This window comes from Camelus dromedarius, chromosome 19 (genome assembly GCF_036321535.1).
Source record: "Camelus dromedarius isolate mCamDro1 chromosome 19, mCamDro1.pat, whole genome shotgun sequence".
NCBI lineage: Eukaryota > Metazoa > Chordata > Mammalia > Artiodactyla > Camelidae > Camelus > Camelus dromedarius.
The window spans coordinates 24,283,902-24,426,759 of NC_087454.1; the positions used below are offsets into that span (position 1 = coordinate 24,283,902).

At 46.3% G+C, this 142,858-nt stretch overlaps 2 protein-coding genes across 8 annotated transcripts; one reads left to right on the forward strand and one right to left on the reverse strand.

The window, feature by feature from the left end:
- Positions 1-6,178: 6,178 nt before the first annotated feature.
- On the forward strand, positions 6,179-58,871 carry CMTR1 (cap methyltransferase 1). Of its 4 annotated transcripts, none has more exons than XM_031434794.2 (24): positions 6,180-6,337; positions 8,320-8,457; positions 16,767-16,918; positions 18,435-18,593; positions 21,151-21,243; positions 22,719-22,790; positions 23,869-23,963; positions 24,080-24,152; positions 29,017-29,215; positions 30,014-30,132; positions 32,092-32,188; positions 32,505-32,637; positions 33,481-33,660; positions 48,866-48,922; positions 49,689-49,746; positions 50,251-50,319; positions 51,288-51,419; positions 52,305-52,427; positions 53,111-53,202; positions 54,035-54,103; positions 55,410-55,457; positions 56,296-56,408; positions 57,019-57,127; positions 57,789-58,871. In XM_031434794.2, exons 2-24 carry the CDS (start codon positions 8,325-8,327, stop codon positions 57,919-57,921), a joined length of 2,508 nt encoding a protein of 835 aa, XP_031290654.1. In that variant the 5' UTR covers positions 6,180-6,337; positions 8,320-8,324; the 3' UTR covers positions 57,922-58,871. The 4 variants fall into 4 exon arrangements, with proteins under 4 accessions (XP_064332523.1, XP_031290656.1, XP_031290654.1 ...); XM_031434795.2 differs by lacking the exon at positions 6,180-6,337 and adding an exon at positions 6,361-6,680; XM_064476453.1 differs by lacking the exon at positions 50,251-50,319 and having other exon boundaries at positions 6,179-6,337.
- CCDC167 (coiled-coil domain containing 167) lies at positions 50,314-79,845 on the reverse strand. Of its 4 annotated transcripts, XR_010376895.1 has the most exons (7): positions 79,760-79,845; positions 62,612-62,706; positions 62,347-62,399; positions 60,657-60,848; positions 60,030-60,224; positions 59,225-59,329; positions 50,314-50,617 (listed from the first exon to the last, which is right to left on the reverse strand). XR_010376895.1 is itself a non-coding variant. In XM_010977645.3 (4 exons), the coding sequence occupies exons 1-4, from the start codon at positions 79,799-79,801 to the stop codon at positions 60,745-60,747; spliced, it is 294 nt and encodes a 97-aa protein (XP_010975947.3). In that variant the 5' UTR covers positions 79,802-79,845; the 3' UTR covers positions 60,493-60,744. The 4 variants fall into 4 exon arrangements, 1 of the variants encoding a protein (XP_010975947.3); XR_010376894.1 differs by having other exon boundaries at positions 59,225-60,224; XR_010376893.1 differs by lacking the exon at positions 50,314-50,617 and having other exon boundaries at positions 58,771-60,224.
- Between the last annotated feature and the right edge of the window lie 63,013 nt (positions 79,846-142,858).

Consider the following 142,858-nt stretch of genomic DNA (forward strand, 5'->3'; position numbering starts at 1 on the left):
TACTGTTGGTTTCTATTCATTGTATGAAGTTGGAAAGGATCTTGTTTCATGGTATTTTTTTATTTTTAGGTTTTTTTATTGAAGTATAGTCAGTTTATAATGTGTTAATTTCTGGTGTATAGCATAGTGATTCATTTATATATACATATATATATTTCTTTTCATATTTTTCATTATAGGCTATTACAAGGTATTGAATAAAGTTCTCTGTGCTACACAGTAGGACCTTGCTGTTTATCTATTTTGTATATAGTAATTAGTATCTGCAAATCTTGAATTGCCAATTTATCCCTCTATCCCCTTCTTCCCCACTCTGGGTAACGACAAGTTTGTTTTCTATGTCTCTGAGTCTGTTTCTGTTTTGTAGATAAGTTCATTTGTCTCATTTTTAAAGATTCCACATATAACTGATATCATATGGTATTTTTCTTTCTCTTTCTGGTTTACTTCACTTAGTATGATAATGTCCAGGTCCATCCATATTGCTGCAAATGGCATTATTTTTATTTTTTATGGCTGAGTAGTATTCCATTTGTGTGTGTGTGTGTGTGTGTGTGTGTGTGTGTATGTTTGTGTATGTGTATATATATATTTACCACATCTGGAAAAGATCTTCTGATCAGAGTGAAGGAAGGGAGGAGTGTTGGGATCAGAGGTTGGAAGAAGGTGGACAAAGTGTGAAATAACTACTGCAGAGAACAGGAGAGAGCTCAGGAGGGAAACCAAGAAGGATTGCTGGCCACGTGTGGGCGTCTTTCTCTGTTTGGCTTTTTTCACTCAGCATAGTGCCCTCCAGTTGTATCCATGTTGTTGCAAATGGCAGGATTTCCTTATTCTATCTCATATTTTCTTTATCCATTTATTCAAAAAATATTTACTACAAAGGACATTATGGGACAATTGGTAAAATATAAATAAGGTCTGTAGATTAAAGTATCATATCAATTATTAACTTCCTGATTTTGATAATTATACTGTGGTTAAATAAAAGACTATCTTGTTCTTATGAAACAAACACTTTAGTTTACGGATAAAGAGGTATCATGCCTTCAATTTACTTTCAAGTGGTTCATAAAAGCAATTTGTGTTTATATAGAGAGGTGAATATATGTGTGTGTGTGTATAATGATAATAGAGAAAATTGCATATATGTAAAGACATGTATATGTGCATAAGTAGAGAGAAAATGATCAAGTAAATGTAAAATTTTAACAATTGGGGAATCCAGTCCAGAGTATCTGAGAATTCTTTGTGTTATTCTTGAAACTTTTATATAATTCTGAAATTATTTCCAAAAATATTAAGAAAGTAAATTGATTCAAAAGTTTCATTTTAGCTTTATTTTGTGTATCTTTTTTCACAAGTCCAACATAAAATGAAGTGTCAAAGAAAAGGAAATGATGATGACAGCCATGTATTATATTGTTTCACTTGCATTATCGGATGTGTTGGAACACGAAAGCCAGAGTGGAGTGTGCGTATGTAAAAATTAATGTGAATTGACATATAATGTCAGCAAAATTGAAAGAGCATCTTACATTTGCCTAGCCTAAAAAGACATCTAAATAAGATACGTCTCTCCACAGATATCTGTCAATGTAGCCAGCTCCCTCTTTTTGTTTCCTGTACTCATGCTGATACTATCAAGGAAGAATTCTTACTTTGTGAGTTATTTTGGAAACTACAAAGCTGTGAATATTTTGAAAACGGTAAAAATATTATTTGCTAAATAAAACTTTGAAAAGAAACCTTCATATTCTGCACAGAAGGAGCACCTGAGACGCTTGGTAATGCATCTAATTTTGCTACTTTCATAAGAAAGGAAACTCTGCATCACTCATTGTCTTTTTACACAGACATGCACTGACAAAAAGATTCTTCTCACAGCTTTGAAAAAGAAAGTTTTGTCAACAGACATTAACCTCATCAGAGGCAGATCTTTGAGTTAAACGCATTTAAAATTTTTTTTAAAATTTTTTTTAAAATTTTTTTGCAAAGATATGAGAGCAAAATATAAATTCCTTATCTACCACACAGAAGTTTGCTGGCCTTCACAAAGATATGCCTTCAAGTGCTTTTACAAACTAAGGGCAGAAGTTTTACTTGAACTGAAATTTTAAAACGAAAGAACGAAAAGAAAATCCACTCTTGGGACGTTACTAGAAAAAGAATTTTTTTCATGTATTGGCTTACCTGGCATATACTTGCAGTCATGTGACTGAGTTAAATCTTTCAGTTCATTGTTATGGGGTCACTTTAATAGATGCTTCCTAAAAAAATTTAAAAACATTCTCGGTTAAGTGATTGATATGCAAGAAACTGGAGGATATGCTTTTCCAAGATGGGATTGTAATACAAAATTCTGTCAGTTTCTTTGAAAAGAGAAATCTGCAAATTTCTGAAACACTTCAGAAGTCTTTAAAAGAAGTCCATTTCTTTCTTATATAAACTGAATCAGAGATGTTAAGATGTTGACCTAACTGAAGATGAATTCATTGATCTTAGAACGAAAAAAAATAGAGTTTAATTTAAGCATACTTGAAGAATTCTAGTATTCCTTGAGAAAGCATTATTCTTACTTTGATTCAAAAAGAAAAAAACTAAAAGCTATAATTCCATTTGCAAAAATGAATCATTATGAATCTCAAATGGGGATTTTCAACACTTCTGACCATCAAAACAAAAATTAAAAATTGAATTTTCAACAAAACATGCGTGTCGAAGACCATCTCACAATTTAGTTTTCTTATTTAGGCCAAGCTACCGCTTTCATGTATACACACACACACACACACACACATATGTAAATTTTTAATTGAGGTAAATTTTACATCCAGTGAAATCATAGATGTTAAGTGTGAACAGTTCCATGAATTTTGACAATGTATGTACGTGTGTAACCATCAGTTCAATCAAGATATAAAACATTTCCAGCACCCCAGAAAGTTTCCTCATACTCCTTTTCAGTCAGTTCCTCTGTTCCAGAGCCAATCACTGTTCTTCTATCATCGTAGGTTAGTTTTGACTGTTCTTCAACTTCACATAAATGGAATCATAGCGCGTATACTCTCCCATGCTCGACTTTCTTCATGTAGTATCCTATTTTTGAGATGATCACGAGTAAAGCTGCTGTGAACATTCATATATAAGTCTTTTTCATTTCTCTTTAAAAACCTGGAAGTGACATTGCTGGGTCCTAGAATAAGTGGATGTTTAACTTCATGAGAAACTGCCACACTGATTTCCAAGTGATGTATGAGAGTTGTAGTTGCTCCACACCCTTGTCAACATTTGTTTTTTCCTGTGTATTTAATTTTAGCCATTTTAGTGGGTATGAAGTATTTCATTGTGGCTTTAATCTGCATGTTCTTGATAACTAACAAACATAGTTAAGTTGGATTTTTGATGTACAGTTCTATAAGTTTTAACACATGTATAGATTTGTGTAACTACCACCACAATCAGTTACAAAACAGTTCCATCACCCTAAACAATCCCTTAATGGATCCCACTTTGTTTTATGATCAAACCTTTCCCCTATTCCTAAATCCTTATAATCGCTGACTTGCTATTTGTCCCTATAGTTTCGTCTTTTCCAGACTGTTATATAGATGGAATCATACAGTATGTAACCATTGGAGCCTGGCTTCTTTCACTCAGCATTTGAAATTCTTCCATGTTGTTGCATTTGTCAGTAGTTTCTTCCTTTTTATTGCATGTGTAGTATTCCACTACATAGCTGTACCATCGTTTGTTTATCCATTTTCCTACTGAAGAGCATTTGAGTTCTTTCTAGGTAATTGTAAATAGAACTGCCCTGTATATAAATATTTGTATTTGGTTTTTATGTGAACATTAAGATTCACATATATAGGGCAAATAGCTAAGTTTAACTCCTGGGTAATGTGGTATGTACATGTTCAAGTTTATAAGATACTGCCAAACTATTATCCAGAGTGATTGTATCACTTTGCTTACCCATCAGCAATGGAGAAGACTTTCAGCTGCTTCACATCTTCACCAGCACTTGGTATTGTCAGATTTTTAAAAAAAAATCATAGGCATTCTAATGGTGTGTATCTTTCTGTGGTTTTAATTTGCATTTTCCTAATGGCTAATGATGTTGACTATCTTTTCAGGTGCTTATTTGCCATCCATATATTTTGTTTGGTGAGCTATCTGCTTAAATCTTTTGCCCATTTAAAAAATTGTATTGTTCATTTTCATACTGTTGAATATTGAGAGTTCTTTATATATTCTGGATACAAGTCTGTAGTGCGATATATAATTTACAAACATTTTCTCCCAGGCTGTATCTTCTCTTTTCATTTTCTTGTATCTTTTACAGAGCAAGTTTTCAACTTTGATGCAGTCCAATTTATCAATGTTTTTTAAAATCAGTGTTTTCCTATATTTTAAATGCATTCTATCATTATTTAATGCTTTACATTAAAAAATCATAATTTAAAAAACTGTATTTCAGTATAATTGAATTCCTTTGTAATCCTATACATTATATATTATGCCGTTCAAATTATTATTTTGAGAATGGATCCATAAGCTTTATAAAATTACCAAAGGTATCCAATACATGTTAAGAATAATGTCTTAACACATGTTAAGAACGCCTGGTGAGGTGGGAAGATACTCAGCTTCAGAACCAAAGAGACCTGGGTTTAAATGCTCATTTGTTGCTTTCTGCCTCTGTGACCTGGGGCACATCACTTATCCTTCATTCATCTGCCATCCTTCCAGCAGATTCAATAAATGTCCATTGAGCACCTACTACCAGTCACTGTATTAAATCTTATGGATTTAACACAGACAGACATTACCTTTCTTGTATAGTTTACAACCAAGTGGGGAGGCAGATGAATCAATGGGTCATTATACAACACTGGTAAATGCTTTGATAGCAACGAGAGAGGGCTGCAGGAGCTCAGGAGAACTCCCCACTCAGACTTGTGGGGTCAGGAATGATTTCCAGAGATAAGGATACTAAACAGACTTCAGGGAAAAGTGGATGTTATCCAGAGAGGAAGAAGCAATCTAGGAAGGGGAATGAACCCTTTCAAGAGACATGGCATATCTGAGAAACCAAGAGAACACTAGGAGGGAGAAGGAGGGAGTGGTAGCACCAGGCATGACTGCAGAAGGGGTCAGAGTCCAGGGGCTTGTAGGCCTCTTAAGAACATTAGCCTCATCTGAAGAGAAATGGGAAGCTGTTGATGGGCTTTCATCATTAATAGGCTGTGACAGAATCAAATTAGTATTTTTCGTTTTGTTTTAGTTTTTTCTTTAATCACTTTGGTTTTGTGGAGAATGTACTAGAGGGATCCCAACCTGAGACGGGCACAACGATCTGGAGATTACTGGAGAAATTCTGATGAGAGAGGGTGAGTGCATGGGTTGTGGCAATGGTGATGAAGAAGACTGGATAGATTTTAAAGACAATAAGGAGGTAAACAATAAGTGTTTATTGGAGGCTCTGGGGAATGAGGGAGGTGGGGCCTCCTCAGATTTCTTGTTGGACCTACAGGATTAATGGTGGTGCCATTCACCGGAAAACGAGCAGGTTTACGGGAGAACATAAGGTCATACTTGGATTTATTGAGTGTGAAGTGACTGAGTGAAGATGTTCGGCGGACTTTTGGCCGTATTGCTGTGAAGATTGGAAGAGGAGTTGGGAATGGGAAGCCATCTGTGTCCGTATGGTAAAATGCCATAGGCGGATAGGCGGCATTCCTTATTTCCTCCTCATCTTCTTTCAGTATCTGTAGAGGATGTGAGGCGAGCTGGATGTTGGGGTTACAATAGTGAACGAGAAGACTGGGTTTCTGCCCTCAACCGATTTACCGTTTACCTCTCTAAACTTGTTCTTAATCTGTAAAGTGAAGACAATAATGAGATTAAGAGAGATGAGGTGACGTGATGGAACCTGGCCCTTCTGATTTTTATTTTTGTTTCTCGTCCCCAGAGCCGGAAGAGAAGATCCACAGTTAGTTTTGTTTTTGTATCCTTTTCCCGTTGAGACTTCTGCGCAGGCGCCCTAGACTGCCCGGGGCAGGGGGTGGGGCGGGCCAGAGCCCGAGCGGTCTTCCCCGGGGCCAGGGGCCGGGAGCGTAGAGAAAGCGGGCTCCCTGACGTCATCAAACTGCGCGGCCCGCAGGGCGGGGCTCGAGCGCGACGGCGCGGCCGGCGGACCCGGGCTGGCTTGGGGAAACGAAACTGAGGGAGGAAGAAGCTGTGGCAGCGGCAGGGCCAGGGCCTGGTGGTGGCGGCATCGGCGGCCCGATCCCCCTTTCCGCTCCCTGGCAGCTCGCCCTCTCCCCTCAGCGTGAGTGCCGACGTGCGGCCGGGGGGGTAGCGAGCGGGAGGGCGCGCGGGCTCAGCATCCTCCCCTCCGCCGCCGCGTTGGCCTCCCCACGGGCGGTCGTGACCCTCGTAGCCGCTTCTCTCCCGCCCCACAACGCCAGACCTCCAGCTCCGCGCAGCCGGAGTTGCCGCTGACCAACGTCTCTGCGCACACGTCCTCACACGTTATCGTCAAATGAAAAGACTGGCCCGGGGAGATGGGAGCTTTCTCTTCCCTCTGTGAATAGGGGTGGCAGTGCGAAACCGAGGCCCAGGAAGAGAAGATTGGAGAGGGCATAGGAACCCCTCCCCTGGGGGAGCAGCAGGTAGAACCCAGCTTTCTGCCTTCCACTTAGAAGTTCCTTTCCAGGGAACATTCTTCTGGCCTGTGTAGGTCACTTGAGCTGGGTGCTGTTGAGCTGTGAGGTCTTCCCCACACGGGCCTCAGTTTTCTGCAGTGAAAAAGGAGAGGGTTGGATGAGGCGAGTTGGAAGGCGTAAATCTAAGGTGGTTTGGGGAGGAGCATTAGTATCTCCTGCCTTTCACACGCTATTTCCTCCCCTTTTCACCCCAGCGCAGTTCATGTTGAGTTTACGGTGCTTCCAGGCTCCCCTAGAGTCGCTAAGAATCAGAGGGCCGCTTTTTGCTTATTTTATGGGCCTTTCTAGGGGTCAGGTTGGGATTTAAGACCGTGGTTTACAGTGAAATGTCTCTCAGCCTAGTTTTGCTTTCTGTTGGTTCAGCGTCTCCTTTTCTTCTTGCTTCCCCAGGGTAGCCCCTACCTGTGCCTCTTAAAAGGCTGCCTCCTTAGGAAGGATGAGTTTAGGCGTTGGGTTGACTGGCTTATCCTTGAGCTGGAAAGAAGTGAAACATGTGATTCATGTTTGAATCATGAGGGGATCAGTGGTATCTTTGGATTTCATCGCTCTCTTGCTGTTGTGACCTGTGCTGTAAGCCTGTTATTTGTACTCCTGCATCTTCCTTTCCCAAGGGATTGCAGCCTAGCTGATCTCCCCACCTGTTTGCACCCATTTTTGAGACCTTTCTCTATTCTGAGTCCTCTTACAGCCAGTCAGTGGTGTTTAAACCACACTGTATTCACCTCTGCTCTTGCTTGTTCTTTAATTTGATCATTCCTCAAAATTTCAGGAATCTTATAATCACTTCATTCCATCTCATTTTTTTTTCCTCTTCGTGCTTGCCTCTCATGCTTACCGGTGGGCTTGGATGATGGTGACATGGTGCCTTGCTTGTTTCCATTCTTTTTTGTGGAGGTGGGTTCTTGTTCTTAAAATTATTGTTCTTGTACCTGAGTTCTATAATATGGCTATCTCTGGTTCCGTTAACTTTCTCACTCTTTGTTTTCTCAGTCCTAAGTCAACCACTGCTTTCATTCCTTACTCCGTTTAAAAACTTCCCAATTCTTTCACGTTTTCAAACATCCTGGTGTGAACTGAAAATCAGTATTTGTATCATATTATGTAATCTCTTAATTGTCCTGGTAAAATAATAATGGTGATGAAACAGTCATTCTGGGATTTTTTTTCACTTTGGAAATATTTGTTGATATTCATTAGGTTTCATAATTAGTTTCCAGTATACATTGTTGTTACACATAGCCAATGTTGCATCAAAAGTGTAGAATAACAAGTACTCAAGATCTTTTTATCTCTATGGCTTGTGGAGTTGATCCATGACATTTTGGTATCTGACACCAGTGGCCTAGAGGTCTCTGGATCTGGAGCACTACATTTCCCAGTAAAACTTACAGCTCTTATTGAAAACCAGAGCTTGGCTAGCATCCTTCTTGGACCTTGTTCTGAGGAAGAAGCTATTCAAGTGCTGGCACTGGGAGCTGTTTGGAGTTGCCAACTTTCATCCCATTGATGGCATATACTTTGGAATCCCTGCTGTGATCCTGTGGCACTGACAAGGGCAGCTGACTATCTGGATTTGTGGTTGCAGTAACAATGAAGAGGAGAAATGATTCAGAATGCACTGCCCCTATCAAGAAACAGAAAAAAAGAGTTGCAGAGCTTGCCCTGAACCTCAGCTCTGCATCTGATGATGAACCTCCATCTTCTGTCAATCATGCAGCAAAAGGTAAGCTTGCCTGTGTGGTCAGAGGCCACTGATCATCTGGTTATTTGAATTCCTGATGCCTGAATTGGGCAGAATACAGTCCCCTGCCCTTTGAAGAAAATTAATCAAATTTTACAGAGATATTGGCTATAGACGCTCTTCCCTTCTGCTGTTCTCCTACTAGGAATGGGGAACTTATTTTAAATAAAAAATTGTAATTTTTATAAGTATGTCTTAGTTCTGTTGCTGGTCCTTCAGTAGGTGGCACTCTTGCTGCCTTAAACCAGGTGGAGGTAGTGATGTGCATTGAGCGCCCTGTGCTCTTAATAGCTGTTAATGATCCTGGGCTCCTTTCACGGGGCTGGGCTCTTTGCTGCAATGATCTGGCCTAATTCCCCTTAGGTTTTAGCGTTTTTGTTTTCTCAATTCCCTTAGCAGTTTTGATCAGAAACACCCAAATGAATTAGAGCATTCCGGTGTTCACTGTTTACGTTAAGCTCTAAGGATTTCACTGATCCTGGTTTAAACTAGGATTTTGCTTTGCCTGTTTTTTAGGCTTATAGACGTTCACAGTTTCCACAGGTGCTTTCTGTGAGAAATGGTAAAGTATCTCGGAGCTTGCCTGAAATACCAAACAATTAGAAGTAGTTCAGTTTGCATTTACCTTGGGTTGACAGCTGTATTAATTTCCTGGGGCTGCTGTAACAAAGTACCACAAACTGGGAAGCTTAAAACAATGGTTTATTCTCCACACTTCTGGAGGCCAGAAGTCTGAAATCAAGGTGCCAGCAGGGCCTTGCTCCCTCCCAAGGCTCTTGGGAAGAATTCTTCCATGGCTCTTCTAGCTCCCGGTGGTTGCTGGCATTCCTTGGTGTTGCTTGGCCTGTAGCAACATAACTCGAGTCTCTGCCTGTCTTCCCTCTGTGTGTGTCAGTGTTCAGATTTCCCTTTTCTTAAAGGAACATCAGTCATTGGGTGAGGGCCCACCCTATGACTTCATTTTAATTTGATTACATCTACAAGACCCTGTTTCCAAAAGCCATGTTCCCAGGTGTTTGGTGGACATGACCTTTTGGACACTATTTAACCCACCCAGTTCACTAGTAGTCTTGCATTTTGGATCCTCTGCTGGATCATTGGTAAATTGGAGTGAAATTTGGTAACAGATTGGTGACTGAGAGTGTGAATCATCCTTTGAGAGTGGTAGAAAATACAGTTTATTCTCAAGTGATAGGCTAATTGAAGGGCAGTTACTCAGCTGTACTGAGAAGCAGGTCCAGAGAAAAGCTTAACAGGCCTTACAGCTAATGATGTATTTGGTGCGGCTGTGGTCCCGGCGAAATGAGAGACTCTTTATAACCTGTGTGGAGATGCACGTACCTTTAAAGTTGTCACGGTAGATTCTAGGGTAGGTGAGAAAGACAGTGCATGTAGTTGAGCTTATTAAGTGGGAAGCCAAAAATATATTGGGCAAATTGGTTCTAGGGACTGTTGAAGAAAGGGAGTTTTGCTTCTCACCAGGGATTTGAGCAACTTGATGAAGGAGTGTCTCCTTGGGCTGTGCGCTAGGGTAATGGGAGAAATGGCCTGCAGGGGAGAAAAGGAGAGCATGCCTGAGGGGATAAATGATACTTAAGTGGTGGAGGTATCTGATTCTAAGCAGATATAGGGAGATATTTCCTCTCAAGAGGGAGACTCCCAGATAGAGGAAGGTGTATAGTTAAGGATCTTTCAAGGGAATCAGTCTAATTTAAATTTCTAGCTTTTAAAAATGTGACTGTGAATGGAGATTATCCCCCTCCCTCCCACAAACTTCCCTTAATTGTACCAAATAGCTTTAACCTTTTCTAGAAGTAGCACCATATGACTCAGTCAGGATTGACTATTGCTGTTGTGTGTACAGAATGGAAATTTAGAGGTGGCAGGACCTTGTATGTGTCTGGCAATGGTCCATTTGGTCCGTTTCATCTGCAGAAAATGAGGCAGGAGGCAGAGGCAAACAAGCATTGCTAGATTTCCCTGGGTCAGCTAATTCTAGGAAGGGGCAGCTCCACATTAACACAAAAACTCTGGGGGCCAGAGTCTGGTGTCTTTATCAACTGCCCTTCGTGTCCCCCTTCCCTATCCCCTACCACCCCATGTCTGGCATGGAGTAAATGCTCAGTAAATATTTACTGACTGGAATTGATAGAAGGCAACAGTAGTATCTTTTCCAAGAAGCTTAAAATGCTTCACCTCTTTGCCCAGCCCTCCTCCAGTCTACAGAGGATCATTTCATGAAGTACTTACCATTTATACCACCTCCGTTCTGTATTGGCCCCTTTTAGGCATCTCCTGGACAGTGTGCCCTGGTAGTTTACTTGTCTTCCCAGAAACTACGTATCCCCTGAGATCTGTATATAGTTTTCCTATTCAGGTCGTTGCATTAAAGCAGATGTGTTTCCTTTTGCTTCAGCCACTTCCGCCTAAACATACTGTCAACAGATGATTGAAAAATGCCCTGTAGGGAGTACAAATAGAAAACCCAAAAAACAGTAGCTGCTATTTCTGTGTGTCTGGGTCTTGTTTGTGTTTCCTCTGCTGGATCAATGTGATGACTAATTAGTAGATCTATTTATTTTAATCAGTTTGTTTATTTTACATTATCGACAAGGTAGCTGCATTGCCCGTCAGAGACTGACATCTGATCAGACTAAAGAAGGAAAGGGATGTTGTCATGGCCACTGGGGCATCATATGTTCTTTTGAGTATTTTAAGAGGAGTTTGAAAGCATTTTCAAGCCTAAATAAACTCTTGGAAATTTGCTATTAAATAACAACCTTTTGAAGCATGGAGAGGCAGATGGAGGTCATTTTGTTCTTTTTGGTTTGTTTTTCACAGGGAAACTGTGGCCTAGACCCCAAGACAGTTTACTTTTCTCCTTAGTTGTGCCTCTGGTGTGGGCTCCTGGCCTCCCACAGCATGTTGCTTTGGAAGTTGCCAGGCTCCTTCACCGGCAGCACACTAAAAGTGCCTTCCCCTCTACCAGGTTTAATTCTTCCCTAAATAGGCTATATTCCCTGAAACACCATCGTTTTCCTGCCAGCCCAGATTCATGACCTTAATCAAAAACTTCCTTTATCGGTATCTGTTTAAATTGCTCTAACGAGTTACCATTTGTCCAGCATGAAGGAGAAATTGAGTGTTTAAACAGGAATGAGTGTATTCCACAGCAATTGTTAGGCAGGATGTGATGTTTATTAAAATCCATAAGTTATTCTTCTGTGTCTGTGTGCCGCTCACCTTGGCCATTAGTGGTTGCAGCTGCCCCTCCTTGTGTGTTGTCACTGTCATTTTTAATCTTGGCATGTTTGACCTACTGTTCTGTTGTGAAAAATTTTGCCAGTAGCTAGGAAACCTCTCATTCTCTGCAAAATGAGCCCTTTTTCTTTAAAATGACTAAAGAGTAATGATTTCTATCAGGTAGAGAAGAAATCTTAAATGAAAACTCTAAATAATGTTTTTGGGCGCTCTCGTAGGTTTTAGAAGGGGAGCTCCTGGGGAGGTAAATGGGAATGCCACCCAGCTTTGGCAAGTTCTTAATGAAACTAATGATTTTAATAGAGTGACCTTATTACTCCTGTTAATTTATATCCTCATTACAAGATTGTCTGCTCAATGTTTGCTAAATTCTTATCAGTCTTGGGAGGCTAAACCTTCTCTCTAGTTCCTGCTGCAGCCAAGACAGTTGTCTCCTTTTTATCTGAAAAGAGTGGCCCCAAAGGCCCAGGGGTGAAAATGAGTAGTGGCTATGGCAGTCTGTGGACATTAGGACTAATCTAGGGAACTTTGTCTTAAATCATGTCAGGCTAAAACTTGACTTCAAATACCATATGAAATAAAAGAAAAATAAGGCTTATCTGCTTATCCAGCACACTTCTTGATCTTACAAAGTAGGATGATATTTTAGCTCCCATCAACCTCATGCTCAGAACCTGGACAGGACAGCTGTATACTAGGTAACACCTAGGGAAGAGGAATGGAGTGGAAAGATCTTTGTGCCATAGTTTGGTCTGGGAATTTTGCACCAGAGCCACCAATGATTTGTATAATGAGCCTTGCACCCAGATTTGGTTCTCCCTGTCGTCTTGGTCCAAAAATGTTATGAAGACAAAGAAAACAAAAGACTTCTCTCTGAGATCTGAGGGTGGCAGGAACTGTGCATGCCCAGGAAAATTTATACCATTGATGGGCATCTGCTGATGGATACTCAAGCAAATCTAGCAGCCTGGCAACTCCTTAGAGCTGGACCAAGAGCACACTGTCCTTTGAGAAGGAAAACAGGCTTTCCTAATCTTCATGTAGATAGACCAGTGAATCTCCAGTTAGCTAGTGAAAGAGAGAACAACTGATTTAACATTGTTGCTTCTAGGACCTTGGATCCCTGGGTTCCCTGGGGAAACTTTAGGGCAGTGCTCAGGGAACTGCCCCTATTCCTGTACTAAGCAGTACAGGTTGGAGCCATGGAAGCAACTGAGTGAAGAGACTCTGCATCTTTGGAAGCACAGTTCTCTAGCATGTGGACGCTCTGTTGCAGAGCACATCTCTCCTCCCCATGGGCAATGAGAGATGAGAGGCCCAGGCTTAGTTAGACTTGAGCTACTCAAGTAGTCTTTCCCCTCAAATCTGCTGTCCTCTGAAAATTTTTCTGGAAAGGAACCAAATTCTTCACAAGGCTTAGTACAATACTTTATTTCTTTATAGCTTTTTTTTTAAACTAATATATTCTTATTTCTCACCCAGAAAGTGCAGAAATGGCAAAACAGAAAGTAAATATCACCATACCTCTCCGTTTCCATGGTTACTCATTGTCAATGTTCTGGGTCTTTCCTTCTGAGTGACACTCTCTGGCACTGTGATGTGTGCTGGTTAGCAAGTCAGCTCTTTATTGATGGAATTGGACAGCCACCTTAAGAGGATGAAGGCAGATTTGATGCCTCTCATTCAGGGATATTCTCAACCATAATTCCTCCTTGTTAACTGCTTAGGAGCCAGAATTTTGGTTTTAAGTTTATTCTGATTTTTTCACACATGTTCATCTGCCTTTCTTTTGCAAAATGTTATATCCTTAAAAATGCATATTTACCTTAGATAATGTATTTTTAAGCTCTCTGAGGGTAGGGTTGTTACTTTTGGGTAGTACTCTGTTGTATATAGCATGGACCTTTTATGAAACAGGTCCTGAACCAAAGTTGTTGTCTGATATATTAAACAATATCCGTGGTTCTTTGACAGACCTGACTGATGTCCTCTTTCGGCCTACTGGTGTGCAGAGTGCTAAATAATGGTCCGGGGGGCTCAGTTGTCTTTTAGGGTGTAGGTGTTCCATCCTCATGCTTAAACTTTTTGTTGTTTTTGTCATTGAGCCTTTTTTTTAAAAAATAAAGACCTCATTTTTTTAGAGCTGCTTAAGGTTCACAGCAAAATTGAGAGGAAAGTGCAAAGGTAACTCTTACACCCCCTGCTCCCACCAGAGTGGTACATTTGTTACAACTGATGAACCTACGTTGACACATCATTATCACCCAGAGTTCATCATTACCAAGAGTTCTTAGTTCACATTATGCTTCACTCTTGGTGTTGTACTCTGTATGGATTTGGACACATGCATAATGACATGTATCCTTCCTTATATTTCTGAGGGCTGAACATCTTGCACTACATGTATGAGGTGTTGTAAGAGGAAATGTCCTAAGGAACTGTATACTCAGTAGGTGCTTAGCAAAGATGACAACTGGGTGACAGTTCTTTAAATTCACTATAGTGGGCATTTAATTTCTGTTAAATGCAAAGCCACAGTCCAGGTGTTGGAGATAGAAAGTTGATTGTGACACAGTCCTTTCTCTTCAGGAGTGACCCTGTCCTGTGGGGTGGCATGTGACGATAACTGGTTTTCAGTGCTGTGCTGATGGTGTGAATTCTGGGGCTGCTGGAGCACAGTGGAAGGGAGAATCAGGCCTGGGGTGCTGGGGAAGGCTTTACTCTTCTCTGAAAGTCACTCTGTAGCGAGTCTGTGTTCTCATAGGGAAATGGTTGGACCAGGGCAGACAGGCTTTAGAATTATGATGTAATCCTCAAGTTACGAGTACCTGTATAGTGGCCACGTAGGGTATATAAAGACTTATTTTACACGGCTGCCCTCTGCCTTTCCTCAGTCCCTCAGCCAAGCTTTGACTCAGTTATCTCTTCTCAGGGACTTCCTTTCTTCCGTAAAGAAATTGTGCTGCATTGCTAAGTTAGTTTTTTTTTTCTAACATTTATTTTAAATTTTAATAGATAATATATTCACATGGTTCATAAATTTAAAAATATAAAAAGATGCCAGTATAAATGCTAATGATATAAAAATGTATCAACTGAATATCAAGTTTCACTTCTTTCATTTTCACTTGTTCCAAGCAATCATTTTTGTATTCTGTTTCGATGCCTCCACCCTCACATGTGTGGATAATCACTTTTATTGGTCTTGTATATCTTTTCTTACAAAAGCTCTTTTTGCAGTTACAAGAAATAAAAATGTATATTCTAACTGTCCCTTTTTAGTACACAAGAGTTAGGATGCCATGCTCATGAATATAATCAAGGTCTTCTCTTACTCAGCTGATGATGTGCTTTGGTGATCTTACCATTTCAATGCACAGAGTAGAGGTTCCCAAGTTTTCTTGGTTCTTGGCACTCTTAGTGCTGCCCTAACTTTTTTCACCATGCCCCTAAAATACCAAAAGAAATGCCTAACAGTTTAGTTTATTAAGTATTTAGGTCTAAGTAACAAGCATTTATAAACTGAAGACATTTTTAAAAATTATATTCTTAAATAAGTACAGTTACTTATTAATGAGATTTGTATACTGTTGAGCACTGTACAACTTCTCAAGCCTTGGGATCAGAGTGGGTACTACCACCCTTATTTCCTGGTCTGCATTCCTCCTGGCTTACAATTTGTACCATTTTCAATGGGAATATTTACCAAATTGTTTACCAATATTTATTTATTTATTTATTTATTTATTTATTTACAATTGAAGTACAGTCACAGTGTGTCAGTTTCTGGTGTACAGCACAATGCCCCACTCATGCATATACATACATATATTCATTTTTTATATTCTTTTTCATTAAAGGTTATTACAAGATACTGAATATAGTTCCCTGTGCTATACAGAAGAAACTTTTTTAAAATTTATTTTTATATATAGTGGCTAACATTGTAAATCTCAAAGTCTCAAATTACTTCTTCCCACCCCCTTTCCCTATGTTTACCAAATTTTTGAGATACAGTCTACTTCCAAATTTGGGTGGGTTTGCCTGAGAAACTACCTGAATAAAATTAGGTTGGGTTGAAATATCTTTCAAGTTAAGAGATTCATGTATCTATTAAAGAGAGGGAAAGACCCGTCACACTATCTAGACCATGGATCATCCCACTTTTGGCCAGGAGGCAGGTAGCCCACCACTTTTGGCAGCTGCTAAGGTGGGTTTTATTGGGAGTCTTTGGCAACAAGGTTGTTGCCAATGCAGATAAAGGTTTGGCTCACTGAGGCCAGGAGCTCCCTCCTGGATGGTTCAGGCTCAGCTCCTCTATTCTCCGCCTCAGCTGGTGCTGTTGCCTAAAGCACCCTTCCTCCCTGTCCTCTCTTTCTTCCTTTTCTTGTTTCCTTCCTGCCCTGTCTTCCTCTTCCCCTTCTCTTTTTCCTTGCTCTTCCATTTTCCCTGGGCGAGCTTGCTCTTTTCTGGGGCTGTACTATAGACCCACCCTCTTATCTATGAGTTTGAAGGACTGTGAAAACTTGAAACTAGGAAATTAAACAATCAGAAGCTATTAGTCCCATGATAGAATTGTTGAAAATGAAACCAGGTATCAGTATTTCGAATTTGATGTTCAAATAATAAACAGCAGCAGCAGCAGAAATAATGATCCTATCTTCAGTAAATACACCTTATGTTTGACGGTGTACTTTCAAATACATTATTTCATTTAATCTTCTTCAAACAACCCTGTGAGGAAGGTATTATCATCCCAGTTTTTTAAGGGAAGAAATTGAAAGGATGGGAAAGGAAAACTGATATTTTTGAACTCCCATTTTGTGTTAGGTACCATTAGGAACCTTCAGTGACTTGCCCAAGATTACACTGTTAGTAAGAGATAGAGAATACATTTGACGTGGGTCATTTAATGAACTTTATGTGTGCAATGCATGTACTGAACATTAGTCAAATAAATGAATCTTAGATTTCTAGAGGTTATTTTGTGCCATAAACTTATGAAAACGTTTTCCTTTTTTCTTTTTCAGCATCTACTATAAGCCTGAGTGGATCTGACAGCGAGACTGAGGGAAAGCAACGCAGCTCTGATTCTTTTGACGATGCGTTCAAAGCAGACTCTCTTGTGGAGGGAACTTCTTCTCGATATTCCATGTATAATAGCGTGTCCCAGAAGCTTATGGTATGTCAGCACTTGGGTTGGGTTTCTAAAACTCCATCAGCAGAGTGAGAGAAGAGAAATTGTATTGGTATGAAAAGAAGCAAAGCTAGGGTATGAGTTTTCCCTCTGCTTTCCAGCTACTACAATTTAGTGGAGAGAGTGTGACCCCTGCTTGATAGAAGTATCACATTTGAATCATCCATAGGAAGTGGCTGCTCAGGGCTGCTTCTCCCATTCTGTCCAGAGCTGGATCACCCTTTGGTCTCCTTAAGTAATGAATTCTTAGGAGCACATGTGAACATACTTCCCTACATGTGTGTCAGTGGATAAAGAGGCTTCATGCTGTGATTTTTGCTCTAGTGAGTGACTTCAAAAGAAGTAACTAAAATCCTGCTCACTCCCTGGTCCCTAAAATAAATGGGAAGGCCCAGTTCGCCTTCCCCACTTCCATACCCAACTGATGTATCACAAGAAGGGAGGTGAAAAGGAAGACCTGCTTATTTGCCTCATCAGACTTTAGTGTATGTGCAAAGGTTAGAGAAATCCAAGTTTGCCTTCTTTCTAGCTTCAAGAATATTATAATTAACTCCTCCATTTTCAGTTGGATTCATTTATGTATGAGAACTGTCACTTTTGAAGTTATAATCAGGATTCTGGTTTGGGGGCCAGAAACTTTGGGGCCGTAGAAGATGTGGAGGTTTGTGATTCAGTCAGACTCTTGGACCTAGGGAAGGATTTGTGGCTACTGTAGGAATTTCATCCAGCTCTTGAACTGGTAATACCCCTTCCATGGGGAATATAGACCTTCCAGGGGAAATCAGGTCTTAGTATTGGAGCCCTTTTATTAGACAAAGGTCTGTGGGTTTTGGGATTCTGGTCTCTGGTTTTTGGGGTACGTACCTGGGCCCAGTGACTTTAGAGTTTAGTGTAAGCTTTTTAGTTAGTTGTGACATTTTAAAAAATGTTTCTTTCCAGAGTCTTATAGTACCTTCCATACTTCAGTTTTATATGCAGTGGTTTTTCAGTTAATCTCTTGATTAAGTGGGCTCCTACAAGCCCTCACTGTCCTTGCCTAGTAAGGCCATTTGACTGGCTAAGGGTTAAGGTAGACGTTATTGCTCGAAGCGGTTCCATTTTAAACTATGTTCTATTTATCAACTCTGCTATAGATCCACTTCTCACTTCATCAGACAAACTAGCTGGAAGGGTGGTTGTGCAAATGTCCAGTGAGATTCATTATGTGCTCTTGGTGTCTTTAATTACAGCTCTGAGGTCTTCCTTCATTTATCCAACTTCGGGTTGCCCTAGACTTTCACCTCCAGAAGAGACAGCCACTGGGCCCACAGTTAAACTGCAGTTATTTATTTCTGCTGCTTTTCATTAGGCTAGAAGGAAACTTCAGGCCTTACTCAGCTATATTTCTCAGGGTTTAGCATAATGTGTGACACATGATAAAGGCTAAATAAATGTCTGTTTATGTAAGTGCTCTGTTATTATCTGTTTATTTATATAAATGCTCATTACTTCTCTTTTTCAGGCTAAGATGGGCTTCAAGGAAGGTGAAGGATTGGGTAAATACAGCCAGGGTCGGAAGGACATCGTTGAGGCCTCTAATCAGAAAGGTCGACGAGGCTTGGGTCTGACGCTGCAGGGCTTTGACCAAGAACTGAATGTGGACTGGCGAGACGAGCCAGAGGTAACGGTGTGGAGAGGAGGAGACAGGAAAGCTACCTGTGTGTTTTTGATTTGTGGCTTTATGTAGCTATATTAACAAACTGGAAGTCTTCAGAGGCAGTATGATCAGGGTAGTGGGGATTGGAACTAGTTTCTTACATGGAAGGTACTAGGGGTGTCCTGAATGGAAAACAGGAGCCTGGGGGAGGTATGATGGGATGTAGATTTGTTTCCTGTTGCTTCATGTAGGACTGTCTAAGGCGAGTGGGTAGAAGATGTTGGAGGGCAGAGTATGTCTCCACAAAGTACTTTAATAAATGGGTACAGCTTTCCACCAGTGACTAAGGAACCTAACGAGGTAGTGAGCTCCCTCACTGAAAAGATTCAGGTGGGCCAAATGGGACCCACTCTTCCATTGTGTGAGTAACTGGATCAGGTCCTTGCACCTCCATAGGTTTATGACATCCCAGTATTAAATAGTTGTTTGTTTACGCCATATAGCTTTTATATTGTGGGTTTAGGCTGTTTATCTACTTGGGTATCAGTTTGTTTTAGCCCCAAATCCCTTTGAAAAGAGACTTTTGTCCCTTTTCATGGCACAGATAATGTTGAAAGTTTATTTTTATTCATTTATTTGTACCCTACCTTGTTCTACAAAGGATTTGAAGTAGGTATAATAAAAGCGCCTAAAAATAATGGTGAAATATTACCATTATAGAGTTGAAACTAGAGAAAATAGAGTACGAATGTCTCGTCTTTGCCATAGTTGCTGTAGTTGAGCTTCACATGTTGCTCTGAACTCTAGAAAGTTGATATTTTATTTGTCTCCCTGATGTTCCAGTTCAGGAAAGAATTCCTGTGAATCCATGCATGATAAAAGCCTAAAAAGGTGTCAGAATAAGATGCTGACAAGCCAGGATCTCATGGGTCCTGGGGGTGATCTTGCTATGTTACCTTGTAGTTGTGAGGAGATGAGAACCAGCGAATTGCAGATAGTTAAGTGTGGAATAGGGTAAACATTTGTAATTGGATGCTAGATGTAGGTTATTACCTCAGAAATACTTGGTGTTTTCCACGTCCTTATTTGTGTGAAAACAAGTAGAGTCCTGATCCTCTCAGTGGGGCAGAATTAGAACCAACTTTGCTAAACTTGAAATCTGAAATTTGCTCATAAAATCTGTTTTAATGGAGGCGAGCTGTTGAAACTCCTTTTTGAGAAAGGCTGTCCTAATTACCATTTACCATAATTCACTTTTTCTCTTACAAAAGATGCCCTATCTTTTGGTTAAGAGTTTGGCTCAACTGTTAGTTGGTGGCCACTTCTTTAAGGTAGATGAGTCTGGATGACCTGAGGTGAATGTCTTATTTCTTGGGGTCACCACAGGGAGGGTGCTCAGTGACCACTGCAGCCTGGGAATGTGGAGTGCCATGTGTGAAGCTTTGGACAAAGTTCACTGTGTAGGTAGCCTTAATGTTCAGACTTCCATGAGGAGTCTTGAGTTGGCTTTTTCTCTCCAAAGGAGCACTCAAAGTGTGCATGAGCTTTTTTGTTTCTTTAGAGTTTATAATTCACAACCATTTATACTTAAAGGTGATGGATTTGATTAGGGGAGAAGCCATGATTCACTGCCAGATTCATTGACAAAGTCTTCAGTAATTTTTCTTTTTAACTTTTTCTCTGTTGATGGTGGTTGGCTTGCCCTCAAGACCTTGCATTGTGATACCATTTTATGCCTTTCAGAGCATGTAATATTACCTTTAATCTCATTGCTTCAATTCGCAATAGTGAATCTCTTCTCCACACTTGCTTGGGAGGGAATATGTGGAGCTGCCGTGCAGGTTAGCCACCTGTTTAGTTTTTATAAGCCATGTCTCTCTAGCCCAGTGAACTTAGCCCTGGCTGCACATTAGAATTATCTGAAGGCTTCAAAAATGTGCTTATACCCAGTCTCCACCTCAGACCAACAGAATCATACACTCTGAGGGTGGGGCCCAGGCATCAATACTTTAAAAAAGATCTGTAGATGATCCTAATGTATAGCTAGGACAAAACCCACTGTTTTAGCTTGAAAAGGAAAGTAATGGAAAAATTAAGAGGAAGCAGCATTAGAGATGCCAGTATCTGCTCTGTCTTGGAATGAAAGGCATCAGAGGGTGAGACTGATTGCATTGAGTCTTCCTGATGTAATTACCTTCTCACAGACTTATATCCTATGTGTACTTCTCTGTGTCCCCACTGCTCTGATTATAGGCTTCTTGAGTTAAGGACCGTGTCTTTGTAACTCTGCATTCTGAGCCCTTAGCCTATAGTAGGTATTCATCAAATAATATTGGAACAAATGAAAGGAACTTGGAAGTTGGGGAAGTTTCTAAGGATTCAAACCAGAATTGGAGCTGGCCTTCAGAAATTAAACTTTAGAATTCTGCCTCTCAATTCTCATGTCTGACACTGCATGTGGCTTCAGCTTCCTGGACCTTTCTCACTCTGTGTCCCTCTTGATGGGGGAAGCCCTGGTGAGTTGGGGCATAGCCCTGAGGGTCTGTCATTCCTGACTTACTTGCCTCTCTTTTGTTTGCAGCCCAGTGCCTGTGAGCAGGTGTCATGGTTCCCAGAATGTACCACTGAAATTCCTGACACTTGGGAAGTGATTGATTGGATGGTTGTGGGAAAGGTAGGATTTCGGGAAAATATACTGTGAGTTCTTGGCACTTATCTCCTGACTTTTCTCCTCCTCAAGTCTGCTATGTACATCTGTATACTCACAGTTTAAGAAAAATGTGAATCTGACCATTCTGACAGGAATAAAGTTGTGTCAAGAGGGTGTGTCAAGGGCTTTATGGATGTGCGCTTGGGAGATGTGGCAGACAGGTTTTTTTTCTCTTAGTTTTTTAACTTGCAAAGCAGCACGCAATGTATAATTTCTATGTTCCTCATGGAACCTTTTTAGAATAGCTTATTATACATCTGTGTATATTCTGGTCACTGCTGGGCACTGTTCCAGGTAGATAAAGAGACACTATTCCTGTCCTCAGAAAGTAAAGAGGGAGTTGTTATAGAGGGAATTTGTTAAATCTCCTTCTGGAAAATTGTAAGAATAAAGTAGATAGCTATACCAAGTCAGCATGGTCTAAAGAGCAGTTCTTTCTAGTGTAGGGGCCCCCAGGGATCCCCAGGACACTTTCAGGGAATCTGCAAGGTTGAAGTTATTTTCATAATGATACTGAAAAGTTATTTGCCTTTTTGCTTTTAATTCTCTCACAAGTGTCCAGTAGTTTTCCAGAGGCTGTGACATGTTATATCACAACCAATTGAATGCAGATGTGGACAGGAGAGTCTAGCCATCTCATATTAAGCCAGATATTAAGAGATTTGCAGAAATGGAAAATAGTGCCACTCTGCTCAGTAAATTTGTGGGGGGGGCATATAGTTATTTTTCATAAACATATGCTATTTATGTTAATACAACATTGTTCTTTTAAACTGAAATAATAAATATTTAGTTTTATTCAGTTTTAATTTCTCATAATAAACCTCTATATGTGTGTGTGTGTGTGTATACATCTCCCACATAGTCAAAAGCACTTGGGGGTCCTCAGTGATTTTGAAGAGTGTAAAACCTTAGAACATTTAAGTTTGAGCATCAGTGGTTTAGAGGTAGCCTCGCTCAGACATGAGGTTGGACTTGACATCTCATGATGCTCCCTCACCCTTGTTTTCTGACACTACCAGTGTCATAGTCAGTGCCTGGTGTCCTGCATTCGTACTGATCACAGAGGAATAGGCTTCCTGGTTGAAGGACAGGCTTCTGTCACTTGGGGCATTTCCCTATCCTTCTGCCTCCATGCTATAGGGACAGACAGCTTGGATGTCTCCTTCCTGTTTGCTTTTCTCAGCCGCAGTATTCGGAAGTCTTGTCTCCATATGGTGCTCTAGTCAGAGTACCCAGGGGGCTGTTTCATCTCGCAGCCATCTGGAGTAGAGCCAGAGGGATTTAGGATTTTCTCTTTCCCGCCCCTCAGGAATTGATGTTCTTTGGCAGGGACTCAAGCCCCTTTTTGCTTTACTCACTCAGAACCCTGGTTTCTCCACTCATCCCCCAAATGCACCCTCACGTGGTCATTATTGATTGTTTTCTTCTCCCTCTAGAGAAAGATGATTATTGAAGATGAAACAGAGTTTTGTGGGGAAGAGCTGCTTCACAGTCTGCTGCAGTGTAAGGTAAGGAAGGCTCTGTGGCTAGAGCTGGAGTTGAAGATTTTGTGTGATGGGCTGTGGTGAGCTTTTCCCATTCTTTTGAGTCAGTTGTGGGGTGGCTGAAATTTAGCTAAGCTCTTTCCTGAGAGCAGGTGTAGCTCATGGTGACTGTCCTGCCCTGTGGTATTGTACTGTCCTATGGCCAGTAGCCATGAAAGGACCCACTTAATTTCAGTGGGTTGGTTCATTATAATCCTGGCACAGTGAAAGGTTTGGAATCATTGTTTAGCATCAGATAGACCTCAATTCAGATCCTAGTTTTGCAGCTTTATTCCCCCCTCCCTGTGACCTTGGACCAGATTCTTTAGCTGCTCTGAGCTTGGGTTTCCTCATCTGTAAACTGGGGAGAAAATACTCACCTCCGAGGGTTGTTATGAAAATTAAGTGAAATAGTTGGCGTGAAGCTCCTGACACACTGCCCTGAATGTTAGCCTCCTCTTGCCTGGGGCAGAATGAGCCAGGGAACCTCTGAGGAGAAAATGGATTGGAGAAAAAACAAGGTCTCAGACCACCCTCACAGAGCTTATTTTTCTAGAAGGTATAGTGTTGGGAATATCCTTAAGGTGACTAGAACGCAGGCAAAGTGAGGCTTCTTTTTTCAGAGAAAAGATTAGGGAAGAAGGGTTTCCTACTGAGAGGCAGATGCCTTCAGAAAACCCTGGTCTTGGTTTGTCTTCCCTCTCTCTGGTGGCCTTTACGTCAGAACTCTGGTCCCTTGGGAAGTTGCTGCTGGAGTGGAAAAGCAGATTTGCTGTGAGGGTTAGCAGTGTCAGGAGGTGGCTCTGCCACTTATTAACTACTTACCATGTGCCAGGCATGTGCTTACTTCCCGTTTATTTTTAACCACTTTATAGGTGAGGTAGTTGTGGGTCAGAGTGATTGAGCAGTTTGTCTAGGATCGCACATTTGGTCATTTCGGAGCTGGGACACAGCTGGAGCCTAGTTCTTAGAGAGCTGTGACTTGGGCTTCTCATGCTCTTAAGGCTCCTGTCCTATCCTGGAGGGTGATACTCACCTTGAGGCTGTGATTGTCTCTGGGCAGAGTGTGTTTGATATCCTGGATGGGGAGGAGATGCGGCGAGCTCGGACCCGGGCCAATCCCTACGAGATGATCCGAGGAGTCTTCTTCTTAAACAGGTTTGCTGACGTTTCCCTCCCCTCCCCTGATGTACACTGTTCCACCTTTTCATTAGAGCCTCAGCTATCCATATGTCTGGTATTCAGGTGTGCTTTTCTGTCTTGCTTTGTTGCAGGGCTGCAATGAAGATGGCTAACATAGATTTTGTGTTTGATCGCATGTTTACAAATCCGCGAGACTCTTATGGGGTGAGAACAAGATTTTACTTCTGAATTCATAGTGCTGAATGGGCTTAAGCTCCACTGGCTCAGAAACTGCCATTTGTGCAATGCTAGGAGAGTATCCTGCTATGTGATAGAGATGTATTTTGTGATAGAGATATATTTTGCTCTACAAGGTAGGCTTCCATGGTGCTTCCTGTGGTCCCAGGAGTATCCCAGTAAGCAGCTGTCTATACAGGCCCCAAGTCCCAGCCCCCAACTCCGTAGATCCTACTGCTCACTCCAAGTGGAGGCAGTGGGGGCATGCAGCAGTGGAGAAGGGATATTCCTGACAAAATCAGCAGCTGTGACATTTAGGCCTAGGGAGCAGGGACGTGAGGCAGTGAGTTTACAGCATAGGCCTCCCTTCAGCATTCATTAAACATGTATTTATCCAGGGCTTTACTTGGTGCCAGGCACAGTGCTAAGCACAAGGAGTATAATTTTGAAGGAGATAGATGTGATCTCTTTCCCTGTGTGCTTAGGTTCTGGACATTCTGGTGGATTTGAGAGCTGTAAGGGGTTAGATATTTGTATGGCTTTTCTGTGCTCACTGGTGTGTGGAGGCCAGTTGCCATCGCGGAGCTTTGTCCCGCCTTCTTCCTACCATGAATGAAGAAGAGTATGAATACAGTTCAGCCCTCCGTGTCTGTAGGTTCTGCGTCCATAGGTACAGAGGGCCAACCATATAATGCCATATTATATAAAGGAGTTGAGCATCTGCAGAGTTTGGTGTCTGCAGGGGCTCCTGAAACCAACCCTCTACAGATACTGATGGATGCCTGTATACAGTACTTACTGTGAGTTTATGTTCCAGATCAAAACTTGAGACATCATCTGATTTGGTTGCTGTTTCTGGTATTAGAGGGCAGTACTCGGGGTGATGTTTGAATGTTGAATGGAATGTGGCATCTTGATTCTTTCAGTGCTCTGTTTAAAATCAGTATCATGTCTAAAGATCTGGGCTGTGTTCAGTGAGGGGTCGGGGCTCAGGAGGTGCAGCAATTAGATCACAGGCGGGTGCCACTTAGGCTCACACCTTCTTTGGGTCTCAGCTGCCTCATCTCTGAAGTTAGCCCTTACTAACCTGCCAGAGGGCTAGGGTAAGACCAAAAGGTTTTTAGGATTTGTTCTAGCTCTAAGATCTGTGATTTCAGATGTGGCCAACTTTCCCTTTCTGCCTCTCTGAATAAGCTTTGTGTAGGATCATAATTACCAGGTTTTGGCCCTTCTCAAGAAGTGGTGGAGCAAAATGATTTTCTGCTTTGCTACATCTCATTTTTTCTGACCCTCCATAATGACAGAGAAAGAAAAAAGGAAATTTCATTCTAGCATTCCCTTCAGGGTTTCAAAGTATTTTTACCCAGTCCTAGAAAGTTAGTTCTCTTTGACAGTGAAGGGGCCTGGAAGCAGCTGTTCCTAAACCTGTTTCTGCTTCACTCACCCTCCTTCCACTAGGCCCCTGATTATCCACCACTTAAAGAAACTTATTTTCCAAGTTCTTTAATGTTTCAGCTTCATCTCCCTAATTGCTTCCTCCATGATGGCAAAACTGGCAGTTAGACCCCTCCAGCCTTCAGTTGTTTCTCTCTCCCAGGTCTCCGTCCCCATTTTCCAGTACCAGTAGGCTGCACAAAAGGGCTTTTGGAATTAACATCTTGGGAAAATTAGGTTGATACAATGTTGATTTAATTTTCTGAACTCCAAATGATTTCCTTTAAACCCTGCCTGGCAGAGGAGCTCTGTCAAGCTGATGGGAAGTCACACCGTCATTTTGGGCTTTCTAATGTAAACGCCTGCAGCAGCTGGTATCTGGTTATTGTCTTTTGCTGTCATGAAAATGAAGTAGGCACCAGGGTTGTACCATTCAGATCAAGGGTGGAGATGTTTGTTACATAGGAAAAGGCAGCTGTGTTTGTAATGCTTCAGGCAGCTTCTTGACTTCAATTGATTGATAGTGGCCGTGGAGAATTGCCCTTTCAGAGATGTTCTTCTACACTCCACTATAAAAAGTGATTTCTCTTCAGCCCTTAGTATTTTTTTCTCTTTTCACCTTTGTTTTCCCCTGAGAACTAGAGTGACAGCCAAGCCCAGTGGGCTTGGTACATTTCCAGGGCGAGCAGAGATACTAGAGCAGTTCCTAGTAGAGATGGGAGTGGCTGAAGCCCCAGGCACACGTCCAGGTTTGCTAGGGTCTCAGTGGCTCTTGGATCATGCAAATTATAGAATAAGAATGTAGAGAACTTGAAGCTTGAGGAAGTGTGGAGAGGGTAGAGGTGGGAAGCCAGAGGGAGGGTCTCTCAATGTGTTTCTGCTTCTGCAGATTGTGGTAAAAGGAGAAAAGAGGCTCGGGTAGGGAAGTACATTGTAAACAAGAATTGGAAGGGGCAAGGGAAAGAAGGGCATTTAGATTCTTTGGGTCTATGGAAGCATATTATAAACCAGAATGTTACTTGAGGGATTTGTGTGCATGGGGTTATTGTTGAGGTAAGAAAACATTGGTTGTGAAGTATAACAGGAGAAAAAAACTGAATGTAGATCTTTAAGTTTCAGTGCTATCTTTTATTTTTATTTATTTTTTTAGTGCTATCTTAGAAGAAATTAGACCACACTTACAAAGTGCCCACTGCATATAGAACACAGCTAGGCATTGCAAAAAGGATGGAAAAGGACAGGAGTTTTGACTAAGGAAGTTGATCTAGTTGAATATAAGGTCATCTTACGTTTGTTTAGTATTGTACAGTTTATAAAGTTCTTTGACATATGATATTTTATTTAATCCTACAACAGCCTTGAGAAATAACCTACATTAGTCCCAATTTACAGTTGAGGAAGCTCAAGCTTAAAGACATAAATTGTGCGCTAGCCTTTGACTGCACAGCCAGTAAGTACAGAGGTGAGAGAACCCCAGCTGTCCTTTCTATGAGAAGACCTTTTGGCTGTGCACACATCCTAAAATCGCAGGACAAGATCACATTTATGCTCTGTTTTTGGAGGTGAGATACTTTCATTGATTCATTCCCATTCCTTTCCCCAGCCTTCCTTTGGGCCAGCGGCTCACCCCGAGAGGCTGGAGCCTCAGGCCAGGGCGTGGCCAGTGGTGAAAAAATCATTTTCCCTCTTTGCAGTGTGTGCAGGCCTTAAACTTGTGACCCCTGCCTCATGACCGCTTTGCAGCCTGGGAAGTGCTACATAGTGTTCTCACAATGGCCATTAGGTCTTTTTTTGTGTGCAAATGAATGTAATCCAAAAATATGAATAATTAATGGCTCAGGAATGAAGAATTCTGGGGTGAAGTGGCGGGGAAAGGAGAAAGAACTGATGTATCCCAGAAGCCGCATGGGCTTGTCATAGGATGATGAAGTTTATTTTTAGCTAAAGTCACTTTCTCTAGAGACTTTTTTTTTTTTTTTTTTTACTGTTTTGATAAAGTTAGATAACTATCATCAGAGACAAGGCCCTTGTCACCTAGAAAGTACCTGGACTGTGAACATTAGTATTTCTTTCTTATAACTGTTTCCCCTGGAGTTTTCTGATCTTTATCCAGCAGTTGCAGAGCTCTGGACAAGCACTCAGCCATGCCAAACCTGTTGCAGGGAAGTCTGAGCTGTCTCAGCCACTTCCTGCCAGATGTTCATCGGGGTCCCTTGCAGTCATCCCCTCTAGAGCCCTGCCTCTTGTCACCAGTACAAATGATACATCCTATCTGCTGTGGAGGGTTGGGACAAGTAGAATTCACCATCTAGGGCCCAGGTGTGTAGAAGTGTAAACACACAGTATGGGCCAGTGCTACATTCAGTATAAATTTTAGATTAAGAGTTAAAGCCACTCAAGTGGCCAAAACTGTAATCCAATAAAAATTCAAATGATTATTGTAATTTAGTTATTCCTTAGGTGGGCAGGTGCTCTGGTGGCTGCCTGGAAGCTGCACACCAGTGTTCCTGTTCTATCTTGTCAGCTCCCAGCTGTGCACCACCCCAGGCCCCAGCTAGCAGAGGCGCAGAGGCCGGAGAGGAAGGAAGTATGAGAAAGTAGGCTGCTCAATGCACTGTTGTTTCTTGGATGGGGTCACGGAACAGAATAAGGGCTCTAGTGAAATCTGAATCAAATCTGGGGTTTTAGTTAATAGTAGTATGCCAGTGTTAGTTTCCTAGTTTTGACAAATGACAGTATAAGATGTTAACAAAACTGGGTGAAGGGTATATGTGAACTTTGTCCTTGCAACTTGTCTGTAAATCTGAAATTCTTCCACAATAAAAAGTTACTTGGGGGAGAAAAAAAGGGAGAGCCTAGGAGAAAGGGGAGAAGGGAAGCAGAGGCTTTGGTCTGGAAAGATAGGCCCTGTGGCTGGGAGGGGGTGATGTTAGAGCCCCTCAGACTTTGGACAGAAAGACCTGAGTCTGACGGTCAGGCTGATAGGATTCTGATTTAGCTTTGTTACAGACTGGCTGTGAACAGATTACTTTAGGTCTCGGTGTCTCTTTCTCTCTGTCTGTAATGTGGAGGGTAGAACATGTATTCTGCTCAGTAGGACTCTTGTCAGGCAGGATATGGTAAGGAAAAGATGCTGAGAAATTAAAAAATGCACACTTAGATGCCGACCAAGATATTTTTATTAGGCATCTGAGCTAGGCCTGGTGGTGTGAAAGGCATTGGGTATTTTGAGGTCGAGATGGGCAACTCTAGAGAGCAATGATCACAGAGGATACATTTCCTGATTATTGTGGCCCTGGCAGGAACTCTGCATTGTGCTTGCTGAAAGACTTAGTTTACTTCCTGTATGTTCTCTTTCATGCTCCCCATTGAGCCATCTTTTTTCCCTTCCTTCCCTGTCTTCCACTTGTCTTTGCAGAAACCACTGGTGAAGGACCGGGAAGCTGAGCTTCTGTACTTTGCTGACGTCTGTGCAGGCCCAGGTGGCTTTTCGGAGTATGTGCTGTGGAGGAAGAAGTGGCACGCAAAGGGCTTTGGAATGACTCTGAAGGGCCCTAATGACTTTAAGTTGGAGGACTTCTACTCTGCCTCCAGTGAACTCTTCGAACCCTACTATGGTAGGGACATGGAGAAGGGTACCCAGGGGCTATGAGGGACAGGTCTCTGTGGGGACTTTAGGTCAGGAGTACTTATTATTCAATTGCCATGTTTTCTTTCCTAGGTCTCTCAGCCTGGGATTCCCAGTCCATGTCATGAAGGTCTTGGTTCTCTCTAGACTGTCCCTTTTTACCCCAGGCCTAGGGGATACAAGTTAAACACTTCACTAGGCAGACTCTCATCAAAGCCATATTAATTGCTCCTTTCTTCTCTTGTGGTGATAGGAGATAATGAAACTGCCTGATCTCCGACTGAGAACTGACAGGGTTATTAACAAATACAAACCCCATGCCCATCTCCAGCCCTGTGTCCTGAGTGTGGCGTGCCCTGCGTAGCAGACAGCTCAGCAACCCCCAAATGGTTCCCTCCACTGTGTCTTGCTTTTTATGACTTGGCAGCAAACCCTAAGTCCTTTGTTAACAGTTCTTTCTAAGAAATTGATATTGGTTCCTAAATGCAGGTGTTTAAACACAGCTTTAATCTTGAACATGAAGACCTATTTTAGTTGATGACTCTTGGCTGGTCAACTCCTTTTAAACTTTGCTTTATTACAGCAGGGCCCTGTTTTTGCCTCCTGGTCCATCACTGCACGGCAGTCTTATGGGACAGGTCCTTCAGAGGGTTGCTTCTCACAGGGGCTTTTCTCCTGGGCCTCGAGGCCTGCCTGATACCTGTGTTCACAGCCCCAGAGAGCTTGTGTCTCAGCTCCTGGGATGCACAGGGCAGGTGAGCTAAATGTGAATCTTGTGTTCACTCAGGCGAGGGTGGGATCGATGGAGATGGAGACATCACCCGCCCGGAGAACATCTCTGCTTTTCAGAATTTTGTCCTGGATAACACAGATCGCAAGGGTGTCCACTTTCTGATGGCCGATGGGGTAGGTGACCTGCTTTTCATCGGGTGATGCTTTTGCGATTTATCATGTTAGAGGCTTGAGGATTGATTTTGTTTTGTTGGGTCCCTCAGCTGCCCCGGGAGGTGGTAGCTCACTGTTCAGATTGTAGGAGTGTATGATGTATGTTTTAATTCTTTTTGTACATATTTTTAGTGGTAGTTTTGTCAAGGCTGTAATGTAGACATCTTAGAGCAAGTGGGCCTTCTCAGCTCACTTCTTCAGAGGGCCTTGAGACCTGTTGAAGGGAGGACCATGACTAAGATGAGCTAGGCAAAACTGACCAGGAAGAACATTTCTATCATTTGTCCCCTTGGTGCTGCTTCTGGTGGAAGCTGTTCTATACACGGCCGCTCCTAAGCCTCTAGATAGGCTGATAGGTGACCACATAGCCAGAGGCAGCAGCTCAGGGAATCCACTGGAAACTCTGTTAGTGGCTGGGCTAAGGTGAATATTCAAGTTGCCCATTCCTTAGGCAGCTGCTTGTTGCATAGAGGTAAGCCCCCTGCCGCTTTCTTCCCCAGTAGTCTGATGCTGCAGGTCGTCTTTCTGGAGCGAGCCACCACTTAACATAGAGGGTCAGAGAACATGGCAGTTGCTCTAGGGCCACATGGCCAAGTTGAGAAGAGCCTCTGGAGCTCCTCGGGTGGTCTCTCAAGCTGTAGCTGTGTGGAAAGGTGGAGAAATGTTTAGGATGTCAGCATGGGATCTGAACATGCCCTGGCTCAACAGAGCTTTGTGCACAGCGGGGAGTAATTGACAGACTTGGGCAGAGGGGAGGGAGGGGCTGCTCTAGCTGAGCATGTGGGGGTCTAATAGTGCTTGGGAGGCGGCCTTGCAGTGTCAGCTCGAGTCAGCAAACTTGAGGATTGTCCTTCTGCTTAGGCAGTGTAGACTGGTGACCCGTGCCCCCTCATCTGTTTTTTTGATTGACCCTATTAAACAGGCATGCATTTTAAGAAGCATCTATAAATGAAAGACATTGCTTAACATTTTTGATTCTGGAGACCTGTCCAGGCTGGGACCAGCTTAATGGAGACCAGCCTCTTTTTTTAATTACTGTGGTAAAAAACACATAACATAAAATTTACCACTGGAACCATTTTTAAGTGTACAGTTCAGTATTGTTGAATCTATTCACATCTCCAGAAGTTTTTCATTTTGCAGAATTGAAACTATACCCATTAAACAACTGCCTTCTCTTCCTAACATAGCCCCTGGCCTCCTTTACTTGTATGAACTTGGCTGTCTGCTCCCTCTTGGGATCTTACAGGGAGGGAGACCATCCCAGGAATAGCAGCACAGATTCTTTGAACAGACACCCTGGCCAGAGACCCTGCCAACTGGAGAGAGAGGGTCCATGGTCTTGGGACAGGAAAGGGGGTTTGTGAATAAATCCTTGGTCAGCAGAGAGAGAGTGATTACTGTGACTGTCAGAGTTGTGCTCACTTTTCTCCTGTTACCAGACTGGAGCCCCCTGGTCAGTGGTCAGCCCAGGGGCTAAGTGAGCTCATGCAGAGTATTCAGGCCACTTGTGCACCCTGGGTCTCATTGGACTCACCAGGGCATTCAGTTTCCTATCTTGTAGTTGGCCTGTGACTAGCCTCATTTTGCCTCTGTACTGCTGTACTTGTCCCTTGGATTCCCACATGAGTTTTAAAATTTGCTGGACCATCTCCTTGGAGGAGCAGACTTGGTTCCATCCCCGGGAATGATAGAGCAGGAAAACAGCACAGGCCTGGTGGTCAGGCCCAGAGCCTGGTGCTAACCTCACCATAATGAGCCCTGTGACTGTGCCATATAATTTAAACACCAAGCTGTATCTTTGTCAGATGGTGGAGATCAATGACATTTCAAGAAATCTCAAGGAAGATGAGGTGGGGTTCCTTTTTTTAGTCCTCACCACTTCTCTTTTCTACCCTGATTCATGTGCTCTCATTTCAGGGTTTCTCCGTGGAGGGACAGGAGAACCTGCAGGAGATCCTTAGCAAGCAGTTGCTGCTCTGTCAGTTCCTCATGGCGCTGTCTGTTGTCCGGACAGGTGACACTTCTTATGCTGTCTCCCCACCCAGGACCCACCAGAGGCCGTGTTGGACAAGATCATGTATAGGGATTGGCTTGGAAGTTAAAAAAAATCTGCTTATATAGGTGACAGGTGGCTGAATGAGGAATTTAGGGCCAAAAGTGCTATAGAATTCCCAAAATCCCCTCTGAAACTGTCTCTCTCTCGTATTGCCTCTGACTTTCATTCGACCCAGGTGCTGGGTCCCTGACGTTGTCATGTTCCCTGAGACTACCTTACCCACTTCCTGGGATAGAAGCTGCTGATTGCTGTTGGTGTTTTCTCTCTAATCTAGGAGGCCACTTCATCTGTAAAACCTTTGACCTCTTCACACCGTTCAGCGTGGGGCTCATCTACCTGCTGTACTGCTGCTTTGAACGAGTATGTCTCTTTAAGCCGATTACCAGCCGTCCTGCCAACTCAGAGAGGTGAGACTTTCCTCTCCATTTTAATCATACTAGCTGGCTAAATGTCAGAACAGCAAATCCTGGTGCATCTCTGGCATGACCATTCAAGCTACGTTAAAAACCTTCATTTTAAAAAAGTGATGGGGGGGGGAGGGTATAGCTCAGAGGTAGAGTACGTGCTTAGCGTGCACAAAGTCCTGTGTTTAATCCCCAGTACCTCTGTTAAAAAATAAATAAATAAATACATAAATAAACCTAATTACCTTCCCCCAAAAAACAAACAAACAAAAAATAAAATTAAAAAAGTGATTGAAACCAAGAGGAGTCACGATTTGGATTTTATTTGTCCTTTGATTTAGCCTCTGCCTACTTCTCCACAAACCTTATTCACCACACTTATGTGGATGATCCTTGGATTCGCCCAGGAGGGAGAAGGAGACCAAGAGAAGGGTCGGTCACCTGAAGGAACATGGGCTGAGAAAGGGCAAGGGGGCCATCAACTGAGGCATTGTTGGCATCTCAAGTGGCACACAGTGCCCATGCACGATCTGAGAGAAGATGGGGCCATCTGAATTGCTAGGTGGCCTGTTACAAACACGGATTTCTGGGCTTCATCCCTGGAGAGTCTGTCTTTAACTTCACAGACTCCCCAGGTGATGGTGACACAGCCAACCTGGCACAGGACATAGTTGAAATACAGCCCAACGTAAAAAGGAAGGATTTGAGGTGAACTTTGCAGCACACAGTCTGTGCTGTTTGTGCATAGACAAGGCTGTTGAGCTTCATGACTCAGCAAGAGGTTTGGGGAGGAGAAATGTGGGGAGAAGCCTTTACTCAGTGGAGTGACAGGGTATCTCCTGCCAGGTACGTGGTGTGCAAGGGCCTGAAGGTGGGCATAGATGACGTACGACGGTACCTCTTTTCAGTCAATATTAAACTCAACCAGCTGCGGAACACCGATTCTGATGTCAACCTTGTGGTCCCCTTGGAGGTGATCAAGGGAGACCATGAATTTACTGACTACATGATACGGTCCAATGAAAGGTAAGCAAACCGGTGTTTTATTTATTTATTCATTTTCCTGGCACCACTAGGGTATCAAGGAAGACCAGAGAATGAAGGACTGAATGACTGCCTCTTGATAATCACTTTTTCAGTTTTGAAAAATTGGTTACTGGGGTTGGTCTGCTTGTTCTGGGGCTCCTAGGGACTTTGGGTACCTTGGGGACCCTCATCCTGCTCCCATGCTCATCTGTCACAAGGGTGGCTGGTAGGAGTCTGGCTGGCATTGCCCTACCCATGGGAGCCTGAGTACGATAGTGAAATCTGACAGAGAGCAGACATCCTGTGTCCTCGGAGGCAGGAGTAATTTCCCTTTAATTGCTTCTGTTTGTAAAAGGCCATCATAGTTTGTTGCCTTATGAAGTCCCCTGTTTGGAGGCAAGAGATGGCTGAAAAGCAAGTGTATAACATGCTTTGGAAGTTTCTAGTACCAAAGCTTTCGCCAATCCGTGAGTTCTCTAAATTGGCCATCTGAACGCTGGTTTTCTGTTTTTGGGGGGTTTTTTTTGTTTTGTTTTGTTTTTTAAGCCTTCTTTATTTGTTTCCCCAACTCCCTGTTAGTGATGATAATTTAAAGTTGTGACAGTTGGCTCAGTTTTCTAAGTGGGCAAGCCTTACTGAGAAGTTTTTTGAGATAGGTTGGAGAATTGCATAGTATCAATGAATCAGTAGCAATGCTTTCTTAGGGAGTCAAGCAGATGTTAGAAAGGTCATTTCTAAGGGTGCAACCCTAAGTCTCTCAGAGAAGCTTGAATGTATAGGTGGCCCTTAGAATCAGAAGGAGAGGAAGTCTTTATCCATCTTATCTACCATCTCCCAGTATTTTAACTTTCCATAGTACTACCACATGAACTCTCTTATGTTGATGTAAGGCTGGGCACCAAGGTGGAGCAGATAGTAAGTTTCAGCATGTTGTACATGAGGGAACAAACAGGCCCCCGGACCAGCCTTGAATCAGCAAAGCCAAGGCTTTGTTACATTTTTGGACTTCTTTTTGCTGAGCCATGTTGCCATCTGCTACAAGTATGTGTGGGATGCATGGCAAAAAATGCATGGATTTCTTAGTGCTCCCAAATGCAAAGTGTTTAAGCAATCCTATAACCAGTTTTCTTTCTTTCTGTTAAAAAAAAATTGAGGTATAATTGCATAAGTGAAATGCAGATCTTCTGTGTACACTTCAGTCAGTTTTGACAAATGCATCTTTTCCTGTAGCCTACATCCCTATTAAGATTAAAAAAAAATTACCGTCATTTTGGGAAGTTTCTTTGTGCCCTTACCCAGTCAACCTTGAAGTAACCACTATTCTGATTTTTATTATAAGTTAATTTTGTCTGTTCTAGAACTTTGAATAAATGGAATCATACATATACACTTTTGTGTCTTTTTTTTTCTCCTCACTGTAATGTTTTTTGAGATTCATTCATGTTGTATGGGTTTGTTCCTTTTTATTGCTGAGTAGTAGGGTCCATTGTATGGATATACCATATTTATTCTTCTGTTGATGGACCGTTGTACTGTTTCCAGTTTGGGACTGTTATGAATAAAGCTACTAAAACATTCTTGTACAGGTGGACCGATGTTTTCCTTTCTTAGGTAAATACCCAAGACTGGAAACCTAGGTCATAGGGTAGATGTATATTTAACTCTTTGATAATAGTTTTCTAAAGTGTTTGTACTGGTTTACACCCTTCAGCAAAGTATGGAGTTCTAATTATTCTATATCCTTATCAACATTTGGTATTGTTAGTCTTTTCATTTTAACATTCTGGTGGGGTGTAATGTTTGTATCATTGTTTTAATTTTCATTTCTCTGCTGATTAATGATGTTGAGCCCTTTTTTATGTTTATTGGCTATTTGCATCTTTTTTAATGTTATCTTTTCAAGTCTTTTGACCATTTAAAAATTGATTTGTGTTTTTATTAAGTTGTAGGAATTATTTATATATTCTGAATACATGTCTAATGTGTTGTGAATATTTTTCCACAATTTATGATTTGCCTATTTTCTTAATGATGTCTTTTGATAAGCAGATGTTTAAAATTTGTTGAGTCCTTTTTTTAAATTGCAAAATATAACATAAAATTTACCATTTTAACCCTTTTCAAAATATGATTCAGTGGCATTAAGTATATTCACTTTGTTGTGCAATCATCACCACTATGCATTTCCAACTGTTTAATCATACAGAGCAGAAACTGCTTATTAAACAAGAACTCCCCATTCCCCTAATCCCCAGCCATTGGTACCCTCTATTATATTTTCTATCTCTGTGAATTTTCTTATTGCAGGTGCTACATACAAGTGCATTCATACAATATTTGTCCTTTTGTGTCTGGCTTATTTCACTTAGCATAATGTTTTCAAGATTCATGTTGTAGCATATGTCAGAATTTCATTCCTTTTTAAGGTTCAGTAATAATCCATTATATATATGTACCACATTTCGTTTATCCATTCATCTGTGAGGGACATTTGAGTTTCCCCCACATTTTAGCTATTGAGAATAATAGTGTTACGAATATTGGTGTGCAAAGTAACTGTGTCTCTGCTTTCAGTTCTTGGTATACATTCAGAAGTGGGATTGTTGGATCATTTGGTAGTTCTGTTTAACTTTTTAAGGAGCTGCCATATTCTGCAACAGCTGCACCATTTTACATTCTGACCAACAACGCATCAGGGTTCCAATTTCTCTATATCTTCACCAATATTTGTTATTTTCTGATTTTTTTTTTCATAATAGCCATCCTACTTGGGTATGAATTGGTATCTCACAGTAGTTTTGGTTTGCATTTCCCTCATGACTAATGATTTTGAGTATGTTTTCATGTGCAAATTGGCCATTTGTGTATCTTTTTTGGAGAAATACCTACTCAAGTTCTTTGCTCATTTTTATTTTATTTTTAAAAATTTATTTATTTTCTATTTAAGTAAGTTGACTTACAATATTATATTAGTATCAGTTGTACAACATACTGATTCGGTATTTTTATACATTACAAAATGTTCACCAGGATAAGTCTGGTTGCCATCTGTCACCATAAGAGTTATTCTGATATTATTGACTATGTTCCCTAATGCTGTACATTACATCCATGTACTTGTTTATTTTATAACTGGAAGTTTGTACCTCTTAATCTCCCTCTTTGATAGCACTCATCCCTCCTCCTCCCCTCTGGCAGCGACCAGTTTGTTCTCTATCGATGAGTCTGTTTCTGTTTTGTTATGTTTGTTCATTTGTTTTGTTTTTTAGATTCTACATATAAGTGAAATCATATGGTATTTATCTTTCTCTGACTTATTTTACTTAGCATAATCCTTTCTAGGTTCTTCCATGTTGTTGCAAATAGCAAGATTTCACTCCCTTTTTTATGGCTGAGTAATATTTCTTTATATAGGTATATATAATGTTCATTCACATAGGTATGTGATATATATACACACACATACACACATATACCCCACATCTTTATTCATTCATCTGTAGATGGACACTTAGGTTGCTTCCATATATTGGGTATTGTAAATAATGCTGCAGTGAACATAAGGGTGCATATATCTTTTTGAATTAGCATTTTTGTTTTCTTCAGAAAAATAAACAAGTGGAATTGCTAAATTGTATGGTAGTTCTATTTTCGTTTTTTTGAGGAACCTATATACTATATATTCCATAGTGGCTGTACCAATTTACATTCCCACCAACAGTGCACAGATGTTTCTTTTTCTCCACATCCTTGCCAACACTTCTTAATTTGTTGTCTTTTTGATAATAGTGATTATGATAGATGGGAGGGATATCTCAAGTGGTTCTGATTTGTGTTTCTCTGATAATTGGTGATGTTGAACATTTTTTCATGTGTCTGTTGGCCATCTGTATGTCTTCTTCAGAAAAGTGGCTATTCAGATCCTCTGCCCATTTTTCAATGAGGTGTTTGGGTTTTTTTGATATTGAGTTGTATGAGTTCTTTGTATATTTTGGATTATCAACCCCTTATCAGATATATTGTTTGTAAATATCTTCTCTCATTCAGTAGGCCGTCTTTTTGTTTTGTTGATAGTTTCCTTTGCTGTGCACAAACTTTTTAGCTTTTGATGTAGTGCCATTTGCTTTTGTTTTCTTTACCAAAGGAGACGTATCCAAGAAAATACTGCTAAGATGGATGTGAAAGAGCATACTGCCTATGTTTTCTTCTGGGAGTTTCATGGTTTTAGGTCTTACTTTCATTTAAGTCTTTAATCCATTTTGAGTTTATTTTTATATATGGTGTGAGAAAGTAGGCCAGTTTGATTCTTTTGCATGTAGCTATCCAGTGTTCCCAACACTGTTTATTGAAGAGACTGTCTTTTCCCCATTGTATATTCTTGCCTCCTTTATCATAGATTGCCATATGTATGTGGATTTATTTCTGGGCTCTCTGTTCTGTTCCATTGATCTACGTGTCTGTTTTTGTGTCAGTACCACACTGTTTTAATTACTGTAGCTTTGTAATATAGTTTGAAACTAGGGAGTGTGACATCTCCAGCTTTGTTCTTCTCAAGATTGTTTTGGCTATTTGGGATCTTTTATGGTTCCACACACATTTTAGAATTATTCTAGTTCTGTGGAAAATGCTATTGGTATTTTGACAAAGATGGCATTGACTCTGTAGATTGTCTTGGGCAGTATGGTCATTTTAACAATATTCTTTCAATCCATAAGCACAGTATATCTTTCCATTTGTGTTATCTTCAATTTCTTGAATGAATTAATGTCTTACAGTTTTCTGAGTACAGGTCTTTTGCTTCCTTGGTTAGATTTATTTGTAGGTATTTTATCTTTTTGATGCAATTGTAAACAGGACTGTTTTCTTAATTTCTCTTTCTGATAGTTTGTTGTTAGTGTGCAGAAACACAACAGACTTCAGTATATTTCATATCCTACAACTTTACTGAATTCACTTACTAGTTCTGCTAGTTTTTTGGTGGCATCTTTAGGATTTTGTATATGTAGTATCATGTCATATGCAAACAGTGACAGTTTTACTTCTTCATTTTCAATTTGGATACCTTTTATTTGTTTTCCTTGTCTGATTGCTGTGGCTAACACTTCCAATATGATGTTGAATGAAAGTGGCAAGAGTGGCCATTCTTGTCTTGTTCCTGATCTTAGAGGAAATAACTTTCAGCTTTTCACTCTTGGGTATAATTTTGGCTCTAGGTTTGTCATATATGGCCTTTATTATGTTGAGGTATGTTCCCTCGCTAGCAATGAATTTTTATTATAAATGGATGTTGAATTTTGTTGAAAGCTTTTTCTGTATCTATTGAGATGATCATAAGATTTTTATTCAGTTTGTTGATGTGGTATATTAATATTGATTGATTTGCAGGTATTATGTCCTTGCATCCCTGGAATAAATCCCATTTGATCATGGTATATGATCCTTTTAATGTATTGTTGAATTCAGTTTGCTAATATTTTGTTGAGGATTTTTGTGTCTGTGTTTATCAGTGATATTTGGCCTGTAATTTTCTTTTTTTGGTGGAAACTTTGGTTTTGGTATGAGGTTGATACTGGCCTAGTAGAATGAGTTCAGAAACATTCCTTTCTCTTCAGTTTTTTAGAGTAGTTTGAGAAGGGTAGGTGTTAACTCTTCTTTAAATGTTTGCTAGAATTCACCTGAGAAGCTGGCTGGTCCTGGACTTTTGTTTGTTGGAAATTTGTTTGTTTTTACTCATTCAGTTTTGTCATTGGTAATCACTCTGTTCATATTTTCTATTTCTGAATTCAGTCTTAGGAGATTGTATGTTTCTAGGAACTTATTCATTTCTCCTGGGTTGTCCATGTAATTGTAGTAATTTTTTATGATCCTCTACAGTTCTGTGGTATTGGTTGTGATTTCTCTGTCATTTCTGATTTTATTTATCTTTTCAAAGAACCAGCTCTTAGTTTCATTGGTCTTTCCTATTGTTTTATTTAGTCTCTATTTCATTTCTTTCTGCTCTGATCTTTGTTTCCTTCTACTAACTTCAGGTTTTGTTTTTCTTCTTTCTCTACTTCCCAAAGGAGGTGTAAGGATAGATGGTTTGATATTTTTCTTGTTTCTTGAGGTAGGCTTGTATTGCTATAAACTTCCCCCTTAGAACTGCTTTTGCTGTGTCCCATAGATTTTAGATTACTATGTTTTCATTTTCATTTGTCTCTAGGTATTTTTTGATTTCCTCTTTGATTTCTTCAGTGACCCTTAAGTTGTTTAGTAGATACTGTTTAGCCTCTGTGTGTTTGTGGTTTTTGCAGGTTTTTCCCCTTGTAGTTGATTTCCAGTCTTATACCTTGTGGTTGGAAAAGATGCTTGATATGATTTCAGTCTTTGTAAGTTTATTGAGACTTGTTTTGTGGCCTAGCATGTGATCTATCCTGGCAAGTGTTCCATCTGTCATTGAAAATAATGTGTATTCTACTGCTTTTGGATAGAATGTTCTATAAATATTTACTAAGTCAGTCTGGTCTAATGTGTCACTTAAGGCCAGTGTTTCCTGATTGATTTTCTTTCTGGATGATCTGTCCATTGATGGAAGTGAGGTGTTTCGTACTATTATTGTGTTACTTATCTCTGCCTCTCTTAAATCTTCTGGGGTTTTTTTTTTCTTGTGCCTTCATTTGGAATATATTCCTCTGTCTCCTCATTTTGCCTAATTCTCTGTGTTTATTTCTGTGTATTAGATAGGTTGGTGACATTTCCCTGTCATGGAGAAGTGACTTTATATAGGAGATGTCCTATGGGACCCAGCAGTACATATCTCTCTGGTTACCAGAGCTATGGGCTCTAGGGGTATGGCTGCGTGGGTGCTTCTGTTGTGGCATGGTTGACTATTGTGGGCATGCTGGTAGGCAGGGTTGGCCCCTTACCCAGTTGGCTGCCAGGCCCTGCCTTGTGTGGTGGTTGCTAGCCACATAGTAGGTGGGGTGGGTCCCATTGTTGGCTGGCTGCCAGTCCCAGGAGGGTCTTGGGGCTGGTGCCAACCTTCTGATGGGTCGGGCTGAGTCCTGGGGAAGCTGTCTGAGGGTGTGGGGGGTCTTGGGACTGGAGCTGGCCCATTATTGACAGGTAAGCCCCCAGCACTAATAGGTACAGGGACACCAAAATGGCACTTGCCTGCACCAGTGTCCTCTGGTAGAACAAGCTCCCCCAAAATGGCTGCTGCCAGCATCTGTGTCCCCAGGGGGAGTCCCAGTGGCCTTCTATCGCCCTGGGAGGCTTTCCAAGATCATCAAGTGGGTGTCGGGTGAGGCTTCTTTAAAATTACTGCTTGAGTGGTAGGACTTGGGAGTGTGTGAGAATTTGCATGCACCCTTTAAGAGCAGTCTCTATTTACTATAGCCCTCCAGCTCTCTTGTAAGCCAGCCCTCCTGGTCCTCGAAGCCAAATATTATGGGGGCTCATTTTCCTGGTATAGAGTGCCTAGGCTGGGGAGCCCAGTCTGGGGCTTGGATGCCCCAGTCATTGGGGAGAGCCTCTGCAGTTGAAATTAACCTCCCTTTTGTAGGTCACCTACAAGTCTTGACTATATACCACATTTCCACTCCTCCTACCCATCTCATTGTGCCGCCTTCTTTATACCTGGGAAATCTTTTCTGCTTGTCTTCAGGTTGTTCTCATAGATAGCTGCTCTGTAATAGTTACAATTTTGGTATGCCCATGGGAGGAGATAAGCTCAGGATCTTACTCTACCATCTGGGCCACACCTCCCTTTGCCCATTTTTAAGTTGGTTTGTTTGATTTTTGTTGTTGCATTATAGGAGTTCGTTATACATTCTGGGTATTAATCCCTTAATCAGACGTTTGATTTGAAAATATTTTCACCCATTCTGTGGGTTTTTTTTTTTAACTGAATTGATTGTGTTCTTTGATGCACAGAAATTTTAAGTTTTGATGTAGTCTAGTTTATCTATTTTTTCTTTTATTGCCTTTGCTTCTGGTGTCATTCAAGAAGTCATTGCTAAATCCAGTGTCATAAAGTTTTCCTCTGTGCTGTGTTTTCTTCTAAGAGTTTTATAGTTTTAGGTCTTATGTTTAGGTCTTTGAGTTATTTTTATAGACAGTGTGAAGTAAGATCTAACTTCATTCTTTTGTATGTAGATACCCAGTTTCCTCAGCACCATTTGTTGAAAAAAAATCCTTTCCCCACAGAATGGTCTTGGCACTCTTGTTGAAAATCATTAGATCATATATGAGAGAGTTTTTTCCTGAGCTCGCTATTGTCTTCCATTGGTCTTTATGCTGGTATCACACTGCTTTACTGTACTGTTGCAGTAAGTTTTTTTGAAATGAGGATATATGAGACCTTCAGCTTTGTTCTTCATTTGCAACATTGTTTTGGCTATTTGGGGTCCCCTGAGTTTCCATATAAATTTTAGGATGGGTTTCTCTATTTCTGAAAAAACTGCCATTGGGATTTTGATAGCATTTGCTTTGAATCTGTAGATAGATTTGGGTAGTATTGTCACGTTAACAATATTAAGTCTTCTAAACCATGAACACAGAATGTCCTTCCATTTATTTAATGCCTCTCTTTGTTTCCTTCAGCAGTGTTTTGTAGCTTTCAGTGTACAAGTCTTTCACTTACTTGATTTAATTTATTCCTTAGTATTTTGTTCTTTGTGATGCTATTGTAGATGGAATTGTTCATTTCATTTTCAGATTGTTCGTTGCTAGTGTATAGAATGTGACCAATTTTTGCCTATTGATTTTGTGTCTTGCAAGTTGGCTGAATTTGATTCTTAGTTATAACAGCTTTTGTGAAATCTTCAGGGTTTTTCATAAAAAATCATGTCATCTATGAACTGAGATGATTTTATTTCTTCCTTTTCAATTTGATTGCCTAGAAGTTTTAAATTTTGATGCTGAAATCCAGTTTATCAATTATTTTTTTGTTGATTTTTGTTTCCTTTCTAAAAAAAAATCTTCACTTATTCTAAAGTCATGAAAATATTCTCCTGTTTTCATCTAGAAGTTTTATAGTTTTAGCTTATAGGTTTAGGTCAGTAGTCCACCTGAAATTAATTGTGTGTGGTGTGATATAGTGGTCGAAGTTCTTTTCTCCCTTATAGATACCCAGTTTTTCTAGCACCATTTGTTGAAAATACTTTTCCATTTAATTGCTTTGGCACCCTTGTTGAAAATTATTTGACTGTGTATGTGTGGTATTTATCCAGGGCACTCTGTTCTGTTCCATTAATCTGTTTGTCTATCCTTTTTTATGTTCTCTTGATGAGTATACCTTAAAAAAAGTTATCTTGAGATCAGATAGTGTATGTTCTCCATCTTTGTTCTTCTTTTTCAAGACTATATTGGCTAGTCTACGGGTTTTTGGGGAGGGGGTTGTTTGTTTTTTTGTACTTCTATACAAGTTTTAGAATCAGCTTGTTAATTTCTGCAGTAGGCCTGCTGGAGTTTTGGTGGAGTTTACATTTAAAGGTCAGTTTGGGGAGAATTGACATCTTAAAGATATTAAATCTTCCCATCGATGAACAAAAAAAGTCCATTTATTTAGGCTTTTTAATGTCTCTCAGCAGTTTTATACTTTTCCAGTATAGAGGTCTTTCACATCTTTTGTTAAATTTATTTCTGAGAATTTTATGGGTCTGGATGCTGTTGTAAATGGTATTTTAAAAATTTCCTTTTTTAATGTTCATTGCTAGTATATGGAAATACAATTGATTTATGTATACTGATGATGTATTTTGTGTGAAAGCTTAATTTACTTATTAGTTCCAGTAGTTTGGTAGATTCCTTTAAGATTTTTTACATATATAACCATGTATTTTCTGCAAATAAACAATTTTATGCTTTCCTCTCTAATTTGTATGCCTTTTAAAAATTACAGTCATCTCTCAGTATCCATGGGGTATTTGTTTCAGAACCCGCCACAGATACCAAAATCCATGGATGCTCACATCCCATAATTGGCCCTCTGTATCCATGGTTCTGCATCTGTAGATTCAACCAACCATGGATTGTGTATTACTATATGTATTTATTGAATAACTCTACATGTAAGTGGGTCTGCACAGTTCAAACTGGTGTTGTTCAAGGGTCAACTGTATTTTTTTGTGTGTGTGCATGTGTGGTAAGAGTTCTTAACATGAGATAGACCCTCTTAACAAAATTTTAAGTGTACAGTATAGTATTGTTGACTATAGTTACTACGCTGTACAGCAGATCTCTAGAACTTAATTCATCTTGCTTAAATGAAATGTTATGCTCATTGACTTAAGTAACTCCTACATGTTCCCCTCTCTCCAGCCCTTAGCAGCCATCATTCACTCTTTGATTCTATGAGTTTCACTATTTTAGTTACCTTGTATAATACAATGCAGTATTTGTCTTTTTGTTACTGGGTTATTTTAGCATGGTGTCCTCAAAGTTCATTCTTGTTGCATATTCCAGAATTTCTTTTTTTTAAAGTCTGAATAATATTCCTTTGTATGTATATACTACATTTTCTTTATCCATTCATCTGTCAGTGGACATTTAGGTTGTTTCCAAATCTTGGTTATTGTGGATAGTGCTGCAGTGAATATAGGGGTGCTCATATATTTTTGAGATCCTAATTTCAGTTCTTTTGGATAAATACCCAGAGGTAGAATTGGTGGATCATATGGATCAAAAAAAGTAGTTCGGTTTTTTTCTTGCTTGATTGCACTGACTGGTTCCTCCAGTATGATGCTGAATTGAAGTAGTGAAAGCAGACATCTCTGCCTTGTTCTTGATTTTACATATGAAGTGTTTGACCATTAAATATGATGTTAACTGGAGGCAGGTTTTTTGTTGATATCCTTTATCAGATTGACAGAGTTTTCTTCTGTTCCTAGTTTGCTGGGAGTTTTTATTATAAATGGATGTTTAATTTTGTCAAGTACTTTTTCTGCACCTATGGAAATTATTATATTATTTTTCTTCTTTATTCCTTTAATACAGTACATTGAATAATTTTCAGATGATAAACAAATCTTGAATTTTTTGATAAACTCCAGTTGGTCATAAGTATCACTCTTAAATATTCCTAAATTTGATTTACTAATATTTTATTAGGAAGTTTTGTGTCTGTGTTCATGAGGGGTATTAATCTCTACATCTGTATTCTTTTGAAGTTTTTGTCTGGTTAAAATATCTCTATTTAAATACTATAAATTTTCCTTTATTAATCTCTCTTTAACATATATATGTAAGGCCTTTTCTTTATATTTATTTAATACATATAAAGAAGAAAGGGTCTAAAATCGAAGAAGCTAGAAAAGAAGAGGAAATCCAAAGTAAGGAGAATAAAGGACATAGTAATTTGCTTTTATTTATTTAATTTCATTTATTTATTTATAGCATTTAAATAAATATATATGTATTCATATATATTTAAATGCTATATATTTTTCTTTAAGGACTGTTTTAGTTGAATCTCCCACATTTTGATATGTTATCTTTTTATTATTATTTGGTTCGAAATATTTTGAAAGTTTTCCTTATGATTTGTCCTTTGATTCATGGTTTATGTAGATATGTGGTTTTTAATATCTAGATAGTTTGGGATTTTCAAGATAACTATTAGATTTAGTCCCCCTGTACTCAGAATATACTCTGTATGATTTTGATCCTTTGAAATTTATTGAGTTTTTTTTATGACCCCAACATATGATCTGTCTTGGCAAGTATTCCAACTGTGGCTGTTGACTGTAATGTTCTATAAATGTTAACTTGGTCAAGTTGGTTCATAGTGTTTTTCAAATTGTCTATATCTTAGATGATATTTTTTTACTTCTTATTCTGTCAGTCACTAAAAGAGGGCTGTTAAAGTCTTCAACTATGATTGTTGATTTGTCTTTCTTCAATTTTATTAATTTTTACTTCATATATTTAGGATTTTTGTTATTAGACACATGCACATTTAAGATTGTTTTGTCTTTTTTAAAAAAATGTTTTTGGGGGGAGGTAATTAGGTTTATTTAATTTATTTGTTAGTTTTATTTTAACAGAGGTACTAGGGATTGATCCCAGGACCTCACGCATGTTAAACATACACTCTGCCACTGAGCTACACCCTCCCCCTGTTTTGTCTTCTTAATGAATTGATCTTTTGTCATTATGAAATATCCTTCTTTATCTCTAGTAATACTCTTTGTCTTGCAGTCTACTTTGATATTAATATAGCTACATCAGCACGGCTTATCTTTTTATGTCTTTTTATTTTCCACCTGTCTTTGTCTTTGTAAATAACATATGGTTGGCTCTTACCTTTTTGTCCAGTGTGATAGTCTCTGCCTTTTATTTGGGGTGTTCAGTACACTTACATGGAATGTAAGTATTGATACGTTTGGGTTTAAATACTTTATCTTGGTTGTTTGATTTCTGTTTTTCCTGTCTTTGTTTTTCTGTTCCTTCCTTCTTTCCTTCCTTTTTTGGGTGGCAAATTCAGTATTTTTATCTCCTTGGGCTTCTTCTTTTTTATTCCTTTTGTGTTTTTTAAGTTGTTGCTCTAGAGCTTACAGAATGCATCTTTATTACAGTTTACCATGAAAAGTATTCTGCTTTATAACAATGTAAGAAACTTACTACAGTAAACGTGTTTATAGTACTCCTGCCATTGTGTTCTTGTTTTCTATAATCCTTATGTTACATTGCTGTTATTTTAGTTGTAAACAGTCTATAATCTTTTCAGGAGATTTAAAAATACACACATATATGTACATCTAATTCTTTTAATTTAAATTTTAAACAGTCTATGGTCTTTTCAAGAGATTTAAAGATACACACCCTACATATGTACATCTAATTTTTTTTTAATGTCCTTGATATTTACTGACATATTTACCCATTCTGGCGTTCTTCATTCCTTCCTGCAGAACCAGGTTTCTATTTGGAATCATTTCCCTTTGGCCTGAAGAATTTCTTTTTGCCTACTTTTTAAGTACAAGTCTGCTGGAGAATAATTCCTTTAGCTTTTGACTTTTGAAAATTATTCATTTCTCTTTTGAAGGATATTTTAATTGGATTTAGTATTTGAGGTATTTTTCTTTGGGCACTTTAAAGATACTGTTCCACTGTTCTCTGCCTTTCTTGTTTCTGGTGAGAAGTCAGCCATTATTCTTATCATTGTTTCTTTGTATATCATGTGTCCTTTTTCCTCTGACGGCTTTCAAGATTTTCTCTTTATCTTTTGTCAGTTAATCTATGACAAAGGAGGCAAGAATATACAATGGAGAAAAGACAGTCTCTTCAGTAAGTGGTGCTGAGAAAACTGGTCAGCTACATGTAAATGAATGAAATTAGAACATTTTCTCACACCATATACAAAAATAAATGCAAAATGGATTAAAGATCTAAATGTAAGACTGGAAACCATAAAACTAGAAGAAAACTTAGGCAGAACACTCTGACATAAATTGTAGAAATTTGGGTGGGGGGTTAAGTCTTCTAAGGCAAAGGAAGCAAAAACAAATGTAAAGAAATGGGACTTAATTAAACTTAAAAGCTTTTGCACAGCAAAGGAATCCAACAAGATGAAAAGACAACCTACTGAATGGGAGAAGAGAAGATATTTGTAAGTGATATGACTGATAAAGGGTTAATATCCAAAATATACTAGCAGCTCATATAACTCAATATCAAAAAAAACAAGCAACTCAATTGAAGAATGGGCAGAAGACTTGAATAGACATTTATCCAAAGAAGATACACAGCCAAGAAGCATATAAAAAGATGTTCAGCATCACTAATCATCAGAGAAATGCAAATCAAAACCTCAGTGAAATGACCTCACACCTGTCAGAAAGGCCATTGTCAAAAAGTCTACAAGTAGCAAGTGTTGGTGAGGATGTGGAGGAAAGGAAACCCTAGTACACTGCTGGTGGGAATGTAAATTGGTGCAGCTACTGTGGAAAACAGTATGGTGGTCCCTCAAAAAACTGGAAATAGAACTACCATGTGATCCAGCAATTCCACTCCTAGGAACATAACTGAAAAAAACAAAAATACTAATTTGAAAAGATACGTGCACCCCAATGTTCATAGCAACATTATCTGCAATAGCCAAGATACGGAAGAAACCTAAGTATCTATCAGCAGTTGAATGGATAAAGAATATGTGGTACATATATACGATGGAATATTACTCAGCCATAAAAAAGAATGAAACCCTGCCATTGCAACAATATGGATGGATCTGGAGTGATGAACCTTAGTGAAATCAGTCAAAGACAAATACTGTATGTTGTCACTTATATGTGAAATCTAAAAAATAAATGAATGAATATAACAAAATAGAAATGGACTCACAGATTTAGAGAACAAATGTGGTTACCAGTGGGGAGAGGGGAGTGCTAAGATAATAGGGGTAGGGGATTAAGAGGTACAAACTACCGTATATAAAATATATAAGCTAAAAGGATGTATAGCCAGTATTTTATAATACCTTTAAATGGAGTATAATCTATAAAAATTTTAAATCACTGTTGTATAGCTGAAACCAATATTAAAAATCAACTATACTTCAATAAAATAAATAAAACTTTATCGCTGATGTTTTTCATTTCTAGAATTTTTATTTGCTTTTTTAAAAATACAGTTTTTTATCTTTTTATGCATGTTATATACCTTTTTCACAATTATTTTAAAGGTCTTGTCTGATAATTCCAACATTTGGACCACCTCTGGGTCTTGTTCTATTGAACAGTTTCCCCATCTTGTCAGTGGGTCACATTTTCTTCCTCTATCACATCTTACACTTTTTAAATAAAAAGCCAGACATTGTATCTTTTTAAAAGAGTTGTGGAGACTAAACTGGAAAGGGCAGCCGTTAGTGTAGGTGAGTCAGTTTAGTGTGTAGTTGAACTGTATCTGGGCTCTACTGTCGCTTTATTTAGGTAGAATCAGTTCACAACTGCTTTCAAATTTTTAAAGATGAGATCAGAACCCTCCTTTAGCTGGACTTGGGATCTGAGTGTCTGGAGGGTTTGACTTAGTTCTTTCTTCTGCTTTACCCTCAGCCTTTAGCACGTCCCACGTAACTGTACCTTAGGGTGTTGTCAAGGGGATTCTCTTGACTCTCCAAGCCCCTCCCAAACATAGATGGCCAGTGCTCTGGCTAAACTCTGTCCTCATGTCTTTGGCTGTCTTTTGTGATAATCCTGAGATCAAATTATTTTTTTTCTTCTAGCCACTGTAGCCTGCAGATCAAAGCTCTGGCCAAAATCCGTGCCTTTGTTCAAGACACGTGAGTGTTGCCCCTTTCCAAAATTCACCTATTTCAAGGGAAGATCTTTTTGTTTTGTTCCTCTGCCTGAGCTATTTATTTCATTTCTACAAACATTGTTTAAATGTCTACTCTTTTATCTTATACTTTGCTGTAGTCGGTGAAGGACACCAGGAAAGCATGTTGCATGAACCTTGCCCTCAAAGAGCTTACCTTGTCTTTGGACAGATAAGAGTAACCCAGGAAAAGGATACACAAAAAGTTATTAAGTTACAGAGGATGTAGGGTGGCATAGCCTGAGTAGAAAACAGAATATTCAGGGGACATGAAGAGTGATCTAGAGAGGAGAGGTAGGACTGGTCAAGGGAAACCTCTGGGAGGGTGTGAGCATAAGCTTATTCAGCTTTCTGGGGCATAGTGACATCCACCCAGATGGACTTAATGTGCCGTGCCCTCTGACAACAGAGGGGAACCAGCACATGCTGATGAGTAACTGGAAGAAGGGTGTGCAGGGACCCTGGAATCCAGGGTGGTCAGGAGGGTAGTCTCCCTTCCCTTTGTGGTGGGACGAAGAGGTCATCTCATTTTCTGTACATCTGAGCTCCCATCTCCAAGAAGCAGAGCCGTGTGAGTGTTACAAGCACCCTGTGCTAATGGCAACGTGGCCTCGTGCGCATACACCCGTTCATTCACATGGACTTCTCTCTCTAGGGTTCGGAAGGGTGCACAGGAGGCATGCTCCATACCTCTTAGAGGCTTAAATCATTTACTGGCTTCATTTTCCCAGGACCCTGAGTGAGCCTCGGCAGGCAGAGATCCGGAAAGAGTGCCTCCGACTTTGGGGGGTGAGTGTCTTTCCAGCCCACTGTTGCTCCAGGAGAGGGAGGCTTTAGAGAAGAATGGGATTGACTCCCAGCCCTGTCACCTTAGGGTCCCCCCTACACACATGAAAATGTCTGCCTACCCTCACAGCATTCCAGGGCAGGATGGTTCAGCATTGTTGGAAGTTACCTCCCTGGTTCTTTTCACTGCCAGGTTAGCCCTGCAGCTGGGTCAGAAAGGACAAGGGTGGTGAGTGAACAGGCCTAATTTTTCTGCTGGTGGCCCTGTGTAGCAAGTGACCACAGAGAGCCCCAGAGAAAGGGAAGTGGACTTTGGGGTGTGCTACCACAGGGCCTGAAAGGGAGCAGTGACTCAGTTAGCCACCTCCATCCCCCTCTTTCCATCTTCCTTTGTTGCACGCCACTTTCTCTTCCCCAGTCTGAGCCCACCCCCTCGCCTCCATAGACTCACACAGCCTTGGTCAAAAGTGCATTTGAAAACCAAAGCTCTTTGCTATCTTGTTTCAGATCCCAGACCAGGCTCGAGTTGCTCCTTCTTCCACAGACCCAAAATCTAAGTTCTTTGAGCTAATCCAGGCAAGTTTGGTATCTGGTGAAAATAAAAAGTTAGAGAGGCCTAATTATATGTGGTATTACTGAGACCCCCAGAAGCCTGACCTCCGAGGGGCTTGTGTCGGTACCACCTGGGCTCTGAGGGGCTGGGCTGAGACCACCACAGGTGGGAACTTTTGGTGTAGAGTGTTGAGTTCCCCGAGAGCCCACCAGGCTGCCTGACGATTCTTGTCCTGAGATGTGTTGTGTTCAGCATTCTTGCCACCTAAAGGATGGTGGTGGCTATCACTGCCTGGCAAGTTCAGGAATCTGTGAGATGTACCTGCAGGGGAGAGAAGAAGTATGGGATGATCTTGGACAGGGGAGCTGGTCAGAGGGCCAGGAGGGGCTGCTAGGGGAAGCTCCACCATGGAGCTTGCCTAAACCTAGGCTCCCTGTTCTATTTCTGGTGAGCGGTCCTCGGAATTCTTCTGCCTCTGTTTTCCTACCACCTGACTTTTCCCTGGGCTTCATTTAAATCTGGCCCAGATCATGGGCCATTGTGCTGATTTTGTGGGGTCAGGAACTGCAGAATGATGGCCTCAAAAGAATAGCACGTGTAAATTTTTCTGAATGGGGTGAAGATACCACGTAACTGCTCTCAAACCAACTGCTTGGGAGTCTTTGCCTTCGGTTTTATTCAAGGGGAAGCGGGGAGGCTTTTTATATTCTGGTGACATTTCCTTATAGCTCTGGTAAATCGATCTGTATTTGGGGACTCGGTGTTCTTTCCTTTCCCAGCCTCTCCTGATAGGTCCTAAAGGAACACTCCAAGCAGACAGAATTAGATCCCAGTTAGTTGCATGAACCTTGGTTAGGTAGCGCCGGGGGCATGTTTCAGAGAGCATGTATTTCCTGTCCCTCATTTCTCCCAGCCCCCTACACAGGCACCTGTACTGAGCGCCTGTCCCTTCCCCCAACCCAGCTGTGTTTTCTCTGACCTGGGGCTGCAGGGCACTGAGATTGACATCTTCAGCTATAAGCCCACACTGCTTACTTCCAAAACCCTGGAGAAGATCCGCCCAGTGCTCGACTACCGCTGCATGGTATCTGGCAGTGAGCAGAAGTTCCTCATTGGCCTGGGGGTAAGTCTGCAGCTGGCTTCCTACCCAGCTTGGGGTGATGGAACCTTGCTCTCTGTCTGTGGGTATCTGGACAACTGCTGGCCACACTCAGTGCATATTCTCTTGGCACCATGAGCTTTGACTCCAGGGAGGGTATTTCTTGAAACTTCATTTCCTTTCTTCCTCTGACATAGCCAAGCGTCATTCATTCATTCTTTCATTTATTCATCTCTGTGCATTGCTCAAGGGAACACTGCCTTTTTCTTGTGATGTGGAGCTTCCTAGACTAGCAGAGTGGTCAGCAGGCCAAGCTGGCCTGAGCCCATGCAGCCATTTCTTTGCAACACCACTACCACCTCATGTCATCCTGTCTTGCAGAGATACCACCTATCCTTACTCTGCTGCTGTAGAGTCTAAAGTGAGATGAGGGAAAGCCTTGGGGGTTCTATGCCTTAACTGGGTAAAGTCCTCATTGCTCTTTCTTTCCACTCTGCCTTGTCTTTCTGTATAGTATTCTCTCTTCTTCCTCACTTTCTCTGTGTGCTCTCACATTTCCTCTTTTCCTCTTTTTACTTTCTCTCTTTGCTCTGTTCTTTGGACCCTTCACCAAACCCACTTCAGAAATTCACCAAGCTGGATCTTTCTTGAGGGCCTCTAATCATGGACTCTGGCCTCTTGAATGGTGCCCTGGGCCTGTTCCCTCCCATGAGGACCGAGTCAGAGGCAGTGGAGGATACTATTCATTATCACTGAAGTATACCTGACTAATCTCTCCCTGACGTTTCCTTCTGGCATTTCCTGGCCCCATCTGCTTATAGCAACCAACTGATAGCCCTTTTGAGAACTGAGCCTCTCACCCCTCTATCTCTATGCCTGCCTGACCTGGCCCTTTCTCTCTTCCCATAGAAGTCCCAGATCTACACGTGGGATGGTCGCCAGTCAGACCGCTGGGTCAAGCTGGACCTGAAGACAGAGCTACCCCGGGACACTCTGCTCTCTGTGGAAATTGTTCATGAGCTGAAAGGGGAGGTCAGAGGTGGTTCTGCTCACGTTATGACCCTGCTATCTAGGGAACAGGGCCACAGGCTGAGCCTGGCCCTCCCCCCACACCATGCCACCCTGAACTAACTGAGTTACATTGTATGTGGTGCTTGATGGGGCCCAGGACAGGGAGGCGGCTTTGTGATTATTCCTTCTCCTCTAGTAGTTGCTCTAAGCCATGGTTATTCGGGTAGGAAGGACCATAGTCTCCTTATGTGTAGGAGGTCTTAATCATCTCTGCATCAGAGGCCCTGATGGACCTGCTGGTATTTTCAGCTGCTGACTGTTTTTGACCAACGATCCCTTAGAAAGAAGCAACTTATTATTTCCCATGAGCTTTGGCTATTACAGCCATACAGGTGACTTTCAGGACAGTCAGTGGGAGCAGCTGGCTGGAGTGGGAAGCCAGGCCCTGCTGGAGCACCATGGCAGCAGCCTTGCTGGGTTTGAGGTTCAAGGGGACTCATCACCCAGTACCTCAGATCGGTCCACTCTGAATCACGGGCCATTCTGGTGCTGAGAATCAGCTAGGAGGCAAGCAAGAGAAATATTTTGTGTTTAGAGCCCTCACTTCCCCCAGATGAGGCAGAATGGTGGTCTGCCTGCCACAGAGGGCAGAGGGGGCCCCAGGCTGATGCCTGGCAGGATGGGCAGTGTATTTATCCTTCTAGGGGAAGGCCCAGCGGAAGATTAGTGCGATCCACATCCTTGATGTCCTCGTGCTGAATGGCAGTGACGTGCGGGAGCAGCACTTTAACCAGCGGTCTGACCTGGGCCCTGGGGGAGGGAGGGTGGGGTCGGCCAGGACAGCTCTATGGCAGTAGCCTCCATGGCTTGGTCCCTCACCAAGGCCTTCGCTGCTTAAGGACATCCTTAGAGTTTCCCCTCTCCTCCCCACTAACTGGTTTCAAGGGCAGGGTGACAAATTGATGTTGCCACTTTAGTTTACCAGGGCTTGGACCTTGATTTCATAGGTACCAGCCCACTCCACTTTGCCTCAGCTGTTCAGATCAGAGGTGATGTTTGTGTTAAGGTTGAGCAAGGGAGTGGCCTTATGGGGAGAGGAAGGGTCTTGTTTTGTGCTTGGTGGTCTCACTTAAGTCAGTTCATCTGGACCCCACAAATCTCACAGAGGTACTGTTGCTTGTGGATGATGCCTAATCAGTTTAAAAGAGGGGACAAAAAGGAGTAACGTCTTAACACTGCTGTGATGCTGATGTCACTCCTAAGTTGGTTCATCTGAGTGGGTGTGCTGTGGTGTTTGTGGTTTGGGGTGGTGGAGCAGACACACACAATCAAGATGATACTTGAAGTTCTGGTGGAGGTGGCTGAGCACAGGTCAAGTTTCACTTAAGGAAAACCAACCAAGATATAGTGAAATTAGAGGCCAGAATCCAGAGAGGGGGTGAGGACGTCCATGAAGACATCAGTGGAGAAGGGCAGGGTGGGCTTCCTGGACACGAGTGCTGCCTCTTGGAGCAGTTCTGCTGCAGATTCAGGAGTATACTCCCACTGGTGCCATGAAAACGCCCCGGGGATGGGGTGCTGGTAGAGGTACCCTTACTTGCCTCTCAGAGCCTCTGTTTGGATTACAGAATTCAGCTTGCTGAGAAATTCGTGAAAGCTGTTTCCAAGCCCAGTCGGCCTGACATGAATCCCATAAGGTGAGCATATCGTCTCTCCCCCCAAATCCTCCTTCCTCATTGCTGCTTTTGGCCAGTGCCTGCCCTTGTCCTGTGAGGGGTGGGAGGGCTCAGGGGAGACCAGGCGCAGTTGGCATTAGAGATAAGACTGCCACTGATGAGTGATTTGCTTGGGGGTGCCAGGTACGTGACTCCTTTGCCCCAGGTATCTCCTCGCCGCCCTGCCTGTCACGGTGGGCAAACCTCCACAAGAGAGGTTCACTCCTAGGGGTTAGTGTCCTCATTGTGGATGCACGTGCTTCAGAGAGCACCTGACTGCACATTCACACTTGAGGATCACTGGCATATCAGTCCTGGCCTTTTTTTTTTTTTTTTTTTCAGGTAAAAAATGGATACTGAGGGAATGGGAGTTTTTGAACATGAAAAAGAGAAGGGTGGTTTGAGATAATGGGATCCTTGGTGCATGGAAAGAAGGCCAGGGTTCTGCCATGTTAGGTAGTGTGGAAGCTCCAGGCCCTGCAGGAGGACAGCAGTTGGGGCAGACAGGCTGGGCTGAGGGCTGAGCTTATTATCTTTGGGGCTTCACACAACTAGAGACTGAGGTATCTACTTACACTTTATCAAAATCATATTCATTACTTTTTAATATAAATTTACTTAAAATTAAATCCAGTAGGGAGATTGTACTTTATAGACGTCTTCGGAAAGTCTTTAAGTAGTTTCTTCCTGTGCTTTAGTGTCCTGTCTGCCAGGTCCTGAGAAGCAGCGTCCAGGGCCCCTGCCTCTGCTGCGCTTCACCCAGTAGTGGTTTCAAAAGTGTGTTCAAGGGCCCCGGGAGGTGGAGGGCTGGACGTCAAACATGCCCTGCATCCTGGGTAGGGGTTCCTCCACCCCTGATGGTAATTGACCTGTTAGGATGATTTGGAAGTAACTTTGCTACAGGAAGGCCTGAAATCCATGTAGACAGAACCTGGGCAAGAGCCTGGCCCGTGGTGGTCTGGCCTCGTGATGGTGATGGTGGCCTGGGCTGGGAGTGCCAGCAGTCATGTCTGCCAGATCTTCCTCTCTCTTTCCTCCTGTCTTCCACAACTGTAGCTGCACTCCCCAGTTGCCCTGGGGCAAGCCCGAGGGGGTGCTTGGCAGCTCAGACCTAGGGCTTGTCTGTCCAGGACAGCAGTGTAGCAGGCTGGGGCTCCTCACTCTTGGTGGGTTGGGTGGTGCAGGGCCTGAGGCAGCAGGTGAGGACAGGCACAGCCTCCTGCCTACCAGCTATTGCCCAGACAAGTGTTCCCCAGGAAGCCTTTATCCCCTCTCCCTCTGTCCACAGGGTAAAGGAGGTGTACAGGCTGGAGGAGATGGAGAAGATTTTTGTCAGGTGAGTGACTCCACCAGGGTAGCTCAGGATTTGAGGAGCCGAGATGGGAGTGGCAGTGTCCAGGATTCATTCTCTGCTGTCCTGTAGATGGGCTGGGGATGTGGCAGTGAGTTGGCCCTGGTGGGCTGCGTCTACCCCTTCACCTCCCTTGCCCGTGCAGCCAAGAGTCCCCTGGCTGAGAGTTGATTCAGCTGTCAGGAGGGGAGCAGGGCAGGTGTGTGTCAGGCAGAAATATGGGCTCATTGGCACTGTAATAGTTATGACTGTCCCTGCGAGGGGCAGAGCAGCAAGCTGCTTGAAACACTATAAATCCCAGCTCCTGGTGCTGACAGAGGTCCTGCCTGGAGGCAGTAGGGGGAGCATAACTGCTGCTTCCTGTTCTTAGCGGTGTGTGGGGTGCTCAGGTCTGTAGGTCTCATCCTGGCTGTGGCCACTGTGGGCACAGGAGCTGGGCCAGGTCTCAGTGTGCCCATGTTAACTCTTCGGTGGCCACACTGATGCCATGGGTAGTGGCTAAGACCCAGTGGCACTCGTGGTCTCTAGATCTTACCCTTAGCGGTGTCACCCTGACATCCCCAAACAGCAGCAACATAGCAGGGGCATTTGCTACTCCCTGGCCTCCACTGCTTAGTTCAGAGCCTGAGCTTTAAAACCAGCACTGCACTCACCCACTTGACATGAGGCCTGGAACATTTCAAGTCTCTGCCTCAGTTTCTTATGCTGAACGGAGGTAAAAATACTGTGGTTGGGTGATTTTGACATTAGCCAGAGACTGACGTTAGGACCTCCTTTCTCTCTAACGTTTCCTGCCTGCACATTTCCCTGCTCTGGAGATCAGGTTAGAAATGAAGATCATCAAGGGCTCCAGTAACACACCGAAGCTCAGCTACACGGGGCGAGACGACCGGCACTTCGTGCCCACTGGCCTCTACATCGTCAGGACGGTGAATGGTGGGTGATGAGCGATCATTCCCTGACCCTCAGCCGGGGTGACTGGCCCACACCCTGCCTGAGCCAGGCAGCAGACAGGCTGGCACTTCTTTGAGGTGTATGTTGAGGAGGACTATGTCCTTGAACCTCTTCTGTTCTTTGGTGGGTCCTAGGGGTTGAGTGTTGGGGCTGGAGAGACAAGAGCCCAGCTTGTCTACACACACACGGTGTCCTCCTGGCAGGAAAAGGGCCTTCTTAGTGGGCAGCGGCAGCAGCAGATCCAGAAAGTCAAGTTTGGCCATTTGCATCCCCTGTAGCATCCTTTTTGCTTCGTGCTCTCTGGTTAACAGAGTCCTGCTCCCTCAGCCAGGGTCCTAGAGGTGTCGCCCGATAGCGGGCTGGCAGGACTGGGGTGGGGTTGTTGAGAACTAACTATCTTAGTCGTCCTCTGGAGCCTCTTTGGGCTGGTGATGAAGGCTGTGTTCTCACAGGCTCCCTGCCTGCTGTCTGGGTGGGAGAAAGGGGAGTGGAAGAATGGGCGTGGAGGGAGGCATGCCCTACGTTGGCTTGACCTGCCCCTCATGGGTATTTTGTGTCCTTTCTGGGCTTCTTCCCCCTTTCCTCCTGTCAGAGCCATGGACCATGGGTTTCAGCAAAAGCTTCAAGAGGAAGTTCTTCTACAACAAGAAAACCAAGACATCTACCTTTGACCTCCCTGCAGACTCCATTGCTCCATTTCAGTAAGTAGCCCTCTTCCAGGCCTGCCCCCTCAGCAGCCCTAGGTACTCACTTCTGCCAGGATGTCAGCCCATCCTCTTGGGGCACACCTGCACCTTGAGACCCTTTGCTGCCCATGCAGGGGCTCCCCACAAGGGGAAATGGAGAGAGTGATGGTGGGACCCAACCCCCAGGACCAGGTTGGGGGTCTTGGGAATAAAGGGCCCCACTCTGGCCTGGGCGTGGGAACATGCTGAGGGCCCACAGCCTTGCTCTCGGACCCAGTGTCCATTTGCCAGATTGTTGGCCATAGGTTTCAACAGCAGCCGGCAGCCGGCAGCCCTACTGTGCCTGTAATTAGCCACGGACACTAGTGTGTCACCACACTAATACTGTTCTATTAGAGTAGCAGAGACAGATAAACCAGGAATATCAGTAATTGTAGGGTCCAGTAGGATGCAATTAGCAGCAGCTATGTGATGGGGAAAGCTGATTCTGGAAGGCAGGGAGGAGCAGGGCCTACTAGGTACATTTTGGCTGCCAGAGGGGAGATCCTCAACTAGAGTCATTGATGAGACTGACTCCTAAGAACACCCCTCCCCGAAGGCAGTTGCCAGGGTGGGTGGTGGTCTCTAGGTCCTGCTCCAGCGGGTGTTGCCCTCTGACCTCCTTTCTCCTCCCCAGCATCTGCTACTCCAGCCGGCTCTTCTGGGAGTGGGGGGATGGCATCCGTGTGCATGACTCCCAGAAGCCCCAGGACCCAGACAAGCTGTCCAAGGAGGCTGTCCTCTCCTTCATCCAGACGCACAGCGCCTGAGGGTCCGGGGGACACCCACCCTTGCCAAATGCCCTGTTACTCCCTGTGCCTGGGCCCACACACTGGTTCCTTCTCCCTCTCGGAGAGGGATGGGAAGCACAGTCACTGCAGCCTGGTCATGGGGGATGGGTGGCCACCTCTGCATTTCCTCTGAAGAGCTCAATAGGGGCCTTCAGAGGACACTCACAAGTTCCTTCTGGGACACTTTTTTGGACTTCGCTCCCCAGAGACCTGCCTGGGAACTGTCTCCCCTGCCTGGACTCAGCCTGAAGGATGCAGCTCCTCCAGCAGGTTTGAGGTCAGAGCTCAGGGCACGTGGGGCCAGTGGAGGACGTGTCAGAGATCAGGGCTTTGGCTCTGTTCTCTCCTGTATCCTGTAGACTCACTTTTCTGAGTTCTGTGCACTGCCCTGAGGGCGGCCATGCCCTTGCTTTGCCCAACTTTTTACTGGGCCAACCCTGAGTGGGTGGAAGCCCACCAGTGTGAGCTGGCCAGGAGCAGCTGCTGTACAAACCAAGGTTTTGTTTCTTTGAACCTGCTCTGTTTTGATGCCAAGTTGGAGATGTGTCTCCTCCCCCTACCCTGTCCTGGTCGTCCCTGGAGTTCTTCCCAGCCTGGACCTCTGACAGTCCCGCAGGCCGGGAAGGGAGGCATGAGGACCCCACTTCAGGATGCAGGTAGTGCTGTCTGGTGGTTGATGTGACTGCTTCCTGGGCCCCACCCCTTTTGATCTGAACTTTGGGCAGCTCTCAAAGGAGAGGAAGCAGCCGTGAAGACCTGCATCTTTCTACATGCCAGCAGCAGTGGCCCCACCATGACAAAGGGTACCTCAAGGGTTGGGTTGCACTCAGTCCTCTGCCAGTCATGGCACCCCTATTTCCCCAGCCACCTTGCTACCCGCCCCCTTTGTTCTTCTTCCCCAATAAGAGATACTGTTGCTTTTGTTTGTCCTTGCGTGGTCACTCCATTTCCTCTGTCTCGGCAGGCAGAAGGGGAAGAGGGGAAGCTGGGCTGTAGCTTTGGGTGGGTGGGTGGGGCACCTGTGGTTGTTTTTAATGGGAAATACCTCTCAGAGATGCTCATATGGGCTCCCTAGGGCCCCATCCCAGTGCTAGACTGGTTTCCATGGAGCTCGGGTACAGAGGCTCCTGAGGTTAGAACTGACTCCACCTCAGGGGTCTCTGGCCCCTCCCCCCACATTGTCAGCAGCACAGCTGAGATGCTGTTATTTCCACCCAGTTCTGGGTAAATCAGTGTGTCTTGCAGAATCTTAGCTCATTAAAGATAAACATATTTTTAATACCTGTGTGGCTTTGTACAGGGGCTGCTGCTGTTTGTCCTTGGTGCATTGTGGTCTGGGACTCACTTGGATGAAACAGCTTGGACTGGAGGTGAGGGGGAGGAAGCGCTACTTAAAGAAAAGGGGAGAAAAGACGGTTTGCTTAGTCAGAGCCTTGTCCAAGCTCAGGACTCCCAAGGCTGCTGCTTGCTGCTAGAGAGGGGCCCAAGGAAGAGCTGGGGAATGATGCAGCACCTGGTCAGAGCAGGGACTGGAGAATGAATGATCCTACAGCCCAGCAGGGCAGGGAGGCACCTTCCCCTTTATATAAATCACACAGCTTACTCCATGTGGCACTGTGACAATCCAGGATCAGTCTGTGACTAAAATAACAGAGGCGTCAGACCAATTAGTGCCACTAGACAGGGAAAGAGAGGGAGGGACGGTTTCCCTGACCCCGGCCAGCCTTTCCTCCGCTCTGCGCCTGGCGCCTCTCTCCCTCTCTGCTCTAGGCTAGCGTCTCTCCAGCAGTCCCATCACTCTGGTGCAGGTTCTCCCCTACAGCCTGGTATCTACGTGTTGCTTGGCTCCGTCACCCTGACCCTGAGTGTCCTTCCCTTAACGTTTCACAGCCTTAGCTCCCAGGGCAACCCCTTTCCATGCTTTTACTAACTTAATTGGTGTGCTCTTGGCTCCCAAGCCCCCCCATCCTTTTGGTTGCCCTCCTGGCCCCTGTGCTGGGAGTAGAATTGGGGGCTGTGCTCGGGGGCACCAGATGATATCTGTGTTTGCCCCTCTGCAAACCCCTCCTGGTTTACTGGCCGCTTACCTTAAGTCTGGTCATTACCATGGCTTTTGCTGCTCACTGGCTCTGCCAGGCCTCACCAGCCTTGTCTGCCTCCTGAAGATGGATTAATTCTGCACTCCTGTGGGTCCACCACACGAGCCCTTCAAGTCCCCAGGCTGCCCTTTGCTGCGCAGGCCAGATTTTTTCCTGCCATAATCACAGGCAGTGTGGCATGGACTAGAGGGCAAGACAGACAGTGTTTGCTAGGGGTGGTGTGGGGTCTGTCTCAGCCCCAGCAGCGCCCAAGCCCTGGAAATGGCTCCCACCACAGTTCTGGCTTAAGAAGTACTTTGTTATCGCCTTCTCCGCCACTTGAGCTGGGGGCTTCCCTTCACAGCCCCTCTTCTCCCTCCCTTCTGAGTTTAGGCCAAGAGCTTATTCTTGATTCCTGAGTGCCACCCCACTGCCCCCAGCTGCCATCAGACCATGACATTTACTCAGCACATAGGAGCAGCCAGGGTGTTCTTTATTGCCTTTCCCTTGGCCTAAGCCAGCACAAAGTCCTTCTGGAGTCCCGAGACAGCCCCACAGCAGGACTGGGAGGCAGGAGAGGCTGGGCTGACAGGAAGCCCTGCTCCAGTGTCTGAGTCAGGGGAAATGGCCTTGTACCTTGGTCTTCTTGAGGCTTGATGGGCCTGCTTGGCCATGACCTCAGAGCTGAAGGGAACCCTGCGCCGACTGTGGAGAAATCTCAGGCTTACATGGTCCAGTAGGCGTAGACAAGAGTCAGGAGGATGAAGATGGCCACAGAGAGCAGTGTGTTCTTCTGGTTCTCCTGCCGAAGCAACTTTAGCTCCTTCTCTGGGAGGAAACGGTGGTAGACAGGTGGTTAGGCTCATCTGCTACTCTCATCTGCCTCTGGCTCTTCCACAAATAGGTACACATACTCCTAGCCGCTTTCTTATCCATAAAAATGTCCTCCTTGATCTGCCCAGACCCTCACAACCTTTTGGCTACAGATTCTGGCCCAAAAAATTCCAACACCCAATGCTGCTCAGCCATTTCTCGCCAAACGCAGTTGAACACAGAATGTATAAGGAAAGGGTGTCATCAAAGAGGCCACACCTGAAAGTCAAGCTAGGCGGTGGCACGGCATCACCAGGTGAGTCCTCTGGCCTGTCACTGGGTGGGCTCCATGGTGCTCCTCCTTCCAGAGTGTCTCATCTGGCCACCTAGACACTCTTGAGGGCAGCTGGGACCTCCTTAGGCCTGACACTGGAGTAGGTACAGGGCCGGGCCACACCACCAGTGTTTCCAGTCCTGCCCTCTGCTGGATGCCCAGCCCAGCAGGGACTAGGGATGCTAAGAGGACAGTCTATGCCTACGAGGTAGTCGCGCTCCCCTCCAGAGGGAACAGTCCTACTGTTCTTCTACAGCCACACTGTATTCATCCTCGTGTGACACACTGGTGACCGGTGTTCTGTGAAGGCTAAACTGGTAATGCTACAATTTTATGTGAACATTGCTAGGTTTGAGGGGTAACTGATGTCCCACCCTTATTTATGTGTGTGTGTGTTGGGGGGGGTTACCTACGAACCAGCTCTGGGCAGGCCAGATGGGATGCAGCTAGGGGTATGTGACATGCACTGTGCTTACAGTGTTGATTCAAACTGGTTCCTCTGGGAGGTTGCTTGCCATCTCAACTATTCTATGATTGATTCTTGGCCAGATCTGGACCCTCAGGGTGAAAAGGACAGACAAGTCTGGAGAGCCTCTGCAGACCCTTTTCCTCCCAGGCTGCTGGGGGTGGGGTGGGCTTACAGATGGCGGGGGGGGGGGGGGGGGGGTCCTACAACTGCCCTCCAGCTCCACGTCCTCCTAGGGCTTTACCTGGCTCTGCCCCGAACACCCAGAAGGTGGCAGCATTGTTCCACCCACAGTAGTCCTTCACGGCACCCAAGTGGGAGGTTCATCCTCCACCCTGGATTCCACCACTACCATCACTCCCACTCCAGGGTCTTCCTGGGAGGGAGTGGAGGTCTGGGAGGAGGGGGCAGGGAGGGCAGACCTCCCAAGTCAGGGTGGATGTGAGGATCTCTTCTGGATCTGGCTATCCCCCTTTGTCCCACAGAGGAAGAACAGACCCATGGGCCTCTGCATCTACCCTGAAACAGGGGAACAAAACTGATTTTCTCCCAGGCTGCTGAGCCTGCAGTGGGTTCCAGCAACTTTCTGGGGGCTGGCTCCCTCCTGAAGAATCCCCTTGACCCTCATCACTTTGTGGGCTCCCTGGGCTGTCTGCCCTCTCCTGACCCTGGGACTGGAGGACGGGGCTGGTAATGGGAGGGGACTTTCTTACCATAGTTGGAGGCTTTGTTCATCAGGCTGTTTTTCTCCTTCTCCAGAGACCTCCTGTGAGGGGGGGGAGGGGGTCAAAATGGCTCAAGCCCTTTTCCTTCTTCCCACCTAAGAGGCAGCTAGCACACCTGGGCAGGGTGGACAGATGGAACAAGGGCCCAGGTCTCTGGTGGCAGGGGGGATGGGGGGATGGAAGTCAAAGGCTAGGGCCCCAGGACAGATATGAGGGGTCAGGGCGCAGGGGCAGGGCAGGGGGGGAGCATTACCTGGCCTCTGGGCTCAGCTCCGCCCCATAGAGCCTGGAGTTGACAGCCTCCAGGTCTCTCCGACACTGTGACAGCTTCTCCTCCAACCCATCAATCTGAAAGACACAGAGATGGGGAGCAGAGTCTTTCAACTTTCAAAACAGCTGGGATCCTGGGATAGGGAGGAGGGAGCCTCTAGGATTCTTTTTGGACTGCGTCTTCACCCCAGTATCTATGCTTTGCTGTCTTCTATCTCCACGAGGTACAGTCCGAGCCCCAGTGGAAACAGCTGTGGTTGCCAGGGTCTCAACGCTGCCTTGACCCCACTGGGCCAAACATGGGTTGGAGGCAGGTAGGAGTGGCCCCTCATCAGCTGTCGCCCCAGCACATGCCCCAGCTGGGCCCCACAGCAGGAGCAACTAGAGCCCTGAATGTGGCAGGTGTCTGCCCCACAGGCGTGTCCTAGAGTGAAATGAGATGATGCAGGAAGGCGTTGCCTTTCCAAAGCACTCCTCATACGATCAGACGGCAAGGGGCCAAAAAGCAGAGCCATTTCTTCACGTTGGTACACTTAATTTTAAAGTAATCTAAGTTGTAATAATATACATTTTTCCATGAGATTCAATAAAAATTCCTGAAAACAAGGCTCAGAGACACTTTATTTCTTTCTGATTTGGTTCTTATGCAAAGGCATTGACCATCATCAAGCTAGCTGTAACTTGTGAAGCAAAACAGCTAAGCTCCTGAAAGGCTGGATGCCAAAGGTATCAGTTCTCCCATTTGTTTTGATTATAGTTTCAGAGGTGTGTTCTTGGGGAAATAATCTGAGTTGTGGGAAAATGACTTATAAAATACTGGACTGGATTGCCCAAGGTCCTGACATCACACATTTGGCTTTGGAAGTTCATCTGTCTCCAGGTGTCTGTCCAATCAGCCGCCTCCCTGGGCCTGGGGCCTGCTCTTCCTGCACCGCCACCCTGCTGGTGGGAGCCTAGATTTCAGTGGATGGGAGCTCAGTGGCCCTGCATCCCTCAAAGCAGCAGACTGAACAGTGCCTTGTGTCCCACTAATACCTGATTTTCCATTTGACTTCACTCATTCTCACCACATCCCTGGGAGGGATAGCAAATATAACTTCTGTTTCACAAATGGGGAGAACGGGCACTCAAATGGAATGACTTTTCTGAGGACTCAGAGTGGAACACCTCTCCCCTTATCAGTCTCAGGCAGTTCCGTGCTCCTGTCCTTTCTGGAGTGGCCCCTGTGCAGATGATCAACAACTGCCAAGTATGAATCCCTGAATCCCAGGCAGGTGTTCTGGGGCCAGTGTCAGCGTTGCCCCTGAAGACTCTGGGCCTTCTGCCCTTCTCCCTGGCCAGTACCCATCCTGGACACTTCTGGGTCAGCCACTTTCCCTTGTTCCAACACCCAGCTCAAACTACACATCATCTACCCCCTTTCCTGCAGCCCCAGCCTACTGCAACTCCAGCTCTGGAAGCAGGGCCCTGTGGGAGGGAGCAACTGCAGAGCCTTGAGTTAACTGCCTGGTTAATTGTGTCATTTCCCTGCTAATGGGTACCAAAGGGAGGGCTGTCCTGGGAAACAGCCCCAGCCAGGAGATGGGGCTTCTCCAGCCTGGGGAAGCCAAAGGCCATCTAGGAACCTGCGCTGCCGGGAAATGAGCAGTGGGAAGCCAGGCTCAGGGAACAGCAGCAGCCTGATGTGACAGTTAGAGGAGCCTCAGGCTGCCATGAGGCTTACCCTTCACAGCAGTGCCCCCAACACACACAGCCCAGCCCCTCAGGACCCCGAGATGTGCTGTTTCCATTTCCTGGTGCAGAAACCACAATCGGGACCAAATTCCATGCTGGGTCCCACACAAAGCTTAATTCCTGAGGCTCTATCTCCTCCATGAGGCCTTCTCTGCTGTCCTTGGCCAGAAGGTACTGCCTCCTTCTGGCCAATTAACCAGTCCTTCTCTCATGAAGCTGCGGACATACTATATCATCCAGTTATGTGTCCCAACCTCATCTTGCCAAACTCTGGGAGCCCCGAAGGCAGATGATGTAAACCTGAAGCCCAGGGGTCAAGTCTAGCTCAGACTGGCCCATGCCACTTGTGCATGTGACTGCCTGGCCTCTAAGGATGCCTTTGTAGCTCCCGTCCTAGAAGGCTAGTGGCCATCTGTCTCCCCTTGTGGCCACCACAAGGCCTGGCCCGCTGTAATCGCTGTTTGTAGCCATGGAGGAATAAGTAGGGCTGAGCATAGGTAGGGCTAAGGGGCTAGGCCTCATATAGCACCAGATGTCTGAAACCTTCCCCTCATGCCCACAGAAGCTGGAGGAAGGTAGGAGAAGCAGTTACACAGAAGCACATGGATTATGTACTTCGTAGATTACCCAATGCCAGTGTTAGTCCTAGGTCAGCCAGATTTCTCCTTGCTGCCCCTTGGGCCAGGCCCTGGCTTGCATGTCATTCTGGGGAGGAAGTTCGGGGATTTCCATCCCTAAACACCTTTAGAAGGCTACCAGGGACCCAAACAAGGGATAATTGGCCCAGAGCAAGGCCAGGAACTCATGCTAAGCAAAATCTTTAAATTGAGGTTGGCAAACCACAGGTGGCCGAGCTAGTCTGCCGTCGTGCTCTGGGCAGGGCCTGTGGAGCTGGCAGCTGGAGGCCTTTATCTGAACAAGGCCAATTTAACTACAGTTCCACAAATACCCCGCTTTCACTTACCACTTTTTAATGAGCTTATAATAGACTAACACAAATCACGGTTTTAGGAACTCAAGTTCTAACCTCCCTCTGAATATTTATGTCCTGCTGAAGCCCTGATTCCCTTCTAAATAGCGAGTTCTCCATTATAACCCAGCTGCTTGACGTGGGCTGAGTGAGAGGAGTCTGGGACTGTTTGGAGGCTTTTCAGTAGGCCACAAGCCCATCCTCAGACAGTGATCCCACCGGCAGTCAAACACCCTGCAGCATTTGCTGAAGCGCAAGCCAGTTGTCAAGCAGCTATAATAATGGGTGAGAAGATTCTGATGACCTGACTGCAGAGAAGGCAGGGAGAGAGAGTCAGGATGCATCTTTTAGTTGTGGCTGGAGTGAGGAGTTGTGTCTACAGAGCAGAGCTGGCCCAGCAAGATGGTAACCCAGAAATAAGGGAGAGGAGCCAGAAAGTGGGCCTTAAAGGAAGCCCCTAGTTGGCTTATCAGTCAACTCTCAGTGACATGCACATGGACTATGCACTCTGCAGGCTCCCGAAACAAATCTGTAGTTTTTTCGTTAGCTTTCTCTCTGCCACCAGGCTGAAGGCAACACAGGACAAGACAGCCGGGACGAGAAGACATGGGTTAGGACAGAATGAGACAAATGTCCAGAAGATTTTGTAATAACGGTCAAAGCTGGGCAAGCAGTTGGGAAGCCTAAGTTCCTGGAAGCCTAAAATTGTAGTTCCTGAAAAGTGTGGTAACAAGGAGTCTGGGCTATACTCTTGCCACGTGTGGAGGTGACTTCCTTAATTCGGTGCCTCAGTTTATTCACGTATAAAACAAAGACAATGTTTCACGTTTCAATAAGTTGTGTACTACCCAAAGCAATCTACAGATTTAATGTGATCCCTATCAAATTACCCAGGACATTTTTCACAGAATTAGAACAAATAATCCTAAAATTTATATGGAATCACAAAAGACCCAGAATTGCCAAAGCATTACTGAAGAAAAAGAATGAAGCTGGAGGAATAACCCTCCCAGACTTCAGACAATACTACAGAGCTAGTCAAAACAGCATGGTATTGGTACAAAAACAGACATAAGGATCAATGGAACAGAATAGAGAACCCAGAAATAAACCCACAAACTTTTGGTCAATTAAACTTTGACAAAGGAGGCAAGAACATACAATGGAGTAAAGATAGTCTCTTCAGCAAACAGTATTGGGATAACTGGACAGCTGCATGTAAATCAATGAAGTTAGAATACTCCCTCACACCATACACAACAATAAACTCAAAATGCTTAAAGACTTAAACATAAGGCAAGACACTATAAACCTCTGAGAAGAAAATATAGGCAAAGCATTATCCAACATAAATCTCAGCAATAATCCCCTGGGCAGTCTACCCAGGCAATAGAGATAAAAGCAAAATTAAACAAATGGGACCTAATTAAATTTATAAGCTTTTGCACAGCAAAGGAAACCATAAGCAAAACAAAAAGACAGCCTACAGAATGGGAGAAAATATTTGCAAACTATGACAAGGGCTTAATTTCCAGAATATATAAACAGCTCATACAACTTAAGAAAAAGAAAAAAACCCAACCCAAAAGTGGGCAGAAGACCTAAACAAGCAATTCTTCAATGAAGACATATGAATGGCCAATAGGCACATGAAAAAATGCTCAGTATCGCTAATTATCAGAGAAACGCAAATCAAAACTACAATGAAGTATCACCTCACACCAGTCAGAATGGCCATCATTCAAAAGTCCATAAACAATAAATGCTGGGGAGGGTGTGGAGAAAAGGGAACCCTCCTACACTACTCGTGGGAATGTAGTTTGGTGCAGCCATTATGGAAAACAGTATGGAGATTCCTCAAAAGACTAAAAACAGACTTACTATATGATCCAGCACTCCCACTCCTGGGCATCTATCTAGAGGGAACCTTAATTCAAAAAGATACATGCACCCCAATGTCCATAACAGCACTATTTACAATAGCCAAGACATGGAAACAACCTAAATGCCACTGACAGATGACTGGATAAAGAACTTGTGGTATATTTACACAATGGAATACTACTCAGCCATAAAAAAATAATAAAATAATGCCATTTGCAGCAACATGGATGGACCTGGAGAATGTCATTCTAAGTGAAGTATGCCAGAAAGAGAAAGAAAAAAATACCATAAGATATCACTTATATGTGGAAACTTAAAAAAAAAAAAAGATGAACTTATTTACAAAACAGAAACAGACTCACAAACACAGAAAACAAACCTATGGTTACCAGAGGGGGAATGGAGTGGGAAGGGATAAATTGGGAGTTGGAGATTTGCAGACACTTTATATATAAAAAAGATAAACAACAAGCTTATAGTGTATAGCATAGTGAACTATATTCAATATCTTGTAGTATCATCTGGTGAAAAAGAATATGAAAATGAATATATGTGTTCATGTATGACTGAAACATTACGCTGTACACCAGAAATTGACACACTGTAAACTGACTACACTTCAATAAAAATATATAATACAAAAAAAATTTGTTGTGCAGACAATACGAAGCAATACACGTAAGGTGGTTAGAATAGTGCCTAACACACATAGTGAGGGTCTAACAAGTGTTTGCTATTATTCTTTTTTTAAAAAAATTTTTTTAATGGAAGTCCTGGGGACTGAACCTGGGACCTTATGCATGCTGAGCTAACACTCTACCACTGAGCTGCACCCTCCCCACTGTTTGCTATCATTATTATCAGAGAACGGGTTTCACTAGATCTTTAGGGAACAAAAAGGAGGTTTTTTTTACTGAGTTCATTTGTGGCAAGAGTAAGAAGAGATGAAGCAGTGGTGTGTGATGCAGAGAAATCTCTATTGGTCACTGGCTGGCAGCAGTGGAAAGGGGAGTCCCTCTGGCTCGGATATGGCCATCCTGAGTCTGTGGAGGGGCTCAGCAGGGGTGGGGCCTGCAGGGTAGACCATCAGAACAGTAATGCCTCTACAAGCCGGCCTCTCCAGCTGGTTCGGGACATGGCATGCTCAGAACCTCATGATCCTGCCTGGAGATGAAGCTGGGTGGGGTTCTGGAACCGGTGCCAAGTTGTAGAGACTGGGCCTGGTGGAAGCCGAGGATGAGAGGCCTAGAGCAGCATCTAAGGGCAGAACAGACTCAGTGGACAGCAGGTCAATTGGCAGGAAGGGCATGGCTGGCCCAGCTGGTTCAGTGCTGGGACTTCCCTGGAGCTGTAGGGAGGGAGCATTGCTGGCTGTGACTGTCATAGGTAAAGTAACAGCCCAGGTAAGGACTGAGACAGACAGTCATTCAGGCACAATATGGGGTCAGAGAGAGGATGCCCCCGATGTACAATAGCATGAATAAAAGAAGTGTCCATGCATCACGTTTATACTCAGAAGACCAAGTGTCCGTGTTTATATAGGGAAAAGAACATTGTGTCTAAGTCACTGAGATGACAGTCAGTAGGTGATGCATGGCTACAGAGGGACCTAAGGAATCAGAAAGGCAGTGGTGTGAGTTCTTACCAGTTAGCAAACTGCCTTCTGACAAGTCACACAGTGCCAAGGACATGGTAGGTGTTAGGTAAACTCGTGGGCAAGTAGTTCAGGGGACTGGGAAGTAGGTGGTGAGTGTGCAGGGTGTCCTGGTGGGAAAGTCTACCTTTGACCCCGAGACCAGCAGTGCCTAAAATCTACCCAAAGGGAAGAAGTGAAGGAGAGGGAGGGAGGGAGGAAAGGTACATGAGGCAGGGAGTGGGAAGGAGCATCCTTCAAGTAGGAGGGAGCTGAGGGCCCAGGGGAGGCCCAGGAGACAGAATCAAGGAAGTCTGTACTTTATCAGGAAATATTCACAAGGGATTCCTCCACAGTTAGGATGGGAGCTGGCTTTCTTATTGAAGCATGGACTTGGGGATCGGAGCCTGGAGGGTGACTTTATGAGTGGGCAGAGGAACAGGCTCAGTGAGGAGAAGCGTAGGACTAAAGATTGTCCACAGAGGTGGTGTTTTCTGCAGAAGAATGTGAAACTCTGATGTCAGACTGACAGTAAAGGCCAGCAGAGGTCCCAACCCCAGCCAAGTGGGGCCATTGCTCCTGCTGGCACGTGCCCAGGGAAGAAAGGCTTCTTCATTTCCAGTCACCAGGGGTAGGGTCTCTTCCCACTGCCTTCCTCCAGGATCCCTCCCCTCAGACACAGCTCTGAGTGCTCTGTGCTCCCCGCAGCGTCCACAGGCGGTTCAGTAGCCCCAAGCCAGCTAAGCAAAATCACCTCTGCCACCCGACTTGGGGACTAACACCCTATTCTCAGAGCTTCACGGAAGTCTCCCTTGGGTCCTATATGCCATAAAACCACTGAGTTAAGAGAAACTATAAAATTCACCCAGAAACCCCAGGAGGCGTCTTTTCAGGAGTGTGGAGCCTCCTGGAATGGAAGTCCCAATTGAGGCCTCTTTGGGGGCAGGGAAGGTGAGTGCCAGCTCCCACACCATAAATGCCCAGTACACTGGTCTGGTCAGGCCCCACAGGGGCCCAGCTCCAGGTCTGACTGCTGCCCAGGCCTCACCAGCAGCTTTTATTCTGCTGACAAGCACGAGCCACAGGCTGTCACTCTCCTATTGAAGGTGGCTGAATGATGCTACCAAGAACATCTCAACAGCCTGGGAGGTGGCTCCCTGCCTACTCCCTAAGGACCCACTGTCCAGGGTAGAGTTTCTCCTGGGAAAGGGCTGAGGCACCCTTGGGGCTTGGCACTGCCAGGCAAGCCACTCTGCCTTCTGGTTTAGGGAGTCATTTCCGGTCTTGCTGGCCTTGCTCTTGGGAGCTTCTGGGCACTGAGTGACAAGAAGTGGCTGGGAATGAGTTATCCTCAGGAGTCAAGCAGCGGTCATGGAGCATTAACTGCTCCTGCTGGACACTGAGACCTAATAAAGAGCACAGCGTTGAGGTACCTGAGCCCAACAAAAATCACGGAGTTCCGCGTGTCTGGATGGCACAGCACATGTCAAAGCAGCATCCAGAAGCCCAAAGTCCACAATAATACCAGTAGCAGCAAACACTTCTGTAGCGGGCCTACATGCCAGGCACTGCTCTAAGCGCTTCCCACGATTCCCTCACAGAACGCTCACAACAGCCCTGGGCGCTGAGCAGTAGCATCAGCGTTCACATTTTGTGGATGAGGAAACTCGGGCCATGGAGACAAAGTAGCTTGTCCAGGGTCCCACAGCCAGTACCCGTGGAGCCGGGCGGTGGGAGCTGCCTGCCCACATGGGCAAAGCGCAGAGCCACCAGCTCTGAGCCACTCTTAGCTCCCAGGCGTAACCTCTGCTCCTTATACCCTGAGCCAGGCAGCTTGTGGGCAGCTTCCCACACGCCCCCCAATGTCTGCATCAACTCTGTAAGTAAGAGACTGTCCCCATTTCACAGAGGAGCACACTCCCGCACAGAGAATTTAAGCAACCTGCCCTAGGATGTGCCGATGGGAAGTGGCAGAATTGGGGTCTGAATCTGGGTTTTTTTGCTTCAGAGATATGCTCTCTCCACCACTTCAAGCTCTTTCTCCGAAATCCCTCATGAAAACATTCACGACAAAAGTTCTGTGGAACAAAATCATTCCACATCCCAGTCAAAGCTCGTATAAGCTTGTTGATCTGGCTTTAACAGATTCTCTACCCTGAATAATCTTATACAGGGCTTTGCTTGGTTTCTGTCCACATAACAGATACTCGCTGTGAGGGAAGAACCGGACTGAAATCTGTTTGCTTGGAGACAGTGAGACAGGAGCCCAGCGTCTGTCCTCACAGTGAAGGCAATTACCCTCCAATTCCTGGTCTCACAGACACCCCAGCCTACACCCCCAGATCACTTACACTGCCACAGCACCCTCCAAAACACACACAGGGCAGTCCAGGCCTGGTTTCAAGAAGGAAAAAAGTAGGCTAGTTGGGCCTGATAAGCCCTTCTTTCCCTTGCTAACAATTCACAGCCCAGAGAGTGGTGTCAGCTGTTTCATCTCCAGCCCCAGCAGTATGGGAACTGGATTTCTGGAAATCCACTCATTTTCACACGTCAGGGAGGCCCCAGGACGTTTACCGTAATGAGTAGAGAAGCCAGACCGCCTGCCCAGATGGTCTCTGGCAAGAGTGAAGGGGCTTCCCATCGGGGGCCTTGAGGCCACACAGCCAAGTCACATGGGGGTCAGGGGCCTCGATTTTCCAGGTGACCAGCCTCAAACCCCAAGGGACCAATTACCCTGATACTGCTTAAGGGATGTTCTTCTATGAAGGAGGATCTGTCGGGGGTCAGAAAACAGAAACCTCTGCCATGGCTCCAAAATCATCAGAAATTTTCCTCCTAAGCTGGGGAGATGAAGACAGTACACCGCTCGTTTTTAATCCATGAACAATTTTCAGGAAAAGCAGAGAGCCAAGGGGCTTGTCACTTCTCTGGAGAGTCACCACCTGCCCCAGGTCAGGAAAATGAGGGGCCCTACCAAAGCCCGTGGAAGCTCTGAGGCCTTGAGACCTTCTGGCCTGCTGAGCAGCTCTGCAAGCAGTCCTCACCTGGAGCCTTCAGCTGTCCCTGGACCAGAACATTGTTTAAGGTTTGTTTTCTCTTCTTTCTTCCAATATATATTTTTTGATAAATTAGCAAAAGCTTCTTCATCGCTGAAGGGCTCAAAGCACTTTTCAAGAATTGGCATCCACCCCGTGCCTTATGAATTCATTAATTAAGATGCTGGCAAACAGCCACTCCACACATGCTGACATCCAGCCATGTTAGGTAATGAGGTTTTAGTCTCCTGACCCCCGTCAAGTGGAGTGGAGCCAGACACTGGCTGCAGAGAGAAATCACCTGCCCAGTGGCGACCTGTCGCTTGTGCCTGGCAGCAGGTGAGGCTCATTTAATGGTCAGCTGTCCTTGAACAGTGTCCGCACACTGTGAGCCTTTCTCCCAGCCCCTGGCAGGGTGGCTCCCCAGCAAGACAAGCGGCCAGCCACCTGTTCCACTGTGGCCCCCTGACCTCTGACCAGCAAAACACCCAACTGGGCCCAGAAGACAGGGGTGAGAGTTCAAGTGCTTCCTCCAGCCACTCAAGCCAATTCTGTAATATTTATTGACAGTCCACTAGGCTGCTTCTCTCTTGTTTCAGAAAATTGGTAGGTTCCCAGCAGCCTTGTACACAGCCTGTTCCAGAACTGAGACTGTTTCCATCCATACTTAGTGCTTCTGTCCCTCCCTGCCCTCAGGGAGCTCACAGCCGTGGCTGACATGACACAAATAATTACAAATGTCCAGGCTCCTTTCCACCTGGTGCACATCCTGCTTCACTCATTTTCTCCTCTCAACCTACCACCTCTCCTTCATTGTCACTGATCCTGGCCTCTTTTTCGGATAAGAATTCCAGTGAATTTTAAATGACTCCTATTAACTTTTATTCCCTCTATCAGATACTATCAGTTGGCCAACACAACATAGATTCCCAACCCCTCCTCCTCTGTCTGCCTCCACCATAGAGGTTAGAAAAGCTCAACAGCTGCTCTCCCAGCCTCACTGCAGCTAGGCACGGTCATGACCCAGCTCTGGCCAATGAGATGTTCCATTAGTCAGTTGGGAGACTCCTGGGAGAGCTTATTCTTTGCTGATAAAAGGGACAAGGAGTATTATTATTCCTTTTTTTTTTTTTCTGATTTAAAATTGAATATAATGACTACAGCTGTGACAGCTATCTTGTGACTAGGAGGAAACAGCTAGATAATGCAGAAATATCAGCCCTGACAAAGCTGAGCTTTCAAATCAATGCCAATAACCACCTCCCTCCAGATTTCTTGGGATGAGAAAAAAAAGTATACTCCTATTTGTTTAGGTCACAGAAGTCAGTTTTCTGTAACCTGTAGTGAAAAGCTTCCTAACCTGATAGATTTTTGTACTAGGAACCAGATCCAACCAAGTTATCCCCTTTAAAAAGGATGTCAGCTAAGACACTGCATATCTGTTAACTTAAGATCAACTAGCTGTTGAAACATCTAAAGACACCAAGATGAATGGTCCAGCTGCAGGAAAAAAAAAAGTACTCCACCAAAACTGAATTAAGAAGAAATAGATCATTTGAACAGACCAATCACTAGAAGTGAAACAGAATCAGCAATAAAAAAAACCTTCCTGCAAACGAAAGTCCAGGACCAGATGGCTTCACTGGGGAATTCTATCAAACATACAAAGAAGAGCTCATACCAATCCTTCTCAAACTCTTCCAAAAGACTGAGAGGAGGGAACACTCCCAAACTCATTCTATGAAGCCACCAACACCCTGACAACAAAGCCAAAGACACTACCAAAATAGAAAGCTATAAGCCAATATTATTGATGAACATAGTTGCAAAAATCCTCAACAAAATATTAGCAAACAGAATCCAACAACATACATAAAAGATTATACACCATGATCAAGATGGATTCATCCCAGGGACACAAGGATGGTTCAACATATGCAAATCAATCAATGTGATACACCACATCAACAAGAGAAAGGACAAAAATCACACGATCACCTCAATAAAGAAAAAGCATTTGATAAAATTCAACACCCATTTATGATAAAAATTCTTAACAAAGTTGGTACAGAGGGAATATTTCTCAACATAATAAAAGCTATTTATCACAAACCTACAACCAGCTTAATACTCAACAGTGAAAGCTGAAAGTCTTCCCTCTAAAATCTGGAACAAGACAAGGATGCCAACTCTCACCACTTCTATTCAATATAGTATTGGCAGTCCTAGCCATAACAATTAGACAAGAAAAAGAAAGAAAAGGGATCCAAATTGGAAAACAAGAGGTAAAATTGTCATTATATGCAGATGACATTATACTATATATAGAAAACCCTAAAGGCTCCACACAAAAACTGCTAGAGCTGATAAAAAACTTCGGCAAGGGAGCAGGGAGCAGGATACAAGATCAACATACAGAAATCAGTAGCATTTCTTTCACTAACGATGAAATGTCAGAAAAGGAAAGTAACGAAACAATCCCTTTTAAAATTGCATCCCCCAAAATAAAATACTTAAGAATAAATCTGACCAAGGAAGTGAAAGACCTATATGTGGAGAACTACAAGACATTGACTAAGGAAATTAAAGATGACTTTAAGAAATGGAAAGATATCCCATGTTCTTGGATTGGAAGAATTAATATTATTAAAACGGCCATACTACCCAAAGCAATCTACAGATTTAATGTGATCCCTATCAAATTACCCAGGACATTTTTCACAGAATTAGAACAAATAATCCTAAAATTTATATGGAATCACAAAAGACCCAGAATTGCCAAAGCATTACTGAAGAAAAAGAATGAAGCTGGAGGAATAACCCTCCCAGACTTCAGACAATACTACAGAGCTAGTCAAAACAGCATGGTATTGGTACAAAAACAGACATAAGGATCAATGGAACAGAATAGAGAACCCAGAAATAAACCCACAAACTTTTGGTCAATTAAACTTTGACAAAGGAGGCAAGAACATACAATGGAGTAAAGATAGTCTCTTCAGCAAACAGTATTGGGATAACTGGACAGCTGCATGTAAATCAATGAAGTTAGAATACTCCCTCACACCATACACAACAATAAACTCAAAATGCTTAAAGACTTAAACATAAGGCAAGACACTATAAACCTCTGAGAAGAAAATATAGGCAAAGCATTATCCAACATAAATCTCAGCAATAATCCCCTGGGCAGTCTACCCAGGCAATAGAGATAAAAGCAAAATTAAACAAATGGGACCTAATTAAATTTATAAGCTTTTGCACAGCAAAGGAAACCATAAGCAAAACAAAAAGACAGCCTACAGAATGGGAGAAAATATTTGCAAACTATGACAAGGGCTTAATTTCCAGAATATATAAACAGCTCATACAACTTAAGAAAAAGAAAAAAACCCAACCCAAAAGTGGGCAGAAGACCTAAACAAGCAATTCTTCAATGAAGACATATGAATGGCCAATAGGCACATGAAAAAATGCTCAGTATCGCTAATTATCAGAGAAACGCAAATCAAAACTACAATGAAGTATCACCTCACACCAGTCAGAATGGCCATCATTCAAAAGTCCATAAACAATAAATGCTGGGGAGGGTGTGGAGAAAAGGGAACCCTCCTACACTACTCGTGGGAATGTAGTTTGGTGCAGCCATTATGGAAAACAGTATGGAGATTCCTCAAAAGACTAAAAACAGACTTACTATATGATCCAGCACTCCCACTCCTGGGCATCTATCTAGAGGGAACCTTAATTCAAAAAGATACATGCACCCCAATGTCCATAACAGCACTATTTACAATAGCCAAGACATGGAAACAACCTAAATGCCACTGACAGATGACTGGATAAAGAACTTGTGGTATATTTACACAATGGAATACTACTCAGCCATAAAAAATAATAAAATAATGCCATTTGCAGCAACATGGATGGACCTGGAGAATGTCATTCTAAGTGAAGTATGCCAGAAAGAGAAAGAAAAATACCGTAAGATATCACTTATATGTGGAATCTAAAAAATAAAGAGATGAAATTATTTACAAAACAGAAACAGACTCACAAACACAGAAAACAAACTTATGGTTACTAGGGGAAGGGGGTGGGAAGGGATAAACTGGGAGTTCAAGATTTACAGATACTAACTAATATATAAAAATAGATAAACAACAAGCTTATAGTGTATAGCATAGTGAACTATATTCTATATCTTGTACTAACATCTGGTGAAAAAGAATATGAAAACGAATATATGTACGTTCCTGTATGACTGAAGTATTGCGCTGTACACCAGAATTTGACACAACATTGTAAACTGACCATACTTCAATTAAGAACAAAAAAAGTACAATGACCAAGTAACAGCTCATTACTATCAGACTAAAAAACAGGTTTCACATCAGCCAAAATCCTATCAGCATTCAGACTGAAATTAAACCTTTCCCTCAGCCAGAATTCTCCTATCAATTTAGACTGAAATACAACTTTACCCTCTTTCCACACAACTTGAAAATCAGTACCAAAGCTGGTGATTTCTCATCTGAATTATAATTCTCTCCTTCTATTCAGAATTAACTCTCAGAACCTAGTTTTTTTCAAATCTGAGATCTCATAAGCTGACAAATGAGTTGGATGTAAAGGCCTTGAGAGGAGCCACAAGTGGAGAAGGCTGCGAGGTGCTTGGGTGTCCTGTGAGGTGACTGCCCCATATACCTGGCCTGAGTCAGCCCTCAGGGGGAGTGCTGCCTGCTCAGTAATTGCTTCATTACAAGTGGAGACTGTTTGCAGGTGCTGAGATCACTCACTTGTGGGGATTTTATTGCACTTGTCAGATCAACAAACATTTTTGATTAAAAGCCACTTCACTGGCTCTGAGCACACGACTTTTAATAACAGGACAGTATCTACTGCTACCCAGCACCAACGCACATTCAACACTGAGATCTGCAGGGGGCAACGGAGAAACAAGGTGAGGAGACAGTCAGATGCCAAGTTTTTCCTCAAGCGCACAGTTGCAGAGCTCAAATCTTAGAATATACAAGCAAAAAGTAATCTAGACATCAAGATGGCCAATGTAAATATCTATACTGGTATCGGACAAGCTAAAAAAAAAAAAAGTGGGTGAATGTGACTGATACAAGGCACTAGGAGAGCATGTACTCCACCAAATTAAAACACTTTTAAAACCTGTGTCAGCCAAACAAAAGACACCTCTGATCATCTATGATCCATATTTGGACCATAGTCAGTGAGTCTGTAATCCCCAGTGAAGTTCAAGTCCTTCATGTTACAGATGAGGAAACAAAAGTTCAAACAAGGGGCCATGATGGAAGGTCGCAAAAGAACTACAAAGGCTACTGATAAGAAAGCACTGTTTGTTGATTATTCACTGTGTGTAGGCATGTTCTAGGCACTTTACATATATTGTCTCATTTAATCCTCAAACCTACACTGTGAGGTAAGATGCAGTCTGCTAAGGAGACTGCCAGCCATCCACTAAAACACACTCCAAAGTAATGGCACTGTAGTAGGGCTCGCAGCCTCCTAGCTGATGAATGCCACCTCCCTTGCAGTAAGTGAGGCCTTGCATCTGAGCTGCATTTTAACCAACGGAGAGTGAGCACTTGGAGCCCAGTACGGCAGTGAGTGTGCTTCCTCCACTCTCTTTCCCTATCAGTGGACACCTCAATGGTGTGCAACCTAGTTTCATTTATGAGGTGACAACAAGGTCCTGGGGGATGGCAGAGCCACAAGATGGAAGGAATATGGCAGAACCACTACTGTCCTGATACTCTAGACCAGGAGTTAGCAAACTATGGTCTGTGGGCCAAATACAGTCCACTAGTTTCTATAAATACAGTTTTATTGGAACACTCATTAATTTCTATACTGTCTATGGCTGCTTTTGTGCTAAGACAGCCTATCTGAGTATAGCTGACTCTCATTATTTGCGATAGTTTACAAAGTTGCCAACAATGAATTAGCAAATACTGAACCAGGTTAGGTTCCTAGGAGCCTCTGGTCTCAATATTTTTATCAGCTAATCAATACAAAATCTTGTTTTGTGTGTGTTTCTATTTAAAGAGACCTTATTTAATATATGTTGTTGATTCATTAACAATGAACTCACATCCAACAGCACAAAAACTCATGTCTGAAAAAGCATATCTAACACATACATTTTCTCTGTATGGCATGCCACAGCCTTCTTGCACTTTGGAAAGCTAAACAGTACTTCAGCACTACACTTGTGGGCTGTTTTTAAACAGCAAAATCACCAATAAAAAAAAAAATGCAAGAAATATGGCAGTAAATAAACCAGAAAAAGGACACTTGTTTACAGCACACTGAAGAACTGGAAGACACAGCATTGCCTTGTTCAACCTTAACTGGACACGTGGGCCTCAGGTGAATCAAATCTCACTGCTTTCAGTTTGTTAATTACTGCAAGTCTTTCAAGTACTGAAGTGGGGGTTACAAACATTTTAGCAAGTAGACAAATTCACAAATACAAAATATCTGAATAATGAGGATCAACTGCAGTTGCAACAGAAACAATACAGCCCAAAAAGCCTAAAATATTTACTATCTGATCCTTTTTAGACAACATCTGCCAATCCCTGCTTTAGCGTGTCGGAAAAAAAGAAAATCTTATTCTTGAAGCCACTGAATGCTAGGGTTTCCCTCTTATAGCAGTTTATCATATCCTAATACAGGCTATAAAATCTATGCTCTTCCCACTTCATAGTGCCATCTCATTTTACCATCTATATTCTCTTTTACAAGGGGATTCACATTTCCATCAACCTTTTTTCCTATCAAGTAGGTAAATATTTCTCAAGGGATGGTACTAAAACCTCTTGCATAAGCATGGGTGTTACTTGTTTAAAATGCAGGTTCTTTGTTAAATTATTTACATACCCAAGTCCTACTGAATTACTCAGGATGGGGGAAAATTCAACTTTCCATTTTTAACAAGACAGATAATTCTCAATATATTCTTACGTTTGAGAATCACTGAACTGGCAAAAAGCTCAAGAAGACTGTTACCCCGTATCTTTCTTGCAACCCCTGGGAGAGTGATCTAAAAGAACTGTAACACAGGAGGAACAAGATGCACCAGAAAGCAAATCACCTGTGCATGATTCTCAGCGCCTCAACCACTTTAACTTGGGCTCTACTTGAAACCTATTTCCCTTCCTCATCCATAAAAATCTCATAGGCTTGTAATGAGAATTAACCAAGAGTGTAAATAACATAGCAGTTGCTCAATACGTATCAATTTTCTTTCCCTTCCAAATGTAATTATTTGTAAGCTCTTTGGGAACACCACCATTCCAGAATTCTCTACAAATTCCCATAGGTCCCCAGAGTAATTTTCAAGCTACACGCTTCACGACCCCAGAGGAAAAATTTCCCATCTCAGGGGACATTTAACCCACCAGTAATATATTAAACAGTATGGTCTTCCTCATCTTTGGAGGGCCCCTCATCTATAGGTTTCTACCCCTTTGGGATCCCCCTTACCTCCGAGTACCTGCCCCTTTTGGCTCTCCTTTATTTAAACGTCTCCCTCAGGGACGATTTCCGTGTCCCACACCGTTTGGGGCTCCCCTTCACCTCCGTGTCTCTTCCCTCTGGAGGCCCCCTCACTTTCTGTTCCCACCTCTCGTCTCCCTACCCCCACCCCCGCCGCCCGGCTCTCCAACATTCGGTTCCCCCATCCGGCCCTCTCACGATCTTCGCGTTCCTCTCCGAAACCCACGTCGTCTTCGCTTCCTCCCCTCACCTCTTTCTCCAACCTGCGGCCCGGCCGACCACCACCCCGCCGCAGGGAGAAAGCAGTTAATGATGTAGCCTACCCCCAATTTCTCCCCTTACCTCTACAGCGACGCCCAGATTCTCCCGCTTCTTTTTAGTCATGTTACTTGCCGGAATCCCGCAGTCATTATTGGACGCGCCCACCAGTGGCATCACGCATGCGCAAACACTCGTGCTTCTTCCTCATTGGCCGCCGAGGTGGCGGGAGGTGGAGCTGCTGGCAGTCGCCATCTTGGCGCGGCCATGTTTATGAGGGGCAATCGTTATTTGAAGCCTCCGCCTAGCGGGCCGTGAGAGGAGAGTAACTAGATTGGCCCGGGAGGAGCGGTGGCCCGCCCAGGGGTGGAGCTGCCTCTTTCTTTACTAATTCAAAGCCACTTAACAGCCTAGAGAGACGCTTTTTTCACGCCATCGTCTTCTGTGCCCTTCATCCTTTTAGTGACCACCCCGCCCAGCTGAGGCCAGTTTCCCCCCCTTCAGTTCTGTCGAGATCTCTCCAGCCTTCAAGGCCCGTCCCAAAGCACTGCTCCTCCCCGAAGTCCCATCTTGAGCTCCGTGGCTCTTTGGGATCTGATGAGCTTATGTTCTTATTCCTCCTTTTTATCATTTTTCTTGTTTTATTGTAAGAACAGCCTACAAACATCACAGAAAACTTTTAAGTGAAAAATACCATCCTTTATCCTACCACTCAACACAGTTTCTGTCTTTGTTTCTGTGTATCCTCGTCCAGGCTTGGTCTTGGACATAGTACTTGATGCTGTGGTAATTCTGTTATACAGTACGCTGTAGACCCGTATCCTTTGAGATGTTTTGACTATGATCTGATGAAAAAGATACAATTTTGTGTCATAGCCCAGTTACTCATATAACTGATTCCTGATAAACACCTTTACCACCTGTGATGCACTCAAATATTTTCTAATCTAGTCTATTTAATTAAAACATAAGTTGGTAGCAGACCTATTATTTCATGAGTCATTAATATTGAACTGCAATTTGAAAAACACTGTCATATACATTTTTCCATGTCTCGAAATCATCCTTTGTGATGGCTGTATATGCCACCAAGTGAATACACCCCATTCTTGTACTAAACACTATTTTATTGGACAGTACCTGTGAATAATGCTAAAGCAAACATGTTTGTGTAGAAAGCTCTGTCCTTCTGAATTCTTTCTTTAAGATAAATTTGCACAAGTGGAATTACTGAGTCAAAGATTATGAGACTGGATTGTACTGTGTACCACAGGGAAATATATACAGGATCTTGTGGTGGCTCACAGTGAAAGAATGTGACAATGAATGTATGTATGTTCATGTATAACTGAAAAATTGTGCTCTACACTGGAATTTGACACAACATTGTAAAATGACTATAACTCAATTAAAAAAAAATTATGAGACTGAATCAAAGCTCCTTATTTTCTGACCAGTTAGCTCTCCGTGTGAGTAATAAACCCAACTCAGTGTTTGGGGGAAAAAAAAAACGTTTTCAGAACTGTGTTCTCTTCTTGATAGAGTCATGGAATGATGGAGCTGAAGGGGACCTGAGATACCATCTCGCCTGGCCGCCTGGCTAAGGCCTACAGAGGAAAAGTGTAGTAAATTCTATCTGAACAGGAAACAGGCTGCTGAGCAGTTGTTTAATGCAGCTCTCAGCTTAACACCCAGCCCAGAAAAGAACTTACCCAAGAACATTGTCCATCAACTGTCAATCAACAGCATTTATTGTCAGAACACTCTTCACAGCATTGGTTCTAATCCCAGAAAACCAGACTCTGTGCTTCCCAATTATCACAGGCACAGGCCCAGGGGAGGTGAGAAGAGGAGGAAAAACACTGTGTTCTTTTAAAAGTGGTTCCTTCTGCATTTTGGCACCAAGAAAAAGCCACGGAGATCTGGGTGCCCTTCATGTTAGTCCCTTGTCTTTCTCCCCCATTCCCTGAGAAATGATGGCTGAGCTGTCATCCTTCTCCCCGAGGAGCCTTGGATTTTCCAAACCATACCTTGTCCCACGGTTCTGATAGTGGGACAAAATACTTGAAATGGAGCTGGAATAAGAGCCTATGTGGGTCCTAGTGAAAGGGGGGGCTTTTGCAGTGAGGCCGACCTGGATTCCAGTCCTAGCTCTGCCACTTAGCAGCTGTGTGATTTGGGGCAATATACTTAAACTCGCTGAGCCTTGGTTTCCATGTCTGTAAAACAAGCTCGTCATGTCAGACTTATAGGGTCGTTGTGAGAATTACTAAGTGATCGGTTCTATGGCTTGTGAGTGACCAGGAGAGACTCAGCAGGACTGATGCGACTGCTGCCAGCTTTTCATTATACGATTTCGCTTAGCAATTGTTGCTGTACATATATTGTTATTGTTTTGATATTGGTTTCTATCAGCTTTGACATTATTGTAAAGCATCTTTTGTAAGGAGTTTGGGGCAAATACTTGGGTTGTTTCCTGCTATCAAGTGTGCGTAGTTTACTGCAAAAGGCAGCCACCAACATACACTAGTGTCTCTCCGCAGAGAGGTGACGCCCCCTCCACCTCTTTGACTCTTGCTGAGACCATCAATTCTGAGTTTCATGTGCCCAGTCATTACAGACAGTGATGAGCCCCATGGTGCTAGAGTGGCTGAAAGAGCCCCAGGAAACCCACCGAAGTCCTTCCATCCCCCAGTACATACAAAGGTCAACTTTGATTCCCAGAGGGACTATTTGCTGAGCCTAATGCGTCTTTGCTTGGCTTTGTGCTGGAAATTCTGCCCACACGCAGATGGATTACTGTGAGCCAGCTGTCTGTGTGTCTGTCTTTGTTTTCCAGTGAGCTGTGGTCCTGAACTGTCTATTTGGGAGTTTCAGAGCTAAATTTAAGGGAAATTGAGCACTGCATTGGCAGACAGAACTGGGTTCATTCCTGGCTAGTTCAGGTTTTCACTGCATGACCTTGGGCAGGTCACATCTCAACTTTGGCTCTCAACTTCCTTGTCTGTGAAATGGGCACAGTGGGGAGAACAAGATAGCTTAGACACTCTAGGATTATGTTTTTAATGACCTTGTTATTTGTAAAGTGCCCAGATGTAAGGCACCCTCGGCTGTAAGGTAGACACATAAAATAAGAACCAATCACTAACCCTCAAGATATCTTCAATCTAGTTAGAGAGACAGACTGACAACATCAAATAGTGAATGTCAGACATCGTATAATTAAAAGCCAGCTGTCTGATACTTACTGTTGATGCTTTAGAAGCTCAGAAAAACAGAGAATGCTGTGGACATTGGGGGTGGCTTTGTGGAGGCTATAGGTCCTGGAGGATAGGCAAGGTTGGGTTATGTGGAGATGGAGGAGAGATGGGAATCCAAGGGCTTGCTGTGCCTACAGGGGGGTGCCCTTTTCAAACGCTGGATGAAAGCACTGTATAGGCTAGCCACAGCCCTGCTTTATTTGTCATGCAGACCCTTAGGTCAATTCTTCTATCCCTTGCCCTATCCTGGGTTTGCCTGACCTGGGGCCCAGACCTGGAACCCCCCCACCACTGCCCCGAGGGCACCTTCTCAGAGCAGGAGTTGGGGAGAGAGGAATCGTTCACTATCAGAAGCATTTCAGGCAGGAAATGAAGAATTTCCTAGGTGGTTAAAAATACAGTGGAGACTGATTTATGTTTGAATTTTGTTCCAGGACAGCAGATTATAGCCCAGGTTCTGAGGCAAAGGCAGCGGTGTCTTTATGGCCTGCTTGGATCAGTTTTATGTCTTAGTGATTTTTATATGTTTCAGCTAAGCCAAGATGCTCGAACTTTTTTGTCCCGAATATACTTCACAGGGGAACTCAGTTACCATTCCTTGCACTCAACCTCATTTTCCCGTAAGTAGAAAGAAAAACAAAAGAGATGAAAATAATGTTTTGCTGACTATTTATTTGGTATCCAGTAATTTTAGCTAGATTAAATTAAGTCATAAATAGATTATGAACCCACATGAGACCCTGAAGTAGATGTCAGGGGACATCATGGAAATAAAAGGACAGGAATCTAAATATTAATGAATATGCAGATCAGTCCATCCCATAATATCTTCTTGATAGGAAGAAATTTCTTTCAGACATTACTGCCCAGCAAAGCCACATGGCCTTTCCTGGAATGCTGATGTATGTTCTTACCTTATGGCTACTGTACCTTTTGTAACTGATCACGCATCTCACTTTTTTGCTCATGAGGAAGCGTACATCTGAACTTGTTCAGGGAGTTTGAGCATAGGTTTCCATGTACTAGCATGCTCCTTGGCTTTATTTTTTTTCTACCCTTGTTTTCCCTTTGTTCTGTCACTTTATCTATTTTTATCCCACTGTATTGTGTACATTTTGATAAACTACCTCAAATCGTTGTTTGGAACACAAAAGTGCATAAATAAATCAATAAATATATCCTGTGTTTGTAAATACGCCACTTTGTTCTTTCTAAGGCAATTTTCACATCCATTAGCTCTATGGGGCCTCACACAGCAATGAAAGGAAAGACGGGCAGGTTAAGTCACCCCCACTTTGCAGACAAGGAAGCTGAGGTACATCCATGAATGAAGTGGCTGGCATGCAGAAGAGGCCAGGCCCACCCCTCCGTCTAGAACGACCACCAGAAGCTCTATGAAGAAGGAGACAGGAATATGAAACTAATAGCCCATTAGGTGACTTTTTACTAGTACATGTGGATTGAGAAGGAGGAAAGGTTGAGGTCACCAGATGGAAAGGACACCAGTTGGAAAGGACACAAATTGAGGTGACCATTGGCTTCAGCGATCCCTCCAGAGTTTATATCTGCCCCCCTCCTTTCTGATAACAGACACATTCCCACTGGTCACATAGGGGCTTATGACCCAAGCTGGGCAGCCAATCATAGGACCACATGGTCCGGGCCATAGCGGTTGGTTCAGAGGGGAGAACACATAACTCAAGATAGACCAACAGGATTTCTTCACTGAGATTCTTAACCTCTAGCTGGGAAATGAAATATCATCCCAGCTCTGGATGCAGAGCTGTTGGGATATGATCCTGGAACTTCCAGTGGCTATGCCCTCTTCTGTGAAAAGAAGTTCCTGTGGAGTAAGAGGGGAGGCAGGTTGCATGCATAAAGCAGCAGCTGTGAGAGAGGAGAGATTTAAGAGACGGTGAGAGAGTGGATATATGGAGCTTAGGTTCCTGGTGCCTCACCTTTGCCCCTCCCAGGATGAAGGCCAATAAATCCCCCTTTTTTGAGTTTTGAGCTGGGCTTCTCTCACTTACAGCCCAGAGATTTCTTAATTCATATAGTTTGTAGATTAAGGGGTTCTTTGTTTATTTATTTTGTTTTCTCTGAGGGAACCCTTAAGTTCTATTTCTCTGGAATCCAAATTTTGGTCTCCTGGGTCCACACATTTGGAATTTCAATGTTTAGCTTATCCAAGGGAGCATAGGCTCCAGGACATAATAATAGTAATTACCAGGACGTTGTCATGCATCTGTCTGTTGCTGGGCGGTAAATAAAGGCAGTAGAGCTTAGTGGTTCAGAGTGTGGCACCTGGCTCTGCTGCTCATCAACTGGGAGACCTTGGGCAAGTTACTTAACCTCTGAGCCTCAGTTCCCTCATCTGTAAAATGGGGATAAAATAGTAGGTACCTGATAAAATTCTTGTGAGGATTATACAAAATAATCCATTTCAGCACATAATGCTGTGCCTCACACACCATAAATGTAGTTCAATTATTTTGGATAATTTTACACATACTATCCCTTGAGAATTCCTATAAATGAAGCAGAGCTTCATATTCTCATATCTGTTTGGAAATGAAGACTCTGATGTTCAGAGGGGTTAAGTGACCCACCCAGGTCATGTAATAAGTGGAAGAGTCTGGATTCTAGACATTGGAGTCAAATCCAGGGTTCTCTCCTTTGGACCATGTTACCAAACCAAATGGTACTGTGCTGGCTATTGTAAGGAAGTCATTTTAACAGCTTATAAAGGGCACTATCCCTCCAGGGACAGAGTGCATTAGAGAAGCCAAATTCCGTCCAGAAGCCTCCTTGCTGAGGACAGAGGATTGGCACTGGAAAGGTGTCCAGAGAAAAGACCACTTAAGCTGGCTTTCCAGCAAGTGTCTGTCTATATTCCTCTTCCTCTTTTTCCTCCCTGTCAACTCCCAGCACCCACACATTTGACATGTAAGAATTCTAGAAAACAGACTATCAGAATTAGAAAGTAATACATAGATAACTCGAGTCCATTCATTCAACAAACATTTGTTAAACATCTACTATGTGCCAGGCATAGAAGATATTATGGTGAACAGGACACAGATCAAATCTCTCATTTTACAAATGAGAAAACCAAATCCCAGGAAGAAAGATGGCTTCCCTAAGGTCTACAGTGAATTAGTAACTTTGTTAGACACCTTCTAGAGATATCTGCCTAGCTCACAGAGGCCCTCTTTCCTGAGATTTATGTGATCTCACATTCCTTGTCACAGCTTATTGGATCAGGAAAAAAACCGCCTGACTGAAGCTGGGCCAATCAGATTTCGTCTCCCAGGAATCTGACCCTGGAATGAGATGCTGGTCTCAGCCCAGAGAGAAAGGGACAGAATGAATGCATGGTCTAGTTCTTGGATCAATCCTTGGGTGTCCCATCAGCACCACCCATCCCTCTTCATTTGGGGAGTTTTGAAGTTATTAATTTTTTTTTCTTTTTGTGACAGAAATAACCTAAATGAAGACTTGGCTGAGTTTGGATTAAAACTCAAGTCTCCTGGCTCCCAGACCTGTGTTCTTTCCATCATGCCAACTGGCAGCTGAAATGCCTTCCTAAGGATCTGTCAGAACTCTGGCCTTTGGATACACCAAACAATACCATGCCATCCAAAGGGGTTCAGAGAAGGGGTCTCTTGGAGGGGCCAAGCCCCTTGATCTCTATTGCCTGGGTGTGTGTGTGATGGTTTTCAGAACAGCAGGAAAGGATGGTGATTAAAAGTGCAGGCCCTGAAGCCAGACTGCCTGAGTGCAAATCAATCCAGGTTCCTCCACTCATTAGCTGTGTACCTTGGGCAAGTCGCTCTTCTCAGTTTCCTCCACTGACATTTACCTCCATGGGGTTGATATAAAGCTCCATATATGTGCAAAGTGCTTGGAATAGTGTGCAACAAATGCTAGCTATTTACTATGCAAGTAACCTGCCTTTTTAGATTGCATTTGCTCACAAAACATTCCCAGACCAGTAGAGTTTAGCTTTCACTCACTTCTCTCACTATTGCTAGTCCCCTGAGACCCACCTTGGTCTGATCACATTTTTAGCATAAAACCAAGTAGCATTCAAAGCCCAAGTGAGAAACCCACATGAAAAGCAATCAGTCTCTGACCTTATATACACCTTGATGTGTGTGTTGTACCTGTGATGAGTTAGTTGTCTTAGCTTGTATACTCCCCTAGGGCAGGAGCTGACCAGCCTGATTCAAGTTTCTCATCAAACCTTCATTCTCATCAAACAATTATTTATTAAGTGCCTACTGTATTCTTTATACTGGAGCTGGGGTACAGGGGCTCTCTGTGAGGTGACAGACTAAAAGATAAATACAATGCCATCTTACCAGCACTGTGAGAGAGGCAAGCAAAAGAAGCTCTGGATGCATTGAGAATGTGGCCCTAGTTCAGACTGGGGAGTTAGGGAAGGAGGCTCAGAAAAAGGAAAGAATGAGTAAGAGTTAGATAGGCAGTGCAATTTCACACCCATCAGATCAGCAGACATCTGACAAAATCAAGTGTTGACAAGGATGTGGAGCCATGGAAATTCTGGCACACTCTTGGTGGAGTGTAAATTGGTACAAAACTTTGGAAAACAAATCAGCATTAACTAGAAAAGTTGAAGATGTACTTGCAGTTGACATATTACAATCATGTACTTTGTTGCAATAGCAAAAAACTGGAAATAGTTTAAATGTCCCTTGTATTAGTTAGCTACTGCTGAAATAATACTGTGTAACAAATAATCCTAAAAAGAAAATCTCAGTGACTTACAACAAACATTTATTTCTTGCTCACAGGCTTTCAAATTAGCTGGGGTGGTTCTGCTTAGGCTTGCATCTGCTCCACGTACCCCTCACTGGGGACTCAGGCTGAAGGACAAAGGCTTGCTGGGAGCATACTTGTCTCATGTCAAATGGCAGGATTGCAAGAGGCCAAGCTAAACCATTTAAACCTCTGTTTTCACCACATTCTCTAGTCTTCTGTTGGTTAAATTCCATTAGGCCAAATTCAAAGTTAACTCAAAGTTGAGGCAGGGATACGTTCTCTGTTTACTCTACATGTCAAAGGATTTGAATGTATAGTTCTATATAGTCATGGAGTAAAGAGTTAGGAAGAATAATTCAATCAACTATACCCATCAATAGAAGAATGGATCAACAAAGTGTAGTATAGCCATTCAATAAAAAGTTATACAGCAATGATGGTCTAAAGCAGGGATCAGCAAACTCTGGCCCACAGGTCAAATCCAGCTTGCTGCCTATTTTTGTAATTACAGTTGTATTGGAACACAGTCAGACTCATAATTTACATATTGTCTATGGCTGCTTTCACAATATAGTGGCAGAGTTGAGTAGTTGCAACAGACTGTTCAGCCCACAAAGTTTAAAATATTTATTATCTGTCTCTTCCAGGGAAGTTTGCCGACCTCTGATCTAGAGCTACACAAATCAACGTGGATAAATCTCACAAACATAATGTTGTATGAAAAAAACAAGCTGTAGAGGAACATAAACCATATGATATCATTTCCCTAAAGTTTCAAAACATGCAGAATATTCAAAACAATACTATATATTGCTTAACTATTCAAACACATGCTGTATAAATAGTAAACATCAAAAGCAGGATAGTGGTTATCTCAATAATTGGAGAGGTGAGTGTGACTGGGGACAGGTGCCTAGGGGGCTTTTACTGTGTGGGTAATGTTTTATTTCTTAAGCTGAGTGATGTCGATCATACAAGGGTATTAATTTCATTATTACTTATACCTTTTATGTAGATCCTAAATATTTCATAAAAGAAAAAAAAGAGTTAGGGGAGCACAGAAGATGAGTGAAGGCTGCTCTAGGCCCAGGACTCAGGATGCAAAGATGGAGGCATGAGGAAGAATAGAATGACTGAAGCATGAAATGCATGGAGAGAGGAGGCTGGTAAGACAGGTGGGCTCTTTGGACCATTCTAAGGAGTCTAATTTCTTATCAAGGCAGAGAGGAGGGAGTTCCTGGGCAGTTCTGAGCGTACATGGCATCTTAATCAGATTCATATTTTAGAAGTGAGAGCCTGGTTGCAGTTTGAGATGGTGGGGAGCAGGGCTGCAACGTGATGTGACTGAGCACCTCCCTACACCTTGTCCCCAGGTGCCTCGCTTGCCTCTACTCCCAGCCCTGGTCTGGAAGGGGGTGAAACTGGAGGCAGGGACCAGGTTAAGAGGCTGTGGCCATGGTCTAGGGCCTGAGCCCAAAGCAGCCACAGTAGGGATGGAAAGGAGGTGACATCTTGAAGAGATCTGAAGGAGGTGATGAGAGGGCATGTGGAGGGTAAGTGAGGGGGAGAGTCTAGGAAGCCACTCACCTTTCTGCCTCGGACCAGTGGATGGTGTTGCCATTTGCTGGGACAGGAAAGCCAGGCAGAGTGGCAGGTTTTGGAAGAACAGTGGTAAATTCAATGGAGCAGTGGCCCTGAGGGCTGATCTCCCAGGTGTAGCTTAAGGGAAGATAGATGGAGTGGGAGGGCAGGTGGGTGGTCAAGGGAGCCTGAAGTTCTGTGTTTCCTTTGTGCTCCGGAGGGGAGCAGTGGGAATTGGGAGGGGCGGGGCAGACAACATCCATCACCTGTGCCACAGCATTCCTCTTCCATTGTAGGAGAGCCCAGTTCTCCTCAGGAGTCAGTGTGCCCAGCCCCGAGATAAATCATGATTGATACAAATCAATTATGACCATCTAGTCCCCTCTTCCAGTAACTGGCTCAGGAGTAGACATGTGACCCCCTTCTGGCAATGAGACTTAAGGGATAGTATGATGGGACTTTTCGGAAACTGTTTTCCTCCTTGTTAAGAGACATATGAGAAAACAGTCTTCCCGTCTTCTCACTCTACACACACATTTTTCTCTGCCTCACCCCTTCATTTCTACTTGAGGAGATGCTGGGAGAGGGTGTGAGTCTTGGAACTGAAGCAGCCATCTTGTCACCATGAGAAGATACATTGAAGATGGTAGAGTTAAAAAATTAGAAGAGCCTGGGTCCTTGATGACACCTGTGAACGGTTAAACTAGCTTTGGGACCCACTACCTTCAGACACTTATCTAGTACATAGTATATGTCCTTATGATCTGAGCCACTGCCAGTTGGTTTCCCTGTTACTTGTGGCCAATTGTACCCTGATCAGTACAGGGAATTTGAAATTTTGAAATAGTTGAATTGCAGCTTGAAAGAGAAACTAAACACAGTGTTGAGGGTTCAGCTATGGGTGAAGATCTTAGGATACCCTATGAGGACCTCCACAACTGGATCCTCCACCTCATGTGACTCTCACTTGCTTACTCCACCCCAGCCACAGTGTGCCAGGCACACTCCCACCTCAGTCTTTGTACCTGCTGTTCCTACTGCCTGGAATGTTCTCCCTCCAGATAACTATGTGGTCCCTCTCTCACCTCCTTCAGGTCTTTACTCAGAAGTCACCTTCTCGATGAGAGTCTCTCAGGCTATTCTCTTTAAATTGAACCCCCTCCCAAGTCCCCTGATTCTCCTTCCTTTTCCTCCATAGCACTCACTCTACATTTTTCTTATTTTGTTTATTGTCTCTCTACACTAGCATGTAGCGCCATTTCATTCACTGATGTATCCCCCAGGGCCCAGATTAGTGGATATAAATAGTAAATGTTCAATAAATATTTGTTGAATGAATGAATGAATGAATTTGTAGGGATTCCAATACTGGCAGGAAGGTATCATTTTCTCCTGCTGACCTCGGCAGCCTGGAGAATGAAAGCAGATGACTGGACAGATTCAGAGATGGGGCTTTACTCAGAGCAGGCAGCAGAAAGAGAGCAAGAGGGGCAAGGGTGTGGAGGGGCTTCTCCAGGGGTGGGGTGGGGGGCTGCCACATCTGTGGTTATCAAGACACACACTGTGGTGTTTGAGAGCAGGGACTCCAGGTCCTGTGTCTGGCCCTTCCCGCCAGCTCACCCAGCACACAGAGAACTCTCTGCCCTGCCTCCCTCCTGGGTGATGTCCCTGTTCCAGCCTCCTGCTTCTACCTGGTGACTCCTCTCACCTGGAATTCTGACCTCTCCGGAGCTGCTTAACCACACTCCCTGCCTCCCCTGCCCAACTTCCTCCCGCTTGGAATTCTTATACCTCTCTGAGACCCCCTTGTCCCCCTCCCAGAGTCCTCACGTCATTTCTTGTCTGTGTTTGTTTGATCTCCAACCCAAGACCCAGCCTCCATCCCCTCCTGTGCTCCAGGGCAGCCCACAAGGCGGGGCGCCCTTGAGGACGTTCAGTAAATCCTTAGGGAGTGAAGGAAAGGTCCTGTTATTTCAACAAGACACATTTAGAGACGAGCACTCCTTTTGGGCATTCCATAAAATGGCACTTGCCCACCATCCTCCGTCTCTTCTGGTGAGGAGCATATGCTTTTACACGTGTTGTCACATTTACTTCTCCAAGGGCCCTGGGGTGTGGGCGCTGCTAGTGCCACTTCCCAGATGAGGACACTGTGGCCCAGAGAAATGCAGGATCCTGCCTGGAGCAACACAGTTAGAAAGAGGCAGAGCCGGGTCTGAGGGCTTCTGAGTCTTCCCAGGGATGAGGGAGAGAGAACTCCCTTCTTCCCTCGCCTCTCGTTCAGGGCCCAAAACACCAGAACCCCCTGCTCCGGAGGAGACGGAATCCGATCTGTGTACTTTGCAGTGAACAAAGGCTTGGGAAGCGCTTCCTAAGCGGCTTGCTGGAGGCACCAGCGTTTTTATCTATGGCCTCCCGGCTCCCTCGCCTCTTCTCTTTTGAGGCTGTAAGGAATCAGAGAGAGCAAGTGCCCCTCCTTCCACCTCCCACGTGGATTCCCTTTGGCGACAGTGCGGGCTCAGGCCTGGAGTCAGCAGGACCACTGCTGAGCAGCCTACACTGCTCTGCCTCTGGGGGACGCGCAGACGTCTTCCTCTGACATTCCTCATGCTCCCAGGGATGTGAGCTTCCAACACCCTGCTCCCTGGCCTGGACGACTGCCTCTCTGGATGCATCCAAGGGCGCCCTTGCCTTTTGGCTTCCAGTTGGGTTTAAGGAAGGGAGGGGAGTGAGGACAGGGGTTGCATTACCCACATTCTGCCTGTAAGGTCATCCGGGGTTCGCCACGTCCCTTTACCCATGGTTCCCCACCAGCAGGCGGCCCTCCCCACACTGCTGCTCTCTTGGGGGCTCCTTACACTCGCCAGCCCTGGGAGCACCTTTGCAAGCAAGTTCTTTATTAAACTCTCCTTGTGTCATCCAGGGCGAGGCTGTCATCTCATTGCTCCTAAGACCCTGAGCTAATCAAACACCAGCCACCTGAGAATGAGCTGAATCCCCAACAGGACACCCGGACTGAGAGAGCCGGCCTCCTTGAGCAGGAGGGTGCAGCCACCATTCCCTGGCCATCAGTATCCCGGAGAGAGGAACCCCTGGTGAGCCACAGGTGGAAGTTCAGTCAACCCCATCATGTAAAGCAGTCGGTCTAAATGCCTGTAGTTTCCAAGCTTGGAAGAGAGAGCAAACTCCAAAAACTGCTGCCTTCACTTCTCCCTCAAGAGGAGGAAGACTGCCCTAGTGGGTCCAGATTCCAGGGCACTGACTGAAACACAAATGGGCACCATACTGTGCAGTAAACCGTGGTCTCCAAATATTTTGATCATATACCCCTGTGGGTAAAACATTTTTGAGGATGTGCCTGTATATCAGCCAGGGTCCCAGCAGGGAACAGATGTTCACACTTAAATCAGGATAAGCCAAGCAGGTTTGTTTACAAAGGACTCTTTGTGAGTGTAGAGGAACCACAAGGGATGGTGCAGCGAGCAGAGCTGTGACCACCCCTCAGTCCCCAGGGGATGGGAGAGAGTGGTCATCCAGATTTGGAGAGAGAGTGCCAACCAGTGAGGAGCTTCACAGTAAGGGACACAGCCAGCTGTGCCAGCCCTGCAGGGAGCGAGCCATGGGAATAAATTTCCTGACTTCACTCTCCTCTTCCCAGCCCTCGCCTGAGCCTAATCCTACCTGACACCCCGGGGCAGAGAGCCTCAGGGCCCGGTGGAGGGGGTGCTGATGGAGCCAAGGGGACAAGCAGGAGCTGTTAAGCTCATCTCCCCTGCAAATGAATGTTTATTAATAAATTCTAAACATGCACAACTGTGCTAATATATTATGTACATTAGAAAGTACACACAGAAAGGGAAACTGAAAAGGATGGGCTAGAATAGATAGAAGTGGCACCCCTAGTAGATCGTTTCATGCCCCCTTGTGGTGCGGGCTCTGCCTTGATGAAGACTGTGTTAAGGACCAGTGTCCCTGAAGGAACATTCTGGGGTGATGGAAATGTTATCTTGACCTGAGTGTACATGTCAAGTGTAAAACTGATCTAGCTGGACACTTAAGACGAATGTACTTGACGGTGTAAATCACACACACACAGGGCCCAGGGGGTTCCTCCTTGCCTTCATTGTTCGTTCAGCAGACTGGAGTGGCCTGTTGTTCCAGGACTGCTTCCCTTCCTTTATTCTCACTCTTGTCTCCCTGTCCCCGCACTGCTGAAGTGGCCCAGGCCACCTCCCGCTGGAGGAGACTGACACCTTGTTCTCTCAGGGTAATAATGAGTCCCACAGCTCTCTGGGAGCGGCTCCAGGCACTTAATCTGCATTAACTCATTTAATCCCCACAACAATTCTCTGATCATTGGTACTATTTTAACCTTTCTTTTCCAAATGAAGAAACACAAGAGGCACAAAGAGGGGAAGTGGCTCACCTGAGGCCACACAGCTAGTAGGGGGCAGAGCCAGGATTTGGCAGCAAGGTCTGTGCTCTGACCCACAGTGAGGCGGTTTCTCTTGGCTTCTCTGGGGCCAGGCAGGAAGCAGACCTGGGACTGTCCCCTCCATGCTGATCTCTTTTTCTCTGTCACTTTCTCCAACTCCCTGCTCTCTGGATTGGTGTGGGAGGCTTGGCATTGGTGTGATGATTAACGAGCAGCACCCCAGGGCAAGTGGCCTGGGAGGCAGGAGTCAGGACCTGGGGCTGGGTCTTTTGTCCTTCTGACCAGCCTGGAAGAGGGAGAATCCATTTGCCCCTCCAGCAGGCTGGCTGTTCCTGACCTCTGCCCTCAGGCAGCCCCCTCCCCACCCTCTACAATACACTTTTGCCCCCAACCCATCCAGATGCTCACTGGCCTTCCACACCCATTCAAATCCCACCCTCCCTCTAGACAGTGTCCTGCCTCTATACCCCTGCCACCCCAGCCCAGTCTTGCCCACCTTTTGAATCTGAGAGCCAGGCTCCCCTCCTCACTGTCAGTTTAGAGAGGGCAGGAACCACATCCGTCTTGCTCACTGTCACCACCTGGACTCGTTCCTCAAAGGCACTTGGGATGGAGCAGGCATCCAATGATTGAATCAGCAAAGGAATGTTGGGATGTTCGTGAGTTTGACATTGTTCTGTGGGCCAGAGGCTTATTGGCACATGCATTTCATGATCAGAGTTCTCCACGTGTCCCACGGTGTTTGGGGCGGGCATCTTTCCCCCTTTCTGAAGAGCTGCAGCAGCTTACAAGACCCCTCCCCAGTGGCCACAGCAGAAACGGTGGGCCCAGACTCAGCAGCAGCACGGGCCGTGGGCAGCCAGACCCGGCAGCGCCACGAGGCCGGCTCCTCGGGCTGCAGGCACCATTTGTGCCCAGCCGGTGGGAGAGAGCCCGCCTGTGAGGGCCTCACGACAGCCTCGCGTCAGAAAACCTGGGGCAACTGAACTCTGTCGCCTCACAAGACAGGTCATTTCCCTCCCCGGCTTCCAAGCCTTTACGAGAGCTGTTTTCTTGTCCTTTTGCTTTGTTGGTATTGAAGTCTGGGCAGCTTGACAGCCCTGGCAGACAGCCCAGAGGCCAGCGCCCCAGGCAGACACTCTCTCTGCCTTATTATTCAGCTTCAGCGGCCTCGCTGCGATTGGGTGGCATTTGTGAGCACAAAAGAGAAGACGCGGGCATTCAGAGGCTCTTTTAGAAAAGGGCACCGCGGGCGTCCTGGCTGGAGATTCTCCCAAGGTCCAGTTAAGTCTATTTTGAGCTGTCCAGGCATTTCTGTTTGCATCTGACCCTGGCCCCTGGGCCTCTGCATGCCTTGTGGGGAGGGGGCTGGCATGGAGATTTCTGCCAGGCCTCCCTGTCTGGAGGACCCAGTGCTGGCTGCCCAGAGCCGGAGCGATGGTCTTCCCCAGGCCCCGGTGCCCTACTTGCCCACTCTCTCAGGAATGGGGTGGTGTGGGTGGCATGCACAGGGGCCAGTCCCCAACCTGCGTCCACCTGGCCTCCCTCTACCTGCCAGATCCACTGAGAACTGAGCAAAAGCAGCTGTGCTACTGCTGCCCTGGAGCTGCAAGTCAGTGATAAAGGGCCAGCTCCCTTAATTAGTGCCTCGTATGATTTGGGGCTCCTTTGTCACCCACATCATCACTCGTGGTACCCAGATCAAAGCTCCTGCCAGTTGTGCATCAAGCCCTGCTCTCAGCAGGAAACAGCGAACAGAAGCAAGTGAGGATGAAAGATGAAGCTGAGGATGGAAAGGCACTTTCGTGGCAACAGCCTCTGTCCCCCAGCTGCTCCCTGCTAGCCCCTGCCCCCAACCTTGTGTCTAGTTCTAGGAGAAATGGGGGCTTTCAGAATTCCACCGAGGACTGGTGCCTTGGTTCCCGGCATGCCCTGTGGCCTTCTGTTGTTGATTTGGAATCTGTTTGCCCGGGAGTCCCAGGCCGGCTCAGCAGACAGCAGTATTTGCTTATTAATTTGTTTATTGATTTACTGGGCTGTACTTGGGGCTTCTCCCGGGAAGAACTCCAGACGTGTGGGCTGCCCAGCATCCAGCCATCAGTTAGACTCAAGTTTGGGCTTAAGATGCCACAAGGCCTGGAGCGGGCAGGCCTGGACCCAGTGGAAAGTCCCAGAAGGACTGATGGGATGTGCTGTGGGGCATTGGAGAGCGGAGGCCAGTAGGTGAGGAGGTGGGCTGACTGCGGCAGTTCCAGGGACAGAGTGAGGCATGCTGTGTTCTGTGGTAAAGCGCCCCCTGGAGTTGTGCAGCATGGTACTACTGCTTTGGGCCTCTGCCTGTGGAGAGGTTATTACAGACTTGTGGCCGGAGGGAGAGAAGCACACATCTCCATCTCAGGAGAGGCTCTTCTCCAGCTCAGCGGTATTTAAAAGGCCTCCTTCCCAAAGGCAGGGGATGGAGGAGAACAGTCCAAGGTTTTTGGTGCCCAAAGGCGCTCAGATTCATGTCTTAGGACGGGTTTTCTGAACGTGCCAGGACTGAGTAAGGCAAGGGGTGTTTCTAGCTACAATTCTCTCAGCTCTTGCATAATAATACTACATTTTAAAAAAAAACCTCTGAGGACATCTGTGGCTTTGTCGCCTTTTCAAGGCATATGTTGACTACAGATTGTGGTAGCAGGATGGGAGGGGGAGGGGCGGGTGGTGAGGGAAGAGGCAGCAGCGTCTGAACAGAATTCTGTCGTGGGTATGAAGCTCTCTGACAGAGAACTTGTAAGATCGAGGCAACTGTGAGTGTGAGCTTGGGGGTCACACAGACCTGGGGCAAGTCCTGGCTCTGTCATTTACGAGCTGGGCAAACTCAGGCAAGATACTCACCATCTCTGTGCCTTGTCTCATCTTAAAATGAGAGTCAACCTCATGGACTTGATGAGGGGATAAGTAAGATAACATAAGAAACGCACTAATAGATAGATGGTTGTTATCTCCTTACCACATACACAGGATTAGAGACGTGATGCTTCCTAATGGAAATCTCACTCCTAAAATGAAAGGAAGACTCTGTCTGAATGAATCTGGGGCCCCTTATCAGATGTGCCCTTCTCTTTGACTGCTGTAGACTTCTCTGCGTCTCCCTGGAGCCCTGTCTCTTCTCTTCCCCCCAGGACCAAGATCAAAATCTCCCGGTATTGCTGTAAGCCAGCCTGGCCTTACTATAACCAGCAGATGATACCAGATGGAGGGGGAGCAGGGAGTCAGGGTGGGCAGAGGGAAGGAGCTGAGATTAGCTTCTGTGAAGAGCACCCTGTGAGAGTGCACAGGGTCTCAGGGGAGCACCAAGCTGAGGAGGCCACTGCCCAGACTCCGATCCCAGCCACGATTCCCTGCTGTGAAGCCTGCGGCAAGAGTTTTAATCTCCCCTGTGCCTGGTTTCTGCATCTGCAAAAGGAGATTATAAGAGTATGTGTCTCTTAGGGTTGTTGTGAGGTTAAGCAAGTTTATACATGTTACACACTTAAAACACTAGGCATCTGGTACACAGCTTCCAGTCTGGCTCCTTACAGGGTTTAAAACACTTGTAACTCATCTTCCATTATTCCTACCTCATCCCTGTGCACACTGTGCTCAAACTACATCAGACCATCCCCACCATTCAGTCATGGCCTCTTTGCCTTTGAACTTGCTGTTCCTCGGCAAGGAATGCCCTTCCTCCCAGCCTTGGCCTGTCAAAGACCTTCTCATCAGAGTCTGGTTCTGCTCACTCTGAAAAACCTTTCTTAGTTCCTCAGGACAATGTTTTTCTCTCTCTCTCTCCACAGTTCCCCAAGCTCCCAGCAAATGTCTCAATTATAGCACATTCACCCCTCCCCCCCAACATCCCACTATCTTGAAAACTCTGCCCCATTCTTTGGAACTCAATATAGGTGTCACTCCCTCCAGGAAGCCTCCTTGGATCCCCTTCCCGCATGTCCTCCACCCAGTTGGGTCCTGGTCCTCCCTCCTCTGAACTTCTTACAGTACCCTGTGCATATCTATTACCACCATGCACAGAATTGGTCTGTTTCCTTTAGTGCCTCCTCTGCTGACTAATCTTCCAGTGATGAGGTCAGTATCAGTTAGGACTGAAATGGGCTTCAGGTAATAGTAACCCCCTAAATATTGGTTTATACAATTTAGAAACTTTATTTCTTTGTTGCTTGAAAGTCCAGAGTCCAGGGCTGATAGGGTGGCTCTGCTCCACACAGTCCTCTGGGACCCAGACTTCTACTATCTTGTTGCTCTGTGATGGGTGGCTTTCATGAACAAGGTCCCCTCTGAGTCTAACATGGCTGCTGCAATTCCAGCCATTACATCCACTTTCCAGTCAACTAGGGGAAGAATGAGTGTCAGCTATCTCTTAGGGAGAGTTCCAGAAGCTATCATCTGACTCTTCTCTTTCCATATTATTGGTCAGAATTTAGTCACATGGTTGTCTAGCTGCAAGGGAGGCTGGGAAATGTAGTCTTTACTCTGCTTGGCTGTGTGACCAGCCAAAAGTTCCAGGACTAGGGAGAGCAGGGAGAATGGAATGGAGATAACTAGCAGTCTGTGCCATAAGGCCCTGGCCTCCGTCATCCCTGTGTTGTGCCCTTGCCACCCCATAGCACATTGCCTGTCACGCAGTGACTGCTCAGTGTTTATGGAAAGACAGACTCACTGTAGACACAGTGTGAGTTTGCCTCCCCCACCAGAGTGGGTGTCTGGCAGCCCATGATTGATCTGTGTGTTGTTCCCCCTCCCCCATTCACTCATTCATACATATTTGTTGATGCCTTCTTTGAGCTGGGTGTTATTCTAGGTGCTGAGCTGAAAGCAGTGAATAAAAGAGACAAAAGTCTGCACCCCTCTGAGCTTACATCCCAGTGGCTTCTGTAGTGATGTGAAGCCCTGTGCTAAGTGCTTTCTGAAGATTAACTCACTTGAGAGGGGTACCCATACTAGTCATCTCTATTTCATGGATGAGGAAACCAAGGCACAGAAAGGTCAAATGGCTTGTCGAGGTCATACAGGTTAGAAGAGACAGAGCTGGGATTTAAACCCGGGTGGTCTGGCTCCAGAGCCTGGCCCCTTAGCGTCTACAAGACCTGGCGTCTCAGCTCTTTTTCACACGTGGTGCTCTTACTGCACATGCTGTGCTGTGTCCTGCTTTCTGCACTGAACTGGGCCACAGATATTCTCCCGTAATTCTCGTAATCACCATTTGCAGTGGCCACATGGGGGAAGGCTGGACACAGCGGCTGTGGTCTACATGTGTGGGGGAGCAGAGGGGGTTGTGGTCCCTGTAAGGAGTCAGGGAAGGGCTGTGAGCATCTGACTGGGAGAGGCCTGTGACTAACAGAACTAGGGCCTTGCTGGCTTGGGTGACCTTTACTCCCCATCCCTCTGTCCAGACGGGCTGTCTTCTCAGCCCCTCTCCACTCGACTCCTCTCTTCAGGGAGGCTGCTGGGCCTTGAGCCTCCCCGCATCTCCCTTGGCTTGTCCTGTAACTGACTTACAGGCCTCAAAGGACCCTGCCCTCCTCAGCCAGTGGAGGCCTGAGGACTGCCCCAGCCCCCACCCTGTGGGCTGTGTAGAGCACGTCTGTTTCCCAAACCCCTTCCCAGCCCAGGGGGAGGGGAAGAAAGTAAGAGAGCTCTGAAGGCACGCTCTATTAAAGATAAGATGCTGGGGCTCACATCTCCCCCACCTCCCCTTCCTCACCTCTTCCCACTACTGTGCTTCATGGAAAAAGAGAAGGGAACAAACCTTCCCTGGACACCTAGTCCCCACTGAGAATGTTACATTTTACAGGGGAGGACACTGGGGCTCAAGGAGGCCTGGTACCTGACCCTGTGTCACTTGCTAGTCAGTGACAGGGTGGAGGTTGAAACTCTGCCCCTTACTTGGAGGGGTGCAGAAAGTGACTGCCCATTTTGCAGCTCAGCACATCAAGGCCAGAAATTTAGTTAAGCTATGCCCAGGCCACAGATTGCACAGTGAGTCAGGGATGGAACTTGGGTTTTGGGGACTACCAGTCCAGGGCAGGCCCATCTGACTCCATCTTCAGCCCCACAGGTTTGGTTTCTAGGGCCCCAGAGATCTTGAAGCACCTGGTTAAAATTGTAGAAGGCCTTGTAATCAGAAAGTGCTTGTGGCCAGGCTGAGTCCTGGCAAGCATTGTGTGAAGTGCTATGAGGGATGCAAAAGAAATTAAGATGTGATTCTTATTCGGAGGCAAGTTGGGTGGGGTGGGGTAGGGGTGGTTCCAATTGGGCTGGGAGATGAGCACTTGGAAATAGGAAACACGTCTAACACTCAAACATTTCAATATGTGGTAGTGCCCTGAGTGCCTTGAGAGCCAGTGTGGACTGAAGCAGTTAAGAAAGCTTCATGGGAGAGGACCTTAAGAAGTAGTAGGAATTAAACTCATATGCAAAAGAGGGACAGCTGGTAGGAGGGTAGGGGTAACAGCTTGAGGCACAGAGGCTGGACTGAGGTGGCACATGTCAGGTACAATGTGAAGCCTGGCTTGACCAGTGACCTTGTTGGAGAGGAGGAGGCAATGATGCTGGAGAGGAAATGAGAGGCGTGATGGTGGAGGGGTTTGGAAGAGCAGCAGAGGTATCTGAACTTAATTCTGTAAGCCAGGGGAGATAGCTCTTCAGCATGGGTGCCTCTAATCTCCTGTCTTCATTCATGGCAGACATGACTAATCAATCACTATGCTCTCCCTCCTGAGTCACACAGGGGCTTTAGAGTCCTTTTCAACCCAAAGTTCCAAGTAGTCCCTGCCTACTTAGTTGCTGAGGGTAATTGGGAGCTGTTGCAGGTTCTTGAGCAGGAGAATGAGTGTCAGAACATGATTTGTATTCCTGGAGCCTGTGTGGACTGCTTGCCATAATTCTAATCAGCCTTGAGTCACAACTATGGTGGGTCAGGGCCTCTGAAGACCACAGGGCACTAGGATCTCTGCTTTTACCCTTACAAACCAACCCAGTCCACGCTTGTGCCCTTAGGGAGAGGACCCAGCTTTTCTCATCATGAAAATTGAGCAAAGAGAGAGAAGCAGTCACACCACTCAGGCAAGACTGAATTCTGAATGAGGCCCTGGTTCCGAAGTTGCCCCCCTGCTGAGGGAGAGAGGAGGACAGTCCAGGGCTGGGTGGGTGCTGCCACTGACCCAGATTCTAATTTAGTGAGTTTAAATTCACCTTTAAAATGCATAGAGGTCTGAACAAAACTCATCTGTCATGGTTTTCAGAGTGAGAGGGATTCATCCATCCACCACAGATATATATGTGTGGATGTGTGTATATATATATATATATATTTTTTTTTTTCTTTCTTTCCCCAAAGTAAGTATCGATTCTCAGTGACTGTAAACAGGCCATAAGAATGCTCTCAGGCATCCCACCCTTTGATTTCAAGCATGCAGATATGGCTCTGAGACAACATTCCTCCTGTGGTTCTGGTTTGTCATTGCTGGTTTTGTGTGTGTGTGTGTGTGTGTGTGTGTGTGTGTGTTTTGGGTTGGTGAGAAGTGCAGGACCTAGAAAGGGAAACTTCTGTCTGCCCAGAGCTACTGTGGACACTGAATGCAGGTGTCTATCATGGGTCTTACAGGCTGGTGGATGGGAAGGGAGCTGTAATGTGCCTGGAGAAGGGAGCTGAAGGTCCCCGACTTTGCAGGCCCGTGTACCCCCACCCCACCTCCAGGCTACAACTTTATCCCTGGCTGGGGAGGCTTGTTGATAAGCCAGCTCCCTGGAGAGCGCCAGGTCCGTGAGCAGCTGAGAGATATGTTTATTTCTTTTTAATGTTGTTCAGGGTTCAATTTACCCAGTGGCACGCTAGTAAATAAATAAGAAAACCAAACCTTTGACAAGGGAAAATATGGAGTTTTCCTCCTACATTCCTGAGTAATATCTCAAACTTTTGTGAGTCACGAGGGCCTGCAGTGTTTGGCTAAAGGGGGAAAAAAGAAGGAAAAGAAAGCCATTTCGTTTCTTATATATTTATCAACAGCTTTACAGCAAGTGGAGAATTCCTATGTAATGTGGCCCTATGCACCATCCGTGCTGATGCCACGCTTCCCGAGGTCTGGGGCTAAAGCAGGGAAGTGTAACCTGTATAATTCTATCTTTGTAAAGGGGGACGTTTTCTACTGGCCAGAACCCATTACCCACCAAATCTCCTGACACTAATCTCCCAGGCCTCCAAGATCTGGGCATTGGGGTTGGGGAGTTATTGCACAAAAGTCATTCAAATGCTCCGGCTGGGAACACAGGGGCAGTTAAGAAAAAAAGAAAAAGGCAAATGAGGGAGAAGCTGTTACAGGCAAATGAGGCAGTGGGAGGTGAGACCAGTGAGGTGAGAACGACAACTCTGAATTCTGTGATGTGTTTACCTGGAAGACTTTGAGATCCGATGTGCCAGGCATTGGGCAAAGCACAAGGAAAGGAGGTGACAGTAACAACAACACTGCAAGCACCATAATATTAATGATAAAGGCGCCACTTGCGGAGCGTTTACTAGGTGCTGGGCACTGTGCTAAGCATACAGATTACCTCAGAGTTGAGTAGCCAAGCCAAGCTCCTTGTTCTTGCGGAGTTTACAATCTGGTGGAGAGGGGAGCGGGATCAGCTGACCTCTGAAAAGCCAAGGAGAGTTCTTGTCTTGAAGGATAATTGGGAAAACCCCTAATTGAGGAATTTTTATAAATTTTAAAATTTGGGCTCTGAATGGTGTTAGAAGCCTTAGCCCTGTTTCTTTGCAGGACTAAGTGCCAAGGTTACCAGGAAGCCTGGTAATTTAAGTTCTCATGGGAGAGCTTGTCAGATTTAGCACAGAAGAGATGGGCAAAAGAGTGAGGAGGGGAAGGGGCTGGTGAGGGTGAGAAGGGACATTCAGGGCACAGAGAAAGGCAGGGAACAGGAAGAAAGGACACAGGTTGGGGGAGCTCTGACCACTAGGTTGTGAGGTGAATAAGGCTGTGACAAGCAGATGAAGGCTAGGGGACTTGGAATCCCCTGGCCCAGGGCATGGTTTTGAGAGGGATGGCGATGAAGGCTGTTGGCCAGCTGGTTGGGAGCTAGGTTCAGTGGTAACAGGTCTTCTGCATCCTGAAGGGAATCAGTGAAGGCAACTGAGAGTGAAATTGCTCCTTCAGTTTCAGGACAAAATCTGAAAATGTGCCTCCCAAGGAGGGAGAGGGCAAAGGAGGGGATTGTGAGTGGAATCCAAGGGGCGGCAGATGGAGGGAGATGGTGGGGAAAATGGCTGAACCCCGCGGGCCCCCCATCTCAGGAGTGGGTGGAAGACAAACACTGAAGGAAGACGCTGGGAGTTGTCCAGGTCCCAAATGCTGGAACAGATTCCTGGAAAAGCTTTTTTTGGTCACAGAAGCTGAAAGCCTCCTACCCAGTGGTTCGCAAAGTACGATTCCTGAAACAGCAGCATCAGCACCACCTGGAGACTAGCTAGAAATGCAAATTCCCAGGCCCCACTCCAGATTTAACGCATCAGGATCTGTAGTGGGAGGGTGTGTGCAGTAGCAATCTGTTTTAAACAAGCCGTGCCGAGGATTCTGATGCCACTCAATTTGGAGAGCCACTGCTCTAACCAACAGCTCTTCCCAGACCCCTAGTCCTTTCCTCCACAGTCAAACCCCGTCCGCAGCTCTACTATGGCACTTGCCACCCTGTCTTTAAATCATCTCTGTGTTCATTTTCTCATCAGCTGAGCTCCACGAGGGGAGGATAATGTTTTACTCAACTCTGAACCATCAGTGCCTGGCACATAGTAGGTGTGCATTAAATCTTGTGAATGAACAGATGGGAGAATGGATGAATTCTACAAAGGCAGCTAACGTGACCTTTAAAAATATAAATAAGATTGGGTCACTTTCTTGGTTAAAACCCTCCAAGAACTCCCAGTGCATTTAGAATGAAATCTAGCTGCTTACTATGGCCTATGAGGCCCTTCGGTCTGGACTCTGTGGCCTCATCACTCTAATTTATTCTTCTGTCACCCTCAGCCACTGTCCAATCTTCTAAACACCCCAGGTTCATTCCCACCTCAAGGCCTACGCACAGCTGTGCCCTCTATCTGGAGTGTTTGTTGCCCAGATGATCACACAACAGGCTTCTTCATTTCTCAGTGCAGGTCAGTTGATACCTTCCCAGCGAGGCCTTCCTCGACTACCCATCTAAAGCATTGCCTTCCTCCCCATTCCATTATCTTGTTGGTTGGTTGTTTGGTTTTCCTCTTCATGGCACTAGGACAAATTCCAAGGGTGTATTGGGAGGGATCCTCTGCCACCATTTCCATATATCCCTCCACAGAACGGAAAATCATCACTCCCATAGACAACTGGCATTGCTTCAATTTTAAAAGCTTTCCTATATTTAAAGTAAAATCATTTTGTATGCTTAGCAAACCCAGCTTCAAGGTGAGTTCCCTTTTAAACATCTTGCTGTCTCTAAGTCCCTTTCGGTGGGGCTGCTGGAATAGCCATAGACCAAGCCTCTTTTATCCCACCACAGTAAGACTTACAGACTTAGGGTAAGATGGGCCCTGTAACCTGAGATGTTCCAATGAGCAAGAAGAAAAATGGACCACCCAAGGAAGACACAGAGATTATGGATGAAGACTTCAGCACATTCAGAGAAGTGAGAGAACGATGGATTCTTTGGGATGGGGTCCAAGTTTCCTTATGGTTCATCAGAGAAGGCTTCCTACATAACTGAGCATTTGTGTTGCATGGGGAAGATTTTAAAGGGACAAAGATGACCAAGATAACTGTAATAATACTCTGCTTAGTGCTTGACTCCAAGCCAAGCACTCTCCTGAAAACCCATATTCCTTTAATCCTTGTAAGAACCCTGTGAGGTGGGTGCTATTTTCACCCCTATTTTACAGATGTGGAAACTGAGGTACAGAGAGGTAATGTAACCTCTCCAAGGTACCCAGATGGTAAGAGGCAGAGGCAGGAAATCTGGTTTGAGTCTCAACCATCACACTCTCCTGCTTCTTGAGTAATGATGTCAGCAGTCCTTCAGGTTTCTATACAGCTTCCCAAGCCTGTCCCCAGACTCTAGCTGGTTCTGGCTGCCTATGGTTAGTCAGGGCAGGCTTTTCATCTCCATTTTTTAGGTGAGGGTGCTGAAGTAGGTGAGGTTAGGCAAACCACCCGAGGCTCCACAAGAAAGAAGAGGCAGAAGTGGGACCACAGTCAGCAACCGAGTCTAGGCAAGAGAGGGCATTTGGGAAATGACATTGAGAGCCGCCTAGGCAAGAGAGGGCATTTGGGAAATGACATTGAGAGCCGGCAAGCAGGCAGCGTTCCTGCTCCTTTCCCCGGCCCACCCTCTCCCAGCCGTAAGATATATATAGCGCCAATGGAGAAGCGAGTCGTGTGTTTGTCTGCAGCCCCTTCAGCAGATCCATCACGGAGCAGCGCTTGGTGCAGATTTTGCAAACAGCTTGAGATTACTGAATTAATTAGAATAAAATTAATCAAAACACCCACCACAAAGGAACCTGAGCGTGTGGAGTGTGACTTGGGTGAGGGAGGAGGTGCGCAGCAGAGAGATGGCACTACAGGCTGGACTGGCTGTGCGCCCAGAGCCCACTGGGGCAGGCAAAAAGCCACTGGGTGGGGCTATGATTCCTGCTGGCACTCCCGCAGGCTCCCAGCCCCCATCTCTGCACATTGGGCCTTGAAAAGGAGAGGACTCTGCCCCTTCTGTCCAGGCTGTACAGTTTGTAGGGATTGAAGCTTGGGTCCTGTCACAATGTTTGTGGTGATGAATGGGAGGGAGGTAAACAGGCAGAGAGAATAATGCAAGTGAGTAGAGGTCAGAAGTCCTGGGGTCTCTGGGCATCATCAGCCCAGTTTACCAGGAAGGACAGTTTTGACTTTACTCACCTAGTTCAGCCCTCATAATTGTGTAAGATAGATGAGAAGTTAAGAGCATGCACCCTCCGCCAGACTGTCTGGGTTTAAAGCTTGGCTCTTCCACTTACTAGCCGTGACCTCAAGCACTTACTGGTTGTGTGATCTCACTGAGTCTTAGTTTCTTCATCTGTCAAATGGGAATAAGAAATGATACCTCTTCATGGGGCCTGTTATACAGTAAATGCTATACAAGTGTGTTATTTCTAGCCAGTCAAGAGGCCCTGTCCATCTTCCTTCAACCTGGCTTCACATTTCCTTTTTGTTTCCTGCTGCCACTATCTCAGTCAGGCCTTCATCACTCCATTCATTCATTCATTTCATAAGCATTTTTGGAGCTCCCACAATGTTTGACACTGGACCAGAGCCTGGGGATGCAAAGGTAAGACCTAGTCATTGCTTTTGGGAGCTCCCCATCTAACAAAGAGGTGTGGATGCACCCGGTCAAACTCCCAGGGCTCAGGGAATGCTTCACAGAGAGCTTTCAAGCCTGGGAAAGGCCTTCTGACAGGGAGAACAGCACGTGCGAAGCATTTCCACCAGAGTTACTGTCCTAAAACCCAAATTTGATCATGTCATGTCTGGTTCAGAACCTATAATCAGTCTTGTTAGCTCACTGTGGTCCACATTGCAGTCGACATAAAACCCTTTGCTGGGGTTTCATGCTTCTCCCAAATCTGCCTCCACTTACCCTCGCTCTCTCCAGCTCCCAGCAGTCTGCTTCAGCTGGGGACTGTAAGATGATAGGGTTATTGTGGAACTTAATGATTATGTGTATGCAGCAGGTGCTGAATAAATGAGCACCCGCCCCCCAGCCCCCACACACATACACATACTTAGCTGCTCTGTCAGCTTCTCTCTGTTTAAGTGTGTGCTGGAGGCAGTGCTGTGCAGAGTTCAGAGTACTGAGCCCTGGCCTGGGGGTCGCCAGAGCAACTTCTAGTCCTGGCTTTGCCTCTGAGCAGTTCGGCCTTACTCCTATTTCTGCCCCAAGTGGATCGTCTCTTTATTTCCTAATCTGAAGAATGAAAAGCCCCAGAGATTTTCAATACGGGCTCTATGGGCATTTTTCAGGGGTTGGTTGATTCTTTGTGAGACCCTCCCATGCAAGGCAGCAAGTTCAGCATCCCAGTGGTGCCCCCAGGCATCGAGTGAACCAGAACCACACACTTATGTTTCCAAACTCTCCCTTCCTGCCCCGAGACAGACACTCCCTTTTGAAAAGCATTTTTGTATTCCTCTCCAGCTCTGACCTTCTATCAGTCTCTGGCCCCTCAATTGTATGTCTACTGCCTTGTGGGGATTCTGCCTGTGCACCCCCCGCAGTGCCGAGGAGTTGGGGGCACATGGTAAGGCGGTAAACAGGGAGTTAGTAGAGCCTCCTGGGAGAAGCTGCAGCCCAGGTTCTGGAGCCACAATGAGAAATGTCAAATCTGGCTCTGCCATTTACCAGCTGTGCGATGCTGGGAAAGCTTCTCAGCCTCTCTGAGCTCTAGCACTTGGTTCAGCTGTAAAATGAAAGACAGTTGTAAGAGTAACCACCTCATTGTGTAATTAGGAGGCTCATATAATATAACAAATATAAAATGCTTTGCACAGAGCGTGGAAGTAATTAATGCTCAATAAGAGGTTTATTGGGTCATCTTGGGCAAAATTGAATCTCTTTCAATTTTCTCGTCAAACAGGATAATAAGGCCACTGCCCTCCCCAAACCCAGACAGTCGGGAGATCAAAATCAGCAAAGCACGTACATGCCTTGCACTGTTGGCCCTCAGCAGGGCACACAGCTAGTGGGAGTATAAATGAGTCCCCATCTTCGGAGGTCAGTTGGGCAGCATCTTTCAAAATTACAAATGCACATACCCCTTGTCCCAGCAATTCCATCTCTAGTTATTTTTTCCTATAGATGTACTTCCAAGTGTGCAAAATAACACATGTACAAGGTTTGTATTAGCAAAAGATTGAGGATAACTCAAAATAGCCATCCACTGGGGATTGGTTAAATTAATTTTGGGACATAAATGTGCAGGAATACTAGACAGCTGTAAAAAGGAATGAGGAAGTTTTCTATGTACTCCTATAGAAGGATCTCCAAGATATGTTGTTCTGGAGGGAAAAAAGAACAGTGTGCAGCAACACCTACACTTGTGTGCTTGTTTGTCCATAGAATCTCTGGGAGGATTCACAGTAAATCAGAAACAGTGGCTGTTTACTTCAGGGAGGGGACATGGGGCACAGAGAAGGAAGGAAGGCTTTTGTGAATGTGGAACCATGTGCCTATAAAAACTATTGATAACTATAAAACCTGACTTAAAACATCAGGAACCGTAATGAGCCCAAGTCTGTGGTGAGGTCCTCTGCTGGGGGACGACTGGGAGGCTTGGCTTCTCCAGTCTCAGGCATATGGCCCATTGCTCTTGCCGGCAGCGCACACTTCCAGAGGCTGAGAGACGGGCTCGGCTTGGGGCCCCCTCTGGGCAGGCAATGTCTGGGCCCATCTCCAGCACGTTGGGAAGCCACTTTTCCCCAAGGGTCCCCCACATGTTTGCACTTAAATTGAGGCTGTGATACCAAGAGCCTGATTGCTCTGCCCAGGACTGCACCAACCAAGGGCTCTGTGGGTGTCCACGTGATTGGAAAAAGAGTCCTTGGGTGGCCTCTCAGGTCTGCCAGGGAGAAAATTTCACAGATGGCCTGGACCTGCTGCACCCCTTTCCCTGCCTTGAGGAGAGGAGTTGCTGCTGCAGCTCTGAAGGAATGAAACGTCCATCCTGGAGCAGGATTCAGCCTCTCTGAGGGAGAAGAGGGAGGTGGATGGAGATGTAGAGCCCATGGAGCCAACTTGAGTTGAACACTTGGGTTCAAGTCCCCACTGGGCCACTTGCCTACTGTGAGGCCTTGGGCAGAGCACTTAGCTTCCGTGGGCCTGTTTCTGTATGACATGGAATGAGCACACTCAATTCACAGGGTTGTTGCAGTGAGTGAAGGTAATGTTTTTAAGGGCACTACAGCAGAGCCATAACTCAGGCCAGGATTTGAGTGCAAGTAGTTTATTTGGAGGGTGATCTTGGGAAGCACTGGGCTAGGAAGACAGAGAAGGAGGAAATCCAGTAAAAGATGCATTGAAGATTGAAGGCTTCAAGATTGAGGGCTCAATCCTGCTAGACCTCTGGGAGACTGTGTAGAAGAAGTCTTAGTTACCTCAATGAGGGACAAGGTTGCAGGGATATTTACACCCCACCTCCCTACCTTCATCGGTTGAAGGTTGCTCTGAGCTCTTAGACTCTTTGCACTTCCAGCCTGCTTAGAGCTCAGAGAAAGTGGGCTGGGGGTGGGTGGATGGGTGGAGAAAGCTGTCAGGCAGAGAAACACAGGTGCTTGGAACTGGAGCAAGTCCAAGTGCTACACATGGGACTAGTGAGTGTCCAGGGCATATGGCAGGGCACCAATATCTCCATCACAAGTGGTTTAGCACATGCTTTGCACTGTTTAAAGCACTTTACAAGTTTTAACTCATTTAATCCTCACTACAGCCCAATGAGGTAGGTGAAGATATCGAGACACAGAAAGGTTAAGTTACTTGTCCAAGTTCACCCAGCTAGAAGAGGGAGCCAGGATTTAAGCTAAGGAAGTCTGGTTTATTCTTTCAAAGCAATTAGAGACCACTTCCATCAACCCCTTTATTTTATAGATGAGTAAACCAGAGAGGAGAAGCAATTTGTCCAAAGTCACACAGCTAGCTAATGACAGAACCAGAACTTGAACTTTGGATCTCTTGTTCCTTCTGTGACACCCCTCCACCACCACCACCACCTTTTTGACCTTAGCTTTTTCTTCTCTGGTTTACCAGTCTCAGATGGAGCCTGAGGCAGGTGGGAGGGATATGGAAGGTGGCATTCTGCAGAATACTGGGGGCTGCAGTGCAGAAGCCAGGGGACCATTAATCGGCTGGTAAGGCGGGCATGGCAAAATCAGATTATGATCTTTAAGATGCATGCCTGGAATCTCAAAATCAGCAGAGGAATCAGGACCCAGAGGAGGCGTGTGTTGCTTGTCCCTGCTTTTTAACCCCAGGCTGGCATCAAAGAGGAAAAGATGAGCTCGGCTCACTAGGGTGTGAAATTTCCTTTTTGTCTCCTGAGGTAGGGAGGGAGAGATGAGAAATTGCGATGAGCCTTGTGTGTAATTAAAGGCTCTAGAATTTCTTGAGGATTATGTTGCTCAAAGAGACACAAGGGGCTCTGGGTGGTACTGCTGGGCCCTGGCTGATGTGCCTTTAGACAGACTAAGAGAGGTAAGGAGGGGTGTGTGTGTGTGCGTATGTGTGTGTGCATGCTTGGACTGAGAGGAAATCGTAACTGACAAGATGTAAATTAACTCTTGCAGTTTCATACTTCTCAGAAAAGTCAGAGCAGGGATTGGCTATCTTTGCCTGGAGACAACCTTCTAGAATCTTCACCCTTGAGTTGCCACAGGTTGTCCTTGCCAAACTGTCAGTGGGTTGCTATAGACATGGCTGGCACAACAAGGGTGACCGTGTCCCAATTCGCCTAGGACTGTCGCAGTCTTAGCCTTAAAAGTGTCATATACTGGGAATTCTCTCAGTTCTGGACAAATCACAATGGTTGATCAATCCCACCCCTGCCTAACCAAGAGGCGTCATCTGTATCAGAAGACTGGGTCTGTGGGGGCTGGATGAGGGCAGGGCCATGGACAAGTTCAGGTCACCCAGCCAGGTGTCTAAATCTGTCTCCAGCTCTTGTCTTTGGTTTTATCTGACTGCCCCCTCAAATCAGGCCGCACTCCTGTCAGGAGCCCTTCCTACTCTGGGAAAGGGGTCTGTGATTCCCTTGTGGGCCTGTTGAGCCTGGTTGGCAGGGCTATGTGCCTGGGAAGGAGCCTGGTGTGGGGACATGTAGGGCAGGGCCTGAGGCCAGGCTGTGAGCACAGTGTAACCTGTAGAAGTCCCTTTCCCTCACTGGGCCCTGGTTCAAATGAAGGGGTTAGAGTGGAGGTTTCTTCTTTTTCTTTTCTTTCTTTTTTTGGAAAAGATTTATGTTGAAATTATGAAAGTGATGCAAATTTAACAGAACCAAAATTTAAGAGTGAGAGTTTAAAGTCCGTTTCTCTTCCTTATCCCGTGGGACAATCGTTAACAGTCTCTTTTCTATCTTCTCAGACGTTTTCTCTGCATATGCAAGCATGTGGGTATATATAGCCTTTGTTTAAAATGTAACACAAATGAGATCTTTCTCTGCATGCTATTCTGCAACTTGCTTTTTCTGTTTAACAATACATCCTGGACATCTTCCCCTCACACACACAAATCTCCTTCATTCTTGTCGGCTGTCAGGTGTTCTGCTGTCAGGATGCACCATGCCTTGTTTAATCAGAACAACTGGTTTCTAAGGGCCCTGCAGGCTCCCAAGCTCACTGCCCAAGCAAGAGAAACAACAAGCGAGTGGCATAGGGTTGGGGACTACCAGCAGAATGCCAGTCCAGGGAAGCTTGGTGTCTGCTGCTTTGCTTCACTAAGCGATGAAAATGATTTGGGGGAGGAAACATTATTCTTGGGTTCCCACAAGGAGGTGTGAGATGGAGGGCTTCTGAAGACACACAAAACTGCCCTTCTGGCACAAAGTTGGGGTCACAGACACAAGGCTCTCTGCTAATGCAATGTGACAGGGCTGCAGGGCCTGATAAGTTTTTCTATTTCTTTGTCTTTCCGGAGAGAAGCTCATGATTATCACCCTCTAGGTCACCAGGAACTGAGCGTGGAGGGACAGCACAACTTGCACGCTTCCAGCTGGCTCCCATCAAGAAGTTAGAAGGGAGCCTGCAAATGCATTTCCTGTTATCATCCCTCCAACCCAGAATGACTTTCCCTGGCTGGGGTAGGGGAGGGGAGCCAGGCAGCAGGCCCCTCAGGAGGACCTGGGCAGGAATACTAATGCCCAGACGACTTCCTAGCGCAGCGTGGAGGAGCGACGACAGCCCAGCCGGTCCTGGGAGGGTCTTGGTTGCTGAACAGCCCGTGGGAGGGACAGATCGCCAGCCGCGGCAGGGGCCACCCAAGTCCAAATGAAAGTCTCCTCGCTCCGGGCTGGCACCCCCAACACACCTCCCGGGCCTCTCTCGGCCACCTGGGAGAGGATGGGCGCAGCGCGCCGACACCCAAAGGGCCCAGCTGGGCGCGGGAAGTAACATCGTTTTACTCCCGGCAGGTACATCAGTCTCGCTGGATCTAGATAGATAATACAATCTCTCTGCCCACACCCCATTTGCTAGGAGACAGCCTGGGCTTCTGAATTTTTTATGGCTTCACTTAGCTTGGAGGAAATCCAGAGGTCAAAGTCGGCGCAGACTTTCCAGTCACCTTGCCCGTGCGGGCGCGCAGCCTTTCCGAAACGGGCTCACCCACGGGGCCCTAAATTACGGCGATTACTCAGCAATTCGCGGCGCGATATTACTTTGATACACTACCTGCTGCAGCCGGCACTGGGAGGCGTGCATTATTTACCAGGGAGGCTGCCCGCGCTGCGCACTAGAGCCGCCAGGGCTCCGCGGGGGCTTTTCCGCCCCTGCAGTCCCTCTCTCCTCCCCACCGCCCGCACGGTGCGGGGTCTTGCGGGGGAGAGGACTGGAGCAGCCACACTTTCTCTTAGTGACCCTTTCCTGACCGCAGTATAGGCCGGGAGAGGAACCTATGACAGAGTGGCAGCTGGCGATGAGGTTGGGGGTGAGTGAGTGGGGAGAGGTGCTGAGCCCGCGGCTCCTCCTGCGCCGAAGGACACCCCCGGCCGCCTTTAGCCTTCCTAGGAGCCCTTGTCCCGCGCGTCCTGGGAACCGCGCGGAGGGCGCTCCCAGAGCGCACAACTGGCTTCCGGAGACTGGCTTACTGCAGCGGCCCATTAACCCTCGACCAGTCTCGGCGATTCGGCGTGTGCCCGCCGGTGGCAGAGAGAGAGGGAGATCAGGCAGGCTACGCCCCTTCCCTAGGGTCCCTGGAAGCTGAGCTTGCAGCAGCTCAGGCCTGGTTTCATCCTCGCTGGGGGCTGGGGGCCGAGGTTGGGCAGCTGGCCTCTCCCTGGCTCCGCTATTACGGCTTGGCACCAGCATCTGGATTGCAGGTTACTTCTCCTTTTATCTAAAGCGGTCCTTAAGGGAGATGGATTTCTGATTGAAATCCAGTCAGTTGGCGCTGAGGCTCCCAGGGCGCAGCGTGAGAACACTTCTGGGGAAATTGCCCTGGGCCTGAGAGGAAAGGGTGTGGGGGGGGGGCGGGGGGCGGGGGACAGGAGCCCCCGTGTCCTGCTCACCGCCCTGCTCTGGAGTCTGTGAAAAACTCCCATTGGTTGGTATCCTTAGGAGTTCCCTGTAGAGAATTTGCCCTGCCCTTCCAGCTCCCTGGAATTGATGGAGCCAGAAACCTCCTGCGGGGACTCCCAGAGGTCACTGCAACCAGTCTCTGGCATCCAGACAGTGTGTAGTTAATGAGCTTCAGGAGGGGACCAAAGTCAGTGCGCTGGAGGTGTCTGTCTTTGGTGGTGGAGGATGGTCTGCAGTGGGTTATGGTGGTTGGTGTGTCCAGACGTGGATTAGTGTTAACATCCTAGTTCCTGTTCTCCAGGATTTACCAATAAACAGAGAGGTAATTGATTACTGCAGGACATGCCTGGTTCAGGACATGCCCGGCAGGGGGAGCTGCCTCCAACCCTGTGAAGTGTGCCCAGGGTCCATGTTAGCTGCCTCTTCTCCTGGATTGTAACCCCTACCTCCACCTCGGCCTTTCTTTCCCATCAGAAAGTAGCCAAGGAGCCCTGGGAAGGCATTCCTGACACCCCACATCTCTCCCTGGCATCCTGAAAGTCCTTAATATCCATGTTCTAGACTCTAGGTTAAGCCTTTCCCTCTTGTAGGGCCTGACCTAAAATGCAAATTCTCCTGGGAGGGGCAACACTTGGAATGTGCACTGTCTCTAGTGGAGGACATTATCAGCCTCTTAGGAACAGCTGTAGGAATAACGTGTGGAAGGGCTCCTGGAAGGAAGCACACAGGCACAGGAAGGTGAAGGATGATAGATGTCCGTACTGCCCAAGTGCTTGGAGAGGACGTGGCTCTGGAGAGGAGACATGAGGACCGGAGTATATCCCAGAAACGTCAGGAGCGCATTCTGCCTGCTCTTCCTGGGCCAGCAGAGAACATATGTATATCATCTCTGTCCACTTTGGGACTTGCCTTAGATGAATATATTTTTAAAAAGGAATTCCAGCTGATGTAGGAGCAGATGGTGCTGTGGGGGCAGCCAAGGGCGAGAGAAAGAACACTGGCATGCAAGTGAGGAATCCTGTGGCTTTGCCTGGCCCTGCCCCTCACTAGCTGTGTGACTGTGGGCAAGTCACTCTCTGTTCTGGTCCAGGTTCCCTTGTGAAAAGTGAGTGGTTCTCCTGTAGCGCACTGGGTGAGCCAAGGCCTCAATCCCCTGCACTAGTGAGGACAGAATGCTCCCCTGGTTATCAAGGAGGATTTATTTTTCTGTTTATTTGTCTGTTCAGCTGCAAACATCAGGATTGTTTTTCAGGACTGCAGCAGCCTCCACTGTGTTCATCCTTCTCTTTTGCAGCTGTTTGCCTGACCAATTTATTGAGTGGCCTCTCTGGCTGGACTGGGTCCCTGTGTCCTCCTGCTCATTTGCCTCTGGCCCTTCCTGGGGGTTATCAGGAAGAGCAGACCTATGAGTGTGGGTGGATGAGACTAGAAGACTATAACATCCACCATCACTGACTGCCTCTTGGGTTTGGAAAGGATCTTAAAGGCCACCTGTTCTAGCTGCTACCTGGTGCCCTGGGCCCCTCCTCAGAAGCTCCACTTGTTGTAGTAAGAGACTCACTATCTCTCACCCATTCACTCTTAGAAAGTTTCACCCTTTTCTAGAACCAAAGTCCAGTCCTATATATCTTCTCTCCTTAATTCTAGCTCTTCATCTTGGGAACAGTGCACAGAAGGTGTAAATTCTACAGGATTCACAGGACAGCCTTTCTGATATTTCAGGGCAGCCATTTTGTCCATACCCTACCCGTTCTTCTCTGGGCTAAACCCGCCCGGCCTCCTCACACTGCCGTTTCCAAGTCCCCTCCCGATCTTAGCTTTGACAAGAATTGATTGCACTTCCATTCTGATGTTGGAGCCCCTGGTCTTCAGGGAGCTCCCAGTCTGGGAGAGAGTCTTCCTAGGACCCAAGCAATGAACAACAAAGTTGCATAGGCATTGGGACTGTTGGTTTTCCAACTGGCATGGCTGTTGGTCTAGAAACTTCCTCAGAGGTGAGTGGGTTTAGTCAGGTTGACCAGAGAGAGGAATTTTCCAATTCTCTCTAAAACAGCTGTCCTGACTTTCTCAGAGAGTGTGGGATCACCAGCAGCTCCGAGGGGGCCTGCTCCAGTGCCCCCACCCTCCACTGTGAGGAAGAAAAAAAGACGCAGGAGAGAATGCTTTTCAATTCTCCCCTCCCCCACCTAGTCATTGTGCGGTCGGGGGTTGGGACCCACTGGCTTTTGTGGGGTCAGTGGGCATGTGACCTTGGGGAAGCCTTCTCAGCACCTGAGACCCTGGCATTCCGTTATTTCTCCTGATTGCTAGATGTTCCTAAAGGGGCCGGTCTGCTCTGGCACGGAGAGGGTCCTCCACATCTACTCCTCCTCCCCTCGCCTGCAGCTCTTAATTTATTATTAACTCTGGAACTGACTTTGAAATTATGGAGGGCCATGTTGTTTCTTTCCTTGGCGTCTCTTATGGTCCCCGAGGGGAGGCGAGCTGAGAGCGCCAGATACACAAATATGCTGCAAAAACCCTGTGGATTTGCGGTTCTAGCAAGGGGAAGGAAATTAGCTGTAATAAGCCACTGCCGCCTCGCTCAAAAGTCTCCACCGCAGACACTCAGAGGGACTCCTGGCCCCCTTCCTCTGTTATCTCCACTTTCCAGCCACCTGGCTGGAGATCTCAGTCTTCATGTCACCCTGCAGGACAGTGGCCTCCTCCCCACCCAGTCCTGTGACATCACTGATGGAGATGATCAAGGTTCCTGGGGCCTGTGTGGAGGACACAGAAGAGGAGGCCACAGGCACACAAAGAAGCTGTCTCTGGCCTCTCCCTGAGTGATTAGCTTGAATGGTGGTGGGGGAAGCAGGTGGAAGTCAATTTTCATTCTCCTAGAATTTCTGGAAGAAAGAGGATTATTTGGAAGTTTCTGAGAGGTGAAAGGGATTCATTGGACCCCAAATAAAAGGATCAGTAGGTGTCTGGCCTTTCCTTTTTCCTCTCCTGAGGATAACCAAGGGGCTAAAACCCTTAAGTGACTACCCTACAGTGGCAGCTGCACTTAGGCAGAAAATAGAGTCTGGCTGTGGCTGGAGCAATAGAGGGAACTGGTTCTAGCCCTCAGCTGGCTAACACCACATCTGGCCTCTGGCTTCTAGAGCAAAGGACAAAACTCAGTCATGTGTCAGATGTTATATAAATGTTCATTGAACCAAGTAGGTTAGGTTCTCCTGCTAACTTGCTGTGTGACCTCTGGTAAGTCACCTAACCTCTCTGGATTTCTGTTTTCAATATATAAAAGAGGAACATTGATGAGATGAGTGTGTCACTTCTGGGATGCAGGAGTAATCACAGTGGTTCACATTGTGACCCAAACACACTTTCTGCCACCTCCACCAGCCAAAGTGATGTGCTGTCTGCTATCGCCTCACACTGATAATGTAAAAGGAAAGTTTGACACCTAGTGGGACAATCATGATTTTTCACTACTGAGAATTGTCTTTGTCATTTAAACCCTTGTCAATAAAATAAATTCCTACCAATATTGCTATACCTTTTACTTTAACATTTACTAAGGGTTTTTTTTTCCCTTGGTGAGGCAGCACAATGTAATGGTAGAGTGTGAGCTCAGGAACCTGACTACTTGGATGTGAATCTTGGCTTGGCCACTTACCAGCTGTGTGACCTTGAGCATGTTCCTTAAGCTCTCTTGCCTCAGTTTTCCCATCTATAACGTGGAGAAGTGGTGTATCATAAGGTTGTGACCTGAAGGGCTTATAGCAATGTCTGGAGCGTAATAAGGACATACGTGATAGGTGCTGGATATTATTACTGCAATAACAGAATGCTTTAAATACTTCTTGGGAAAGGTAGGCTCTTCGTTATTTTTATCACACTGGGTCCTGAATCTTTGCTAGAGTGATCAACTAGAAACAACTTCTAAAATCCTGAGAAGCAACAAATAGGATAATCTTTAAGATATGTTTCCAGCTGTTGGGGTGGGATGTGTGTTCCTGGTTAATAGAATATTCTGGTTAACTGAGAGTAGCCCATTCCTTTTGGTTTCATCCCCTTTGTAGTTGAAATTTTATTTGAAATGCACAAACCCTTTTCCTTGCTTTAGTCAGCAGGGTAATTAATATTCCTTTCTGTGGAGGCCTCAAGGTATTATTAGAAAGAGCCCCAGCTAGGCTGTGGGAAGACTGGCAAATCTGTCCTACCTCCTCCCCCCACCCCCCTCACCCCCTGCTTCTGCATCTGCAAAATGGGGGTCATGGGACCTGGAGGGAGTTCAGGCTTTCCCTTTTCACAAGGAGAGATCAGGTGGGATGTGCTCCAAGAGAAGCTTTGTAAATTCCAAAGCCCTGGGCACCTGAAAGGGTGCCTCATCTCCACTAGGGAGCCTCTGCTCCCTGGGAGCCCATTTCCAAGACGAGAAGTCATCCCAGGACCCTTGAGGGGATGCCCAGGAGACAGCCTATGGGTGCTGGGCCTGGGACTTCACCCCAAGGAATAGGATGCTATTTTGTTCCCTTTTGTGTGCTCTTTTCTGATCTTGCTTTATCCTAAAGTCAAAACAAAAATCCAGATAATGCACAATTCCATGAACTGAGACTGTAGAGTTGGAAGTGTGTGTTATAGCATGCAGTGCATGCATGTGGCATTCCCTCCTGCGGGGCCCTGATCTTGACCAAGGTTTTCAGAGTTCATCCTCATGTCTGGTCAACACCGCATGCTTAGCCAGTGTACTTGTTCATTTACTGGACAAGAATTTATGGAGAACCAGCTAGATGCTGTTCTAGGCACTGGGGAGACAGCCATGAATAAGACCAACAAGGTCCGTGCCCTGGTGGACCGCACACCCAGGTGGGGAGAGACCGATAATAAGCAGAGATAAATAAGAAGCAGAGTTTAGGTTGTGATGAGTGCTGTGAGGGAAGTACAGCACGGGGATGTGAGGGAGAGTGACTTGGGGGCCAGAGCACTTCCTCAGGACAGGACAGATTCTGCTGAACGGGCAACTTTATGTTACAAGAGATTGCCCTAAATTCTTTCTCTTTAATAGAAACACACTACGATGCATAATAAGAATGACAGTAGTTAACAATGACTGAGCACCTGCTGGTGCCACATCCTTGAATGGTTTGCAAGAATCATCTAATCCCTCCAACAGCCCCATGAGAAGGGTAGTGTTATCCCCTTTTTATAAATGAAAATGGAGGCGCAGAGAGGTTAAGTAACTTTCCCAATATCGCACAGTTAATTATGAGTGAAACTGGGATTTGAGAGTACTGATAGATTTATGAAGATTGTTGCTTTTAGGGGCTACAGTATAGTATTTGAACTGTCACTTGAATAGTTACACTCCGTTAAGCATTCTTCATTCAATTTGACCCGTTTTCAAATTGCATTTGGTAATTTGTAGGTTTTATTTCATTTTAGTGAAGACGGCTTCCCTTCGAATTAATTGGGAAGCTGATGGTTCAGAGAGGTTTATAGTTTCTAGGCTGATAGAGAAATCACAAAGCCATGGCATAGAACACCTGCAAAGGCTGTGGAGACACTCAAGCCCAGGTCACTTATTGTGTAGATCAAGAAAGTGAATCCAGAGAGGGTATGAGTTGCCCAAAGACACATACACACACCACACGAACACACCATACACATATATACAACATACACAACACACTTTGGGTCCTCCTCCTTCAGCCTACTGCTCATTTTGGGGAACATGTCAGATTTCATTAAGAGTAACCAAGTGCAGTCTTCAAACACAGTTTTGGCCTGTTTATCCAGGGACACCACAACTTTGGAGGCAGCAAACATATCAATTTGTTACTATTTGCAAAGATGGTTTACACTAAATATGGGCTTTCTGTAAACAAATTAAAAAGTAATAAAGTGGCCCCATCTGCATACTAGAGCTCCACACTTCCATTTTAATGAAGCTTGCTATAGCAAAGCCATTTTGATGGCTTGTCAAACAAGCTGAAGCCTATGGCTGAACATGGAGATGTGCTGTCACTCCTTCCTCCCTCCAGTGTGTACAGGGCACCTGCCGTGTGCGGATGGGGCTGCTGAGGAGCTGGGCCTGCCTGGGCCGTCTGTTATGCTCAGGAGACCCAGCATGTGCCTACAATACTGTTCATATTGTATTACACGCTTATATAATAAAATAATAGCAAGGTCAGATGTCACAAGACAGTCCACACGAGCCACATGAAGAGTAGTAATAGCAATAACATTTCATCAGCATTCACCATATGTCATGGTGCTGGCTGTCGTCCGTCTGCTCCTCCAAATCCACTCTCTGCCCTCTTCCACACTGCCCTGTGCCCCGCGGAGGCCACTTCTGGGGATTACATCCCCCAGGCTCCCATGCAGTCAACTCCTCTGGTTGGCGTCCTCCCGTGGGAGGCACTACTAGGAGATGGGGAAGGGAGGGAGGGGAGTGAAGGCAGATATTCCGGGATGCAGGGGCCGCTTCCTCAGCGCTCCTGGTGACTTCTCGCCCCTCTCCTACATCACAGCTCTGTCTCTGGGCTCCTGCTTCCTCCCAGCGCCCCTCTAGGCCTAAGGGTGCTGACAGTCCCCCAGTGTTGCCAGCCCAGGGGTTCTGCTTCATCCCTTGCTGCCTTCCTCAGCCCTGCCCACATCTTCGCAAACACCTCCTTTGGTAAACTCTCTTCAGCAGTTTGAATAAACCATCTGTTTCCTGCCAGGATGCAGATAAATACACACAGCCTGAGCTAAGCCTTTAGGGATATGCTCACCACCCTCCTCAAAACATCTCTGTGAGGTAAGGGCTGTTATTAGCCCCATTTGCAGCTGAGGAAACTGAGGTTCAACTCGCCCAAGGCCAAAGAGGTGGCCGAATTTGAATCCAGTCTATCAGTCAACAGAGATGACCTGCTGGAGAGGAAGATTGACTCCAGTTCTGTTTACCTTCAGGCACCTCAAGGAAAGGGACTGGCCCACCTGTCGTGAAATCTTATATTAACAAACATCTACAGAGCACCTACTATGAACCAGTCCCAGTGCTAGGCACTGGGACTTAGAAATAAACAACAGTTCCCTCTTCCTCTGGAGGAGACCACAGCCTGGTCCCTTGGTCCTCAGTCATGGCAACATGTTAGCACCATCTGGGGAATTAAACGGAATCAGTGCCCTGCAGCCCGACCCCCAGCCAATCAAATCAGAGCCCAGGCATTAGCGTTTTAGAAAACTCCCCCGCTGAGTCTAGTGAGCACCAAGATGGGGACTGGACTCAAGGGCCACATGTGTGTGCTACGGGGGGTCAGGAGATGGTGGAGAGAATTTTCGGCTGAGCTGGTTGGGAATGTGGGTTGGCCTTGGAGGATCTGGAAAGACAGAGGCTGGTAGAGGTGAGCTGTCTAGGCTGGGGAATAACTGGTCAGCATGTCTGTGATTATTCATTCAACAAACACTAGTTGGGCAGCAACTGACTCAAGCAATCAGTGTAGTTCATGTACAGAGATGACCCTTCTGGCTCCCATGGCACAGGAGCTTACCTCTGGGGCTTGGGAGAGGACTGGGCATCAGGGAGCCATCACGTGCCTCCCTGCTTCTGAGGCCAGGGACAGTCTGTGAAAGCTGCTGACTGGGGCTAGGGCAGGACCAGGAAAGAGGGTGTGTCTGGACGCGACCTCCAGCAGCCCTCACCACCACAACAGGGACTCTGGGGCTCTCACCAGGCCTTTCCACCTCCTGCCAGGACTTAATTCTCTATCTTGCTGCCCACCTACCCAGACAGGATGAAAGGAATTTTTGAGTAAATGAAACATCTATCATTGCCTCCCTAGAGCACCCATGAGGCCAAAGTCTTGTTCCAGGAGATAAGTGAGGTGATACCCAGGAAGGAGACTGAGGGGGAAGACACAGCCCTGTTCTCAGGGAGCCCCAGAAAGGAGGCAGAACAATGACCGTTTCTTCAGAGAGCTGGAACTCTGAGTGGGGAGATACCACATGTGAGGGAGCCTCAGTCCCATGTACAATTAGAACAAGATGCCTTCTGATCGGAGCCCCTGCCAGGCTACTCCTGAAGTAAACAGGGCCTTCCCACTCAACACTCCAGTTCCCCCAGGTGACCACATCATCCTGATGGAGTCCTAGGTCAACCCATCCAAGGGGCAGAGACCCTAAGGAAATGGTTGGTGACCTGAGGCCAGCCTTGTAAGTGGAGGACGCCCGACAGGAGATGAATCTCTCTGTGTCTGTTCCTCCCTCAGGAGTGGAGCAGAACAGGAAGAAAGTGAGGAATGAAGAAGGGAAAGGCGGGAGCCTGGACAGGCAGCCTCAGCCCAGACTTCCCTCTCCAGGAAGACACACCCCACCCCCTCGACCCCTGACTTATTCTGCTGCTCCTTGCAGACACCCTCTGCCCCTCCCCTTCACCACTGTGTGGTCCTTCTCCTAGATCCTGATCTATTACAGGTCAGATGCCTCCCACCTCCAGGGAGGCCTTGAGGCACATCTGCCTCATTTTTCATATCCACACCCTCCAGGGCCCACAATGATGCCAGATGGACCAGCAGCTGATAATGACAATTGACATTTACCATGTCTCTGAGATTGTTTGAAATTTTTGTCTCTATTATTTTTTAGTCCTTACAACAGCACTGGGAGGTAGCTTCTATTATTATCTCCAGTTTATAGATAAGGAAACAGGGGCACAGAGAGGGAAAGCAGTTTGTCCAAGGTTGCAGAGCTGGTAGCATCAGAGGATGGACCCAGGCAGTCTGGCTGCAGAGTCCGTGCTCTTGCTGGCTCGTCCCTCTGCTTCTTGGTAAAGTGTGTGAATTAACAAAGTGTAAATGCGAGACCAAGGCTTTGGTAGAAGGAGTTAAAGGGAGCAGGCCTCACCTCCACACCCCTTTGGCTAACTGTCCCTGGGAAGGAGAGAATTTAAGCTGGAACTCAACTCTGTTTCCTCTCCTCCTGCTGAGAGGTTGAGGTCTGGGGCTTGAGGCCCCTCTGGCTTGGTGTAGATGGGGATCAGGGAGGGTCATAAATTAACCACCCTCTGAGACTAGCAGGTCCATGCAGCCCTGCACAGATGGCAGCCCTGGTCGGAGGCAAGAAACTGTATTAGCAGCTCCAGATCAGCTGCATCTGGAGCCAGGGTTGGCCTCCTTTATACCCCCCTCCTGGAAAGGAAGGTGAATTGTGCTGGCCTCAAGGTGGCCCAGGGTGTGGCAGAAGGACTGGCATGCCCCCTTATGCAACTTCTAGGCTGTGCACTCAGTCCCTGCCAGAATGGGTCACCCATGTCTGGGTCTGTAGGAGGCTAAACTGCCACTTACCTAGGCCCTCCCTGGTGATAGGGTGTGTGATAAGCTCACTTAATCCTCACCACAGCCCTGTGTAGTGGGGACCATTGTTACCCTAGTTTTCTGTAGGTTCAGAGAGGCCAAGTCACTTGCCCAAGTCATAAAGTTCCTGCAAACTGTCCTTGACCACTAGGCACTTGTCTTGCAGCCTGGTCAAGCCAACCCACACAGCTACACCTGTGCCTCAGTTTCTTCTCTGAGTCTCCAGCCCCCATTGGAAACAGAGCCCTGCCTGGAACTCCTACCTCTGAGCCTGGGGTCCTGACCCTTTTTGCCTAGTTCTACCCCTTGCTCCCCACCTTGCTCCCCCAAGGGGTTCATTGCAAGGATTAAATGATGCCCACGCCTGAGTCTACAAGTGCCTGAGACAGAACCTAGCATGGTGGGTCAGAGCTTGGGTCCTGGACCCATTCTGGCTCTGCTGTGTGGTCCTAGGCAAGTTACCTAGCCTTTCTGGGTCTCAGTTTCCATACCTGCTAATCTCCAGTGGGGTGGCCCAGGAATCTGAATTTTTAAAGTAGCTCTTCAGGTGGATCTGATGTCTACTAAAGCCTGAGGACTCTGCTCAGGGAGTGGAAGGATCAGATTTTAGACTTGTTTGGATGGATGTCAGTCAGGGGAGATCAGATCTGCTAACCCTAAGATTTTCTGACCTCTCACCCTTTCACACTGAACTCCTGGTGAGAAACACTCTAGGAACCCCCAACCTCTCCCCTCACAGTAGTGTCAGTCTTCGACTTGTACTCTCCATGATCACCCGAATCCCTCCTATATGACTAGGAGCCCCCAGGCATCCCCATCACCGCACCAAGTCTCTCCCCTTAGAAACAGGACACAATTGTTCCCTCTGACTCTGCTTTGCAGAGGAGTCAGTGGTTATGTGTGAGAGTGTGTGTGCCCATGAGTCTGTGTATCATTCTGCATGTATGTGTCTGTGTGTACGTGTCTCTGCATGTGTGTGTGTGCACCCATGTGTCTATGCTGTGCACACACTGTCTCAGCAGCAGCATCTTTCTGGTGATGAAGGGTCTTGGGCTGGCGTTTCCCTGTCTGAGTGGCAGACAGCAGCTTTCCTGCACGGCTCAGGTAATCTCAGCTTCCTGGCACCCCACATCCCAGAGGCCTGCAGACCTGGCTTCTGGTCTCTGTATCCTCTGGAGCTGAGACTACTTTTCTTTAACTATTTCCTGCCTGAAGTCTTGGGATAACATCTTTAACTATTTGCTGCCCAACAGGTCAGCACAAAGCCATAGGCTGAGGCAGCAGAACTGGGAGCCTCTGGCGGTTGCCTAGGCTGAGGCCCTGTGAGAAAAGTGTAAGGGTCATAAAGTCCACTTTGAGACCTGCCCCTGAGTGTACCAGCTGTTTGACTTTGGGGGAGGTGGCTGGTTAATAGCTCTGAGCTACAGTGTCATCATCTTTAAAATGGGGACAACAATAACTATGTCATGGAGTTGTTAGGAGGACATGAGAAGTCCAGAGCCCAAGGTCTAAGTGGGGAGACAGACTCATGATCAAGTTTTAATATAATATGGTAAGGGTCAAAATAGTTTTAAAAATGATATAAAGCAACATTTATTGAGGTCTTACTCAGTGTCACACACCGGACCAAGCACTTTACAAGCCTCATTTAATCCCCACACCGATCCCATGAGGTGGCTGCTGTTATTACACACATCTCACAGATGATGAGACTGAAGGCTGGAGAGGTGAAGTAACTTGCCCAAGATCACATAGCCGGCATGTAGCAGAGCTGGGATTTGAACCCAGGCCGTCAACTCTTGTATCAGGAGAGACAGAGGAAGTAACAGTTCTGGTAACAGTTCTGTCTGGATAGGTGAGGAAGGAGGACAGGAAGGTCAGGAGGCCCATTCTGGCCTTGCTGTTGGGATAGGGTAGGTAGACGTGCCCCCAGAAGGACAAGGATGAAGAGCAAAGTCCCTGCTAAGTCTGATTTATCTCCCAACCTGTGACCAGAGGTTGGTAGAGGGTCACAGCCCTGAGGCCAGGAGGGGTGGGACCTGTCTCCTGTCATCAGAATGGGTGTTCCAGCTCTGAGGAGCCCTCTTTGCTGAGGGTAATAAACTTGCCTCCTTATCCCTCTCCAAAGAGGTCCTTTTGTTACTCCTCAGTTCTCCCATCACCATAGCGCCAATAAGCCGCATCTTTACGGCCAACAGCAGACACATTGAGCTGGTTAGGGATGCTCCCTTGCCTGGTGTTTGCCCAGCATCTAAGAGGAGGCCTGGGCCCCATTGCCATCCTCCATTGCAGAGCTGAGCGGCTTCCTTCTTTTTTAATAGTTCCACTCCAGGAACTGAGTCCCCTAATCTCTTTTCCAATCTTTGGTTACGACACTTTATTAATTCTATAGCCATATGGTGTGTAAAAGGCCTCCTGATTCCTGTGAGTCTTGGCTGTGATGACAGAATCCTAGAAGGTACTGACTAGACTGGAGGTGGGGGTGGGGCTCTGAGGCTTACTGAGTGTCTGGCCCCCTAGGTGCCCTTCCTTGAATCCTTCCCAAGGACACTCGTATGAGGTGCATGACCTTGGGCAAGTTACTTGACCACTGTGGGCCTCAGTTGCCTCATCTATAAATGCGGAAAAGTAGTAGGACTCGCTTCCTGGGTTGTAGTCAGGAGGAAATGAGTTTGTCTAAGTAAAGCAACTTAGAACAAATAGTGCCTCCACGCAGCAAGCCCTGTGAAGGGTGTTGACAGTGGTGATGAGGGTCAGGAGCTAACATTACTCTCCCAGGTCACCCAGCCAGGATTTATGTCCAGGCCTCTCTGGTTCATTCCCCTACACTGTTTTGGCATCCAGTCCAAGGCCTCCATTCTACAGGGAAGGAAAAGCAGAGCCTAGAGGGGTGCGGCCACTTTCCCAAGAGTACACAACAGTAAGCCAGGAGACATGTGAGAAAGCGCCCTACCTGGGGGAAAACAGCCGCGTTTGGGTCCCAGCGCAGATACAGCTCACAAGGCACTCCCCCTTCTCTGGACCTCAGTCTCCTCATCTGTAAAGTAGGTGAAGGAGCTGGTCAGACCTGGTGGGCTCCCAAGGCACCTTTTAGTTCTACATTTGAGTGGCAGAGGCTAGATCTCACTCATAGAGATCTTGTGTGTCTCTGTGTGTATATGTGAGATGATTCATCTTTTACCAGTGGATCTTTAGTAAATTTTTGCACTGAATCTGTGGTGTATCTCAGCCCTGCTGCCCCCCTGCTTGGCCCCTTCCCCTACCAGCTAGGTCGACACTCAGAGCTGGAGACATAGTCCCTGGGGCCCCAGCATTCAGTCTGGGCAGGAGCTAGTGGGTAGCCAGCCAGCTCTCCAGGGGGCTGATGGACATCTTCTTAGGGACCAGCATCTCCTCCAGTTCCATCTGACTGACTCCCTTGCTAGGGACGGAGGTAACCCCACTTGGGCCTGTTGGCTGTGTACTGCAGCGAGGCCTCCAGGCATAGCTACCCAGCACCCTTGAGACAAGCCAGGGCCAACTGCATCCTGCCCTGGGGAACAGCCCAGAGCCACTGAGAAGTTGAGCACACCAGGAGCATGGTCTGTGGGTGGTGGCCACCTCCCATGCTCAGGGGAGCATTCTGCTGTCTAAATCACAGAGATTTTTAATGGTAGGATGGACCGACCCTAAACCTAATCTTCACAACATCCCTGTGCTGTAGGTATCATGAACCCCAATTTACAGGTGAGGAACATGAGGCCCAACACCCCACAGCAGGACTGAGCACAATTTGCCCAAACTGGCAAAACAGATTCTCCTGATTCACTATTCTATCTCTTTGCACAAAACTGTGCCCCAGCCAGGCTAGGTGTTATCTTGAGGGGCTCCCTCTGGCTCTGCCCTTTGAGATGGGGTAGAAGGATGGAGAAGAGGGGCTGTGCCCACTCCTCCACACTCTCTTCCCACCAGATAACGACCCCCACCCAAGTCTCTCCAGGGGTTCTATATTCTGATGGCTGGAAAGGATCAAAACAGTGAGTTAAAAGCAAAAACCCACAGCATTTTCTTCACAATTCCCTCTGCTCTTGAGGAAGGAGGCACGAGTGTTCGTGGAGCTTTCAAGTTGTCTGGAACAGAAACGGGACCCTTTCAAGGCTCTTCGTCTGTGTTCGAGGCCCTCAGTGCAAAGTGCTATTATTAGCATTGCCTGCGCTATCTGCCAAATAGGCTTCCCCTCCAAGAAGTAATTAAATGTGTTATTTGGTGCAAAATAAAAGCATATATCTGTATCTGCAGCCTCAGACACCATCACGTTTATTTTTGCAATTTTTACAGTTGGGAAGTCTTGTGGCTACACCACATCCAACTAAGGCGATTAGCCCTAGGGAAGGTAGAGGGCAGGGTGGAAGGCAGAGGGCAAAGGGCAGGCCCCAGTGACATCCTGGCAGTCAAATGAGGTGGCTTGTTTATGGGTTTTAAGGTTGGAAAATGGGGGCCCCTGGAGAGCTGGAAGGACTGAAGTGCCAGATTTGAGCCAGGCAGGACCCGTCCATCCCCCTTGGTGACCAGGTGGAAAACAGGGATTAGAGGGTATGGCATTGGCCCCCCAGGTGCCCGGGATCCCCCAGAGATCCTGCCCTTGGCCTCTGGAGGCTCTGCCTCCTCTGAGCCAAGTGATCCCCGGCAAGAAGCCTCCTTTCTGACTCTTATCTACCAGAGCCAGAAACTGGGCTTTTTTCAGCCTCCATATCGAATCTGTTTCTTAGCCCTGCTGGTTTGATTTACTAAATAGTCTCAAATCCACCTGCTTCTCTTGCCGGCTGTCGGGGCCTTAGTGAAGATCCTATTGGAGTGGAGGGCAGTGGCAAGCTGGGGTTGGAATCCTGACTCCATTACTTGCTCGGCAACCTTGGACTCAGGTTGCCAGATGGAGCAAATCAAAAATACAGGATGCCCATTTGAATTTAATATGCAACATTCAGGACACATTTATACTTTTAAAAATTCCTTGTTTATCTGAAATTCAAATTTAACTGCTCATTCTGTGTTTTATCTGGCAACGCTACCTTGGACGAGCTCAACTTCTCAGCTCCCTTCTCTATGAAGTGGGGATAATAATAGTACCTACCGCAGGGGTGGTTCGGCGGGTTAAATGAGTTTAAAATGTAAAATACTTAGAACAGGGTAATAACCATCCACACTCAATTAGTGTATTAGGAAGTGCTTTTTACCTTGAGAAATGCCTTGCAAACTCAGTTGATGTGTTATTTTTGCTGCACCTCCCCTCTCCCTCAACTTTCCCAGAGCCAGCAAAGCAGCAAAGTCAGGGAAGGGGTTGGAAGGTAGACCCAAGGGGAACTTCCAGGCGGGAACTGGTGGGAGACAGCAACCAGTGACGGGTGGCAACCACATAGTTCATTCCTGGGCCCTGGCAGCAGGCAGTTAGTAAGTGTAGAGAAGTTAATCTCATCCAGCAGGAAGGCAGGAGGGAGGCTATGAGTCTGGGAGGAGTCTGCTGGCCTGCAGAGTCTCAGAAAGACATGCAAGTGCCAAGAGCTGGTTACTTGGCAGCTGGGAGAAAGGGAAGAAGGGCTGGCCACTGAGAAGCCTGGGTGGAGGGCTCCTGGAGGAGTGGTCATTCATTCATTCAGCAAACACATACCAACAACAATTAGGCACCCAATGCTATTTCAAGATCTATCTCTAGCTACTGGTGCTAATGCCTGGGATGCCATCAGAACGTCTCTCTGTGGGTGCCGAAGTCTCCCTGGGCTCCCTGTTAGCATGTAGCACTCCCAGCAGGGTGTGAGAGCTTGGGTATGTGGTCCCAAGGCTGGGTTCAGTTCAGCCCCAGTACTCCTCACTGTGTGGTCTGTCTGCAGAGGACTCTGTCTGACCAGGCCTCGGGCTGCTGTGAGGATGGTCAGAGCCTAGTCCCCAAAGCTCTAAGGTGCTGCAGCTGGGCTAGGGAGATGTGTGGTGGAGCTGGGGCACACAGACAACACCAGTCTCTCCACGATAATGAGAATGAATGGACTGTGACTATGCCAACACACGGATGAGATGCACGAACACCACCAGGTTGGCTGGAAGAAGCCATTCACAAAGAATACATAGCATATGATTCTACTTATGTCAAGTTCAGAAACAGGCAAAATTACACTGTATTGTTGAGGGAGCTCACTAACTATAAAGAGAAGCAGGAAGTGATTGCCTGGGACCTTGGTTTGGGGGGAGGCGGAGGTGGATAGGGAAGGGTCCATGGGGTCACCAGGTGCTGGCAATGTTCTGGTCCTTGGCTGAGGTGGTAGCTACCCTGAGTTTGCTTTAAAATAATTTGTTAAGTGGAACATTTGTTTCATGCCCTTTTCTGGATGTGAGATTTGTCTTACAATGAAAAAAGGTTAGAGGAGAGAGAAGAGGAGTGAAGGGTCACTGCTGGGAGGGACTCGAATCTCACAGTCTACCTTCTTCCAGAGAAGGACCTCCAGGGAGAAGAGGAAGCTCACCTCTCTTTGCCCCCAAAGTTAGAAAGTGAAGCCAGAAAACGAAGCCAGCCCATCCCTCTGGAGTGCCACCTGACCAGGGCCCTCTGGCCTGGGTCAGACTCATTAAGATCCTGTGCAATTCTGCCCTCAGGGTCCAGTAGGGCAAAGAGAAAACAGTGAACCATTCAGACAGCTGGGGTGGAAGAGAAAATTGGAAGTAAGAGGTGGGGGAGGGGGAAATGGAGTGGGAAAGGGAGGGGAGAGAGACAGAGAGAGGAGGCAGGTGGGGATGAAGACCCCAGGAGTGTGGTGCCAGGTCTATGTTCTTAGCCAATCCACTAGAATGATAGCTTTCCAAGCCTGTCCCTGCCCATTCATCCACACCCCCACCCCCGCCCCACACAGGAACAGGGTTAATTATCGGAGATAATGATCCCCCAGGGGACAGGGGCACTTCTCATTAACCCCAGGCCTAGTGTCAGACTGCCCTTCCCAAAAAGGCTGAGCCCCACCCCGTCAGCCCCCACCTTGGGCTGCACCAGTGGCAGGTCCCTCTGCCTGTCTTCACCTTAATTCCCCAATAAGTGACATTTAAGGGCGAGCTCTTCAATGGGCCATAACAATTTACAAGCCGTGCAGCGGCGGGTTGTTCTGGAGCCTGCAAGCGGGGAGCAGTCACCCTCTATCATCTGCTGGGGTGAGAGGGTCAAGTGATGCATGGTTCCTCATTAGAGCCCCGCGCCAACCATGATGATGCAGCCAGGGAAGTAAAACATTTTAGAGACCCATTCACTTTTCATTTCACAAGTCACCCTCCCTGTCAGGAAAGCTGCTCCTGACAGGGCAGCTCAGACACACTGCAGACTTTAGGGGCCTTATTTCCATCTTCCCCTCCCTCCTAGCAGAGCTTCCTGCTGCTGCCCAGTCCCCAGGTCCCTCCCCATCTTATTGCTCTTTCTGGCAAACATCCTGGGACCAATTCTTGTTGGTGTTTATAAAGCACTTTCATTCCCTGAATGTCCACTGAGCCCTCAACCATTCAAGATTTAGTGCTAGAATATGCAGAGGCAGGATTTGAATGCAGGCCTGTGGGGGACAGCGGCCCGTCCCTCAAAGGGTGAGGCTGAGCAGAGAAAGCTCACAGAGCAGGTGGCCTTGAGCTGGACGAGGTATGAAGAAGGAAGAGGCCTGGTCCTCCTGGGTCTCCTTCCAATTTTTTCTTATCTCAGGCTTCACTACTTGCTCCCCGTCTATGGGAATCTCAGATTTTCTTTTTCTTTTTGCCTCCCTCTTTCTTTTCCTCCCTCCCTTGTCTTTTTCCTTTACTCCTCACCACACCTCCCTACTTCCTCCCTCTTGTCTGTCTCCATCTCTGTCATTTTCTAGAGAAACGGTTTGGTGAGCTGGGAAAAGGAAATGCCATAGGCCCTGACATGTAAGTACCCTGGGTTCAAATCCAGGCTTCATCCCTTTGGGCCAAGCCTCCTTAACCTCTCTGAGCTTCCATTTCTCCTCGTACAAAATAGGTCTAACAGTCTACTTTTCAAGATTGTTGTAAAGACTCCAGTCACTTTTTTAAAGGCCTGGCCCAGAATAGTTGTCCAATAAGCATTAGTACCAGAGGCAGAGCTGGCCTGTAATCCACCACCAATTCAGGACCCACTTTCCATGGTGTGGAGATTTTAGCTGAGAAATAGCTACCCAGCCAGCGACCTCATTTTTCAGACCTCTGCAGCTGAGTGGGGCCATGTTTCTAGCTCTCACCAATGGGACGTGTGCAGGGCCACCTTCAGGCAGAGAGATCAAGAATTGGGTGCACCTTCCAGAGTGTCCAATCCTGTCTGCTGGTGAAACAGGGAGGAGTCAGAGATCTTAAAGAAGGGCAGAGCCACAAGAGGGAGGGAGCCTGGGCTGTCACTGGCCACAGAGCAGGCTGCCCAACAGCAACACTTGCATAAGACTGTGACTGAGGGAGAAGTGAACTTTTATAGGTCAGGCCACTGAGATGTGCGGGTTTGCCTGTTACAGCAGCTTCCATTGCTTCCTCTTTTCCCCTATATTCACCCCACTCCCTGGCTCTTGTCTCTATCCCTGTTCATCCTTCAGTCTGGACCTCATGGTCTGGAGGGAGGCTGCCACATCCCTCTGGGCCAGGCAGTTCCATCTAGGCCCTCTGAGCCTCTTTCCCCCAACTTCAGGCCTGCCTGCCCTGCTGTCCAGGGGGGGACTGAATGCAGCTGCCTTGGCTGTCAGGCTCAGGACAGAGTGGGACCTTCTTTCCAGGAGCCAAGTGCAGTCCCAGCCTGAGTAGATGCTGACAGGATGGTACGGCCATCTAAGGATCTTGCTTACTTGTGTGGTCCTCAGGGAACTGGTTTATGGGGACCCAAACAATGCCTGAAAGGCCCCTTCTCCCATAGTGCTCAGGGAGAGAGGAGCAAACAGTCATGGGAGCAGTTAACCTTGGCCTCCAAATCCTCTCTCTCCCAGCTTTCCATCTTTCAGAGGTAGGCTCTCCGTGGGCCCTCCTCCTGTTGCCTCCCAGTGGGGGTGGGCTGGGGGCCTCATGGATTTCCACCTTCTTCCCAGACTCAATAGCCCCTGCCTTGCTTCTCCTGACCTCTCCCCACCTCTGCCTGACTTTTCAGCTCTGTCCCCACCATCCGCCCAGAGGTCCCTCCAAGGGGATGCTGGGGCACCAGTGCCTATGTCTTTTTTTAACTTTGGTGGGGGTTGTCTTTTTTTTTTTTTTTGGCTGGAGAAGGAGGTAACTATGTTTATTTATTTTTAGAGGCAGTACTGGGGATTGAACCCAGGACACACTGCGCATGCTAGGCATGTACTCTACCTCTTGAGCTATACCCTCCCCCTGCCCATACCCTCTTTGAAATAGAAGCACAGTGTGAGTCTCAGAGAGGTCACCTCCTGGGGGACAGCCTTTTTCTTGGCCTTTGTCCCAGCCACACTTGCAGTCCCTGGAGGGAGATGAAGGCAAATTGGATAAAAAGAATCTGTCTGTGGCAGATTCGCTTTCCTGGGATTAGGCAGACTTTCATGCTGGTCCTTCCTGGACTCTGCCCTGACTCACCTACAGCTGACAGTTAGTGGGCAGCATATTCCCTCCCAGACCTTCTTGCAAGATCCCTGCCTCAATTACCCACAGTCCTCAGCACACCCCTGGCCCTTGGCCACCCTGCCCCCAGCTGAGAGTCCCTGATCCCCTACTGCCAAACCATGACTTGGCCTTTCTTCTGATTTCTGGCCATATTCATTTCCTCAAAAAAAAAATTAAGTTATAAAAATTTTACATATGCTAGCATCACATGGTCCATTCAAGGAGGATCACTTCGTCCAACTTAATGACGCCTGCATCCTTTGTGTACTGCCAGAAACCCTGGCCATGCACATGGAGGCTGTATTTCCTGATCAGACTGCTGGTTTGAGCAGTCATAGCAAGCGTGAGAAGTCTGGCCGAATTTTCCCCAGTAGAGCTGCTGGTGAGCCAGCCTGTTTTCATGGATGCAATGAGGCAAAGATTTCTTAGACTAACCTCCGAGACTCTGGTTTTTGGTCTCTTCTCCCTGCAAACTGGGGTTCAGCTCCAATTACCCTGAGACAGTGTTGGGGAGGAAGAGTTGGAACAGCCCCTCTGGACCAAGAGCTCAGCCTCTAATCAGCTTCATGACCACGGTGGGTCATTCACCTGAGAATTCCGGCTAGTGAAGTCCTGCTTTCGAGGACTCCATCTAGGAGACGGGCACACAGACAGCCGAGGGCTGTGAATTGTCCCCGGCACCTGACGCTGTGAGGCCCACAGGGGGAGCAGAGTGGCCGGTTTCACTGAGGAGGGGGCCAGGCTCGGCAAAAGCTCCACCCAGAGGGAAGAGACTGGAGCTGAGCCTTGCAGGCTGGAGTTGGGCAGGTAGAGGCAGAGAGCAGCAGGAAGGGCACAGCACAGAGCCCCGAGGCCGCCGAGGCAGAGCACTGGCTGGAGGGGAGGAGACGGGGAGGAAGCGAGAGGCAGAGGGGGAGGGCCTTGCCAGCCCTGCTGTGGAGTATGGACTTTTTCCTGAGGGTGCTGGGAGCCACTGGAGGGAGTTAAGGAAGAGAATGGCACAATAAGATGTGTTGGTTTCCTATGCTGCACAGCCTCTAACTTCTATTCCAGCACCTTTGCTGGGTTTGAGCCTCAAGCTCAGTGCCTAATGCGTAGTAGGTGCTGTACACACACGGATGGATGCCACTCACATCTCTCCCATTGTCCTTAGAATAAAATCCACACCCCATGAAGCTTGCCCTGCAGGCTCCTGGCCTCTTGGCAGACCTTACTCTGACGCACCCCCTGCCCTGCCCCAGCTCACAGCTCCTACCATTTGGGCCCTTCTTCTTAGGACTTGGTACAGTGCCCAAGCTGGGTGTTGCTTTGTGGCCTTTGGTGGGGCTGTTCCCTCCACCTGGGCGCTGTTTCCCCACTCCCCACCCTGTATGCCACACCCACTCTTTCTCTAGATCGGCTCCTCATCAGGAAGGTCTTCGTTACAACATCCTGCTGGGAAGGACTTTCCTGAGCACAGTCTAAGGAAGCCCCCATTGCCATCTTCTGTCTTGTATGACACTCCTTTCCCTTATAGCATTTAACCCCATTTGTCATTGTGTAACTGCAGTTCATGTGGAGTCTGCTCTACTAGACTAAAACCTACGCGGGGAGCACGTGGCTTTTGTCTTCTATGGCATCTGCGAGGCCTGGCACTCAGCCTGGCACGGGTTCCATAACTATTTGGTGAAGAAATGAATGAGGTTTAAATCTCTACTCAGACCCAAGTCTCTCCAAAGGCAAGAGTTTGCCTCTCTTTTCAGCCTGGGACACTCCACCCCTGCACAGAACAGAGACTGCATTATCCCCTCTGTCCTTCCTCCAGGGTCAGAGCAGGAGCACGTGGCACAGGTTGGGTGAAGGCAGCTGGGATCCCACAGCTCAGATCCCGAAGGCTCCTCCAACCAACAGAGCCAGTGCTATCGAGCCAAACGCTCAACACAAGAAATCTCCCAGGAAACCCCTGCCAGTCTCCCAAGCTTTCCACCCTCAGCAACTTGCTTGAAAAGGGACGCATCTTCCTATCTTGAAAGATATCTCAGCACTCATTTTCAGACATCTATCTTGAGGAAAGATAATGTGGCTTAAAAACCAGAGCTATATGGTAATACACACACACACTCACCCTGGGCACATCTCTCCTGCCACCCTGGAGCTCAACAATTTTTTCTGTCTCTTTGATCTTTTCTGCGTTCATCTGTCTGGCCCAATCTCTGTGTCTCTGGTTCCACCCACTTCTGTCATTTCTCTGTCTGCTTTGTCTCTGTCAGTCTAGGTCTCTTCCCACCTGCCTCTGTCACTGGCTGTGCCTCTTCTGCTGTCGCCACCTCTTCCATCTCTCTTCTGCCGCTGTCCATTTGTGTCTGTTTCTCTGCATCTCAGGTCCTCCCAGGGTCTTTGTTTGCATCCGCCTGCTCTCCCTCCACCCCCAGGGCCTACTGGGCCTCCCCGCCCCTCCAGCTTGAGGCAGCCTGTCTCTCAGTGAACCTCTAGCTCACACACGGTAAACTCCCAAGGCAATCCCGGAAAGCAGAAAGGGAGCGGACGGGCAAATGGAAGCAAGTGGTGGGCCGACAGCGACAGCGTGAAGTCGCGCTGAAGAAACACGCAGCTGTCCCTTTTATCTCTCCTTGGCAGGAGGGAAGAAGCATGGGGCAGGGGGGCCAGAAAGTGTGGGCATGGAGGGGAGATGGACGATGGGGACCCAGGTGAGAGAGAGAGAGAGTTGGGGGAAGCAGACAGGGCCTAAAATAAAAAGGGATGGAAGTTTCCATGACCTCTGGCTCCTCGCAGCGGACTTTTGACTCTGATTACTGAAGACAGGGAGTTGTTAAAAGTCTGAGATATGAAAGGATAAAATAAGAAAGCCACAGAAGGAGAGGGGAGTGCATGAGCACACACCTGTGTTATGCTATAGTCATTAGTGCTATTTGCTACGAAGTTCTGGGTCTCTGGATTCCTTAAGTGGGGCCATGTGACCAGTTCTGGCCAATGAACAGAAGACAGCACGTCACTTCTGGGCAGAAAGATTTAATCGCTGGTGGGAGATCCTTCAGAGGTCTTCTTTCCCTCTGGCACAGTGACCAACACGGTTTGGGCTGATGGCTTGTCCATCAGCAAGGGTCCTCAAGTCACCACGATGAGCAGAGGCTGTGGTAGACCTGGAGTGTGGGCACGAATGAGGCCTCTGTGTTTTTCAGCCACTGAGATGTTGGAGTTATTTATGAAGCATAACCTTACCTACCCTGACTGACGCTGTACATATGTCGGTGACTGTAAGTGTGTCAGTACATGAGTGTGAAGTGAGCAAGCACGTTTGTTTTAGCCTGTGTCTGCGCCTACATCTATTTGTAGTTATAGATATGCAAGCATGTGTGTTTATGGGTGTGTGTGAGTACGGATGTCCGTATTTTTGGTACATGCCCAGCAGGAGGCAAAGAAGGAAATTCTCCCTCTGTTGTCTTCTCACCTCCTGTCTCGTTTAGAACACAAAGGGCCATATCTTGGTCCCAGCTTGCCTCTCGTCACATTTCCAGCTTTAATCTATGTCTCTTCCCTGTCTGTGTGCTCTGGGGGTGGCTACCACCCAGCACGGTTTTCCTCTTCCCCCACTCCAAGCAGAGTGACTGGCTCTGGGATGGGCATGTGACCTGGGCCAGACTCCTCAGCCACCTCCTCTGGGATTTTGCTGCTGAAACTAGCAGGGAGGAGCTTCTCTTCCCTTTGGGGTGACAGATACAGGAAGGGGTTGGATATGCGGCTATACCTGCCGTGGAGGAATGGGTGGTCAGGCATAAAGAAACAGAACTGACGACAGAAAGACACCAGAGAGGCCTGGGGCCAGTGCCACCCCGTCTTACTAATTACACGGGTCAGAGCTTTTATCTGCTTGCTCACCAAGGCTGTGCAGCCTAGCAGTGAGTGCGTGGGCTCCAGGGCTGACCTCTGCAGGCTGCATGGCCCAGGCTACCTGCCCTTTGGCTTTGGGTTGGGCCCCACCTTTGAGGAGCTACACAGGAGATGAGGGAGGAGAGTAAGGCTGGGGTATTTAATCTCCTAATTTGTTCCCTGTGAGCTGCAGGGGGCTGTGTCCCTCCACATCAGACTGTAGCTCCTGTCCAGTGCCCCTCCATGCAGCTCTCCCTTCAGGTCTCCTTGGGCCTGGACCTCCGTTACCTGTCCCGGAGCTTCACCACCCCCTGCTCACTTCCCTAGACTCTCCTCACACCTTTGCACCTTGCCTACACCTTCATTAAACTCTCTCTGAATTACTCAGTTTGGCTGAACCCTCAGTTTCCAGCTAGGTCCTGATAATGAATAAGATGCCCATTGCAGAGTCCATGGGGTACCCTCAGTGCTTTTCTCACCGGGTCTTTGTGCTGCACCAGACCTGGCACCACTCCCTCCCTCCCTCCCTCCCTCCTTTCCCGCCGCCCTTCTCCCCACCTTCCCAACACGGTGCTCTGCCAACTTCCTTCTCTCTCTGATAGTTCCTTTTTGGCCCCTTCTGACCTTGGCCCTTGCTCTTCTCTCTCTCCTGGGCAGTTGCCTCTATTCCTCCTTGGGATTTTAACCACCATAAAATATTGCTGGTCCAGCCTTTGTCTGTGGGGCTCAGGCCAGAATATCCAGCTACTCCTGGAGAGTCGGTCTGGGCACACTCAGGTGCCTCAAGCTCAACATGCCCCAAGCTGGGCATCCTCCCCTAAGCCCTCCCTTCCTCCCACCTGGCTTTTGGAGGCTGGTCAGACTGTACACCTGCACCCAGGCCAGACATCTGGGAATCAGCCTTGACTTCAGTTTTGCTCATTGTGTCTCCATCCTCTCAGGTCCTGATGCTTTGAACTCCAAAATATTTCTTGGCTCTCCCTTCTCCCCAGCCCACTTCTTTTTTACCCTGACGAGGCGCCCCATCGTTCCCCCTGGACTGTTGCAGTAGCCTCCTGACTGGCCTCTTAGTCTCCATCCACACTCACTGCTTATAATCCACCCTCCATATTACAGATCTGAACTTGTTAATTCCTTTGCTCAGAACCCTTCAGTGGTTCCCTACCGCGAGCTCCTTAGATGGAGAACAAGACCTCTATGATCTGAGCCTGATCTCCTTCTCCTGAAAACTCTTTCTGCTCCTGAATCTTTGCCCTAGGAATACAGAGCTGTCTCTACTCCCCCAACTCTGCATGCCTCTCTGCCTTCGCTGTGCTGTCTCTCCTGCCTGAAATTCCTTCTCTGCTTCCTCTAACTCTGGCCAGTCCTGGACAACCTCCACTGCTTGTTAAAGACTGTTTTGGTGTCACCACAGATAGATCAAAGCAGTCAGATTTTTAAAACAAATCTCAGTGGCAATGAATTGGAGAGGGGTATTATGTGAAGCAGGGGTGAGGACTTTGCTGTTGTTTGCAGGGGAAACCAGTATACGAAAAAAATCCCACCTTTTGACCCCTTTCTCTGCATTCTTCCTTCCTTGATACTTTCCCTAAATTTTCAGGGCTGAGATTCCTGGGTTTGATGGTGGTAAACCCTGCAGCTTCCAGGCTGTGGGGCACTGAGCTAGTCCCTTAACCTTTCCGTGCCTCCCTGGCTGGCCTCTCCGCAGAATGTTCGCCATGGTTCTCTGTTTCCAGGGGCGCTGGTGTAAGGTAACAAGCAGTTGCTGAAAAGAACTGTGAAGGCGTGTCTTGGAGGCAGCGGAGTATCCTCTGGAGGGCTTGGGGCTGTGCTTCTGGCTTCCAGGGGACACAATGAAACCATGGGTTTAGGCAAGTGGTCTTTTGTTCCAGCAGTGACAGCTCCACCTCCAGGATCCTAACCCTCCCTGACGGCACTACTTTTGGGGCTGGCTTATGGTCTTTCTATCTCCTCCTCTGCAGTTTTGTACATCCAAGCTGGAGACAGATCTGAGCTGGGGCTGAGGGGGCATCCACAGCCGGCCATCCTGGACGCATCTATTCCCCATCTGTGTCTGGGGGGAGCTGGGAGGGGCTGCTGAGCTGGATTCAGGCTGTGACAGGCCCCTATCCCAGCCAGGCTTCATCCCAGCTTCAGCTGATAGAGGGTCTTATCTGCTCCAGCCACGCCCCCACCCAGAAACCCCATTCTCCCAGGAGTTTGCCTTGCCCTTTCCAGAACAATAGCTTCTCTCACTGTCCACTCCCTACCAGCTGGGGTCAGGAAGACCCTGAAGTTTAGAGGGAGGGGGAGGCAGGGGTGGTGGGAGGGAAACCAGTTAAAACAGGGCAAAAAGGGCAAGCAGAGGGAGTGACAGGGTAAAGGGGTAAACTGACTTGGGCGGCTCTGGAAGGCAGGCGGGCGTCAAAGATTTGCTTTGATTCTGGGGAAAGCAGCCCAGCAAGAACCCTTTCTCGTGCCCTTCCTTAGGGAGCAGTTTTCAACCAGTGACATTATTTATGAAGGCGAGGAGAGAGGGGTGTGGGGAGGGGGGTCACGTGGGCCCCGCCGTCATGGAAACAAACTCGGCGGCTGGAGCCACAGCCTTCCGCAGCCCCTCCCCACCCCTCTGGGCGGGTGCCCCGGCCGTGGGCGCCCCCTCGCGGCCTCCAGCGGCTCAGAATCGACCGCGGGGGCTGCGGCCCGGGGCCAGGAAGCCCCAGCCCAGGGCGGAGGAAGGCCAAGAGAAACCATGAGCGTCCTGACCTATGGACCTGCCCATCTGTTCGTCATCTCTTGGCACATCCATCACCCGTCCAAGCGTCCAGGCTCCTTCAGCTCACCCCCTGTACCCTATCACCAACCATGGATACCTGGGCAGCCACAGTGGCTGTAAGGCTCTGGATGTCCCTCCATTACCCATTGTCTTTTCTGTGGTCCCCTCTGTTCAGGAAGCCCTTCTCTGTGTATATCCCTCTGCCTTGCCTCACTAGGTAAGGGTCTTGAGTCTTATTTCCCTGCCTATCTAGGGTCAAGTCATCGACCACGGATCCTGGCTCACTCCTTCCAGCTGCCCCTGTGTCTGTTGTCTCTGAAACTGTCTCTATCAATCTATACGTATCTACACATCTATGACTCAGGGGGCCGCGTATACATCATGAGGGCCCCATTATCCATCATTTATCTGCATATGTATCATTCATGCTTCCGGCCATCTATTATCCATCACCTCTCTTGCTGCCTCTTTGATGTCATGCATTCCGCCACCAGGGGTTAACCTTGTCAGACCTGCTTTCCCCAGCCCCAGAGAACAAAGGGATGTGGAGAGAACAGAGAGGCCACTGGAGGGTGGTTAAGGGAGCTGGGGCCTCAGAGTTTAGAGGGGAGTGGAAAGAAGTGAAGATGTGTCAGATGAGGCTGTTCTGCGGGAATCCCATTGTCTCATTGTCCCTCTCTTCTACCTCCCAAAGGATCAAGAGGACATGGGTTTGATTTGCAGCAGGAGAGCCCTAGGCTAGACACAGGAGCACTTGTTACTGAAAGGGTGGAGCTCCCTGGAGGAGAGGCTTAGTGGAGATGCTCCAGGCTCTGAAAGTCATGAGGTCAGATGGAGCTGGAGCTGCAGCTGTGACTGAGGCCAAGAGAACCCTCATTAACACACACACATATACACACACACACACACTTCTGGGATCACAGGATTTTGCAGTCAGAAAAGCTTTCCTTTGGCTGAGGAATTCTTAGTTAACCACGGCAGCACAAATCCCTGTGGGGGTCGGCGTCTCACATTGGTTTTATAAGCATCACTCCTCATGTTGTTGGTAATATTGCATCTTTTCCCCTGAGCGTGGTTTCCTGGAGGAACTAGTATGTGGCTCCTTGCACCTCTGGTTTTCACACATCCTGTGTCCTCTGTATAAATCTCTCTCCACCACCCCCTTGCCTCCCCGTTCCCACCCCCCCAACCACACCCCCCCAAGCTGCGGAAAAGGAAGCAGGAGGGCCCTGTGGACACCCTGGGCAGGGCTCTGTCGCATCCATTTCTGTATCTTAGTTCTTAGCTCAGCTCTAGCAGGAAACTCACACAAGGCCAGTTACAGGACTGAAACATTCCCCAGAGTTTTCCAGGAGCCATGTTATCCTCAGGGCACTTCTCCAGGGCCTGGACCTTCTGAGGTGGTCAGGAACACCCTGTGAGTGAAGGATGGGTGACTGTCACTTTTGCAGTCTTTCTCGGTGGTTCTTGGCAGGGAGATACCCCAGGACTGAGTTTCCAGAGGAGGCTGGTGTGAGGCCCAGGTATACTGAGGACAGTTTCTCAGCCCACCAACTTCAGACAAGGAGGAGAACATACCTGTTCTTTTTATCTGGCAGAAAACCAAGCATCTCAGCTTCCTAAGTTGCTTTACTTTATGGGGTTATTGGCATCCAAGTTTGTCAGGAGTGGAGGGACTGGAGGCGAGAGACGCGGAGGACGGCTTCCTGCGGGCCTCCCTCCTCACGGCAACAAGGGTTAAAAAGCACTTAGCAGCAGCACATAATAAAGGCAAATGTAAGAGAAAGAATATCCTAAGGATTTAATAAACTGCAAACAGAATTATCACGATTCTTTTCCTAGCCAGTTGAGTTTTCAGTGATTAAGAAAATACAATTTCCTGTAATTAAATCTTAACAAGAAATGTTATTAAAAACACTCTGTCCCAGCTCCTGTAATAATTGCATGCTCCCTTAGAACAGTAAACAGAATTAGACTTTGCAGCGTACATGCTAATCCATGTGTCATTTTGATCAAATTTGTACTAATAACCTGTCTTCTTATTCTGAGACAGGGAAAGAAGGCAAGTGGGAGCCAGGCCTGGAGGGCAAGAATAAACCCTAGTTGGGGAGTGGGAAGCCAGGAGTGCTGGGTTAGACCCCTAGGATGACAAGTGTTACATTTATTGAGCACATACTACGAGCCACGCCCTGTGCTAAGCATGTTACATATATAATTTCACTCACTCCTCACACAACCTAGACCCATAGTTGCCCTCATTTATAGACAAGGAGACTGAGGCTCAGAGAGGTTTAGTCAGTTACCTAAGATCACTCAGAGCTGGGCTAGAATCCTCAGAGCCCAGACCCAAAGCCCCTGCCCTTAGCGTGTAATACAGCTCTGGAGTGTGGCTCCGGCTCTCCTGGGACATGAGCCATGCTGTCAGGTGAGAACATTCTCTGTCCACGGGAAATGGACCGGCGTGATTCCATGGAGGATTGATGCTAGCTGGGAGAAGGAACTTCCTCACACTGGGATGTGCAGGACATGGAAACAAGGGAGAGTGTGGCATCTGCTTTGGGAAGTTTCTCTTCCTTTTGAAAAAGCTGAGGGGAGGGAGAGGCCCTTGTGGAGGGCCTGGGTGTGAGGGCAGAGGGCTGGTGTCTGTGTGGTGCAGGGTGCCAGCTCTGCTAACATCCCTGGGGCACAGCTGAGTATATTCACACATTTAAGAGGGCTCATTCTGGCACTGTTAAGAGTTAGGTGAGGAGCTATGGAGGGCAAAACTGCTCCTCCTGCACTCATGCATGTATGAGTGCTCAGGAAATATGTGTGTGGGAGCAAGCGTGTGAGTGTGTTTCTGAGTATATGTGTGTGGGTGGGTAAGTGCGATATGTATGAGCTTTGTGAATGTGTGTATATTGGTGTGTGCACGCATGTGCACACCCCTGGGGCCTGCCCTGGTGGAGGGGGATGGAGCCAGCCTAGCAGGGCCCTGGCTCTTGTCCGACCACAGCAGCCTCATTCCCTGCGGGCTTCATTCCCTGCGGAAGACAAGCCTGAAATTACCCTCAGCACGCACGCTTGTGCACGCACACAGGCGCCGGTGCCTCCGTCTCTCACTCCCGGTGCACTAATTAGCTCTCCTAATTAAATTCCTGCTGGGATGCGGGGCGGGGGGGCTTTCGCTTCCCCTGATTTTCTGGGGACCAGGTTGTGCTGACCTAGAAGGCTCCAACTGCTACCCCCATTTCCCATTCCCATCCCACAGCCCTTGCTCCTGCCCAGAAAAACATGGATTGCGGGATGAGGGAGAGGAGAAAGGGTCCCATGTGTAGGACCCTGTTCAGCGAACACGTACAGCCCACCTGCTCTGTGCCCAGCACTGTGCTAGGCATTGTGGGAGAGACGTGGGAGTGACAACGACTAAGACAAATGGACTTCCCTGTTTTAAGCCTCCTCTTCCCAATCACTCCAGCTCTGAACTTTGGTCCCATCATCCATCCCTCCTACTGCCCTGAGGCAGCAAACTGCCTCTCCCACCTTATCTCCCTTGCTTCCCTTTGCCAGATGGCCTAAGCCTTGGACCACCTCAGCCCTAGCTCATGCCTCTAGCCTCCTTCCTGCTTATGGAAGTTTTAATCAGACTGATGTCTCCTCCAGGGAGCCCTTCCTGAGTGCAGCATGATCTCCCTTCTCTGCATGCCTGCTGGACTCTTGTCTGCTGAGGCCAACCATTGGGCTTTGGCATATGCTGTTCACTATGACTGTTACCCTTTCTACAGGCATTTCCGGCCTCGCTAATTAGAATTTAAACCCTTTGACATCAGAGGTGCCTCTTAACTTCTTACAGAGCCCAGCAGCATGCATAGCACAAAGTGAGTGCTCCAAGAATTTCTGCGCAGCAACTGGAGGAGGAGGAAGATGGAGGAGACAGGTTCTGGCTCACTGTTCTCGCCCCTGGGGGAGCTCTGTGTGATGGAGAACTCCTGGCCTCTGAATTTCAGAGTGGATGGGCTACCTACTCCTGTTGAGATCTTGACTAATACATGGTTCTTATAGCCACAAGCATTCTTAACTTATATGACCCTTTATTCTTAAGCTAACTTGAATGGGTTTCATAACCAGCAGAACTTGGCTAGAACCATCTCTACAGCAGCTGACCCTCTGGGATCCACCTGAGTCCTTCCTGTGATGGCTGTTTACAGGTGTTGTAGGAGGAGCACCCACTTTGGAGCTAGATAGCCTTGGACATGAATCCATTCTTTTTGGGTTTTAGTTGTGGGACTCT

What these genes read in the sequence shown, in the direction of transcription:
- CMTR1 (XM_031434794.2), top strand. Translation starts at nt 8,325, where the DNA reads ATGAAGAGGAGAAATGATTCAGAATGCACTGCCCCTATCAAGAAACAG. An exon ending in GCGTGTCCCAGAAGCTTATG is followed by an intron (nt 16,919 to 18,434) that starts GTATGTCAGCAC and finishes TCTCTTTTTCAG; the next exon opens with GCTAAGATGGGCTTCAAGGA. An exon ending in CGTCCTGCCAACTCAGAGAG is followed by an intron (nt 32,638 to 33,480) that starts GTGAGACTTTCC and finishes ATCTCCTGCCAG; the next exon opens with GTACGTGGTGTGCAAGGGCC.
- CCDC167 (XM_010977645.3), bottom strand. Translation starts at nt 79,801, where the DNA reads ATGACTAAAAAGAAGCGGGAGAATCTGGGCGTCGCTGTAGAG. An exon ending in ATCTGGGCGTCGCTGTAGAG is followed by an intron (nt 62,707 to 79,759) that starts GTAAGGGGAGAA and finishes TGTGTCTTTCAG; the next exon opens with ATTGATGGGTTGGAGGAGAA. An exon ending in GAACAAAGCCTCCAACTATG is followed by an intron (nt 60,849 to 62,346) that starts GTAAGAAAGTCC and finishes GTTTCCTCCCAG; the next exon opens with AGAAGGAGCTAAAGTTGCTT.